Consider the following 144,179-nt stretch of genomic DNA (forward strand, 5'->3'; position numbering starts at 1 on the left):
GACCATTGCACATTGCTTCCTGTCTCTGAGCCAAGTTTGGATCCAACTTGCCCCTTTGCCTTGGATCCCATGGGCTTTTACATACGTGACCATTCTGCCATATAGAAACATAGAAACATAGAAAATAGGTGCAGGAATAGGCCATTCGGCCCTTCGAGCCTGCACCACCATTCAATGAGTTCATGGCTGAACATGCAACTTCAGTACCCCATTCCTGCTTTCTCGCCATACCCCTTGATCCCCCTAGTAGTAAGGACTACATCTAACTCCTTTTTGAATATATTTAGTGAATTGGCCTCAACAACTTTCTGTGGTAGAGAATTCCACAGGTTCATCACTCTCTGGGTGAAGAAGTTTCTCCTCATCTCGGTCCTAAATGGCTTACCCCTTATCCTTAGACTGTGACCCCTGGTTCTGGACTTCCCCAACATTGGGAACATTCTTCCTGCATCTAACCTGTCTAAACCCATCAGAATTTTAAATATTTCTATGAGATCCCCTCTCATTCTTCTGAACTCCAGTGAATACAAGCCCAGTTGGTCCAGTCTTTCTTGATATGTCAGTCCCGCCATCCCGGGAATCAGTCTGGTGAACCTTCACTGCACTCCCTCAATAGCAAGAATGTCCTTCCTCAAGTTAGGAGACCAAAACTGTACACAATACTCCAGGTGTGGCCTCACCAAGGCCCTGTACAACTGTAGTAACACCTCCCTGCCCCTGTACTCAAATCCCCTCGCTATAAAGGCCAACATGCCATTTGCTTTCTTAACTGCCTGCTGTACCTGCATGCCAACCTTCAATGACTGATGTACCATGACACCCAGATCTCGTTGCACCTCCCCTTTTCCTAATCTGTCACCATTCAGATAATAAAGTGTCTCTCTGTTTTACCACCAAAGTGGATAACCTCACATTTATCCACATTATACTTCATCTGCCATGCATTTGCCCACTCACCTAACCTATCCAAGTCACACTGCAGTCTCATAGCATCCTCCTCGCAGCTCACACTGCCACCCAACTTAGTATCATCTGCAAATTTGGAGATACTACATTTAATCCCCTCGTCTAAATCATTAATGTACAATGTAAACAGCTGGGGCCCCAGCACAGAACCTTGCGGTACCCCACTAGTCACTGCCTGCCATTCTGAAAAGTCCCCATTTACTCCTACTCTTTGCTTCCTGTCTGACAACCAGTTCTCAATCCACATCAGCACGCTACCCCCAATCCCATGTGCTTTAACTTTGCACATTAGTCTCTTGTGTGGGATCTTGTCGAAAGCCTTCTGAAAGTCCAAATACACCACATCAACTGGTTCTCCCTTGTCCACTCTACTGGAAACATTCTCAAAAAATTCCAGAAGATTTGTCAAGCATGATTTCCCTTTCATAAATCCATGCTGACTTGGACCTATCATGTCACCTCTTTCCAAATGCGCTGCTATGACATCCTTAATAATTGATTCCATCATTTTACCCACTACAGATGTCAGGCTGACCGGTCTATAATTCCCTGTTTTCTCTCTCCCTCCTTTTTTAAAAAGTGGGGTTACATTGGCTACCCTCCACTCCATAGGAACTGATCCAGATGGGACCTTATCAAAAGCCTTGTGAAAATCCATATATACTACATCATATACACTACCCTCATCGACCCTCCTTGTTACCGTCTCAAAAAATTCAATCAAGTTAGTCAGACTTCCCTTAACAAATCCATGCTGACTGTCCTTGATTAATCCGTGTCTTTCAAAATGAAGATTTATCCTGTCCCTCAGAATATTTTCCAATAATTTTCCCACCACCAAGGTTAGGCTGACTAGCCTGTAATAACTTGATGTATCCCTTTCTTCCTTTTTAAACACTGGCACATCGTTGGCAGTCCTCCAGTTCTGCGGCACCACACCTGTAGCCAGAGAGGATTGGAAAATGATGGTCAGAGCCTCCGCTATTTCCTCTGTTGCTTCTTTTAACAGCCTGTGATACATTTCATCCAGGCCTGGAGATTTATCCACTTTCAAAGATGTTAAACCCCTTTATACTTCCTCTCTCACGATGTTTATTTCAGCTAATATTTCACACTCCTCCTCCCTGATTGCAATGTCTGCATCGCCCCTCTCTTTTGTTAAAACAGACGCAAAGTATTCATTAAGTTCCATACCCACGTCTCCCGCCTCCACACACAGATTACCTTTATGGTCTCCATTAGGTCCTACTCTTTCTTTATGTATCCTCTTGCTCTTAATGTACTTATAAAACATCTTTGGGTTTTCCTTGATTTTACTTGCCAATATTTTTTCATGCCCTCTGTTTGCTTTCCTAATTTCCTTTTTAATTTCACCCCTGCACTTTCTATACTCCTCTAGGGTTTTTGCAGTATCGAGCCCCCTGTATCTGTCATAAGCCTCCCTTTTTTCATTATCCTACCCTGTATGCCACTTGACATCCAGGGAGCTCTAGATTTGTTAGTCCCACTCTTTTTCTGTAAGGGAACATACTTGCTCTGAACCCTCACAATCTCTTCCTTCAATGCCTCCCTCCGCTCTGACACTGATTTACCTTCAAGTAGCTATTTCCAGTCCACTTTGGCTAAATCACATCTCAGCTTAGTAAAATTGGCTTTTCCCCAATTGAGAACTTTTATTCCTGATCTATCTTTGTCCTTTTATATATCTACCCTAAATCTAACTGAATTATGATCACTAGCTCTCCCACTGATACCCCTTCCACCTGCCCAGCTTCATTCCCTAAAACCAAGTCCAGAACCTCCCCCTCCCTAGTTGGCTTGCTATGCACTGGTTAAAAAGGTTCTCCTGAATGCATTTTAGAAATTCTGCATCCTCTATACCTTTCACACTACTTTTTTCCCAGTTAATATTAGGGTAGCTGAAATCCCCTACTATTACTGCCCTATTGTTCTCTAAATTTGCCTAAATATTTGTTCTTCGATCTCCCTCTGAAGCTTTGGGGGTCGAAAGTACACTTCCAGCAATGTGTTTGCCCCTTTTATGTTCTTCAGCTCAACCCATTTGGCCTCATTTGATGATCCTTCTAACATAGCATCCCTCCTCACAGCTGTAATTGTTTCTTTAATCTATACAGGTACTGCAAACCCCCCTCCATTTTTAACCCCCTCTCTATCCCATCTGAAAACCCTGTAACCAGGTATGTTGAGCTGACATTCCTGCCCTTCTTTCAGCCATGTCTCAGTGATAGCTATAATATCATACTCCCATGTGTCTAACTGTGCCCTCAGCTCATCTGTTTAATCCCCAGACTCCTTATATTGAAGTATATGCCATTTAGTGTTGCCAAAGAACTTTGTTGTCTATTTTCTAGTCTTTGTTTCCTCTGCCTTCCAAACTTGCTTACTACTTTTGTGCCTTCCATTTCTAGCTTTGCTTCTTTCCCTTCTGAAACCCTGTCAGGTTCCCATCCACCTGCCAAGCAAATTTAAACTTTCTCTAAAAGCAGTAGCAACCATCCCCCGCCCCTTCCCCTGCAATAATATTGGTCCCGACCCTATTAAGGTGCAACCCGTCTGGCTTGTGCAGGTCCCAACTCCCCCAAAAATGGTTCCAATGCCTCAGGAATCTGAAGCCCTCCCTCCTGCACCATCTCTCCAGCCATGCATTCATCTCCTCTATCCTCCTCTTTCTGTACACACAAGAACATGGCACCAGGAGTAATACGGAAATTACTATCTTAAGTTTCTGCTTTTTAATCTCTTTCCTAGCTCCTTAAAATCTTCCATGCAGTACCTCATCCCTCTTTCTACCTATGTCATTGGTACCGATATCATCCTCATAGGCAGTCCCTTGGAATCGAGGAATACTTGATCCACTCTTAAAATTAGTCCTTAGGTGGCTGAACAGTCAAATACGAGAGTCACGTCCTGTCACAGGTGGGACAGATAGTCGTTGAGGGAAAGGGTGGGTGGGACAGGTTTGCCACACTCTCATTCCGCTGCCTGCACTTGATTTCTGCACGCTCTCGGAGATGAGACTCGAGGTGCTCAGCAACCTCCCGGATGCACTTCCTCCACTTAGGGCGGTCTTTGGCCAGGGACTCCCAGGTGTCGGTGGGGATGTGGCACTTTATCAGGGAGGCTTTGCGGTGTCCTTGTAATGTTTCCTCTGCCCACCTTTGGCTCGTTTGCCATGAAGGAGTTCCGAGTAGAGCGTTTGCTTTTGGAGTCTCGTGTCTGGCATGCGGACAATGTGGCCTGCCCAGCGGAGCTGATTAAGTGTGGTCAGTGCTTCAATGCTGGTAATGTTGGCCTGGTCGAGGTTGCTAAGATTAGTGCATCTATCCTCTCAAGGGATTTGTAGGATCTTGCGGAGACATCGTTGGTGGTATTTCTCCAGCGACTTGAGGTGTCTACTGTATATGGTCCATGTCTCTGAGCCATACAGGAGGGCAGGTATTACTACAGCCCTGTAGACCATGAGCTCATGAGCTTGGTGGTAGATTTGAGGGCCTGGTCTTCGAATACTCTTTTCCTCAGGCGGTCGAATGCTGCACTGGTGCACTGGAGGCGGTGTTGATTTCGTCATCAATGCCTGCTCTTGTTGCTAAGAGGCTCCCGAGGTATGGGAAATGGTCCACATTGTCCAGGGCCGTGCTGTAGCTCTTGATGACTGGGGGGCAGTGCTGTGCAGCGCGGACAGGCTGGTGGAGGACCTTTGTCTTATGGATGTTTAGCGTAAAGCCCATGCTTTCGTATGCCTCAGTAAATACATCGACTATGTCCTGGAGTTGAGTCAGTGGATATAGACCACAACCTCTGACCGTTCACCCTCCCCCGTCAGAATGTTCTTCAGTCGTTCAGTGACATCCTTGACCCTGGCACCAGGGAGACAACATACCAGCCTGGAGTCACGTCTACAGATACGCTTGTCTGTTCCCCTAACTATTGAATCCCCTACCACAATTGCTCTTCCACTTTTCTTCCTCTCCCCCTGTGCAGCTGAGCCACCCATGGTGCTGTGGAATTGGCTCTGGCTGCACTCCCCAGTAGAACCATCGCCCTCAGCAGTATCCAGTTAGCAAGCGAGATGCACTCAGGGGACTCCTGCTCTACCTGTCTGGTCCTCGTTATCTATCTGGTGGTCACTCATTCCCTCTCTGCCTGCAGAATCTTAAGCTGCAGGGTGACCATCTCCAGAAACATGCTTTCCACAAAATTGTCAGCCTCACGGATGTACTGCAGTGACGCCTGCTGCCACACAAGCTCCAAAACCCGGAGCTCAAGCTGCTCTAGCTGGCAATAGTTCCTGCACATGTGATCGTCCAGGCCACAAGAAGCATCCAGGATTTCCCACAATGCACAGGATGTGCATACATGGGACTGAGCTGCCTTGCCATGCCTCTATTTATCACATTATTAACTAAAGTTTTTAGTATACCCCTCTGCCCTAACTTAGAGAGTAGAAAAGACAACAGTGATACTCACCAAGAAGAAAAGACAACAGTGATACCAGCCCCTATCCTAAATGGCAAAAAAAACAGGAGTAAAAATGTTACCACTTCCCTTAGACCACAAAATGGTGTGAGAGTGGTGGTAGCAGCAGAGCACTGCACAATGTTCCGTGCAGCGCTGGTAGTTTTATACTTCTCCTTCCCTCCCTTAAAGGGAAGAGCCAATGCTGTGGTCATTGAAGCCTTCAGGCTGTGTATGTTCATCGACAGTACCTGTAATACGCGCATAGTGGCCCCAAGCACTGTAAGAGAGTGCAGGGCAGAGTAATCGCGGGGTCAAAGAAATCAAAGTGCAATACACTGGGGACAGAATTAAAAACCTGGCAGGGAATTTCGCGGGCGTCGGTGGTTTCATCGCGCCTGGTTGCTATCCTCTTAGCAGCCCGAAGGTGCTGACGCAAGGCGCAAAGGAGGTCAATTTCTCCCCCTAAGTGTCAGAAGGCTATTCAATCATTGGGGCATCACAACCAAGCCTCATTCTATGCTCACCACCACCCCTCCCCACCGCATGTACAGACACGTATATTTTCTAGCAAACTGCAATTAAAATCCTAATGTGAATAGCAACTTGTAGATATAAAACTAGAGCACTGGATTTTCAACTATGACCCAAGTTCAAATCACAATTTTAACTGACATTTGTATTCAGCCTTATTATAAGGGAGTTGTGCCAGTCCCAGTCGGGTTTTCTGAAGGAGGAAGGTATATTGTTCAAGGAGTTATACCCCTTTATGGTCGAGGCCATAAAAGGAACGGCGAGCAGCGGCCTGCGAGCAGCGTGAAGGCCCCAACCTGTGTGAGAACACCAGCGGCAGATCGGGGCCATAAAAGGAGTGATGAGCAGCGGCCTGGGAGCTGTGTGGGAGCATGCTACTCCAGGAAGCAGCACGAGCTGCAACGGCAGCGAAGAGTGAAATCATCAAGATCCAGGTCGGTGATTGGAGCGTGAGCAGATACAGCAGGAGCGGCGAGAGACTGTAGAGGGACATGATTGGGGCCTAGGAGAGGCGTGAGTTCGGGGCCAGGGGCCCAGGGACAGCACGGGCCAGCCCAAACTGCGATATGTGTGCGCACTTGGTCTGTTCAGCAGAGCAGGTCTTCAGTTATCCTGGGTAATCCTTGCAATTGGACCGAGACCTAACTCTGTCAAGCCCGTGTGGTGGCTGGTGTGCAACGGCCACCACACGCTAAAAAAATCCATGCACAGACATCTTCCGCCCTTCAGGATATAGTTCAAGATCTGGAATTTTAGGTCCTTCATTGGAACACCTGTGAACTTATCCTTTTTGGCATGGAAGCAAGTCATCCTCGTTTCGAGGGACCGCCAATGATGATGATACCCCCCATCCCTGCTTAAGTGCACTTTATGATAAGTCAACTGATCACCGGCAGCAAACAAGATTGGAAAAGCTAACTGATTTTGCCCTGCCTGGCCTAAGAGAATGAGGCTAATTGTAGGGACCCACTGTTGACCTCAGCTCATAGAATGATACAGCACAGAAGGCCATTCAGCCCATCATGCCTGTGCCAAATATCTCACCAAAGAGCAGGAGTTAAACCCGAGACCGCCCTCGTTTCCATGGCCCTAGTCACCATGGCTCACAGAATGCACAGTCCATTTACTAACTGGGTTACTGAAGGGGCTAAATCTCAGTAGCTCAGTTGGTAAATGCACTACCATGGTAATTCCGAAATCCACCACAACTGCATACTATCCTTTTATGCACTTTAGGTTTTTCTTCTGCGATAAAGTGACTCACACATTTGGTATACTCGCGGATTATGCCTGTGCTCCACTATACTTTCAGTCTAATCCGTTATCTTCATGTGTAATAAGGATTATATTTGGGGCTGTTTTTAAACTGTCAGCTTTATGTTGGCTGTCTCGGCTTTTTTTGAACCTGTTAGTCAGCTTTTGCGAGGGGTCGAGGTTAGCTTGTATGTGTGATCAGTGATGCACTCATGTTTCCTCAAATTTTCAACTTGTTGCCTAGGTCGAAAACTGGCATTGGGATCATCTGCCTTTGCTGAAACTGCCCGATTTTCATCCCACTGATTCTATAAGGGATGGCCAATCTGCGTCACCAGCTTTACATCCGGGCAGCAAGTTGAAAATCTATCCTAAGTTGAACTGTCTGAAATGTTGCATGTGATGCTGTGCCCCACACCCACCCACCCCATTCCCCAGTCTCCCTCTCATCTCCCTAGCCTGAGCCAAAATCCCTAGTCTACCTCCTCTCCAGCCCGAGCCCCAGTCTCCCTCCCTTACCTCTGACCAAGTGGCAATCTCCCGACTTCCAGTCCCACTCTCCCTCTCCAATCCCCAATTACCATCCCCCAATCTCCCTCAAACCATATCTTCGACCCCCTATGAACCAGTCTCTCTCTATCTCTCCCTCAAATCCCCATCCCTCTCCTATTCCCCAGTCTCCCCATGAACTCCCATTCCCAACTCCCAGTCTCCTTCTCTCGCAAGCCCCCTTCCCCTCTCCCTTTCCTCAGACCCCCTGTCCAGAGGTGTCAATCTCCGGTCACTCTAGCCCTGTACCTTTCCCTTCTCCGTCTCTTACCATTAAACCTCCCCCGCCCCCATGACCCAATCCGGCTCCCGTCTTTCTCACCACGCCAGCCGGTCCTGTTTCCGGTCACCCCAAGTGGAGGCCAGCTCTCTACCATGCCGAGGAGGTGACGTCACCACACCAGGGACTTCTACGAGCAGCAGGAAATTTAATGGTCAATGATCTCTTGGGATACGAGAGGCAGCATCCAGGGGATCCATGTCCCATTCTGGGAGATTCCCAGACAATCTGGGAGAGTTGGCAAGCCATATGCACAGATGTTTCAGGTGAGAAGCTGCTTACATACTTTGGTTTTAGGACCCTACTTGCAATTTTCAGGTACAAGTGGGCAGTGTGTGAGCGGCATACTCTCCGCCCATTTACACCAAGCAGTATGCAGCCCGCCCGCTGGTGGATACGCAAGAAAAAGCCCCAGTAAAAATTTTGTGTACAATTTTTGTGGGGCCAGGAGAAGCAGTGCTCTGTGGCACATTGTTGGCACATGCTCTACCCCTTCCAAGATTGGCTCCCCTACTCACCCCACCGACCGCTTTAGTGTGGCAGCCGCATAAGTTCCCACCTGCACCAGGCTGCCCATAGGTTACTGGTTATAATCTAACACGAGGACCTGAAAATAGTTTGGGCATCTTGTCATGTATCTTACATTATTATATATAACTGTATCCTAACATGCTATACATGACTGTAATAAGATATGACCTGTAACCACCAGCATACCTTACCACCAGGGGTGTACTTGCAAGAGACAGGTATATAAGGACAGGTCTCAGGCAAGTGCAGCATTCCAGAGCTGTGAAATAAAGGTGCAGGTCCAGAGTGACCTTGACTTCACTACATGCCTCGTGTGAATCTGTACTGAGGGGACAGGACTTTACACATCTAATGCTGGCTTCAGGCGGGTGGAGTGATCGCTCTGCTGACTTTGTGCTCACTTTTGAGTGGAAGTCAAATTAAGCCCCAAAATGTTTCGAAAGCTCTGTGTTTGGATTGTGATAGAAGGTAATCAAAACAATGAAAGGACTGAATCAATGCAGCAGCCAGCAATGAAATACTGTATTTGTGACTCAAGACCTGTAAACTCCCAACTCTCTAATACTTGAAAGAAACCAAAATCAATTAAAAGGAAAATTAGAGAACGGAAGAGCAGGTGAAAAAGGCTTTGCACACCAGCATCATAAAAATCTCCATAAATAAGTCAAACTTCATGCCAGCAACAAAGTAGCTAACAGGACTTAACAAATAAGTACTACATGAGAATTCGGGGCAATGACTCAGAATTTACATCAATCAGAAAAGCTCTAAATCACAGCAGTCCTGACCAATCAGATGTACAGTTTTATTTGGAATACTGATTGTAGTCCTTTGAAGTACATCACTTGGTATAAATGCCTAAATATGGATTGAAGTCCAGTAGGCTGTGTTTCAGGAGTATACTTGGCAGACTTGGGTAGCATGAATCATGTAAAATGTTGGACTCCTCTGCATCTCTACACCAAATTATGCAGAGTTTTGTTCTACTGCTGACCTTTCTTCAGATTGCTTGTCACCCATTACCAGAGCTGGAAACAGTGTAAAACTGCAAACAATGTTTAAACTTCTATTATGTGTGTGTTTTTGCTCAAAAATGCTAAATAAGGAAAGAAAACTGTATTCTGAAGAAATGTTGCTTCTTTACTAAATGGAAATTCCATATTTAGCAATGAACATTTCTCAAAATATTCTCAATCTCTTAGGTTTACTTTTTATAGTGTTTGTAACAATGTTATCCTGGTTCATTAGAATGCTTTTGTCTACACTGAGACTTTTTGGCATTGATCCCTTCCAACTTTCTACAACTGCTCAGTCAACACTTCACAGTGAGTGTGGAGGGAGTTAGATCTGTTACACTTCTGCTCATATAAACCCAGTATTTTTCACGTAAGCTTTCTTCAAGATGTATTACAACACAAAATGTTATCTTAACCTTTAGGTCACTTGCAGTTCCAAGGAATCTATGCTCCTTGGGTCTGTCATTTTTTTAAATAACACACTGTAATGCTGAAACAACCCCTAATATTAAAGTAATAATGATACTGAGGTGTCAGAAGTACCTTTACTACTATAATGCTCATTGTATAGTATTAAAACACAGAAAAACTTGGAATAAAGATGAAGAAAAACACTTTGTTCTGTCCTGTCTTCCCTTTTTCCCTCATCTCATGTTACTTATGCTCTGTTTTTATAAAGTTTTTATAATGGCATCTGCCATTAGTTAGACTTGTCCTTGCACATTTAGGTCTTTACATTTTTTTTGTGTGGTAAATTACAGAAAGTGTGAGCTGCTAACATCGCAGCGAGGGAAACAAGGCATTTGGGACCTGAGTGAACAGGATAAGCATTTGTATATCTATTTAACTAAAGATGAGGTGCCAACCTGCTGAAGCTACAGCACAGGATTACATGTACACTAAACAGCAGAAGCAGCATGCTCTACACAGAACTAAACGATCCCACAATCAACGGATCAGATCAAAGCTCCACAGTCCTGCCAAATCCAGTCGTGAATGGTGGTGGACAATTAAACAACTAACAGGAGGAGGAGACTCCACAAATATTCACATCCTCAATGATGTGGAGCCCAGCATGTGTGCGCAAAAGACAAGGTTGAAGCAATTGCAAGCATCATCAGCCAGAAATGCCAATTGGATGATTCATATCGGCCTCTTCCTGAGGTCCCCATCATCATAGAAGCCAGTCTTCAGCCAAATTGATTCACTCCACGTGATATTAAGAAATGGCTCAGTGCAGTGGATACTGTAAAGGCAATGGGCCCCGACAACATGCGCTCCAGAACTAGCCACATCTCTAGCCAAGCTGTTCCAATACAGCTACAACACTGGCATTTATCCGACAAAGTGGAATATTGACAAGTTATGTCCTGTCCTCAAAAAGCATAGCAAATCCAATCCAGCCAATTACTGCCCCATCAGTCTGCTCTCAATCATCAGCAAAATGATGGAAGGTGTCATCAACAGTGCAATCAAGCAGCACTTATTCACCAATAACCTGTTCAGTTTGGGTTCCACCAGGGTTACTCGGAGCCAGGCCTCATTACAGCCTTGGTTCAAACATGGACAAAAGAGCGGAAGTCCAGAGGAGTGGTGAAACTGACTGCCCTTGACATCAAGGCAGCATTTGACCGAATATAGCATCAAGGAGCCCTAGCGAAATTACATTCAATGGTAACCCAGGGGGAAACTCTCCACTGGCTGGAGTCTTACCTAGTACAAAGGAAGATGGTTGTGGTGGTTGCTGGCTAATCATCTCAGCCCCAAGAAAGCGCTGCAGGAGTTCCTCAGGGCAGTGTTCTAGGCCCAACCATCTTCAGCTGCTTCAGCGATGACATTCCCTCCATCATAAGGTCAGAAGTGGGGATGTTCACTGATGATTGCTATGTTCATTTCCATTCGCAACTCCTCAGTTAATGAAGCAGTCATGCCCGCATGCAACAAGACCTGGATAGCATTCAGGCTTGGGATGATGAGCGATAACATTCGCGCCACACAAGTGCCAGGCAATGACCATCTCCATCAAGAGAAAGTCTAATCATCTCCCCTTGACATTCAATGGCATTAACATCGCCTAAACCCCACCATCAACATCCTGGGGGTCATAATTGCCCAGAAACCTAACTGGACCAGCCACGGAAATACAGTGGCTACAAGAGCAGGTCAGAGACAGGGGCCAGAATTTCCTGGCGTCCGTGTGGACAGGATTGGAGGTGGGTCAGGAGTGAAAGTTGAAATAACTCAGAGGGGGCCAGGAACCCGCCATCAGCCCGCCTCTACGCATCTTTCACTCGGGCACATTTGTTAGTGCTGCCGCAACCCAAACGGCAGAGGCGGTCAAACTAATTTACATCATTATTAGGTACTTGTCAGACCCTTAAGCATCTTTTTAACGCTACCTTTCAAATTTCACTGGATGTCCCGGGGACTACGCTGCTCAGAGACTACGCTGCTCCGAGACTACGCTGCTCAGAGACTACGCTGCTCAGGAACTACGCTGCTCAGGAACCACATCGGCGAACCCAAGGCAGAAGTTCAGTGGCCATTGATGGGACTCATTAGTGCACAGCATGGAAAGCACAATAAATATTCACACCGGACACCTGGTTACTTTGCTAAGGCAAATGCTGTTGATAAGTGCAATGTCAGCACAGATTTAGCTTTCTTGAGGTTGCAAGTGTTGCCAGCAAAGTCAGGATCCACTGTCACCTCATTGGTAGAACCTATCACACCATTGACAAATTGCTTCTTTCATCTCCAATTGACCTGCCATCTATTCCATCAGCAAGGGTACCGTTTACACTGCCTCACCTTGGTCCTCAGAATTGGACCACAATGAGCCCCAACAAACAGACACACCAGCAGCACCAACAACAATACCACCAACCTCCTCCTCAATCACCTGATGCTCCACAGGACAGAGAGCATCAGCGCAGGGCTGCACAGTGTTGGAGACAGTACCCCCAACACAGGGTATACAGTTAAAGGAGGAGCTTCCTCAACACGACTGAGCAGCAGTGCCAAAGGAGGCTCAGACTATCGCGCCAGGTTATCGCAGACATTTGCACATTGCTCGAGCAAGATCTGCAGCCCAGAGGAGCGGGTGGACACACCTTACCAGTAGCTGTCAGTCACCAGCGCCCTCAACTTCTTCACCTCAGGCTCCTTCCAGGGTTCTGCAGAAGACATTTGCAGCATCTCACAGTTGGCCACCCATAGATGCATCACACAGGTCACCGATGCCCTGTTTGCCAAGTTAGATAATTATATCCCACTTTGCCACTGATGAAGCCACAGTTACTGAGCAGGCGCTCAGCTTTGCCATTCTGGCTGGCTTCCTACGGGTGCAGGGTGTCATCGACTGCACACATGTGGTCATCAGGGCACCCCACATCACACAGGAAGCTTTGTCAACCTCAAGGGCTTCCACTCCCTCAATGTGCAACTCGACTGTAACAATAGGAAGATGATCCTGCATGGGTCTGCCACATTCCCTGGCAGCTGCCATGACTCGTTCATCCTGTGCCAGTCCATCCTCCCTTGGCTCTTCGCATCACCAAACATACTTTCTGGCTGGTTGCTTGGAGACAAGGGCTATCCACTGAAGACGTGGCTCATGACACCCTTGAGGAGGTCAAGTACTGAGGCCAAGGAGAGATATAATGAAAGCCACATTTCCACTAGATGTGTCATAGAACAAGCAATAAGCATGCTGAAGATACGCTTCAGATGCCTTGGCAGATCTGGAGGAGCCGTTCAGTATGCACCAGTCACAGTCTCCAGAATCATCATCATCTGCTACAGCCTGCACAACAAAGTGCAGCAGCGAGGATTAGTGCTGCTTAGGAGCAAAGCTCTGATCATAGCCTCTTCAGAGGAGGAGGAAGAGAAGCATCAGCTGGAAGATGAGAAGGAGCAGGAGCAGGAGGAACCTGCGATCTAAATTCCACGAGCAGCCGAACACCTTGCTGCCCGGGAGGCCAGGGATGGCCTTATCATGGCCAGATTTACTTAACTTCTGGCATTACACCCATATGGCCGCCACATACTGTGCCAGGTTCCCACCATCCCACAGCAACAGCATAAAGCATTGCTACAATGACCAGGCCATTCCTTTCACACTGACCACCATTACTGGGGGTAACATTCACTCCAACTCCAAAGTTGCAGACAAAATTGGCCATAACCGCAAAGTGGTGAAAATAAATATTTTTATCTATGACCTCACAGTAACGGAAACTTTACACAAACACTTATTAAAACATCCAGTGCATACCCTTGTGCATCTGCTTGTGTTTCACCTTTCTCTTTGCGTGCTTCTACGAGGTGCTACCCCTGTGGCTTTAGCAGAGGTAGAGGCAGCCTGCTCACTTCCCGACTGCACAGACACTTTTGGCGGACGTTCTCTGGTCCTGGAGCCTGTGATGGCCCCGCTAAAGTCTGCTGCTCCTGCAACTGTGCAGGGGAAAACGCGGCCATCGCAATCTCCAGGAGCATATGGCTCTGACTGAGGGGCATGCAACGGGGGAGAAGTGTGAACGCTTTGAGAGGAGCCCACACTTCCATGTACCGTCTCACCGTCATCCCTCTTATGTGCCACCCACACTTCCATGCTGGAGAGCACCTTGCTGCCTAGCAGTGGGGCCATGAGGACCAAAGTCTACATTGACATACCTCTTAGAGAGGAGGTCTATGAGTGTCTGCCATCTATTCTCCACAGAGACCATGAGCTCATGTGAGTGGCACATTAGCTGCTCTATGAAGGTGGCCATCCTTTCCATGGAAAAGCCTACAGTCGCCCTCACCTGTGACATGGTGGTGGTCATGTAGGAGATGGACACCTCCATTCTCTACACATTTCTAGACATCGCCATCGCAAAACCTGTCAAAGCCACCTGCACCTCCAGGATCGCCCTCTTTCTGGATGCAGCTAAGCAGAGTTGGGAAGCATCCTATGCCCTCTGGTGAGGAGACTACACTGCTGTCCCCAGTCCCCACCATCTTCTCTTGCTCACTTGTGACACACCAGGTGATAACACTACTTTATCTCGTGTTGCACCCACCGAGGTGTACGTATCTGCGCTGGTGCTGGCTGTGCTTATGTACACCCTCAGACGCTGGAGGCTCCTCTGAGGAGTCATCTTCCTCTTCCACCTGACCCGTGGTGGCGGCGGGTGTGGGGGGGGTTCTTGATTGTCCTATGGGACAATAAAGAGATGAGTTAGAAATGTCAAATTAAGAATGGGTAACAATACCATTATGCAGATGATGAACATTCACTGGCTGCTGACATCAGTCCACATATGAATGGCTGCTGTAGGACATGTGGTTGTATAAATTGTAATTCTGTCACCAGATTGCTGAGATGGCCCCCTCTCTCCATCTCCTACCTCCAGTTGCTCACCGACTCCTGATAATTGCAGGATGACCTCCTCTGCTGCAGTTAAGGTGGCCAATGATGGAGGGCCACCTCTGGTTCTCTCCCTCTCCCTCTTATTGTGGGCTCTCTTCTCCTGCAAGGAGGAAAAAAGATAAGTTTGAGTGAGAGTGATGGAATGAGGGTTACATCTTTAGAGGATAAATATGATGGAGTGAGTGTGAATGCCAAATGGCCTCCTTGTATGTTGTTAGTTAGTATGATTACATTAGGATGAGGGTGAGTGTGAAGGGTGGCTAGTCAGATGGGGATGTGATAATGTAGATAGAGAGAAAGGGATGGGTGAACATGCAAGGAGTAATGATATGCAGGAGTAGGCTTGGGAAGGCAGAATGATGGGGATGTGATGAGAGGCACAGCAGGATGAAGTTGATTATGGCTTTCCACTCAGCTTTCCTGATCTCATGAGACCATTGAAGTGTTTCTCGCATGGCACCCAGGTCCTCCTGACAATATCCCTGCTGTTCACCTCCTCTGCTATCTCGAGCCAGGCTCGGTTGGTCCCTTGGGGAGGTCTCTTCCACCCATCGGAAGGGAAGAGGACCTCCCTGCCTGCTCTCACTCCCTCAACAAGCATATGGAGGGAGTCATCTGAGAACTTGGGTGCAGCCCTTTGTCTCTGTGCAGTCATGTTTCCAAAGCTTAGCAACTTCCAAAGTTCCAATACAGTGCTGCAGAATCCTAGATGAAACTTCAAATGCAATGTGGCCATGGCTCCTGTAAATATCCCGGGTGTAATCGCGTCATCGATGACGTCATTAGACCTGCCCTTTTTAACAGGGCCGGGTAATGCACAGGGCTGCCTTAATAGGAGACATTAAGAGAAAGTCGATCTCAGGAGCAAAATGAAATGAGGAACAGGGTCACGACCCGCCACGCCGACCGCCCGCACCTGACCAGGTTTAGAAAGTTCTGCCCAGGCTATTTTGTGTCTAGTGTCTCACTTCCTGACTCCCCAAAGCTTTTCCACCATCTACAAGTCAGAAGTGTGATGGAATACTCTCCACTTGCCTGGATGAGTGTAGCTCCAACAACACTCAAGAAGCTCGACGCCATCCAGGACAAAGCAGCCCACTTGATTGGCACCCCATCCACCACCTTAAGCATTCACTCCCTCCACCACCGGTGCACCGTGGCTGCAGTGTGTACCATGTACACGATGCACTGCAGCAACTCGCCAAGCCATCTTCGACATCATCTCCTAAACCCGTGACCTCTACCACCTAGATTATCACCAGTTGCATGGGAACACCACCACCTCCAAGTTCCCCTCCAAGTCATACACCATCCTGACTTGTAAATATATTGCTGTTCCTTCATCGACGCTACATCAAAATCCTGGAAGTCCCTACCGAACAGCACTGTGGGAGCACCTTCACCGCACGGACTGCATTGGTTCAAGAAGGTGGCTCACCAGCACCTCGTCAAGAACAATTAAAGATGGGCAATAAATGCTGGCCTTGCCAGCGATACCCACATTCCATGACCATTTAAAAAAAATCAGATTGAAGGATTTAGAAATAAACAGTGCAAGGTCTGAGAAGGAAGTGTAAATTAGAGTAGGTGAATTCAATGTCAAATCAGGTACAGAAAGAGAAATAAAGAGTGGGAAAGAATGGATTCAGTGAGAGAGAGAAATAGAGAGAGAGAAAGGAAAAGTAAAACATTTTTTAAATTTTTTAATATAACATTTTTATTAAATCTCAAACTATTAAACAATTAAAACCTGAAGGAATAAGACTCTACACTTGTAATAGTTAATTTTCAGTGCCAGAGGTTGACTAGCAGTAATTAACAGTCATCACATTGTTAAATGGGTACTTAGACTGAAATCCAGGCCTCCATAACCAGTGCCTATGAAAAGACACTTGGTTACTCAACCAGAAAACACCAGGACTGGTTTGATGAAAACGATCAGGAGATCCAAGAACTAATAGGTCGTAAGTGCAGAGCATTTTTGAGCCTCAAGCAACAACCAAACTCGGGAGCTACAAAGCAACATTACAGACGGCTCAAGGCTGAGGTCCAACAAAAAACCCAGGACCTAAAAAACAGGTGGTGGATGGAGAAAGCGCAGCTGATACAACAACTAGCCGACAGCCACGACATACGAGGATTCTTCACTGCAGTTAAGGCCACATACGGTCCAAACTCCCAAGGCCCCACTCCACTGCTGGCAAAGAACGGGGAAACACTCATCAAGGACACCGAGGCTGTCAGGGCCCGCTGGAATGAGCACTTTGAAGATCTCCTCAATCGAGACTCTGCCTTTGACTCGAGTGTTCTCAACTTCATCCCACAGCATGCAACCCGCCACCACCTCAATGAAACTCCAACCCTGCAAGAGGTAGGCAAAGCCATAAAACAACTTAAGAATAACAAGGTTATGGATGCGGATGGAATTCCTGCCGAGGCGCTAAAATATGGCGGAGAGGCGCTGTTGGTACGGATACATGACCTCATCTCTCTCATTTGGAGGGAGGAGAGCATGCTGGGAGATCTCAGAGATGCAGTGATCGTGTCCATTTTTAAAAAGAGGAACAAATCCGACTGTGGCAACTACAGGGGACCACTGCTATCAACCACTGGGAAGGTTGTCGCTAGAGTTCTCCTCAACCATCTTCTCCCTGTGGCCAAGAAGTTCCTCCTGGAGTCACAGTGTGGATTTTGTCCCCTACGGGGGACAACGGGCATGATCTTTGCAGCATGACAACTGCAGGAAAAATGCAAGGAGCAGTGCCAGCCCTTATACATGGTCTTTTTCGATCTTACAAAGGCCTTTGACACTGTCGACCGTCAGGGCTTATGGAGCGCCCTCCTCCATTTTGGGTGCCCCCAAAAGTTTGTCAACATCCTTCGCCTGCACAACGATGACATGTGGGCTGTGATCCTTACCAGTGGATCTGTTACAGACCCATTCCACGTCCGAACCGGGGTCAAACAGGGCTGCGTCATCGCTCCAATCCTCTTCTCAATCTTCCTTGCTGCCATGCTCCACCTCACTGTCAACAAGCCCCCCGCCAGAGTGCAACTAAACTACAGAACCAGTGAGAAGCTGCTTAACCTACACCACCTCCAGTCCAGGTCCAAGACCACCCAAATCTCTGTCGTTGAACTGCAGTACGCGGACGATGCCTGCGTCTGCGCACATTCGGAGACTGAACTCCAGGATATAGTCGATGTATTCACCGAGGCATATAAAAGCATGGGTCTTACGCTTAATATCCGTAAGACAAAGGTCCTACACCAGCCTGTCCTTGCCGCACAGCACTGCCCCCTAGTCATCAAGATTCACGGCGCGGCTCTCGACAATGTGGACCACTTCCCAAAACTCGGGAACCTCTTGTCAACAAAGGCAGACAATGATGTGGAGATTCAACATCGCCTCCAGTGCACCAGTGCGGCCTTTGGCTGCCTGAGGAAAAGAGTGTTCGAAGACCAAGCCCTCAAACCTACCACCAAGCTCATGGACTACAGGGCTGTAGTAATTCCCGCTCTCCTATATGGATCAGAGGCATGGTTGACTTACAGAAGACACATCAAGTCGCTGGAGATACATCACCAACGATGTCTTCGCAAGATCCAGCAAATCCCCTGGGAGGACAGATGCACCAACATCAGTGTCCTCGCCCAGGCTAACATCCCCAGCATTGAAGCACTAACCACGCTCGATCAGCTTCACTGGGCAGGCCACTTAGTCCGCATGCCAGACACAAGAATCCTTGCTGAGCTCCTTCATGGCAAATGAGCCAAAGGTTGGCAGCGGAAACATTACAAGGACACCCTCAAAGCCTCCCTGCTGAAGTGCGACATCACCACTGACGCCTGGGAGACTCTGGTTGAAGACCGCCCTAGGTGGAGAAAGTGCATCCGGGAGGGCAATGAGCTCTTCGAATCTCAACGCTGCGAGCGTGAAGAGGTCAGGCTCAGGCATCGGAAGGAACATGTGGTAAATCAGCGCCACCCCCCTTCTCCCGACGAATATCTGTCCCACCTGTGACAGGGTGTGTGGCTCTCGTGTTGGACTGTTCAGTCAGCAAAGAACTCACTTTAGGAGTGGAAGCAAGTCTTCCTCGATTTCGAGGGACTGCCTCTGATGGAGACTGAAATGGACAAGACTTAGCTTTCCAAGGCGAGTTTAGTTCATATATACCGTACAATAACAGCATCTTCATGTCATTTCATTGGTGAGCAGACAGCGAGATGGCATTTTTGCGATGCTAATGGTGGAGTGGCACAACTTAAACAGAAACTTCTGGATATTTCAGTTTAACTGCGCATCTGCTCCTCACTTGAAGTTGCTGTACCATTTTCACATAAATAACATTGAGTGCCATTAGCCTCACTGTTATTTTGAGAGCAAATTATGGTGCACAGATACTTTTACTTGTTTTTACCGATATAACTATATAATAATAAATAAAGCATATTTTATACCATACTTTGATAAAGTGCTGAGTTAATAAATGCTCAATTTCCCTTTATACTTGAATGGGGATGGAAGGATGATGGCCACACAATACTTTGTGCCTGATGCAATCACGAGTTCTTTAGTCTTTAGTCTCCATTACACATGGCAGGAATTCTGCAGTGTCTTACTGCAGTTTCCTCTAAGGTATCTCAAGGTTAAGTTGAGTCGCTGATGCAGTTAATGTCAGAACAAAGGCTGATAATTAGCCAGCACCTATACTAAAAAAGCACTCATGAAATTTATTTTATGTAACTTCTTTCCCCTTCTATTAATTTTAGCTAGGTGTTCACACAAATTCATTCTCCTAAGTGCTTTCATTTTGAAGAGACTCTGGTTTCCTAGACAACTAATGGATATTAATAATGGAAACGTTACACGAAGCAGAATCATCTTGATCACCCAAGATTCCTAAGGTCACATACATACTCAATGTCTGAAGGGATATCGTTCACATTCAATTAGTATTCTTCAAAGTGTCTCCATTTCCATGATATTTTTGACTTATATCAACAAAATAGCAGAAATCTGTACTGTGTGATATATTATGAGTTCAGGAATATCAACACCATTTAATTAATAAAGTGATGGCACTTTTGGTGCACAACCAAAAAGAACATTAATATCTGATAAAATGAATTGCAAAACACTACCAGGTCTCAGACATTTGCATAATTAAATGATTGATGACATGGTGACTTTGCCACATACACTGAAATTAAAATCTAAGGAAAAGAACTTATCAATAAGATTGAAACCATCCTGTTTTGCTCCAGCCAAACCTCTGCACCTTCGCTACCAACTCCACCCCTCTTCCTTACAGTTAATTCAGGCCAATCCAATGATGCATACTCTGTGTCCTCTTTTCCCCTAAACTTGGCTTCAAACTGCACATCCTTGCCACCACAATGATCATTTTTTACACCTGCACAACATCGTCTGCCTCCACCTCTACCTCACCCCCACAGCCATTAAAGTGCATACCTCTGCTTTTGTCAACTCTGGACCCAGTTACCCAAATGGTTTCCTTGCTGTCCTCCCAAGTGCTGCCCTTCACAAATTCCAACTTGACCAAAATTCCACTACTTGCATGATATCTCACATTAAGTCCCACTCCCCTATCTTCACCAAATCTTCACTAGCTCCTCAACCTCCAATGTTTCAACTTCAAATTCCGTGTTTCCAACTATAAATCTCTCCATTGCCACATCCCTCTCTACCTCTGCAATCTCTTGGGTGAGTAGTCCTGGTGTTAGATTGTTATCTTATATGAAATAAATTTCATTTCCACAAAGGGCAGATAGCAGCAGTTTATCAAATGTTATTATTGGCCACTCTTGTCTAAAGTGCCCTGTCCCACTCAGCTAATCAGTTCCTCTAAGACCTGCATACTACAAGCAGTTTAAAATGGAACATTTTTTTCTCATATCTAATCCTTTGCTTATACTTTGCAGTATCTAATTATTTTGGTTAAAAATGAATTATTTATTTCATGTTAGAAATGTGTTATTCAATACATACATGACAATTTTCAACAAAATAACTGTACATTGTATTATGGTACATAACTTGAAAAAAAAAGCGGCATCATACATCATGTAGCATAGTTAATCAATTTTCCTCACAATAACTATAGCTCTAGGATTTGCCATTTTACTGAGGTTAACAACGATGGCTCAAATGACCTTAAACCAGATTTCATTTGAATGAAAAATCAGGTTAACTCCTTGAAAGTTGTATTTTATTTTCAGTTTGCAGCTGTAAGCTCTCCACATCAGCATTGCCACATTTTGTTTCCTTTTTCTCCTAAAGGTTCATTGTGGCATGGTTTCAAGTTCAGCAGCCCTTCTGTATCTCGCCCAAGGGACTAATCTTCTTGCTTGACCTTAGACTGTGAGCATTGGAGGGGAGAGGGGGAAGAGAGGGGCAGGGGAGAGAGGGAGAATGGGAAGAGAGATGGGAGGGAGAGAGGGGGGAGGGAGGGAGAGGGAAAGGGAGGGAGGGAGAGGGAAAGGGAGGGAGAGAAAGAGGTGAGGGGGAGATTGGAGGAAAGGGAGGGGGTGATTGGAGGGAGGGGAGACGGAGATTGGAAGGAGGGGAGGGGAAGATCGGAGGGAGGGGAGGAGGAAAATTGCAGGGAGGGGAGGGGGGAGATTGGAGGGAGGAGGGAGTTCAGAGGGGAAGATCAGAGTGAGGGGAAGGAGGAGATCGGAGGTGAGGAGTTGGGGGGGGGGGAGATCGGTCGAGGGGGGAGATCCGAGGAGGAGGGAAAGAGGGGGGATCGAAGGGTCAGAGAGAGGCAGGATCAGAGCGGGGGAGAGGGGAATTGGACCAGGGGGAGGGGGGAAATCGGAGGTGGGGGAGAGGGGAATCGGCGGGGAGAGAGAGGGCAATCAGACGAGGGAAAGGGGAATCGGAGCAGGGGAGAGGGGAATCGGGGAGGGAGAGAGGGGAATCGGGGAGGGGGAGGGGAATCGGTCCGGGGGAGGGGGTAATTGGAGGGGGGAGAAGGGAATCAGGGTGGGTGGGAGGAGAGGGGAATCAAAACAGGGAGAGGGGAATCAGAGGAGGGAGAGGGGAATCGGAGCGGGGGAGAGGGGAATCAGGGAGGGGGGAAGGGAATCAGACGAGGTAGAGGGGAATCGGACCAGGGGGAGAGGGGAATCGGAGCGGGGGAGAGGGGAATCAGGGTGGGTGGAAGAAGCGGGGAATCAAAGGAGGGAGAGGGGAATCAGAGGAGGGAGAGGGGAATCGGAGCAGGGAAGAGGTGAATCAGGGAGGGGGGAGGGGAATCAGAGGAGGGAGAGGGGAATCGGAGGGGGAGAGGGGAATCGGACCAGGGGGAGGAAGTAATTGGAGGGGGGAGAGGGAAATCTGGGGGGGGCGAAGAGGGGAATCAGAGTGGGGGGGAGAGGGGAATCGGTGGGGGAGAGGGGATTCAGAAGAGGGAGAGGGGAATCGGAGCAGGGAGAGGGGAGATCAGGAGCTCAGTGGGGTTGGGTGGGGGGGGGGGTGGTTAAAGAGTACCAAGAGCTCAGTTGGGATGGAGGAAGAACGTGATCCAGGTCTAAAGGGGAAGTTGAGAGCCAGAACATGATCTAGATCGTAAGACCGGACGAAATCCGGCTGTCACGACACTGTCACTATTCACGTCATAACCCAATAAGTCTATTAACAATCCGTGACCCACACACAATGCCTCCTCTATGGCGGGACTAGCGGGGAGTAGGTCAGGAACTTGGGGGAGGAGCAGGTCGGGAAGTTAGGAAGGAGTAGGTCAGAAACTTGGGGGAGGAGTAGGTCAGGAACTTGGGGGAGGAGTAGATCGGGAATTTGGGTGGAGGGGGCAATGAGTTTGTCAGGAACCTGGACAGGGTTGGGAGTCGGTCAGGAACTTGGCCTGGGGTGGAGAGCAGTAAGTCAGGAACTTGGGTGGGGAGAGTAGGTCAGGAACTTGGGCGGGGGGAGTAAGTCAGGAACCTGGACAGGGTTGGGAATTGGTCAGGTACTTGGCCTGAGGCGGGAGGTGCGTAGGTCAGGAACTTGTGCTCGGGGGTGAGTCGGTCAGCAACTTGGGCTTGGGGGAGGGGGGTGCGGGGGGAAGAGTAGGTAAGAAACTTGTCCTGGTGGGCAGTATGTCAGGAACCTGGGGAGGTATGTAGGTCAGGTAGGTCAAGAACTTGAACGGTGTGGCAGCAACTTGTTTGGGGGGGCGGGAGAAAGTGTTAACCCATGAGAGGGATCTCTGTTCTGTCTGGAGTCGACAGTGACAATGGTTGGAATTACACTTTGCAAAGTCACTGATTACATGGGCAGGGCTGTTCTAATTACACATCCCATTGAAACTGCTGGGTGTCTTATCCTTCAAGGGGACCAATCAGCAATCAGGTCATGTGATTAAGGGGACCCAATCAGAGCTTTAAATGTTACAAATAAATGTATCCATTTGGAGAACCAGTCCATACTGGTGCCGCCACTATCTAACCCCAGTCTGTTGGATTTAACAGTCTGGAACTGTTGGACACCGCAAATATATTACACTTATGTCATAACATTACAATGTCTTGCGTGTATACACCAGAAGGCAGGACATGTGTCAAGTTAGGTTGTCAGTAATGTGAGGAAGTAGCTTGAACATTACTTGGGCACAAACATCCCGTCCAAGACTTTAGCAGCAGATGGGCGGGGCTTGGCCAGAGGATGAAATCACCATTTGATGACATCATTACATTTCATTTGCTTTCCATCACTTCCTGAACCCAAACTGCTGAAGAGCACCTTTAGTTTGTGGTCTAGGTGTTCAACCAGGAGGTGCTAAGGGTTGGAGATCTGCGCCTCCATTCTGATGTGATCGGAGGTGATTACCATTCGTTCCTGTTCACACAACATTTTAATCATTTTGTTGCAATGTTAAAGTTGGTGTGTGAATACAACCTCAGGTCATCATAAGTCCCTTGCCCTGATACTGCAGAATGACTCACTGTTTCATAAATCAGAATTTCCTATCAAGTATCTTCACTGCAGGCTGAAAGAAATGTAATGGCTTAGATAATTTAATTTTAATTTGTAATAACTGAAAAAGAAATATTTTACTCTCAATATTCAAAACCTCATTGCTGCTTAACTTGTATTTGTGCATGCGGCTAGAAATTATTTAAATCTTGCGAGCAGTTGCTCACTTTCAATAATATAATGGTTTACTTTTATACAAGTTTCTTCCTCTAACTTCCAACAAAAGCCTTCCAGATATAATTAGTAAGTATGATAGCGAGGCTGAGGTTTTTTCCTGAAGCCATCTACAGAGCATCATATTAGTCCATTCATTTTCAATGGAAAATCGGGATTATTTTTCAAATCATCCAAGGTTATAGAATAGTTGGAATTCCAATCTCTTTGAAACAGACTCTTTAGCTGATGGTGAGCTGTATCATCAGCCTCTTCATTATTTTCCAAAGTCTGATTAATGAGCAGACCCACTCCAGTTGTAGAATTGAAGTAGTCAAAAGACCAATTTGAAGTACCTGGAAGTCAATAAGAATACTTAATAAAAAAGATACATTTACACTTTGAAGCAAAACAGTCACACACTCCCTCCAAAATCTGAGCAATGTTTAGTTACATATGAAAACAATTGAGTGTAGAATCTCTTTTGTAAGCCTAAAAAATTATTTGTGTTTACTGCTATATAATGCCTGATGAAATGGTTAACTGGAATTTCTATAACTCATACAAGGGATCCAAGTTCAAACCTCCACCTTGAATGACAAATTCATCTACACCCGTGGCCCAATTTCACCAGTTCTCAACCAAGTGATCAGATGGAATGCAATTTGGTCTTGGAGTATTCCATATAGTGAAGGGGGAGGATTAAAAGATATGTGCAATGAGATCATCATGTTTCAGGGAAGAGACACAGCAGACAAGCAAGGCTTAAAAAATAAAGTTGGAAAAAACTGTCTTAATTTTTGTATTTTTGATTATTGAATAATCAGAAAGCACAGGATGAGCAGGGCTTAAAGACAATAGTTCAAAAAATTAAACCAGAGGTGAAATAGGCTGTAAGTATTGAATGGGGTGATACAGAAATATATTTATTTAGAAAAGAAAAAGTAAAAAAAAATGAAAAGAAATGAAAAGATAAAGAAAAACAACCTGCATTTATATAGCACCATTCACATTCTCAGGCTATTCCAAAGCACATCACAGAAAAGTAGATACGTCCCATCAACAATAACTTGTATTTATATAGCACCTTTAACGTAATAAATCATCCCAAGGTGCTTCACAGGAGCATTATCAAATAAAATTTGGCACCAAGTCACATAAGGAGATATTGAGGCAGATGACCAAAAGCTTGATAAAAGACGTGGGAGGAGGGAGAGGTAGAGAGATGAAGAGGTTTAGAAAGGGAATTCCAGAGCTTAGGGCCTAGGCAACGAAAAGAACAGCCACCAATGGTGGAGCGATTAAAATCAGGGATGCTCAAGAGGTCAGAATTAGAGGAGCGCAGATATCTCGGAGAGTTGTGGGACTGGAGGAGATTACAGAGATAGAGAGGGGCGAGGCCATGGAGGGATTAGAATACAAGGAGAGTTTTATAATCGAGGTGTTGTGAGGTTATCCACTTTGGCAGAAAAAATAAAAAAGCAAATTAATGGGCATGGAACTCCGGCCTCTCCAGGTCTGTATCGGTCGGAATAGGTATGGACCCGGCGAGGCCCCACAAAAGCCGTTTTTTGGTGCGCAATGTGCATGTACCAAAAACCTGCTTTTCCGATCCATCAAATTTTAGCTTGACAGATGCAACGCATCCCCGCAGCCAGGACATTCGCTTGGGTGAGATTGCACTATTTACCCATCTCTTGCCCAGCAAATGTCCTTCAAACTCTTGCGCCTACTTTTACCAGCATAAGAATTTTAAAACATATAAAAAAACATATAAAAATAAAATTTAAAAGCACATTTTATGTTAAAAACCCTGTCCACTAAGCTAATTATATTTTAAACCCTAATTACAACACTTAGAAAAAATATTTTTTTCGGATTTTTTTTTAACACATTTCCTTAACTTTAATTTAAATTAATGTTAAATATGTCAGGTGTTTTTTTAATTTTTTATTTGTGTTTGGGTGTTTGGGGTTCTCATTCATAATAATGAGAACTTGTACTTATGGAGTTCCCATTATTATGAATGAGAATACTGTACCTTCATTGGCTGTCCAGTGCCACGTGTCTCCAGCTTCTCCCTCCGCATCTCCGAGACGTGAAGCTGCTCCGATGCGCAGGAAGAGGAGGCCTCTGACCGGGATCGCTGGAGGACGCAGGAGCAAAAGGTAGGTGTGGATCTTTTTTCTTATTTTCAGACGAGTGCCCGTGGGAAGCCCAGAACCGGGATTTCAGGCCCAATGTTTAAATAGAGAAAAATTACAAAATACTGCAGTACAGAGGGACCTGGGGGTCCTTGTGCATGAAACACAAAAAGTTAGTATGCAGGTACAGCAAGTAATCAGAAAGGCAAATGGAATGTTGGCCTTTATTCCAAGGGGGATGGAATATAAAAGCAGAGAAGTCCTGCTACAACTGTACAGGGTGTTTGTGAGACCACACCTGGAATACTGCGTACAGTTTTGGTCTCCTTATTTAAGGAGGGGTATACTTGCATTGGAGGCAGTTCAGAGAAGGTTCACTCAGTTGATTTCTGAGATGAAGGGGTTGACTTATGAAGAAAGGTTGAACAGGTTGGGCCTGTACTCATTGGAGTTCAGAAGAATGGGAGGTGATCTTATTGAGACATATAAGATAATGTAGGGGCTCAACAAGGTAGATGCAGAGAGGATGTTTCTACTCATGGGGATTATAGAACTAGGGGGCATAGTTTTAGAATAAGAGATCACCCATTTAAAACTGAGATGAGGAGGAATTTCTTCTCTCGGAGGGTTGTAAATCTGTGGAGTTCTGTGCCCCAGAGAGCTGTGGAGGCTGGGTCATTGAATATATTTAAGGAGGAGATAGACAGAGTTTTGAGCGATATGGGGAGTGGGCAGGGAAGTGGAGCTGAGCCCATGATCAGATCAGCCATGATCTTATTGAATGGCGGAGCAGGCTAGATGGGTCAAATGGCCTACTCCTGCTCCTATTTCTAATGTTCTTATTAACCGTGAGCCAATGTAGGTCAGCGCGCACAGGGTGATGGGTGATCATTGAATATATTTAAGGAGGAGCTAGACAGAGTTTTGAGCGATATGGGGAGCGGGCAGGGAAGTGGAGCTGAGCCCATGATCAGATCAGCCATGATCTTATTGAATGGCGGAGCAGGCTAGATGGGTCAAATGGCCTACTCCTGCTCCTATTTCTAATGTTCTTATTAACCGTGAGCCAATGTAGGTCAGCGCGCACAGGGTGATGGGTGAATGGGACTTGGTGCAAGTTAGGACATGGGCAGCAGAGATTTGGATGACCTCAATTTTATGGAGCATAGACCATGGGAGGCCGGCCAGGAGTGCGTTGGAATAGTCAAGTCTAAAGGTAACAAAGGCACGGATGAGGGTTTCAGCAGCAGGTGAGCTGAGACGGCGCGGAGTCGGGCGGTGTTACGGAGGTGGAAATAGGCGGTCTTAATAACGGCATGGATATGTGGTCAGAAGCTCATCTCGGCGTCAGATATGACACCAAGGTTGTGAACAGTCTGGTTCAGCCTCAGACAGTTGCCAGGGAGAAGGATGCAGTCGATGGCTGGGGAGGAGAATTTGCATCAATATCTTCGGTCTTCCCAATATTTATTTGGAGGAAATTTCTGCTCATCAAGTACTGAATGTTGGACAAGCAGTATGACAATTTAGAGATAGTCGAGAGAAGTGTTGGTGAGGTAGAGCTGGGTGTCATCAGCATATATGTGGAAACTGATGCTGTGTTTTCGGATGATGTCACCGAGGGACAGCATGTAGATGGGAAATAGGAGGGGGCCAAGGGTAGATCCTGGAGGGACCCAAGGAGTAACGATGTGGGAGCAGAAAGAGAAGCCATTGCGGAAGATTCTCTGGCTACGATTAGATAGATAAGAATGAAACCAGACAAATGCAGTCCCACCCAGCTCGATGACGGTGGAGAGGCGTTGGAGTAGGATAGAGTGGTCAACCATGTCAAAGGCTGCAGACAAGTCAAGAAGGACGAAGATGGATAGTTTACCTTTGTCACAGTCACATAGGATGTCACTTGTGACTTTGGTAAGAGCCTTTTAGGTACTGTGGCAGTGGCGGCAACCTGATTGGAGGGATTCAAACATGGAGTTCCAGGAAAGATGGGAACGGATTTGGGAGGTGACAATGCATTCAAAGGCTTTGGAGAGAAAAGGGAGGTTGGGGATGGGGCGGTAGTTTACAGTGACGGAGGGGTCAATGGCAATATTGCCGTTAAATTCTTGTTGGGTGTGTGGTCCCTTTAAAGGGCTCCATGGACCATTCAAAATTTTGCACAAGAGCAATTTTTCCTATTTAAAAGCCTATGAGCCAGCTGTACAGGAGCTGCAGAGTGCTGCACAGCTATGCAGCTTAAAGGGAACATTGGTTACGTGTTGGTTTTCTGAGGAGAGGGGTGATGACTGCATATTTGAAGGGGAGGGGTCAGTATCTGAGGAGAGAGACCCATTAACAATATCAGCTAACATGGGAGCGAGTAATGGAAGTTGTGTGATCAGTGGTTTAGTGGGAATAGAGTCGAGGGAGCAGGAGGTGGGTCTCATGGACAGGATGAGCTCAGAGAGGGCATGAGGGGAGATAGGAGAGAAACTAGAGTAAGATGTGAGTTCAGGGCTTCGAGGAAGTTTGGCCCAGTGGGCTGGGGGAAGGGAAGGAAGTAGCAGAGGCAGTTGAATGGTCTTAATCTTCATGGCAAAGAAGTACATGAGCTCCTCGCACTTGTTGTTGGAGGTGACAGGGGAGAGGGGTTTAAGAAGACAGTTTGCAGTAGAGAATAGAAGCCGGGGGTTATATTTGCATTCAAGGACGATCCTGGAATAGTGAACAGTTTTGACAGATGAGAGCAGGACCCGATAATGCTTTATGTAATCCAGCCGGATTTGGCAGTGAATGGCTAAACCAGTTGCCATATCCATTCAGATTTGCATCCCGTGGACTTAGGGGAGTGGAGATGAGGGCTGTATTGGGAGAATGGCCAGGGTGAGAGAGGGTAATAATTTTCATGGGGTCTCGTGCATCAGAGGTGAAGGCGAGAGTGCAGTTGAGCAGATCAGTAACTGCAGAAATGTGGTGGTGAATGGAAGGCCAAAGGCTCGACAGTGAGATTTTGAAAGTGCAGTTGTAAGTGAATTGGGAAAAATGTTCTTCTAGGGGTGGACACAGAAGGAAGTACGTTGGGGGGGAAGAAGGATTTGGGCGGAGAGCAATACGAGGAAGTGGTCAGAGATGGCCTTATCTGTGATTGACACGATGGGACTGGTGAGGCCACACAAGACGGCAAGGTCAAGGGGTGGCCGTGAATATGGGTAGGGGAGTTAAATGGAGGGAGAGATTAAGGGAGGATAGGAGAGCAGTAAATTCAGAGGAGGCAGAGCATAATGAATTGAGATGGAAGTTAAAATCACCAAGGATGAGAAATTGCTCATTGCAGAGGTTAAGGGAGGAAAGCAGTGAAGATACCTTGGTGAGAAAATCTTTATGGTACATGGGTGGGCAGTAGAGAATGAGGATTTTAAATGAGAGGTGAGGGGATGGAACAAGGTGAGATGCTCGAAGGAGGAGAAAGTGCCAGAGGAGTAGGCGACAGACCCAGGTATGATTTGGTGATAAAAAGCCACACCACCAGTGTGATGATCTGTGAGGGGAAAGTGGTAGAATGTATAGAGCCAGGTGGGGAGGCTTCAGTTAGGGCAAGGTGTCATCGCCCATCAGCCAGGTTTTGGTCGATGCAATGATGCACAATAAGGTCACAGATGGCAAGAGCCTTATTCACAAGTGAATGGACATTCTGGAGGGAGATGCAGAGAGGGTCAGTGATAGCTGATCCACTGTCAGAGTCCACAGGGTCAGCTCTGGGAGGGGTGAGTTGGACAGGGTGGAGATTGGCAAGATTAGCCCCCAGTAGGTGTGGTGCATGGGAAAGTCAGCCAGAGCGGAGGATGGGGCAGTTGGTGTTGCTGCTCATAAAGAGGCAACGGTGAGTGCCTTGATAGGCCTTTTGGAGGATGTCAAGAGAAGTACAGTGGGAAGCTGCTTATCTAAAAGGGAGTCAAGTCTGGGATGACAGCAGGAGAGTAGGAAAGTCATGGCGTGCTGAAGGGTTGAGGCAGTGATTTGGGAGGGCAGAGTACCCAAGAGGGGAGAAATGAAAGGAGACATGACGACAGGAAAAAAAAGTTAAAAAGTCGGAGAAAAAGTGGAAATAGAAGTGAAGGGCTCGAACCCGGAGTGACAGCCAAAATGGGCACGTGAAGGGACACAGGGTAAACTCAAGACTCATCGGCCTGGTTGTGTAACAGTTATTAGGATACGTATTTCCTGGTAGTAAATGGGGAATAATAATAATAACTTTTATTTATATAGTGCCTTTAACGTAGTAAAATGTTCCAAGGCGCTACACAGCAGTGTTATAAGATAAAACAGATAAATTTGACACCGAGCCACAAAAGAAGAAATTAAGGCAGATGACCAAAAGCTTGGTTAAAGAGGTAGGGTTTAAGGAGCATCTTAAAGGAGGAAAGAGAGGTAGAGAGGCTGAGAGGTTTAGGCATAACTAAAATCACTTTTTTCCACCTCCGTAACATTGCCCGCCTCTGCCCCTGCCTCAGCTCTTCTGCTGCTGAAACCATCATTCATACCTTTGTTACCTCTAGACTTGACTACTCCAACTTGAGTTTTCCCTGTGGCATAGAGGTGCTAGTGGGCAGACATGCTGCCTTCCCTGTGGCCACCGGTACTGGTGATGCCGATCCTCCTGCGGGCAGCATGGGTAAGTGAGACCCTCCTTTAATGCTATCTCTCCTTGAAAGCTCCAGTGCCTATTGTGCCTACCTTCCCCTCACGCCATCCCTTGTGCCATTTATGCTTGCAGATGAGAGGTCGAGTGACAGCCGAGAGGGTCCTAGCGCTGCTGCGAGTGGGAGGGCAATGCAGGAGGATAGCCTTGAAAGCAGAGGCAGGGAGAGGATGACATGGAGAGGGGGAGGCAAGGCCTGGATGACAGCACTGAGGGCACTGAAATCAGAGGCAGGGAGAGGATGACATGGAGAGGGGGAGGCAAGGCCTGGATGACAGCACTGAGGGTACTGAAAGCAGAGGCCAGGGAGATGATGACATGGAGAGGGGGAGGCAAGGCCTGGACGACAGTATTGAGGGCACTGAAATCAGAGGCAGGGAGAGGATGACATGGAGAGGGGGAGGCAAGGCCTGGACGACAGTATTGAGGGCACTGAAAGCCGAGGCCAGGGAGATGATGACATGGAGAGTGGGAGGCAAGGCCTGGACGACAGTATTGAGGGCACTGAAAGCAGAGGCAGGGAGAGGATGACATGGAGAGGGGGAGGCAAGGCCTGGATGACAGCACTGAGGGCACTGAAAGCAGAGGCAGGGAGATGATGACATGGAGAGGGGCAGGCAAGGCCTGGATGACAGCACTGAGGGTACTGAAAGCCGAGACCAGGGAGATGATGACATGGAGAGTGGGAGGCAAGGCCTGGACGACAGTATTGAGGGCACTGAAAGCAGAGGCAGGGAGAGGATGACATGGAGAGTGGGAGGCAAGGCCTGGACGACAGTATTGAGGGTACTGAAAGCAGAGGCAGGGAGAGGATGACATGGAGAGTGGGAGGCAAGGCCTGGATGACAGCACTGAGGGCACTGAAAGCCGAGGCCAGGGAGAGGATGACATGGAGAGGGGCAGGCAAGGCCTGGATGACAGTATTGAGGGCACTAAAAGCCATGGGGATCCTGACACCCTAGAGGACATTGGGGGATGGAGCCTAGATGAGACTCTGGAGTGCCCTCCATCCGTTGGCGCCATCTCAGATGAGGCAGAGGAAGAGGGGAACAATACTGCCAGCACTGGGTCACTGTTTCCTCTCACACGCGCCAACTCAGATACCAGGAGTATGCAGCTGGATCTAGTAGAGATAGCACAGGGGTCTGTACTGGGTGTTGCATCGGGGCCTAGTGGGCTGCAGCATGGTGACGGGCAGAGGGAAACTCGGGTACCATCTCTCCGGGGGGGGCGAGTCCGCACCGGAGTTCTGCTGAGGAGTACTCAGACGAGCCCATCGATGTTGGAGCTTATGAAAGAAGGGTGGAGGCCGTGCACTCCCAGATGTTGGGGGCAGTGGTAAGGGTGACAGAAAGAATGTCGGAAGTGGTGAAGAGTGTGGAGGAGTCCGCCTCCGCATTGTCGACAGCTCTGTGCACACGATGGAGCACATCATTGCCAGTGTGCAGGTGATGGTGGACTCCCAGAGAGACCGTGTGGATCCAGCTGCGATGCCGTGACTCGTGGTGATGTGGCAACTGCCATTCTAGCACAGGCGCAAGGGAATGAGCGTATCAGTGCTGCTTTGGAGAGGATGGCCCTAGAAGCTCAGAATGCTCTTATGCACTCTGTGCAACAAGCCACGGAGTGTCTACCTGCTGTCATCTCTGATGGCTTGGAGACTGTGGCTGCTCTCATGCAGTCTCAGATGGATGGGATACTGAAGTTGCATGATCAGCCATGAACTCATTGAATGGCGGTGCAGACTCGAAGGGCCGAATGGCCTACTCCTGCACCTATTTTCTATGTTTCTATGGATGCCACCAGACACCTTAGTGTTGCCTTCACAGCTGAGTCCACCACGAGCTATGGGGAACCTTTCGGTGTGGCCCCACAGCACCGACCTGAGCTCCCTCAGATTGGTGCCGGTGGTCATGTGCTGCTCCCGGTGAGTAGAGCAAGCTCCTCGGACCAGGATAAGGATGATGTGCTCCCTCAGGATCACATCATTCCTGACCCCAGACCCCAGACCTGCCACTTCCCCAGTGCCTCCAACCATGGAGTCACCCGAGCCAAGGCTAACTGAACCCTCCAAGGAGGGTGCTGACCAGTCTCCAGCTGGCCCTTCCAGGGCCAGAGCTGGCCGAGGGCATCCTAGAATGACAACTTTAACTTCCACACAGGAAATACAGCAGCCTTCCCAGACCCATGAGGCAGCCACAAGGGAGACACTGCGGTGTAGTAGTAGGATAGGTATGCGTAAGAGGGGTTATAAGGTAAGACGGGTTATAAGGAAATGCACAAGGGTGAGAAATGATGTTGTGTTAGTTTTTTCCACCGTTGTTTATTATGTAATAAGCCTTTATTTTATCTTCCTATAGAAGAGCGGGTGTATCATTTGATGGCGGACAATGATGTATGAAGGGACTCATTGGGATGACCATGGAAAAGTGAAGCTGAAGGGTCATGTGGGCATTAAGTCTTCTGAAATGAGCAGCAATGAGACAGGTCTGCACCTCCCTTGCAGGGTTGGGATGGCAATGCCGCCTCCTGGGTGGCTGGTGATCGGGATCCTGGTCCTCCTCCTCCTCTTGTGCCTCCTCCTCCTGCTGCTGCGCCTCCTCCTGAGGTGCTACTCTGGATCGACCTCCAACGGCTGGCCCCTCATGATTGCCAGGTTGTGAAGCTTGCAGCAGACGACGATGAAGATTGAGACCCGTTCAAGCGAGTACTGCATTACTCCACCAGAGCGGTCCAGGCAACAGAATCTCTGTTTGAGGATAGCGATGCCGTGCTCAATTATACACCTGGTGGCGGAATAATAATCGTTGTAAGCATGTTTGCCAGCAGTCCTGGGGTTCCGAAGGGGAGTCAGCAGCCAAGTGGACAGGAGATATCCCTTGTCCTCAAGCAGCCATCCACAATCCTGATTTGGGCCCAAGAAGATGGCAGGAACACTGCTCTGGCGCAGGATGAAGGCATCGTGGCTAATGCCTGGATACCGGGCATCGACTGTCATGATCCTGCGTTGGTGGTCACACACCAGCTGGACATTCAGGTAATGGAATCCCTTTCTGTTCGTAAACATGTCAACATGGGTCTTTGGCGCCCTCACTCCAAGGTGTGTGCAATCGATGGCCCCCTGCACCCTGGGGAACCCCGCAATCTGGCCTGCCACTCCACCTACTTCTCCCTGGTCATCGGGAACAAAATGTATTGCACTCTACTCCTGTACGGAGCATCTGTGACTTGTCGAATGGAACGATCGGTGGAGGAGAACTGTGAGATGGTAGAAATGTCTGCAGTTGCTGTCTACAAAGAGCCAGTTGCGTAGAAGTTTAATGCAATGGTGACTTTTGTTTCACTGTTTAGAGCTGTCCTCAGCCTTGTCTGAGGCAGCAGATCTGGCCACAGGAGATTGCACAGCTCACTCAGGATGTCCTTCCTGTATTGGAGCCTTCGCAGACACTGCTCATCTGTGAGCTCCATGAAGGAAAACTGCTGACAGTATACCCTGGCACAGTAGGGCCTCCTTCTCCCAGGTCTATGCTGGGCCCCTCTGATGTCAGCCGGCTGATTGCCTTCTCCCTCATCCTCGTGATGCTCTTCAGCCTCTGCAGGCTGAAGCTGACAAGCTCCTCGCCCACTATCTGGTGTGGGGGGCCAGCATACTTGACCCTTCTCTTGATGCCAGCTTGTTCCTGGGCAACCTCTCCGTCTTGAGGTCTGCGGCCATCTCCAGGCACTTCTCTATGTTGGGCAGCCATGCGTGCTGCCTCCCTTGCCCGCTGCCTCTGCACCCGTTGCTGACAGTGCCGCCTTCCCCTGTGTGCCTCCCTGCCTCGCAAATGTGGACAAGGTGTTCTCCTACTAACATTGAGCCCATTGCATCTACAAACTCAACCCTCACTATGAGGCCCCTGTGGAGTACAAAATGAGGTCCCCAGGCCACTAGTAATCATGGCGAGTGATAAATTTTTGAAAAGTCCGAAAAAGTTCTCACAAGTCCGCAAAAGTTTTTGGAACTGCCAACAATTTTTTATAATTTCGCAAAATTTAAGTGAACAAAAATACCAATTCCACTAACATTCCTTTCTCCTCTGATGGCAGTCTCAAGCAGCCCGGCACGGTGCTCTGACACAAAAAGCTGTTGGGGGCACCGTCAAGAAGCAGGTAGGTTTTTTAACACTGAATATAGGTCTGGGGGCAGAGCGGCAGCAGTGCACACTCTGATTGCATCATTATAGCCGCATACACACTACCATGGCGGAAGTGGGGGGAGCGGGGCGGAGTGAGCACCGCTCCAACAATGGCCTAGCTAAATTTCACTGGCGGCGGCCATTGGACCGCAAGTCAGCGGACGCTTGACTCCGCTGCCAGGCCGCCGCTTTCCAGCGGTGATCGGCCTTTTTGGGGAGCTGTGTCATTATCTCTCAGCCAAGTTTCCGTTAGTGCCATGACGTCAATGCAGTCATCCATGATAAGGTCATGGATGGCAAGGGCCTTGCTTGCAAGTGAACGGACATTCTGCAAGGAGATTTTGAGAGGATCCATGATGACCGATCTACTGCCAGCATACACATGGTCATTGCTTGGAGGGATGAACTGGAGTCCAAGGAGATTTGCAAGGTTAGCCCTCCTTGGCCAAGTGTTAGTGGAATTGGTATTTTTGTTCACTTAAATTTTGCGGAGACAGTGATAAGTGCCACGATGGGCCCTTTGGAGAATGCCAAGAGAGGCACTGAGGGACGCTACAGGCTTATCTAAAAGGGAGTCAATCTGGCTCGGTGGCACGAGAGTAGGAAGGTTGTAGAGTAATGAAGTGTTGGCGTAGTGATTTTGGAGGACAGAATATATGAGAGAGGAGAGATGAGAGGCGGCATAACGACGTTAGATACTGACCAGGGAGGGAAAGAGAGAAAAAGCGGGAGAAGGAAGTGTAAAAAGAAGTCAATGGCTCGGGTCTGAAGCAGCAGCCAAAATGTGCATGCAAAAGAACACAGGTGAAAAACTAACAAAGGCATTCAATTTACATGGTAAATACTACAATAAGTATTCTATAATAGTAGAATCAGGAGAAACAAGATGAATTATATTTAAACGAAATTAAATAATATATAGAATAAATTAAGTGAAAATCAGAAAATCAGCAATTGAAGAAAAGTTAAATCAGTCTTTAGCTGAATAGAGAGGAGACAACAGGAGGGGGTCCAGTGTTAAACTCAGAGGTCCCATGGTGGGATAAAGTTGACGTAGGTCGGGTGGAGTCAACCTGGAGCAACAACAAACTGTTGTCCAAGTTTGGAGACAGGTGTGGCGGGCGGGTGAAGTCCAGAAGCTATTTGAAGGGTAGAGTATCGGAGGATGCACTGAGATAGCTATTTCCACTAGAATCAGTTGCGGGGCAGAAAAAAAACAGCGGCAAAGTTGAAGGACACCAAAAGATCCTGAAGCAGCGGGGAAATGTAGTTTGGCCCAGGAGCGTGAAATGCACTTCGTGCCAGGAACCAAACTGTAGATGAAGTGAAAAACCAGTAGAGCCAGTCGGCCAATCACAGGCTCAGCAGGTAACAGTAGCAGTGAGGGAAGGGCTGTAAGTTTGACAAAGTTACTTTAAAATTTAAGCAACTGAGCAGCAGATCAGAGACACAGCAGCTGAGTCTTACGGTGCAGTCCAGTGCAGAAGTGTGGTCCTGATGTCCAGAGAAGTTATGGAATTTAGAAGCCAAATCTGAAAAAAGATCCAGTGCTCACTGAGGAAAGCAAAGAGCAGGCATGGTCCGGGGATGGGCAGTGCCGGTTTAAACTGCCGATTAACTTGTAGACACGGCTAAAATACACCCACTCTTAGAGCTTGGGGAACTCAAATAGTGGAAGAGAGGAGTTTAGTGGGAGAAAGGGCAAAGGATGGAAGCAGATGGCCAAGGATAGAGGTGCACAGTAAGGAGCTCCCTCGGGAGCTGACAGCTCAGGAGCCATCTTGAAATCTATCCACAATAAAACTAGATAAATCTAACCAGGCCAATTGCTTCTTTATCAGCTTTCACCCAATCATCATTATAGTGACGGAAGGAGTCACCAATAGTGCCATCACGTGACACTTACTCACTTTGAACCTGCTCACTGACAGTTCAGGTTCAGGTTCTACCACAATCACTCGGCTCCAGATCAGAACATGGATGCTACAGCTGAACATCAGAGGAGCAAGAGTAACTGCCCTCAACATCAAGACAGCATTTGACCAAGTATGGTCATCACAGCCCGAGGACATCACAGCAACAGCTCCTCACAAGTATGTCTTGGGCCCAACTATTTGCAGATGCTGCATGAATGGCCTTCACCTCCATCATAAGGTCAGGAATGATAAGGTCAGTTTGCTGATGCTTCCAGTTCAATTCACAACTGCTCCAATAATGAAGCAGCTCATGCCAGCCTACAACAGAACCTGGATAATATCCAGGCTTGAGCTGACAAGTAGCAGGTAACATTCATGCCACATGATCATCTGGAATAAGAGAAAGTTCAGCAATTTCCCCTTGACATTCAATGGCACCACCGTCACTGACTCACCCACCATCAACATCTGTGTGTCAACATTGAGGAGAAGCTGAACTAGACGGGCCATCTCAACACCATGGCTGCATGAACAGGACAGAGGCTTGGTACTGGGCAATGAGTGGCTCACTCACCTCCTGATCCCTCAAAGCCTACCAACCATCTACAAGGCTCAAGTGTATACTCATCACATGCCTGGATGGATGCAACCATTGGCAATATTCATTCCGTCCATCACTGGAGCACTGTGGTTTCAGTATTTTCAATCTGCAAAATGCACTGCAGCTACTCACCAAACCTACAACAAGAGTACTTCCCTCTGCTGCAACCTCCACCACAGAGAAGGACAAGAGCACTAATTGTCTGGGAACACCATCACCTCCATGTCGTACACCATCGTGACTGGTTATACATCACCATTTATTCATTGCTGCTGGGTCAAGATGCTGAAATTCCTTACATAACTCCATTGTGGGAGCACCATCATCACAATGACTGTAGTTGTTCAAGGACAAGCCCCACTATCACTTTATCAGGGCATTAGGGATGGGAAATAAAGGCAGTGTTGCCAATATCATTCACATCCCAAGAACAAATTTAAAAAAAAACAATTAAATTATTTTCGAAGTTCAGTCACTTTTGCAACGTAGGCAAATGTCCTCGAATAATTTGAAAGCAGTTGCAAAACTAGGATAGCAAATTTAGAAGTTTGTATTAACCTCAGAATCTCACCAATTCATTCTGAGATGTAGGTATTGAGGATTATTACCCAGTTTTTATTGCGGTAAACATCACTCATGCTCCAGTTCAATCAAAGCTTATTACATGAATAGCTGAATAAAATATTATCCTTAAAACATTTTTTTAATCATTGAAAGGTTGTAGAATACTTTATAGTTCCATTTCCCCATGTTTTTCATTTATTTATAGTTTAGGACACGAAAGCATTGAACGGAAGATAAAACCCTTACCTATATAGGCAATATTTTCTGTTACGAAGTATTTGGTGTGACTCACTCTTGCATAAGGAATGTTGCCAAATTTTCCCACAGGAACAATGAACAATTTCTACAAAAGAGTAAAATTTGTGAATTACTGTAAAGAAATTAAGTGATTATGTACTTTATGCATAAAATATAGCAAAGCTTAGCACACTATAAGAAACTCCTCAAAAATAATTATATATCTGTTAGAATTTTTGGAAGCCTGAAGAATTATAATCAAACATATTTTTTGAATGAATTGAGAATAAATATAATTCTTCACAGCAACTGCCTAAACATTTTATTAGCATCAGTATTAAAATGACCTTGCTTCAGGGTACAAGTTAATAGTTTAAAAGACTGGTGCATTTTTTTCCTCACGTATAATTTGGCTTTTATACAAACATTATAAAAGTAGCTGAGAATGAATAAACCTTCGTCAATTATTAGCTTAATAAATGACTTTTTTTTTAAAGAATACATTATTCACCACGTCAAAATGGACTTTCTTGATGTTTCTCAGAGCTTGAAGTGACTGGAGGTAAGCCAGCATGGATTTATCTGTATGCTTCCAGTAACCAATCAACATTTGAACATGGACATGGCGTTCAATAGCTGCTTTCCTCAGTGAGTCATCAATATGGGGCCAGTATCTAGGTTGCAAAGTGAGATTTAGCATCACATACGAGTATAAGTTTCCAATTAAATAACTACTGCAATTGTGTATCCCAGGTGCACTGGTAATCTTCTGTACTTACAATACATGTCGCAGAAAACGTGATGTTGGAAAATATTCCATGACAGAAACATACAGAAACTTCTTTGCAGCATTGATAGCACTGAGAATAGCATCAAGGTCAGTAGTCCGGCCCTTTGGGCACATTCTGGGAGGAGAGCTCTAAATAAAATAATAATTTCAATTGGTGCTTGAGTATTTTTCGATCCAACTACAATCTAGTGACTAATTGTTAATTAGACTTAATATAACGTGTATGTACATGATATTAGAGCATCTATTTAAATTACAATCTTTAACATTCTTGATCCTATTTTAAATGCAGCTCCTTCAAGGAACTGATACAACTGAGAGGCATTAGACAGTGGCACATCACTCAACCCTGTGGGATTACACCTGCCCTTAGCACTGCTATTCCAGATTGCTCCCAGACTTAGGGGGAAAGGAGCAGGGAGGAGAGGTGAAGGAGTAAAGGAGCAGTGAGGGGTGAGAAAGTGCATAAGGAGAGGGGAAGGCAGTAAGGAGAGGGGAAAGGAGCAAGGAGAGGGAGAATGGGGAAAAAGGAGGGTAAGGGAGAAAGGAAAGAGAGAGAAAAGAGGGGTGAAGGAAACAGGAGGAGAGATCGGAGGGAAAGACCAATGGGAGGGAGAGCGGAAGGGGGAGATGGGGAAAGGGACAGGAAATGTCGAGGAATGAAGGACTGGAAGGATAAGAGGGATGGGGGCACAAAGACACTACCTCAGCAGTGGGGCAGGCTGGGACCATTGGCTGTCAAGTGTCCAGAGCAGTGTATTTCAGGGTCATTCACATACGGTTGTGATTAAGAAATTGGGGGAGTTCAGACAGGGAGGAGTTGAGAGGAGCAGCACCATTATCTTTTCAGGAGGTTTCTCTAGTTTACATAGAGTTGCATAGAATCTGCAGCCATTCAACCCAACTAGTTGGTCTGTACTGGTGTTTATATTCCACATGTGCCTTCTCCCAATATAATTACCTCTTCCCACCCCGCCTCCATATCCCTGAGGATTGTCTCTTTAGTACTCCAGGGAGCTCTCCTGTGAGAGAGAATATCCAGTCTGCTTGGCAGGAGGTGGCTGACAGAATTAATAAATTCATAAAAGAAGCTCCATAGAAGTCTATACCCTCAGGATATCTGCCAAGATAAGGCTAGCCAGCACTGCACGCGAGACTCTGCCTTTGACTCGAGTGTTCTCGACTCCATTCCGCAGCATGCTACCCGCCACTACCTCAGTGAGACCCCAACACTGCACGAGGTAGAAAAGGCCATAATACAGCTAAAAAACAACAAGCCTACAGGAGCGGAGGGAATCCCTGCTGAGGCACTGAAGTATGGTGGAGAGGCACTGCTGGTCTGAATACATGACCTCATCTCTCTCATCTGGAGGGAGGAGAGCATGCTGGGAGATCTTAGAGATGCAGTGATCGTGACCATCTTTAAAAAAGGGGACAAGTCCAACTGCGGCAACTACAGAGGAATCTCCCTGCTGTCAACCACTGGGAAAGTCGTCGCTAGAGTCCTCCTCAACCGACTTCTCCCCGTGGCCGAGGAGCTCCTCCCAGAGTCGCAGTGCGGATTTTGTCCCCTCCAGGGCACAACGGACATGATTTTTGCAGCGCGACAGCTGCAGGAAAAATGCAGGGAACAGCGCCAGCCCTTATACACGGCTTCTTCGACCTTACAAAGGCCTTTGACACTGTCAACCGCGAGGGTCTATGGAGCGTTCTCCTACGTTTCGGATGCCCCCAAAAGTATGTCACCATCCTCCTCTGCCTGCTCCACCACGACATGTAAGCCGTGATCCTTACCAATGGATCCATCACAGACCCAATTCACGTCCGGACCGGGGTCAAGCAGGGCTGTGTCATTGCCCCAACCCGCTTCTCAATCTTCCTTGCTGCCATGCTCCACCTCACAGTTGATAAGTTCCCCGCTGGAGTGCAACTAAACTACAGAACCAGTGGGAAGCTGTTCAACCTTCGCCATCTCCAGGCCAGGTCCAAGACCACTCCAACCTCTGTCGTCGAGCTACAGTACGCGGATGACGCCTGCTTCTGTGCACACACGGAGGCTGAACTCCAGGACATAGTCGACTTATTTACCGAGGCGTATGAAAGCATGGGCCTTATGCTAAACATTAGTAAGATAAAGGTCCTACACCAGCCTGTCCTCGTTGCATAGCACTGCCCCCCAGAGATCAAGATCCACAGTGTGGCCCTGGACAACGTGGACCACTTCCCATATCTCGGAAGCCTCCTATCAACAAGAGCAGGCATTGACGATGAGATCCAACACCACCTCCAGTGCGCCAGTGCAGCCTTCGGCCGCTTGAGGAAAAGAGTCTTTGAAGACCAGGCCCTCAAAACTGTCACCAAGCTCATGGTCTACGGGGCCATAGTAATACCCGCCCTCCTGTATGGCTCAGAGACGTGGACCATGTACAGCAGACGCCTCAAATCGCTGGAGAAATACCACCAACGATGTCACCGCAAGATCCTGCATATCCCCTGGGAGGACAGACGCACCAACATTAGCGTCCTCGTCCAGGCCAACATCCCCAGCATTGAAGCACTGACCACACTTGATCAGCTCCGCTGGGCAGGCCACATAGTTCGCATGCCAGACACGAGACTCCCAAAGCAAGCGCTCTACTCGGAACTCGTCCACGGCAAACGAGCCAAAGATGGGCAGAGGAAACGTTACAAGGGTACTCTCAAAGCCTCCCTGATAAAGTGCGACATCCCCTCTGACACCTGGGAGTCCCTGGCCATAGACCCCCTAAGTGGAGGAAGTGCATTCGGGAGGGTGCTGAGCTCCTCGAATATCGTCGCCAAGAACATGCAGAAATCAAGCGCAGGCAGCGGAAGGAGCGTGCAGCAAACCAGTCCCACCCACCCTTTCCCTCAACGACTATCTGTCCCACCTGTGACGGAGACTGTGGTTCTCGTATTGGAATATACAGCCACCTAAGAACTCATGCTAAGAGTGGAAGCAAGTCTTCCTCGATTCCAAGGGACTGCCTATGATGATGATGATGGTATCAAGTAAACAGGGAAAGTATCAAGCCCACTAATTGTTTCCGCTGACATTCTGACTGATGCTCTAGGCTGAGCCCTATGAAATCAGGTATTCCTAAGCTCCACTTGCATGTCCATACTGCAGCAAGATGCACTTTACTGCTCTCAATTAAAGCTGCAACTGTTGTCCCTTGACCATTTAGAAAGGTGACTCTACAAAACAAGCTTAGCGCATTACATCTTTGTATGATGCATGCCACTGGATGGTCACTTGTTTCTCGCTAGTCTAAGTCTTCTTCTGACTTCTAACATGTCAACATTACTTCTCTATTTGCAGGAAAATTCTTCATAACAACAGAGACTGGAAGCAGAAGAGGACTCCTTCGGAATAAATCCCTCACATACACGAGCATGCCATGCTGGACCTGTGGCCATAGACAATGTGAACAATGTGAAGGCTAGCAGGCTGGCAAAGGTCAGGCTTACTGTCATTCATTTCTTCTTATTCTCTTTCCTCTCCTGACCACTCAGGTACATGCTTTGCAACAAAACACCATACAAACAATATTAGTTTTGGTAGGTTTGTTTCATAAAAATTAAGACTTGCATTTATATAGCGCCTTTCACGACCAACGGATGTCCAACAGCGCTTTACAGCCAAGTACTTTTTGGAAGTGTAGGTACTTTTGTAATGTAGGAAACGCAGCAGCCAATTTTCACACAGCAAGCTTCCACAAACAGCAATGTCATGATGACCAGATAGTCTGTTTTTGTAATGTTGATCGAGGGATAAATATTGGCCAGGACACCAGGCGGGGATAATTCTCCTGCACTTCATGAAAATAGTCCCATGGGATCTTTTACATTGACCTGAGAGAGCAGATGGGGCCACAGTGCTACACTGGGGTGCTAGCCTAAATTTTTGTGCTCAAGTCTCTGGAGTGGGACTTGAACCCACAACCTTCTGACTCAGAGGCAAGGGTGCTACCCACTGAGCCATGGCTGATGACTTCTCAGCCATCACAGTAACATATAATTCTTCTTCGCCCCCCAAAGGCGGTGGTGCAAGCCTGCTTAAGAGCTCTGAAGCCATTGTGAAAGCACACACCCCATACCAAGCACAAGCACAGTTACCTGAGCAATGAATTTGGCTGGGCAATATGAGCTTTGTTCACCAGGTGAAGCCCAGAGCATAGGCAAGCCGGAGAAGCTGCTGGAAGCAGAGGAGTAGCAGCAGGCCCTGTCTCAGCTGCAGAACCCAGCTAGGCAGACTTCATGAGGCCTGTATTTAAAAGAAAGATGCAATTTGAGCATCAACTTTTTCTGCAGTCGTTATAGAGTGTGCCAAGCACCAAGCAAGGTCTGATGGCCAGTCCCCAGAAATCCCCAGCAGTTGCAAAATATGCCCTTGAATGTTTTGTAGTTGAGTATATCAATGGGAACTTTTTCATGGATTTTGCATTTATATTTTGCAGATTGTATTGTCTGACAGCTGCATTTCTCTGAAAACATAGATGTTTGTATCAACTCACTGAAAAGTATGTTTTTGCAGCGGTTCCATTCAATTTTATTTCAAGAGGTGTTTCTTTGTTAAACTTTGTGGAATAAGAGGATGGCCATGGTGAGGGGATGGTGGCATTTGGCTCTCCGAGACTCCAGTAAGCATCAAAGATTTTGGAGAAATCATTGGCAAGGCAACTGCAGTTGTAAACCACAGCACCCAACTCTTTCACCTGCAAGAAATTACATTAAATGATCTGTGGCCATATTTGATAACATATTAAAGTCAAATCTCCCATACAATTGTAGATTTATTAATGCAACATTTACACTATCAGACAGACCCCTTTCATATCTGCTTCAAATCAATTCATGTAGTTGATGTTCTCAGCATGATGCCTGTGATCTGTTTTTACTTGAGGGGAGCAGAGTTAGAACATCTTTTACATCAGTCTGATTCAAATCACACCGATGCATGGTCAGATATAAACAGCTTGAGGTTTTTCTTAACTTTGAACTATCATGTCGAATTACAGTTCGCATAGCTGATGTAAAATTGTGTCTCTTTTACAGTGCTAGGAACTAACAACACCAATCTATAACAAAAAACATTCTCCTTTCCACCACCTGCTACAATCAAGGCCACTCGTTTAAGATGATTAAATAAATCAATTTTGGGTTTTATTAAATAGGATTTCAAGATTTTACCAGTGTTGTGAGTATTCCTTGTTTCTGTCTGTTTAAAATTCGAGTTGCTGCCTTATGGTAACTGGATAATTTTAATTGCATTTATAGCATTTTGGCAGCTCATTCCACAATTCCATTCACATCTGCAGCCTTTTCCATGATTATTTTAAAGTCTTGGACAGGGTGGGAGTTTAAGGGGGAAAAATTGGCCAGCCTTGCACACGTTTTTTCGCCATTATTTCGCCTTTTTTTGCTGGTAAAAGGTACTTGCCTAAATTGGCCAAAGTTAACGAATGGCGGTTTTGAAATATTACCGAAAAGCGGATCGACCACATGCAATGCCAAAAAAAAATACACCGCTTAAAATTGATCATTTGGGGAACCTGTAATCTGGGTGAAAAAACACCGCCTGAGAAAAGCCTGCGTTGAAGCCCCAGAAACAGTGGTAGGTATGAAGACCTACAAAAAAGATAAGTTGAAGTTTTTATTTTTTAATTCTTTTTCAGCGATTCATTAGTTAAGTATATAGTGAATGTTTTCTGATTTTTATATTCTTTTATTTTTGCAATTTTTTTGTGTTTTCTCTCCTCCCAGGGCCTGTATTTTTGGCAGTGATAGGCCTTGGGCTAAAGTTGGCAAAGACCGTGGTTTCCACCGCGAATCCTCGTGCAACGTTGATTTTTACCGTCGGGCACATTTTTTTGATAATTTTACCCCCTTAAAAAATGGCGAAGTTTTCAGTGGTATTTTTTTCGTAAAATAATGGAAAAAAAAACGATATTGCCAAAAACTGAATTTCTAGCCCAAAGAATGCTAAAGGGTAGTCATTTTCAAGAACATATACAGTTTGGCTCCTCATGATCTCTGTTTTTGCAAACTGAATTGAGGTTCTGATTGTTAGGAGACCAGGGATGTAGAACAGAAGCAAAATCAACACAAGACACCTTGCCTTCTTGAATTCGAGCTCTTCTGTGAAACTGTGAATGTGTTCGTACAATAGGGCACAGAGTGAAAAACCTTATTACAGGTGGGTTTCTTTTCAACAATATGGGTACTCAATATTTGAAAGACATTTTAATTTAAGATTGATAGAAATCTTACGAGGATGACAATCTTATTTTCTTCATAATGTAGCATCCTCCATATAACATTTGAGCCTGACCAAATAAGGAGGGAGGCCCTTTAACTCCATAATGAACACCTGCAATCAGAATAGATCTGCAAAATTGATGATAAATCAAAATAGTAATGCTTGGTAAAAGTACAACAATTCCCTTTACATTATCCCTTCAGACTTTGTCCAGAGTGACTTTCTTACAATTAGCGCAAGATGTAGTAAAAGACTAAGTGGAATGGCCTTACCCAAAGGCAAGTTAGGATATTACCTAAGGGCAAGAATTGGATAAGACTACTGGGGGCCGAAATTGCCTACCACTGGAAACGGGGCGCACCTACCATGTTACTGTTGTTTTTACTGGCAGATGCCGTAGCCTCTTGATTGAAATTCTGCTCTTTGGCACTTTTTTTCAACGGACGGAAGTTGGTTATAATGGGAGTGGATGTGCGGCAGTGAGCGTAAATTCACAGTCCAGGGGGGCAGAAGTTGGGGGCGAGTGTAGTGTCCGCCATTGTCAGCTGCATCACCACGGCGCTCCCCTTCATTTAAAGGGGAGAGCCGGTGCGATTCTTTAAGTTCGGTCCACTGGGCCACCAGGGAGAGCTTCAGCCAGGCCAGTGGCCTGGCACCCAAGAGGGGGTGCCAGGCTGCCTTTTGGTCGCCCGGCCAAACCCGGGGGCATAATTGTCGGGCCGACATGGCAGTCGGCCGACCAAAAAAAACACGGTGGCAGTGGCAGTAGATCCTCCCCTTTAATGGCAGCCACACCGCCATTTTAGAAGGACTCCAAGCTCAGTGCACCGACAGAAAAAGCTGCCGGTGGCACCGAGCAGCAGGAGCCAGATTTTTTCGGCAGAATTTCGCCATTGAGGGGGGGAACATTGGCTGTGCACACTCTGATGACGCACTTAGGAGGGATCGGCAGCAGCGGAGCGGTGGTGGGGGGGGCAGGTCACTGCCGGGATACCGCAGGTGCAGAATTTTCAAAATGGCAGCTATTACACAAAAAATCGGCGATCATTGCACTCCGCAGCGTGGCGATGATTTCCGGCGGTAACAGGCCTTAAGGGAAGGGGAAATTTTGGGCCCCTGGTATCTTTACAATGGAATCTGAGGATGAGGATCAAAAGATGGAATAGTATTTTCCTGTTACAAAAACATTCACAAATTCATCACCGAGGACTTGGAATGATGTTGGGAGATTCGATAATTGATAGGCGGGCTTTATAATGGAACAGTATTTATAATTACCTGGCTAAGTGCTCTCCAATCCATGTTAGCACTGCCAATATAAATATGTTTCTTATCAACAATCCAGAGTTTTGAATGAAGCACACCATTCATTAATTTTTTTAAATTCACTTTCCTTATATGAATTCCTGTAATATAAAATAGTGTTCAAAATATGGAGCATCAGTTCCAAATTCTGCATTATTTTTAATCAAAATAATACCAAATAAATACAAAATAGCTAAAGCTTTTTAGAAAGAAGAATCTTTATAATCAAATTTGTGTCTGTGCACCAATTTTCTGCATTACTAGTTAACTGTTTTTTCTTAATTATTGTTCAAATTTTTATTTTTGCCCTTTCTAGTTGATTATTTTCTACTTTTTAAAAAAAATCACCATATTGGGAAAATCTTTCTCCCCAAATTCAAGCTTCACCCTAAACAAATTTGTCTTAAAAGTTTAACGTCTCATCCAAAAGAGGGCACCTCTGACAGTGCAGCACGCCCTCAGCACTGCACTGGAGTGTCGCCTAGATTTTTTTGATAAAGATTAATAGAAATGACCTATAAAATACAATTTCATAACACTGAAATAAAAATAAATGATCACAGCTTCAAAATTAAGTAAAATACCATTTAATTAAACATTTCAAATAAAAATTTGACTTTTTGAAAAATAAATTCAAGCATTTTGAACCAGGACAATATTGATCTAAAATAATTTTAAATGTAAGTGAATGTTTAAATCATTTAAAAAAAAAATTACTTGAACATTTATTTAAACCCATATGCTGGTAAAAGGCCCTAGGTCTACTTTTACCAGGCGTAAGGGTTTTGTGGGCATTTGCTGGCAGTAGTCGGGCAAATAGCCTAACTCTGCGCCAGCGAAAGTGAATTTCCAGCGGATGCAGTGGATTTGTCAAGGCAAACCTTGACAGATCGCAAGTTCCGGGTTTTTGCGCATACGCATCACCTGCAGGTCCCCGGAATTTATGGGCACTTACGATGGTGTACGCTGTGCATACGGCATCATAGGACCTGTAAACTCCGGGCCATAATGTCAGACTCCAGCACTCATCCATACTGACCACACGATTGCTATATTTTCTAACAGTCTGTAACAAGTTTTTGATAAAGGATCCCAATGAAATTAGATAGGTTGACAAGCATTAATAGTTCTTACCTTTCTCTTTCAGAATTTTGAGGTCAGTAGAAAGTTGATGTGGAAAAGTAAGCGTACTTGATGCAATGCGCACATTGACTTTTTTTAATGGCAATTTCCCCAATTCATGAAGCAGGATTTCACCCTGTGGTAGGTAGCACAATATGAAAAAATAAGGTTTTACGATCACAATAAAGAAAAGGTAATTCAGGCCATTCCTTCCATTGGGTCATGTACAGCATTTATGTATTGGCAACACAGGACTGACACAAGTGGCAGGGGGGATCTTGCCATAGATTGCAAAATTAAAAGCATGAAGGCAAGTGGAAGTACGCTACTAGAATTCATCACAAGTTAATGCACCCATAAAAAAAAGTCTTTGGTAATGCTTCAGTAATATTGTTCCATAACACTGCAAAGGTTTAGCCCCAACACTAATGGAAATAAAAAAGAATGCAATGTTTTCATTTTGTTAAATAGTAGTAAGGTCATAGAACATGGAGCTCATGCTACCTAGTGGTGGAAGTGCCTCATCGCCATCCTGTGGAATATTTAGTCTGCCAATATGGGCTAGAAATTCAGTGCATTTGCGCCTCCCATGAGCCGGGGGCGCAAACAGGATGCAAATGCGTTACCGCCAAGCGCGACGCTAGCAACAACTTCTAACATATTAGGCGGAAGTTTAGCGGCGGCACTACGGCGTTGCGCCCTGATCTCCTGCGCCTGGAGATCGTGACATCATCGCCACACGCATCGCCCCGGCCCCGAAATTCACCTTTGCCCCCTGCAGCAGCACCAGGCGAAAGCCACAACCGTGGTGAAAATTAAAGGCAAGGTGGCCGGGGGGAAAAAAGATTTATGTTGTGATTCTCTCTGCTGCTCTGTTTTCTTCACAGTGTCCTAGCCGCGATCGCTCAGCACACAACTGTGCTTGAGTGCCGGGCTGATCATGCGGCACCCCCGCTCCCTGGTGGTCCATGTAGGTCTGTTTTCCTTCTGCAGAGTCGGCATTGTGGGCCCTTCCCTTTCGGTGAGGGAAGAGCACCCAGGCATCGTAATGATGAAAGCGATAGCCAGATCCCACGTGTGGTGGCCCGGTATCGATGCGGACTTAGAGTCCTGCGTTCACAGATGTAATACATGCTCGCAGTTAAGCAATGTACCCAGGGAGGCGTCGCTAAGTTTATGGTCTTGGCCCTCCAAACCGTGGCCCGTTCTTGGCTAAAATGTTCCTTGTGGTTGTAGACGCGTATTCCAAGTGGATTGAATGTGAGATAATGTCGGCTAGCACGTCCGCTGCCACTACTGAAAACCTGTGGGCCATGTTTGCCAGTCACAGCTTACCCGATGTCCTGGTGAGCGACAACGGGCCATGTTTTACCAGTGCTGAGTTCAAAGAATTCATGACCCATAAAGGGATCAAACATGTCACATCTGCTCCATTTAAACCAGCATCCAATGGCAGAGAGACAGTGCAAACCATCAAGCAAGGCTTGAAGAGGGTAACTGAAGACTCACTGCAGACTCGCCTATCCTGAGTCCTGCTTAGCTACCGCACGAGACCTCACTCACTCACTGGGATCCTGAACTGAACTGTCCATGAAAAGAGCACTTAAGACAAGGCTCTCGTTAGTTCACCCTGATCTGCATGAACAGGTAGAGAGCAGGCGGCTTCAACAAAGTACATACCATGATAGCGCAAATGTGTGTCACGTGAGATTGAAATCAATGATCCTGTATTTGTATTAAATTATGGACAAGGTCCCAAGTGGCTTCCCGGCACTATCGTGGCCAAAGAGGGAGCAGGGTATTTCGGGTCAAACTTTCAAATGGACTCATTCACTGGAAACACTTGAACCAAATCACACTCAGATTCACGGACTATCCTGAGCAACACACCTTGGACCCTACCTTTTTTGATCCCCCAACATACACACCAGTGGCAACCAGCACCATGGTTGACCGCGAAGCAGAACCCATCATCCACAGCAGCCCAGCAGGGCCCAACACACCAGGCAGCCCAGCAAGGCCAGCTGCACAGCAGCCCAGCGAAGGCCCAACAAATGATTCAACAATACCAGCTTTCACACCAAGATGATCAACCAGGGCAAGAAGGGCCCCAGATTGACTTACATTGTAAATAGTTACACTATTGAATTTGGGGGAGGGAGGGGGGGGGAGGAGTGTTGTTATTTTTGTAAACTTGTATTTACTCTGTACAGCCACCAGAGGGCTCATCCCCTGGAGTCCCAAGGAATCCCATAATCTCTTGGGAGCACAGATATTTATGGAGGCTTCACAGATTGGACAGGCACTCTGGAGACCTGCAATAAAAGACTAAGGTCAAACTTTACGTTGCGCTCACAGTGTTTAGTCTGACTCTTTCTCCATACACAACAACTGTGAAAACGAGTTTTGGTCGATACCTGATCAAATACGAGAAGGGAAGCAGATAGTAATGAAGAAAACAAGGTGAAAGAGACAAACAAAAATCCCGTCGGTGAGTAGAGCAAAACTTCTTCATGATTGGCATTAATACAAGAGTTGTGGCAGTGAATTAAACACAGTACAATAGCAAAATACTATGGATGCTGAAATCTGAAACAAAATCAGAAAATGCTGGAAATACTCAGCAGATCAGACAGTATCTGCGCAAAGAGAAACAAAGTTAACATTTCAGGTCGATGACCGTTCGGTGTTCTGACGATGGGCCACTGACCTGAAACATTAACTCTGTTTCTTTCTCCACACATGCTGCCTGACCTGCTGAGTATTTCCAGCATTTTATTTTGGATTCCAGCATCCGCAATATTTTGCTTTTGTACAAGATAAACCAGAACAGTTTTACTTACAGGCTTGGAGGTGGGATCAGTCACATTGATATCACTCCCAGTAAGAGTCCAATAAAAGGAGGCAATATCCAGGCTGCTGTTTGCCATATTGATTAGGTTTATCCAGGAGTTGTATGTTGATTGATATTTCGTAGCATTTTCATCATAAACTAAACCCTCTGGGACACTCTCTGCGAGAACAAAACTGAAAGAATAGTGTGTATTTCTGTTAGTTACTCTGGGCTAGAATTTACACTTTTGTGCAGATCGCCCAAAAATGGCCGTTATTTCCGGCATGGGTAATAAATGTGGGTTTTCAGATCGCCGGCTTGTCACCCACTTTCAAACCCGCTAGTTTCTATTTTATAAAATGGGCATTACCGCGAGCGATCTGAAATGGGCGTTTGCATTAAAACTCTCTGACCTTCTGCCGTAAAGTGTCACCGTCCTTAGCAACGGCATGGCAATGCTTGATTCCCACGATTCAGGAGCACAAGAGTCATCATTACATGCGCATAAGAGGAGACAGAGAGAGAGGGAGCTGAGAGGGAATGAAGGCGTGTGTGCGTGTGGTATGGCTGCTTTGGGAGGAAGGAGGGAGAGTTTCGAACTTCATAGCAAATTGTGCCAAATAACTTAGCTGTTATCAGCCAGATACTTGCCTGAATTTGGTGCCTATAATGGACGGAGTGGAAGAGGTGACACAGCATGCTGTGGAGACTGACGCTGGCGAGAGCAGTGAGGTGGGAGGATGAAAGAGAGCGAGGAGGTTCTCAGACAAGGCTAATGCCTCCCTCATGCAGGAGGTCGAATCACGCTGGGGTGATTTGACACAGGGAGGGCGTGGGAAGCCAACCCCAAACGCCAATCAGAGGATATGGGCCAAGATAGCAGAGATGGTCTCACGGCGACCAATGAGGTGCGTGAGGGCAACCAATGCCGCAAGCGATGCAACGACCTTGTCGGATCTGCATGAGTAAGTATTACATTTATTTACATATACTTATGTATTTATATAATTTGACTTGTAAGAGTCATGAGTGACTATCATCAGATGTGAGGTCTTTCACTTTTACCGAGAATGTTGTACTCAAAAACTGTGGTCACGGTGCATGTCTTTAGGTAAAGAATGATAATTATCATAATAATCATGTTTACATCTGTCGGTTATGTGTTGTATCAGTCTCTGTGACAGTACCTAGCAATGATATCACGCAATTATCTCATGCCATGTCATCCTGTTACCTTTTACAGAAGAAGCTATCAAAGAATAGGTCCGAGCAGAGACGAACGGGTGGGGGGGGTCACCAGTCATCAGTGACCTCACTGACATCGAGGAGCGGGTGCTCGCACTCATGGGGAGCAACCCCCGGACGGCCACGCAGGCAGCTGCAGACCCTGAAGTGATGCCACGTGAGTAAAGTATACACCATTGCGTGATGTGAAGTCAATAGATGCCACACCCACTCATATCCGAACAATAATATATGATAGATGATTTCTAAAAGTGTCCTATAAATAATGCTGGCCTCATGAAAATCATTGCAATGCAGAATGTGTTGATGGTCATGAAGTGTGATGTCTGTGATGACGTTGATAGCGGTGTTGCTTTTGTTGTGCATATGCTGTGTGTGGCACTGGACTCACCTTATGACCCTAGCACCCCTTTCTCCTTTAATAACCTCATTTGTGTCTTGCTGCTCAGCCAGCAGCATGTCCCAAGGCAAGATCACAGAGACCAGAAGGTGGGGGCGCGGGGCCGGACTCACCGGACGATCCTACATCTGGTGCTGAGAAGGTCCGATTCTCGCCCGTCAATCAGCTGAGTCCATTCTCCACGGATGAGAGCGCCAACTTTGAGGAGCCTGCATCACCAGGCTCCAGAAGGCATTCCACCCCAAGGCTCCTCTGGCCATTCCCACCTCCACTCTGGAGGTACCGGGCCCAAGCACCTCGCCACAGGGCACCCCTGGTGTCCGCAGGACGGCGCCAACCCCGCGGAGGTTTCGTGGATGCAGCAGGTCTGTTCTACGAGCACCAGATGAGAACGGAGAGATGGTACAGCTGTCTCGGAGAAATGTAGACATAGGTGACCAGTTCCTGCATGCACTGGGGGGCATATCCCGACAGCTGGCCAGCATCTCTGGCACCATGACAGAGTACGTTCCATGGATGGCGGAGGCCCTGGAGGCGATTGCCAGGAACACTCATGGCACCAGCCTCCCAGTGGTCCCTGAGTGTGGCACTCCACCCTTAGGCTCCGCACCCCCAGTGCCAACAACACGAGAGGCAGGAGCAAGATCCTGCTTCTGCATCCGATAATGTTGCCACCTCCGTACCCCCCCGCTCCCAGATCCATGCGAGCACCAGCCTCTGCCTTCACCCCCCCAGTGAGGCACCGCCAGAGGAGCTCCTCGGCCAGGCGGCGTGGAGCGAGGAGGGGAATAGGTAGAGGTGGGGAGAAGAAGGGGAGGGGGGAAGGAAAGTGAGGTGCATGTCTGCAGGTGATGGCTTTGTTATATCTCCATCTCGGTGTATGCAATTTGTTGTAAGGTATCGGAGGAGGGGGCCACCCTGTTGGTTTGCATTTGTGCTCTGTGTTGCTGGACATGTTGACCATTTGATTGATGTCAATATTCTAAAAAGTGGGGTGTGGCTGAGGTGTTTTTGCCTGTGATACTTATGATTTGTCTCAGATAGCTGGACCGTTACACATTGGTGATGATCAGCCATGATCTTATTGAATGGTGGTGCAGGCTCGAAGGGCCGAATGGCCTACTCCTGCAACTATTTTTTATGTTTCTATGTTCAGACCAATGGTCATATTAAATGTTTTTTATTCAATATAATCTGGTTGTGGTCGACAACTAGTTGGATCTTCACGGAGCAAAATCCTTTTCTGTTGCGAAAATTCTCTGGGTCCTGAAAAAGTGCCCGGATGGCAATGTGCATACACTGTATTGCTCCCTGCACCTTGGGGAACTTAGCAATTCGATAGAATGCTCCAGCCCTGTCAGTCTGAGCCTCCGTGGTCATAGGGAAGCTGATGAAGTCCATTCCATGCGTGTACAGGGCCTCCGTGACCTGTCCAATGCAGCAATCTGTGGCATGCTGAGACATAGGGGAAATGTCGACCGAGGAGTCCTGAAAGGAACCGGACACGTAGAACTACAGTGCCACAGTGACCTTGACCTTGATGGACAGTGATGTCCTGAAGGTGCTGGCAGGCTGCAGATCTGCCTGATGAAGTGGCATATGTCATTGATAACCACTTTGTGGACGCGCAGTCTCTGAAGGCAGGTGTTCTCTGATAAGTCAAGGTAAGACTGCTTCTCCCTGTAAGTGCGGGGATGAATGGTCTGGACCTCTTCATCAGTCTGGCACATCTTAGATTGGGCACATAATGCTGTGGATTAGATGTTGTGCCATTTGCACTCTGCAACATCTGCATTGTAATCGATGCAGGCTGGAAATGGCTCGCCCTATTCCAATAAAAGTATATTGCCGATTGTTCACATGCAAACAATTTCCCCACTAAGACACTTTCAGTAAAACCCAATCATCCACAGTATGAAAAGATGTCTGTTCAGATGGTCACATCACCTGAGAAGAACTCCAGAGTAAATCCAAACTCCCCCGAAGTTGAAGCAACCTTTTCAATGAAGTGACTTGCGATTTACAAAATGGCATCCACACCACTGTGATTAGTTCAGAACAGTTCAACTTGTTCAGAGCGGTGTTTTCGGCGAGCAATATTGTGGGCGAGATGTGTGCGAGGTGTTGAAAGTGACACTGGGTGATATACTGGACGTTAGTTCAGCAAATGTGATCTTTAGGACCAAAAAAAGTGGGCAGTCGGTATTATTGAATCTTGGCATTAATTAAATGCCGAAAGTAACACTGGCCAATATTATGGGCATTCATTTTGTCCATTCTGATGATTCCCCCCCAAAACAGTAGGCGGGCGGTATTATTTTTTCTCAGCGTTTCGTACATGGTAAAAGTAACGCTGGACGATAAGTGTCCGCGAAATGGCCGTCAGTTTCCATTTTGTGGCTAAATGGGCGATATCTGGGCATTACACCTCATTTCAGCATTAAAATGGATATTAAGTTATGCATGCAAAAGTAATGGAAAATCTAGCCCCCAATGCCTTGGGGCGGTATAATCTAGAAGGCACAACACAAGACCAGAAATGCCAGTATTGCTTGTCTACAGACATTAACATTGCCTGGGGGCAAACCCAGCTCAACCCCACCTGGCAGGATCTAGAACTTGCAGAATGGAAACAGCTGTGCTGCAGGCCTCTGAGTGTCAGTTCTCCAAGGTTGGGGCCTTCTGGCTGCATTTGGGCTCTTGATGGAGATCAGCAGCCAGAAAGCCCCAATTGCATTCCAATATCCCGAGGGCGAGGATAAACCTAAAAACTAAAGATACTGTTACCTGCCCTTCTTTGGGCTGCAAAATGTCCAGTCCATGTGACTCTGGAGACAGGCCACAGTGCCATTTTTCAATGACCACCCCTACACATATGAAAATAATGGACAGAGAAAGACCATCACTGTCCTAATGTAGTACACCAGCTAATTCCTTTAAAATTAAGTTTTTCAACTATTCATTGTTGGGCAACTGTATGTGTTGAGAAAAATTAATCCATGGAAATGTATACATATTGAAGGACACACATTGCATGCATTTTAAATGTAAAATCGTACTCTATTTTTTTTTTAATAGGAGCAGGTGTAGACCATTCGGCCCCTCGAGCCTGCTCTGCCATTCAATAAGATCATGGCTGATCTTCATCCTCTACTCCATTTTCCTGCACTATTCCCATATCCCTTGATTCCATTAATATCTGAAAATCTATCGATCTCCATCTTGAATATACTCAACAACTGAGCCTCCACAGCCTTTTCGGGTAGACAATTCCAAAGATTCACCACTCTCTGAGTGAAAAAAGTTCTCCTCACCTCTGTCCTAAATAGCCGACCCCTTATTCTGAGACTGTGACCCTTGGATCTAGACTCTCCAGCCAGGGGAAACATCCACCCTGCATCTACCCTGTCAAGCCCTGTAAGAATTTTGTATGTTTCAATTAGATCACTGTGATATATTCATTACGACATCACAAACACATAGACTACGAGATGTCTCCAACAACAACTTGTCAGATGACTTTGTCACATGATGCTTTTATTATATACATCAGCAGCTGCATTACCATAGTAGTCCATTCGGTGGAGCAGTAGTCCACTAGGTGGAGTTATATTACACTTCTCCCTCCTTACTGAAGAAGTCATCATAACAAAACAATCATCATATATAAGTTGCATGGTTACACGCAACAAAATATATGGACTTATTTTGCCATATTTACAAATCAAACTTAACCACTAGTTTTCTGTTTCGAAGAGAATACCTTCGCTTTCAAGCAGAACTTTCCAAATTTGTTGTTAAACTTAGACTCATTCAAGGCTGATCCTGAGGAGAGTTTTCCTCCAAGGGTTGCCCTTGATCTACATTTGAAATCTATACAACTTCAGATTGTTTGTCTGGCTGACTCGGACTCAGACTTAAATTCTAACTTTCTCTTGTACTTGTTTCCAGTACATCTGATGTAGGATTTGCTACTGCTACTCTACTTGTAACAAGACTATCTAACTCATCAGAAATAAATGAATCATTCCAACTTCCAACTGCTTCCACATCTGTAGGTAAAATATAATCAATGTGAACAAATCTAACCTGTCCATGATCAATCACCTTGACCAAATATGTGCGAGGGCCACATATCTTCACCGTTCTTCCTGGTAACTACTTTAATCATTTGTGGTGATGTTCTTCACTCTCACCTTCTGATTCAATTTCACATTTCTCTCTCTTACTCTACCTCTATCATGATTCTCTTTCTGTCTTAATTGTATCTCTTCTACTGACTGTGCCAAGTTCGGCTTTAGCAATGAGAACCTGGTTCATGTCTGTTGTTTGAGAAACAACTCTGCTGGTGTTCTACCAGTAGTTTTATGAGGAATGTTCCGATAAGTAATTACGAATTTGTTAGTTTGTGGTCCAACGGCAACTACTGTTTCTTTGGATTTTGAGCCAACATTTGCTTGATGAGGGCACATTTTACATTTTGTACGGTGCGCTCTGCTGCACCATTTGAAGCAGGGTGGTACGGTGGGACTTTGGTATGTTTCACACTATTTCTTCTCATGAACTGTGCAAATTCTTCTGAACAAAATTGCAGCCCATTATCAGACACAATTTCTTCTGGGAGGCCATATGAAGAAAACAATCTTCGCAAATTGTCTAGTGCTTATTGTTGTTATTTTCCGCATTGGAAACACCTCAACCCACTTCGAATGGCTATCAATCACAATGAACAATTGTTGTCCTTCTAGCTCAGCAAAATCTACATGCAACCTTTGCCACACCCTGGGAGGCCATTTCCATGGCTGTAATGGTACTGATGGTGGTTTCTTGCTTACCGATTGACATGATGTACGCTGACTAATGATGTACTCTATCTTTATCTAGACCTGACCATCATAAGTAATTGCATGCAAAACTCTTGGTCAAGCACATTCCCAGGTGCTGGTCATGAAGATCTCCTAATAATTTGGACCTGAACTTATTTGGAATAACTATTCTTGCACCCCACGTGATACAATCTTTATCCACTATTCATTCCTATGAACAAAGTATGGATGAATATCTTTCTCTGATACCTGGTTTGGCCAGCCATTTGCTATGTAACCATACACCTTTGACATAACTGGGTCACATTTGGTTGCTCTACCAATCTCGTCATCTATGACTGGCAGTTCATCAATGTATGAAAAATAGAACACTTCTTCCCTATTGGGTGTAACTTGTGATGGGGATGGCAACCTAGACATAGCATCAGCATTACTGTGATCAGCTGATCATCTGTACTCAATGTCATTCGCATATGCTGACAGAATCAAAGCTCACCTCTGCATTCGGGTTCAGCTAAGGTCGGACTGGAGACTTTCGATGGAGGATTACTGTCAGGGGCTTATAGTTAGTAACAATGTTAAACCTACGACCATACAATTATTTGTGAAACGTTTTGATCCCAAAAATTAATGCCAAAGCTTCACTTTTGATCTGTGCATAATTATGCTCATTGACACCGAGAGTGCATGAAGCAAAAGCAATTGGTCTCTCACTATGTAATGCATGAGAGATCATTGCCCCAACTCCATACGGAGAGACATCACATGCTAGCTCAATCTCCTTAGATACATCATAGTGAACTAACATGGTACTCTCTACCAACTGGCTTTTACACTCCTTGAATGCTGTATCGCATTCTTCTGACCTGTTTTTTCAACAGCTCATTCAGTGGATGTAACACTGTAGCCAAATTTGGTAGGAACGTCCCATAATAGTTCAAAAGACCCAAAAATGATCGAAGTTCAGTGACATTCTTGGGAGTGGGTGCATTTCTGATTGCATCCAGCTTTCCCTTGGTGGATGTAATCCATCTTTGTCTACTCTGTGCCCTAAGTACTCCACTGAGTTTTGAAATAGCTCACACTTGTGAGCAGTCACTCGTACTCTGTGCTTCTCTAGCCATTTGAGCACTTCATTCAATTCATTATTATGGATTTTCCTGTTTGGTGCTGAAATGATTGTGTCATCTAAATAACATACTACCCATTCAAAGCCTTGCAAAATCTGGTTCATCATATGGTGGGGTGGAAGTCACTCCAAATGGTAGCCTATTAACTTGATATAGACCTAGATGAGTATTTATAGTCAAGCATGACTTGGACTCCTCAACTCGTTCAAGTTGTAAGTAGGCATTCATAAGGTCCAACTTTGAGAAGATCCAGCCACCTGTCAGCAATGTGAACAAATCTTCTACATTTGGCAATATATTGCGTAAATTACCCTCTAGAACCTGGTTTACAGTTACCTTATAATCACCACACGACATTGCCTTACTATCTAACTTAGGTACAACAACAATGGGTGTAGCCCAATTACTTAGATCTCCCTTAGAGATAATGTTCTCAGTTTCTAATCTTTTGAGTTCTTGCTCAACTTTCTCCTCGAGTGCGTATGGTATGGGACATGGCTTGCATTAAACTGGTCTAGCATCTTTGTGCACTTTGACACTCACCTTGAAACCTTGGATCGGATTGCTTATTACGCGGAACATTTTTGGATACTGTTTAACGACACCATCCTTTGATGCAAATCTCATTTCAACATGAAAAATCTAATTCCAATCCAGCTTCAGTGATCCCAACCAATTTCTATCTATTAAGGCAGGCTTGTCCCCTGCCACTTCTAAGAGAGGCAAGCTCTGAAACTGATCCTTATATTTTACCGGTACGGTGATATGTCCTACCACAAGGATTTTCTCCCCTGAGTAGCCTCGCAGCTCAATCTTCGATTTCTCCATCGGAAAATCACTAAACTTGTCGAGATATAGCGATTCCAGTACTACGATCACGGATGCACCAATGTCGATTTCTATGGATATCCTGGTTCCTGCAACATCTACCTGGATGACGATACTTCATGAATCACTGTTAGATACCCTTGTGCTCCTGATGATGTGTATCTCTAGCATGGCCTCATCCTGTTGCTTCTTTTCAATGCTCTGTAGTCTCTGGCAATATTTACTTATAGCATTGAAAATTGGTTTACTCTTCAGTCAGCATGCCTTCGCAAGATGCCCAGTTTTCTTGCAGAAGAAACAGTCTGCCTTCACATATGGACAATTTTGAGCGAGGTGTTATCCCAGAAACGGATAGCATGACTTCAATGCGCTGTTACCTTGGCCTTGAGGACTTGGGGCCTAACTGCTATTTACTTTTACCCTGGCCGATTCACTTCAGTTGTCTGACGACTGGAAATGGCACGAAATTCTCGGGAGTATTGGTCGGCCATATCCATCAACATTGCTGTCTGACAAGCTCAATCAAAAGTCAAGTTAAGGGTTATCAACAACTTTCTTCTGATTGCTTCATTTTTTATCCCACAATCGGTCACAAACTTACAAAGCGGTCACGCAATGCTCGATTCTGAAAGTTTCCGAAAAGACAGTGCATAGATAGCATTTTTAAAGCTACAATGTACTCATTGATACTCTCATCATTTAACTGATCTCGTATTCCAAAACGATAACTTTCGGCTTCAGGACTGCAGTACTGTTCTAACTTGGTTAGAATCTCTGTCAGTGGCTTGTCTTTTGACTTGATGGGAACAAGCAAATTTTTCAGGGTTTCATAAACTTCGGGACTTGTTTCAGTCAGGAAAATAGCCCTTTCTAATACCACTGGTTATAGTTTTCATCATCAGGGACTTTGACAATACTATTTGCAGCGAAAAACATTTCTAGTTGCTCCACATACGCTCCAAAAAGTCTCTTGGTCATGATGGAACTCACCCAAGCACCTTATTATTCCCATAGGTGTGGCCATCTGGACTCCTCTGTTCAGTCAAGTGTGCTTGAAATTTACCTTGGATTTTTAGCTGTGCTTCAAAATAAAGAACCTCTCAAAGTCTCTCTGTTGTTTGACTAGAATCATCCACCAACACAAACTTCAGCTAGGGAATCCAGAAAATCCTTCCTACTTCGCCAAATGTGGTATATTCTTTACAACATCACAGACTACAAAATGTCTCCAACGGGAACTTGTCAAGTGACCTTGTCACATGATGTTTTTATTATATACATCAGCAGTTGCATTACCACAGTAGTCCACTAGATAGAGCTTTATTACAATCACCTCACATTCTTCTAAACTCTAGCGAATATAGGCCTAATCTATTCAATCTCTCCTCCTAGGACAATCCCCTCATCCCAGGAATCAGTCTGGTGAACCTTCATTGCACTCCTTCAATGGCAAATATATCCTTCCTTAGGTAAGGAGATCAAAACTGTACAGAATACTCCAGGTGCGGTCTCACCAGGACCCTATATAACTCAATAAGACGTCTTTACTCTTGTACTCAAATCCTATTGTAATAAAGGCCAACATACCATTTGCTTTCTTAATTGCTTGCTGTAGCTGCATGTTATCTTTCAGTGATTCGTGTACAAGGACACCCAGGTCCCTCTGAATACCAACACTTCCCAATCTCTCACCACTTAAAAAATACTCTGCTTTTCTATTTTTCCTACCAAAGTGGATAACTTCACATTTCTCCACATTATATTCCATTTGCCATGTTCTTGCCCTCTCACTTAGCCTGTCTTGAAGCCTCTTTACATCCTCCTCACAACTTATATTCCCACCAAGCTTTGTGTCATCAGCAAACTTGGATATATTATATTTGGTCCCCTCATCCAAATCATTGATATAGATTGTGAATTGTTGAGGCCCAAGCACTGATCTGTTCCACTCCGACTCTGATCTCTCTGTCCTTGGCCTCTTATACTGTTCCAATTAAGCTCAACGCAAGCTCGAGGAACAGCACCTCATCTTTCGTTTAGGCACTTTACTGTCTTCTAGACTCAACATTGAGTTCAGCAGTCTCAAACCATAACCTCTGCCCCAATTTTTTTTCTTCTTTTTCTCTTTCCCACGGCAGCTGTTGATGATTCTGCCATTTGCACCCTATCTAGACTGATCTTTTGTTTCTTAACATGCCCCACTACAATCTCCTTTTGCCTTGCACCATCATACCTTTTGTCTCTTAATCACTTCTGCCTTCCATCCTATCACAGACCTTCCATTTTGTTCTTTCCTCCCCGACCTCTTTTCCCTGCTCTTACACTTGCTTAAAAACCTGTTACATCTCTAACTTTTTCCAGTTCTGATGAAGGGTCATTAACCTGAAACTTTAATTCTGTTTCTCTCTCCACATGCTGCCTGACCTGCTGAGTATGTCCAGCATTTTCTGTTTTTATTTCACATTCCAGAAACCGCAGTATTTTGCTTTTACCCTAGCACTGATGCTTGCGGCACCCCACTAGTTACAGCTTGCCAACTCCTTTTTTCTGTCCATTAACCAATCCGCAATCCATAGTATATTACCCCCAATCCCATGAGCTCTAGTTTTGTTTAATAGCCTTTTGTATGGTACCTTATCGAATGCCTTCTGAAAATCCAAATACATCACATCTACTGATTCCCCCCTTATCTATTCTGCTGGTTACAACCTTAAAAAACATTGTCAAACATGATTTCCCTTTCATAAATCCATGTTGACTTTGCCCAATCCGATTATTATTTTCTGATGTCAGGCTAATCGATCTATAGTTCCCCAATTTCTCTCTCCCTCCTTTCTTAAATAGCAGGGTTACATTTGTTACATTCCAATCCGCTGGAACCATTCTAGAATCTATGGAATTTTGGAAGATGACAACCAATGCATCCATTATCTCTATAGCCACCTCTTTCAAAATCCTAGGATGTAGGCCATCAGGTCCAGGGGATTTATCGGCTTTCAGTCCCATTAATTTTTCCAGTAATATTTTTTTACTAATGTTAATTTATTTCAGTCCCTCATTCTCGCTAGACACTTGGTTCTCTACTATTCCCGGGAGGTTTATTGTTTTAAGCAGTTGTTTAATTTCTCTGCCATTTCCTTATTCCCCATTATAATTTCTTCTGTCTCAGCCTGTAAGGGACCCGCATTTACTTTCGCTAATCTTTTCCTTTTTACATAGCTATAGAAGCTATTATAGTCTGTTTTTATGTCTCTTATTAGTTTACTCTCATTATATTTTCCCTTTCTTTATCAATTTCTTGTTCCTCCTATGCTGAATTCTAAAATCTTCCCAATCTTCAGGCTTACTATTCTTTTTTGCAACATTATAAGCTTCTTCCTTTGATCTAATACTATCTTTAACTTCTCTTGTTAGCCATGGTTGGACCACTTCCTGTGGGGTTTTGTGCATCAAAGGAATATATGTTTGTTGTAAATTACGTATTAATTCTTTAAATGCTATCCATTGCTTGTCTACCATTGTACCTTTTAATGCAGTTTCCCAATCTACCATAGCCAACTCGCCCTTCATAGCTACGTAGTTTGCTTTGTTTAATTTTAAGACCCTAATTTCAGATTTAACTAAATCACTTTCAACCTCAATATAAAATTCTATCTTATTATGGTCACTGTTCCTAAGGGCCCCTTTATTACAAGGTTATTAATTAACCCTTTCTCACTGCCCAATACTAGATCTAAAATAGCCTGTTCCCTAGTTGGTTCCTCAACATACTGATAAGAAAACCAGCTTGTATACATTCCATGAATTCTTCCTCCACACTATTACTGAAAATTTGGTTTGCCCAGTCTATATGTAAATAAAAGCCCCCCAAATTACTGTATTACTCTTGTTACGTGCATCCCTAATTTCCTGATTTACACTCTGCCCTACATTACATCTACTGTTTGGGGGCCTATAAACAACTCCCACCAATGTTTTCCACCCCTTGTTGTTTCTTAGCTCCACCCAAACTGATTCTACTTCTTGATTTTCCGAGCTAAGATCCTTTCTCTCTACTGTCTTTATCCCATCCTTTTTTATCAGGGCTACCCCTCCTCCTTTTCCATTTTTCCTACCTCTTTTAAAAGTTAAGTACCCTGGAATATTTAGTTCCCAAACTTGGCCACTTTGCAACCACGTCTCCATAATGGTTATTAGATCAAAACTATCCATTTCTATGTAATTATGCCGTTTGTTCTGAATATTTTCTCAGAATATGGTTACTCAAAATATTTTTCTTAAAGTGGGACTAACCTCCAAGAAAAGTGTTGCAGCTTTGGGCATTCACAGCCTTGGGGTGGTGATTGAAGAGGGCGCCATGTGCATATTTGGAATTGCTCTTTAGCATGTCTATTTTCATTCAAATACTTACAAAGCTTTGGACTTTTAATAAAATGATCAGAAACCCTAGGAATTTGGAGCAATCCATCTTTTCTGTGTGACCCTGTTGCTGGTAATTGCTATAACGGGATTTGCCTCTTTTGGGAAGCTCACTCAAAGCTTGCATTTTCCGACCTAATGTACAAGCATATAGAGCTCTCCAAAGCTGCTGATTATAGGGTATGGCAAACTGTGAGAAAGATTGCATTGGATTGAAGAAGATCACAAAAATAGTTTGGTGGCATGAGCAAATAGGTGGCAGATACAACCCAATGCAGAAAAATGTGAAGTGGCACATTTTTGGGGAAGGAAATAGTGAAAGGAAGTGAAACCTAAACGGTACGTAGAGATTGGTAGGTGCTGATAGAATGATTTTTAATGGAGGGATAGAAAAGGTCATAAAAAGTAAATGTGATTCTAGGTTTTGTTTAGAGGGACTTTAGTAAGGAAGTGATGTTGAATGTTTATAAAGAAAGATTTGAAAAAGTGGAAGGGAGGATATAATGGATGTTTTCAAAATTATGAAGGGTTTTAAGGAGATAAACAGTAAAACATTGTTTTCACTGGTTTGCAAATCAGTAAAAAGTCAGCATCGATTCACGATAATCGTTAGAAGAATAAAGGGCAAATTTAAAAGAGTATTTTTCGCACAGGTTTATTGAAACATTGAATACCACAAGTGGTTACTGAGGCAAACATTATGGGGTAAATTTTCCTGACCCTTGTCCCCAGCAAATACACATTCTGCGCAAACAAAGGGAAGGAAGATTTGGGTAGAGACCATTGTAGCAAGTTTCCATTTTCTTTACACTCCAGTGGGATTCCTGAGGGGGTGTAGATCAGGCTCAACAATGTCATGTGTATGAGGCAGGAGGGGGGAATCCGAGCTTTCCAGCCACAATTTCCTGTTCAGTAGCCAGAAGACTCTGAGGCCAGTGGTCAGGTATGCAGCTGCTCAGACCTACTGCTGCGCTCCATTTGCCTCCCCTGTTTTCCAGGGGACAGGTCCATATTAATGACCAGAGACTCCAAAATCAGCCACAGTTCTGTGTCCTTTGGGTGTGCTGCCCATTTCCAGCACCAGACCAGAAAGGGACCAGGAAAATTGGATCCTTTCACATCATTTAAAATAGAATTGGAATTTATTTGTAAAGAAAGAATGCAAAAGAAAATAAGGAAAGACCAGGAAAATGAGATTAGAGTAGCTAGAACCAGTTGAGGAACCAGCACCGGAAAAGGCACAAAGGGTCGAATGACTTTTTTTGCGCTGTAATTTCTCTGATAATTGAAAAGCTTAATTCATTTCAGGTCTTTATATTGTTGATTTCATAATTACCTTTCAATTAAATTGTGTGATCTTGATAACTTACCGACAGGGATCATCACAAATTGTACTATGTAGATCTTTCCAAGCTTCTTCTCCGGCAGATGAATGCTCCGTTAGCTTGCGCACTAACTGAATAACTTCAAAGGTTGCCAGGCTAAAGATCACGAGCAATAGGAAAACAACTGGACCCTGCCACTGAAAAATCAATCAGAACACACAATCATGTTTTAAAAGCGAAAGCAAGTGAATATACAGAGACCTGCAATCGGCAATATGACATTTATCTTTCCTGTGTGTTCCCAATGTGTTTTTGACTGCTAATATTGGTATCTGGTCATACAGATCAATCACTATTGCCTCTCACTCAAATGTCACTGAAACCAATCATTTATTAACTTACTCTTTTATTCGTTCATAGGGTGAGGGTATTGCTGGCAAGACCAGCATTTATTGCCCATCCTTAATTGCGCTTGAGAAGGTGGTTGTGGTGAGCCACCTTATTGAACCGCTGCAGTCCTTGTAGTGAAGGCACTCCCATAGTGCTGTTAGGGAAAGAGTTAGGGATGATGAAGGAACGCCGATATATTTCAAAATCAGAATGGTGCGTGACTGGGAGGTGATGGTGTTCCCATGCGCCTGCTGCTCTGGTCCTTCGAGGTGATGGAGATCACCGGTTTTGGAAGTGCTGTTGAAGAAGCCTTGGTAAGTTGCTGCAGTGCATCTTGTAGATGATGCACACTGCAGCCACGGTGCGCCAGTGGTGAAGGGAGTGAATGTTTAAGATGGTGGATGGGGTGCCAATCAAGCGGGCTGCTTTGTCCTGGATGGTATTGAGCTTCTTGAGTGTTGTTGAAGCTCCACTCACCCAGGCAAGTGGAAAGTATTTCATTACACTCCTGACTTGTGCCTTGTAGATGGTGGAAAGGCTTTGGGGAGTCAGGTGGTGAGTCACTCACCACAGAATACCCAGCTTCTGACCTGCTCTTGTAGCCACGGTATTTATCTGGCTGGTCCATTAAGTTTCTGGTCAATGATTACTCACAAGATGTTGACGGTGGGGGTTTGGTGATGGTAATGCTATCGAATGTCAAGGGGCGGTGGTTAGACTCTCTGTTGTTGGAGATAGTCAGTGCCTGGCACTTGTGTGGTGCAAATGTTACTTGTCACTTATCAGCCCAAGCCTGAATGCTGTCCAGGTCTTGCTGCATGGAAACATGGACATGGACTGCTTCATTATCTGAGAAGTTGCGAATGGAATTGAACACTGTGCAATCATCAGTGAACATCCCCATTTCTGACCTTATCTTAGAGGTAAGGTCATTGATGAAGCAGCTGAAGATTGTTGGGCCTAGGACACTGCCCTGAGGAACTCCTGCAGCGATGTCCTGGAGCTGAGATGATTGGCCTCCAACAACCACAACCATCTGCCTTTGTGCTAGGTATGACTCCAGCCAATGGAGAGTTTTCCCCCTGATTCCCATTTACTTCAATTTTACTAGGGCATCTTGATGCGACAACTTTGTCAAATGCTGCCTTGATGTCAAGAGCAGTTATTCCCACTTCAGCTCTGGAATTTAGCTCTTTTGTCCAAGGCTGTAATCATCACTTGAGCCGAGTAGTCATATCATAGAATCATAAAAATTTGCGGCACAGTTGGAGGCCATGCGGCCCATTGTATCTGTGCCATCCAAAAACGAGCTATCCAGTCTAATCCCATTTTCCAGCCCTGTAAGCCAAGGCACTTCAAGTGCATATCCAAGTACTTTTTAAACGCAATGAGGGTTTCTGCCTCTACCACCCTTTCAGGCAGTGAATTCCAGACCCCTGCCACATTCTGGGTGAAAAACGTTCTCCTCAACTCCCCTCTAGTGTCAGTTGTGGATCGGTGGGTAGCACTCTCACCTCTGAGTCAGAAGGTTGTGGGGTTAAGTCCCACTCCAGGGGCTTGAGCACAAAAATCTAGGCTGACTTCAGTGCAGTGCTGAGGGAGTGCTGCACTGTCAGAGGTGCCATCTTTCGAAAGAGGCGTCAAACCGAGGCCGTGTCTGCTCTCTCAGGTGGACAAAAAAGGCACTTTTTCGAAGAAGAGCAAAGGAGTTATCACCGGTGTACTGGCCAATATTTATCCCTCAATCAACATCACAAAAATAGATTATCTGGTCATTATCACATTGCTGCTTGTGGGAGCTTGCTGTGCGCAAATTGGCTGCCGCCTTTTCTACTTTATAATAGTGACTACACTCCAAAAAGTAATTCATTGGCTGTAAAGCGCTTTGAGACATCCAGTTGTCATTAAATGAGCTCTATAAGTGCAAGTCTTTTTTTCTAATCCTTCTACAATTACTTTAAATCTATGCCCCTTGGTTATTGAACCCTCTGCTAAGGGAAATAATTCCTTCCTATCCATGCCCCTTCCTATCTAGTCTATCTATGTCCCTCATAATTTTATACACCTCAATTAAGTCTCCCCTCAGCCTTCTCTGTTCCAAAGAAAACAACCCCAGCCTATCTAAATTTTCCTCATAGATAAATTCTCCAGTCCTGGCAACATCCTCATAAATATCCTTTGCACTCTCTCGAGTACAATCCCATCTTTCCTGTAATGTTGTGACCAGAACTGTATGCAGTACTCTAGATGTGGCACAACGAGAGTTTTATACAGTTTAAGCATAACCTCCCTGCTCTTATATTCTATGTCTCTTATCTACATGTCCTGCTACCTTCAGCGATCTGTGGACATGCACACCAAGGTCCCTCTGTTCCTCTACACTTGTAAGTATCTTAACATTTATTGTGTATTCCCTTGCCTTGTCAGCCCTCCCTAAATGCATTTCCACCGACTTCTCCAGATTGAATTCCCTTTGCCACTGTTCTGTCCATTTGACCAGTTCATTGATATCTTCCTGCAGTCTATGGGAGCGCAAGCCCACATTTCTGAAACACTTTGCTTCGGCGCAGTCTGGAGATATCGAAAGGGTTAAAAGTTGAAAGTTGAAGTTTGGATTAAAACAGAATGTTCGGAGCGAAACAGGCTGCTAGACAATATGGAGCCATGTAGCCATTCAAATATGTCTATCTGATCACCTGTGTGTTTACAGTACTTCATGGTGGGAGTTGATTTATGGCAGTGAGACTTGGCTTCAGGATAATGACTAGCTGGTCATTTATCTGTATGTTAACTATTTGTATGTATGATTGATGCTATCTATGCATCATCATCATAGGCAGTCCCTCGGAATCGAGGAATACTTGCTTCCACTCTCAACATGAGTCCTTAGCTGGCTGAACAGTCCAATATGAGAACCACAGTCCCTGTCACAGGTGGGGCAGATAGTCGTTGAGTGAAAGGGTGGGTGGGTCTGGTATACCACACGCTCTTTCCGCTGCCTGCGCTTGATTTCTGCATGCTCTCAGCGCTGAGACTCGAGGTGTTCGGCGCCCTCCCGGATGCACTTCCTCCACTTAGGGCGGTCTTTGGCCAGGGTCTCCCAGGTATGTTGGCCTTCGTAGCTAGGAGTTTGAGTATAGGAGCAGGGATGTCTTACTGCAGTTGTACAGAGCCTTGGTGCAGCCTCACCTGGAATATTGTGTTCAGTTTTGCTCTTCTAATCTGAGGAAGGATGTTCTTGCTATTAAGGGAGTGCAGCGAAGGTTCACCAGACTGATTCCCGGGATAGCAGGACTGACATATGAGGAGAGACTGGATCGACTGGGCCTGTATTCACTGGAGTTTAGAAGGATGAGACGGGATCTCATAGAAACATATAAAATTCTGACGGGACTGGACAGGTTAGATATAGGAAGAACGTTCCCGATGTTGGGGAAGTCCAGAACCAGGAGACACAGACTAAGGATAAGGGGTAGGCCATTTAGGACTGAGATGAGGAGAAACTTCTTCACTCAGAGAGTTGTTAACCTGTAGAATTCCCTACCGCAGAGAGTTGTTGATGCCAGTTCATTGGATATATTCAAGAGGGAGTTGGATATGGCCCATATGGCAAAAGGGGTCAAGGGGTATGGAGAGAAAGCAGGAAAGGGGTACTGAGGTGAATGATCAGCCATGATCTTATTGAATGCTGGTGCAGGCTCGAAGGGCCGAATGGCCTACTCCTGCGTCTGTTTTCTATGTTTCTATATATCAGTGGGGATGTTGCATTTTTTCAGGGAGGTTTTGAGGATGTCCTTGTAATGTTTCCTCTGCCCACCTTTGGCTCATTTGCCGTGAAGGAGTTCCGAGTAGAGCGCTTGCTTTCGGAGTCTGGTGTCTGGCATGCGAATAGTGTGGCCTGCCCAGAAGAGCTGATCAAGTGTGGTCAGTGCTTCAATGCTGGGGATGTTGGCCTGGTCAAGGATGCTGCCTCGGGAGCCTCATATCAACAAGAGCAGACAGTGATGATGAGATTCAACATCGCCTCCAGTGAGCCAGTGCAGCCTTCGGCCGCCTGAGGAAAAGAGTGTTCGAAGACCAGGCCCTCAAATCTGCCACCAAGCTCATGGTCTACAGGGCTGCAGTAATACCCGCCCTCCTGTATGGCTCAGAGACATGGACCATGTACTGTAGACACCTCAAATTACTCGAGAAATACCACCAACGCTGTCTCCGCAAGATCCTGCAAATCCCCTGGGAGGACAGGCGCACCAACGTTGGTGTCCTCATATATCTATGCATGGAATCATAGAAACTCTTGTTTCTGATTACTATGCGAGGAAACAATCTGGTTTGTGTATAGTAATTCAGAAAGCAGTTAGTCATGATTTCAGGACAATGCCATTTGAGTTTACATCATCTGTATGTTAACTATTTCTATGTATCATCTATACTATCTATGCACGGAATCAAAGAAACTCCTCTGCTTCTGATTACTATGCGAGGAAACAATCTGGTTTGAGTACAGTAATTCACAATATCTTCTGTATGTTAAGTATTTGAATGTAACATTTGTTACTATGCGAGGAAACGATCTGGTTTGTGTATTGTAATTCATTACATCGTCTGTGTTAATTATCTGTATGTACTATGCAAGGAAATGAGAACTCAAAGGCTTTTTTGGTATAAAGATGAGAGGGAAGGCTGTTTGAGACACACACATTAGACACTGAAAACTCGGGAGATGTGTGTGTCACAAGCAACCATGGAAATCGGAACAAGCAGAGAGCTGCCTTTGTGAAGTGTCTCAGTAACTTTCATACTTGGTTTGTATAGTATGAATGTCTAAATAAAAGGCCTGATCCTGCCATTTACTACAACTGAGCGTGTGTGTAATTCGATGTTTAAAGCAACGAAGCAAAAAGAGCAAGAAAGCTGTACAACATCTTGGTGACCACGACGTGATTTTCAAAAGTTTGTTGGCTGAGTTGTTTGAGGAAGTGTTTCCTACACATCAGTTCGAGGGAATATTCCAGGTGAGGTCCGGTCATTTCTTAATGAGTGGATTGAGTCAAAAGGGGAACCTTATGGGATAAGGCAGGAAACGATGACAGGAGGACAGAGAGAGACACGGCAGTCCTTAGTGGAGAGTGTCCAGTTAAAAAAGATTTAAATGTTTGGGTTATAAAGTGATAAAAAGAGAAAAGCATTAGTGTTGCAGTGTCTAATGCTGGGATTCAAAAGTTAGGAGAAGAGGTTGAGGCTAGAGATAGGGAAGTCTCAGAACTGAGAGAGCAGCTAACAGCAGTGAGTAAAGAAGTGAGTAACGAAAGCATGGGCCTTGCACTAAACATTCGTCAGACAAAGGTCCTCCACTAGCCTGTCCTCGCCGCACAGCACTACCCCCCAGTCATCAAGATTCACAGCGTGTCCCTAGACAACGTAGAATATTTCCCATACGTTGGGAGCCTATTATCAGCAAGGGCAGACATCGACGACGAGATTCAACACCGCCTCCAGTGCACCAGCGCAGCCTGAGGAAAAGAGTGTTCGAAGACCACGCCCTCAAAACTGGCCCCAAGCTTATGGTCTACAGGGCTGTAGTAATACCCGCCCTCCTGTATGGCTCAGAGACGTGGACCTTATACAGTAGATACCTCAAGTCACTGGAGAAACATAGAAACATAGAAACACAGAAAATAGATGCAGGAGTAGGCCATTCGGCCCTTCGAGCCTGCACCACCATTTAATAAGATCATGGCTGATCATTCACCTCAGTACCCCTTTCCTGCTTTCTCTCCATACCCCTTCATCCCTTTAGCCATAAGGGCCATATCTAACTCCACCTTGAATATATCCAATGAACTGGCATCAACAACTCTCCGCGGTAGGGAATTCCACAGGTTAACAACTCTCTGAGTGAAGAAGTTTCTCCTCATCTCAGTCCTAAATGGCCTACCCCTTATCCTTAAACTATGTCCCTTGGCTCTGGACTTCCCCAACATCGGAAACATTCTTCCTATATCTAACCTGTCCAGTCCCGTCAGAATTTTATATGTTTCTATGAGATCCCCTCTCATCCTTCTAAACTCCAGTGAATACATGCCCAGTCGATCCAGTCTCTCCTCATATGTCAGTCCTGCCAACCCGGGAATCAGTCTGGTGAACCTTCGCTGCACTCCCTCAATAGCAAGAACGTCCTTCCTCAGATTAGGAGACCAAAACTGAACACAATATTCAAGGTGAGGCCTCACTAAGGCCCTGTACAACTGCATTAAGATCTCCCTGCTCCGATACTCAAATCCCCTACCTATGAAGGCCAACATACCATTTGCCTTCTTCACCGCCTGATGAACCTGCATGCCAACTTTCAATGACTGATGTACCATGACACCCAGGTCTCGCTGCACTTCCCCTTTTCCTAATCTGCGGCCATTCAGATAATATTCTGCTTTCATTTTTTTGCCACCAAAGTGGATAACCTCACATTTATCCATATTATACTGCAACTGCCACGCATTTGCCCACTCACCTAACCTGTCCAAGTCACCCTGCAGCCTTTTAGCGTCCTCCTCACACTGCCCCCCAGCTTAGTGTCATCTGCAAACTTGGAGAGATTACACTCAATTCCCTCATCCAAATCATTAATGTATCTTGTAAATAGCTTGGGTCCCAGCACTGAGCCCTGCGGTACCCCACTAGTCACTACCTGCCATTTTGAAAAGGACCCATTTATCCTGACACTGTGCTTCCTGTCTGCCAACCACTTCTCTAACCACGTCAGCATATTACCCCCAATACCATGTGCTTTAATCTTGCACATCAATCTTTTGTGTGGGACTTGTCAAAAGCCTTTTGAAAGTCCAAATACACCTCATCAACTGGTTCTCCCTTGTCCACTCTACCAGTTACACCTCAAAAAATTCTAGAAGATTTGTCAAGCAGGATTTCCCTTTCATAAATCCATGCTGACTTGGGCCGATCCCGTCACTGCTTTCTAAATATGCTGCTATTTCATCTTTAATAATTGATTCCAACATTTTCCCCACTACTGATGTCAGGCTAACTGGTCTATAATTACCCGTTTTCTCTCTCCCTCCTTTCTTAAAAAGTGATGTTACATTAGCTACCCTCCAGTCCATAGGAACCGATCTAGAGTCGAAAGACTGTTGGAAAATGCTCACCAATGCATCCACTATTTCTAGGGCTACTTCCTTACTTACTCTGGGATGCAGACTATCAGGCCCCGGTGATTTATCAGCCTTCAATCCCATCAATTTCTCTAACACAATTTCCTGCCTAATAAGGATTTCCTTCAGTTCCTCCTTCTCACTAGAGCCTTGGTCCTCTAGTATTTCTGGAAAGTTATTTGTGTCTTCCTTCGTGAAGAAGAACCAAAGTATTTGTTTAACTGGTCTGCCATTTCTTTGTTCCCCATTATAAATTCACCTGAATCTGATTGCAAGGGACCTACGTTTTTTTTCACTAATCTTTTTCTCTTCACGTATCTATGGAAGCTTTTGCAGTCAGTTTTTATGTTCCCAGCAAGCTTCCTCTCATACTCTATTTCCCTCTTCTAACTAAACTCTTTGTCCTCCTCTGCTGTATTACAAAATTCTCCCAGTCCTCAGGTTTGCTGCTTTTTCTGGCCAATTTATATGCCTCTTCCTTGGATTTAACACTATCCTTAATTTCCCTTGTTAGCCACGGTTGAGCCCCCTTCCCCAGACAAAGATGTACAATTGTTGAAGTTCATCCATGTGATCTTTAAATGTTTGCCATTGCCTATCCACCGTCAACCCTTTAAGTATCATTCGCCACCAGTCTATTCTAGCCAATTTACGTCTCATACCATCAAAGTTACCTTTCCTTAAGTTTAGGACACTAGTCTCTGAATTAACTGTGTCACTCTCCATCCTAATAAAGAATTCTACCATATTATGGTCACTCTTCCCCAAGAGGCCTCGCACAACAAGATTGTTAATTAGTCCTTTCTCATTACACATCACCCAGTCTAGGATGGCGAGCTCTCTCGTTGGTTCCTCGACATATTGGTCTATAAAACCATCCCTAATATATTCCAGGAAATCTTCCTCCACCGCATTGCTACCAGTTTGGTTAGCCCAATCAATATGTAGATTAAAGTCGCCCATGATAACTGCTGTACCTTTATTGCACGCATCCCTTATTTCTTGTTTGATGCTGTCCCCAACCTCACTACTACTGTTTGGTGGTCTGTACACAACTCCCACTAGCGTTTTCTGCCCTTTGGTAATCCGTAACTCCACCCATACCGATTCCACATCATCCAAGCTAATGTCCTTCCTTACTATTGCATTAATTTCCTCTTTAACCAGCAACGCCATCCCACCTCCTTTCCTTTCTGTCTATCCTCCCTAAATGTTGAATACCCCTGGAAGTTGAGTTCCCAGCCTTGGTCACCCTGGAGCCATGTCTCTGTGATGCCAACTCATATCCGTTAACTGCTAACTGCGCAGTTAATTTGTCCACCTGATTCCGAATACTCCTCGCATTGAGGCACAGAGCCTTCAGGCTTGTCTTTTTAACACACTTTTGCCCCTTTAGAATTTTGCTGTAATGTGGCCCTTTTTGCTTTTTGCCTTGGGTTTCTTTGCCTTCCACTTTTACTTTTCTTCTTTCTATCTTTTGCTTCTGAACAGTCAGAAATGAAAGCAGTGGGAGAAGCTTGTTCAGAAGCATTTAAAGTTTCTGTTGGAATGGGCTGTCTCAGAACTGATGAGATGTTCATTGAAAAGCTCAAATGTGCGCGTTATAAACACGATCTAAAGGGATGCGAAATAGAAGTTGGATCGTTGCAAATGTCGAGAGGAAATGACAGCAGTTCCGAAGGGTGAACTGAGAGAAGGACTGCAACTCTCGACTGACTATTCAGCATTTCTGTCATCCTTTACTCTGTGTTGTTACACTTCTCCCATAAAGCAGAGAAAATTGTTAAAAACTGTGCAGAGGGCAACAGACTTGGTCGAAGACACCGATTGCGAGTTTATATTTCTGAATGTAAACAGCATGGAATTCAGTAGAAAACACCAAAAATTGAAAGTCGGTTTAAGGGAAAATGGATACGGTAATTTAACATCTCGTATGGAACGATCTTGCTCATGCAATGTTGAAGTTCGGCGGTTGCTCAAGTCTATAATTGTAGATATGGGGTTTGGCCGATTATGTGTACATAATTTGCGTCCTTGTAACAGTTTTGTTGTTACTAATGATCAGTTACAAATATACATGCATCGGGAGGTTGGATCTTATTGCTCTAATCGATCACTTCTAATTGTGGAGTGTAGTCATTTACAATTCTATCGACATAAGGTGATCACAGACCAACAGACTTTAAAATGGCATCCTGAGAGTCTGCTGCAACGCAACATTGACCCTAATCATGCTGCTATTCGGAAGAAGGAATTGCGGACATGGAGTGCAGGATTTCAACAGCTACGGAGTTTGTAATTGCTGTCGACATTAACCATCACACTGCGGAAATTGAGAACATTCGCACAACTTTGGATCAGATTGGACATGTAAGCTGGTGGGAGTCATTGTTCAGGTGGAGCCCGACGGCAACTGGTGTGATGAACACAATGATACACCCTGTCCTTATGCTGGTGCTGTTTCAGTTGATTGTGCTGGTCATTTTCATTTACTATGGATGGCATGTTCGAAAACAAGGACTACAACTGGAGAATGCTGTTGAACGAGCTGAAATGGCCATACAAATGTTACCCAGATAAGGCCCGGCAGAGAGGCAAAGAGAAGAAGTGGGGGAATGTGGGGGCACAAGCCCGCATTTCTGAAACACTTTGCTTCGGCGCAGTCTGGAGATATCAAAAGGGTTAAAAGTTGAAGATTGAAATTTGGATTAAAACAGGATGTTTGGATTGAAACAGTCTGCTAGACAATATGGAGCCATGTAGCCATTCAAATGTGTCTATCTGATCACCTGTGTGTTTACATTACTTCATGGTGGGAGTCAATTTATGGCAGTGAGACTTGACTTCAGGATAATGAGTAGCTGGTCATTTATCTGTATGTTAACTATTTGAATGTATCATCGATACTATCTATGCATGGAACCAAAGAAACTCCTGTTTCTGATTACTATGCGAGGAAATGATCTGGTTTGTGTACAATAATTCATGACCTCATCTGTATGTTAAGTATTTGAAGTTTGTCATCCGCAGGGACGCTGGACAAGGATTTTTCGAGGTTAGAGTAAAAACCCTTTTTGGTCTCATCTGTCGCATCGAGTGTTGGGGCATATGCACTGATGACTGTGGCGCATTGATTCTGGGATATGGTGAGTCGGAGAATCATGAGACATTTGTTAACCCCACAGGGGGAGTCTTTGAGGCGGTCGACCAGCTCGTTTTTGATGGCAAAACTGACTCTGTGTGGCTTCCACCTTGTTCCTTGAGCTGGCCTTCCCCTGCCCATCGGGTCTCACTTAGGGTGGCGACTCGAGTGTTCTCGACTCCATCCCGCAGCATGCTACCCACCACCACCTCAGTAAAATCCCAGCACTGCACGAGGTAGAAAAAGCCATAAGACAGCTTAAGAACAACAAGGCTACGAGAGCGAATGGAATCCCTGCTGAGGCACTGAAGTATGGTGGAGAGGGATTGTTGGCACAAATACATGACCTCATCTCTCTCATCTGGAGGGAGGAGAGCATGTCGGGAGATCTCAGAGATGCAGTGATCGTGACCATCTTTACAAAAGGGGAAAAGTCCGACTGCGGCAACTACAGAGGAATTTCCCTGTTATCAGCCACTGGGAAAGTCGTCGCTAGAGTCCTCCTCAACTGTCTTCTCCCCGTGGCCGAGGAACTCCTCCCAGAGTCACAGTGCAGATTTTGTCCCCTATGGGGCACAACGGACATGATTTTTACAGCACGACAGCTGCAGGCAAAATGTAGGGAACAGCACCAGCCCTTATACATGGCCTTCTTCGACCTTACAAAGGCCTTTGACACTGTCAACTGCGACGGTATATGGAGCGTCCTCCTCCATTTCAGATGCTCCCAAAAGTTCATCACCATCCTCTGCCTGCTCCCCGACGACATGCAGGCCGTGATCCTTACCAACGGGTCCATCACAGACTCCATCCACATCAGGACCAGGGTCAAGCAGGGCTGTGTCATTGCCCCAACCCTCTTCTCAATCTTCCTCGCTGCCATGCTCCACCTCACAGTCAACAAGCTCCCCGCTGGAGTGGAACTAAACTACAGAACCAGTGGGAACCTGTTCAACCTTCGTCATCTCCAGGCCAGGTCCAAGACCACCCCAACCTCTGTCATCGAGCTACAGTACGCAGACGATGCCTGAGCACATACAGAGGTTGAACTCCAAGTCATAGTCAACGTATTTACAGAGGCGTATGAAAGCATGGGCCTTAATGCTAAACATCCGTATGACAAAGGTCCTCCAACAAACCTGTGCTTGCCGCACGGCACTGCCCCCCAATCATCAAGATCCACAGCGTGGCCCTGGACAACGTGGACCATTTCCCATACCTCGGGAGCCTCTTATCAACAAGCAAACATTGACGACAAGATTCAACACCGCCTCCAGTGTGCCAGTGCAGCCTTCGGCCGCCTGAGGAAAAGAGTGTTTGAAGACCAGGCCCTCAAATCTGCCACCAAGCTCATGGTTTACAGGGTTGTAGTAATACCCGCCCTCCTGTATGGCTCAGAGGCATGGACCATGTACAGTAGATACCTCAAGTCGCTGGAGAAATACCACCAATGATGTCTCCACAAGATCCTACAAATCCCCTGTGAGGACAGGCACACCAACATTAGCGTCATCAACCAGGCCAACATCCTCAGCATTGAAGCACTCTCCACAGTTGATCAGCTCTGCTGGATGGGCCACATAGTCTGCATGCCAGACACGAGACTCCCAAAGCAAGTGCTCTACTCGGAGCCAAAGGTGGGAAGAGGAAACGTTACAAGAACACTCTCAAAGCCTCCCTGATAAAGTGCAACATCCCCACTGACACCTGAGAGTCCCTGGCCAAAGACCGCCCTAAGTGGAGGAAGTGCATCCGGGAGGGTGCTGAGCACCTCGAGTCTCATCGCCGAGAGCATGCAGAAACCAAGCGCAGGCAGCAGAAAGAGCGTGCGGCAAACCAGTCTCACCCACCCTTTCCCTCAACGACTATCTGTCCCACCTGTGACAGGGACTGTGGTTCTCGTATTGGACTGTTCAGCCACCTAAGGACTCATTTTTAGTGGAAGCAAGTCTTCCTTGATTCCGAGGGACTGCCTATGATGAAGTATTTGAATGTACCATTTGTTACTATGCGAGGAAATGATCTGATTTGTGTATTGTAATTCATTACATCGTCTGTGTTAATTATCTGTCTGTACTATGCAAGGAAATGAGAGTTCAAAGGCTTTTTTGGCATAAAGATGAGAGGGAAGGCTGTTTGAGACACACACATTGGACACTGGAAACTCGGAAGATGTGTGTGTCACAAGCAGCCATGGAAATCGGAACAAGCAGAGAGCTGCCTTTGTGAAGTGTCTCAGTAACTTTCATACTTGGTTTGTATAGTATGAATGTCTAAATAAAAGACCTGATCCTGCCATTTACGTGTGTGTAATTCGATGTTTAAAACAACAAAGCAAAAAGAGCAAGAAAGTTAAACAACACAGTCCACAGCTTTCTTCCTCACTATCAATCACACACCCAATTTTTGTGTTACTTACAAACATCTTAATCATGCTCCATAGATTGAAGTCTAAATCATTGATACATACCACAAAAAGCAAGGGGCCTAGTACTGAGCCCTATGGAACCCCACTGGAAACAATCTTCCAATCACAAAATCACCCGTCGACAATTACCTTTTGCTTCCTGCCACTGAGCCAATTTTGGATCCAACTTGACATTTTCCCTTGGATCCCATGGGCTTTTATTTTTCTAACCAGTCTTCCATGTGGGACCTTTCAAAAGTTTTGCAAATATCAATGCAGATTACATCAAAAGTGGTACCCTCATCGACCCACCTTGTTACTCCTCAAAAAATTCAATCAAGTTAGTCTTGGCAGAACCCATGCTGAACATTGGTGAGAAGGTTATTAAGTGCCACTGATAGAATTGTCGACAGCATCTTCCATCAATTTGCTGATAATTGAGAGTAGACTGATGGGGCAGTAATTGACTGGATTGGATTTGTCCTGCTTTTTTGCAGACAGGATATACTTGGGCAATTTTCCACATTGACAGGTAGATGCCAGTGTTGTAGCTGTACTGGAACAGCTTGGTTAGAGGTTCGGTTAGTTCTGGAGCACAAGTCTTCAGCACGACAGCTGTGATGTTGTCAGGGCCCATTGCTTTTACTGCATCCATTGCACTCAGCCGTTTCTTGAAATCACCTGGCGTGAATCAAATTGGTTGAAGACTGACTTCTGTGATTGTGGGAACCTCAGGAGGGGGCTGAGATGCATCATCCACTTGGCATTTCTGGCTGATGGTTGGGAATGCTTCAGCCTTGCCTTTGCACTCGTGCTGGGCTCCGCCCTCATTGAGGATGGGGATGTTCATGGAGCTTCCTCAGTTGTTTAATTGTCCACCACCATTCACCACTGGATGCGGCAGGACTGCAGAGCTTTGATCTGATCCATTGGTTGTGGATTGCTTAGCTATGTGTATAGCATGCTGTTTCTGCTGTTTAGCATGCATGTTTAGTCCAGTACTGTGGCCTCACCAGCTTGGAGTTTCAGTTTTAGATATGCCTGGTGCTCTCCTGGCATGCTGCTCTGCACTGCTCATTACACCAGGGTTGGTCCCCCGGGCTTGATAGTATTGGTAAAGTGAGGGATATGCCGGGCCATGAGGTTACAGATTGTGGTGGAATATAACTCTGCTGCTGCTGATGGCCCACAGCGCCTCCTGGATGCATAGTTTTGAACTGCTATATTAATTCAGAATCTAACGCATTTAGCACAGTGGTAGTGCCACACAACACGATGGAGGGTGTCCTCAGTGTGAAGATGGGACTTTGTCTCCACAAGAATTGTGTGCTGGTCACTCCTACCAATACTGTTATGGTCAGATGCATCTGCGACAGGTAGATTGACAAGGACGAGGTTAAGTAATTTTTTCCCTCATGTTGGTTCTCTCGCCACATGCCGCAGGCCTAGTCTGGCAGCTATATCCTTCAGGATTCAGCCAGCTCGGTCTATATTATTGTTACCGAGCCACTCTTGGTGATGGACATTGAAGACCCCACCCAAGGTACATTTTGTGCCCTTGCTTCAGTGCTTCTTCCAAGTGGCGTTCAACATGGAGGAATACTGATTCATCAGCTGAGGAAGGGCAATATGTGGTAATCAGCAGGAAGTTTCTTTGCCCATGCTTGACCTGAAGCTGTGAGACTTCATTGGGTCCAGAGCCATACCCAGGGATGTAATGGAGGAGTCTGGGATGTTGGCTGAAAGGTATGATTCTGTGAGTATGTTGCTTGACTAGTCTGTGTGACAGCTCTCCCAATTTTGACACAAGTCCCCAGATGTTAGCGAGGAGGACTTTGGAGCGTCGAGTGCTGTGTTTGTCTTTGTTGATGCCAGGTGGTCCTTCTGGTTTTATTCTTAGTATACTTCTTTGTAACAGTTTGGTACAACTGAGTGGCTTGCTAAGAGTCATCCACATTGCTGTGGGTCTGAAGTCAAATATAGGCATAGGTAAGGACGGCAGATTTCACTTCCTAAAAGACATTAGTGAACCAGATGTGTTTTTACAATAATCCAGTAGTTTTGTGGTCAGTACTAGCTTTTTATTCCAGATTTATTTAATTAACTGAACTGAACAGCTGCCGTGGTGGGATTTGAACTTGTGTTACCGGATCATTAGTCTGGATTACTAATCCAGTAAAATAACCACTATGGTACCATACCCAGTGTTATTAATTTGCTTTGTATGCAGGATGGAATGAGGACAAGTGCAAAGGATAGTCGTATCAACATTTTAAAAGAATTATGTAACCAAGTTGTATGTTAAAAATCCTGACAGTTTTATTACTAACAATCCTTCTGTAGTTTTCATACATTTTGCAACACTGTTTGGAGCAGTATTCTGGACATAGTCATATTATTATTATTATTATTATTATTAATAATGTTCATCATTTTTATGGTAGATTTTTGAGAGGGGTCACTAAAAGCATGACAATTATAGAGTGCCTTTAAGTCAAGATTAATCAAAATTAACACAGGAGCAGTCTCCAAAAACTTTACATCTATAATTTCAACAATAGCAACAGTTCTCATCTGCAAGGATCCAAGTTTATTTGTATGCACTGCTACATTTTTTACTCCATCGCCTATCAATACATATGGAAAATTAATCAGAGTAATAAATCTGCTCACATTTCTCAACAGGGAAATCATTGAAAACAGCAGTAAGAAAATAGGTCTTGACTCTGACCCACTTGCTAAAAAGAAATGCTTTCATTGAAACAAATTCAAAATATCAATCCAGTAGGTCATGAAACAAATATAGAAACAATACAAATCCTTGGCGTCAATCTTTGCTCAGTGGCAGTACTCTCACCTTTGACACAGAAGCTTGTGGGTTCAAGACCAATCCAGACACTTTTAGCACCTACACCAGGAATTTCTTCCACTCCACCATCTTAACTTTGGTGGAGGTTTGGTGGAAACCCCGTTGGAGTTATAGCGGTGGAGCGGGAGAAGCCCTGAGGAAATTTCCAATGATTATCTAGGCTGGCGCTTTAGTGTAGTGCTGAAGGAATACTGCATTGCTGGCGGTGCCGTCTTCCAGATGAGACATTAAATTGAGCTCCCAGCTTCCCTCTCAGTTAGACATAAAAGATCACATAGCATCCTTCAAACAAGAGCAGGGAGCTGACCAACATTTATCCCTCAAAAAATACCGCCAAAGCAGATTATCTGTTCATTTGTCTCATTGCCGTTTGTGGTAGCTTGTTGTACACAAATTGGCTACTACCTTTCCTTCCAGTGCAACAGTGACTACATTTCAAATGAACTTCTTTGGCTGCGAAGCACTTTGGGATGTCTTGAGGTCATGAAAGGTGCTGTATAAATGCAAGTTCTATGTTTCTTTCTAGTAATATATGTAAGTTACTGTAGTGCAATACAGAAAATGTCAGAGGTGTAAATTTAGGGCGCTAAACCTTTCTTCACAAAATAAGGGCTTCTGTGCACTCAAGAAATATTAGGGCTCATTCACGGATCCTGGCTAAAATGCAATTGAGGCCCCAAGCTTTACAATGCATTGACTGGCTTTGACCAATGCTACATGGCCAGATTATGATCATCATACATTCCATATACAGCTTAAAGCTTAGACAGGGAGTAAGATGAAGAGGATTGTACAGAATATCATGAGCATGAATTCCTTAAAAGCCATGGAAGTGTTGGGATGTGCATTTTGAAAGGTAATCCTGGTACCATTTTAACAATGCCTTGTTTGTGCCAGGCAGACTTGGTTAAATTCTGGGTTCTAGAATAGACTTCAGGTTAGGCATATGTCAGTAATCAGTGTACTTGGAAAATATACCAATCTGGTGGCAATGGTCAACCGTATCATACTAATCAGTGGGGAAGAAAATTAAGGTGTGAGCTTTGCTAAACCGCCTCATCAGTTGCCATTTGATCCATGTGTGGGCAGCACATTAGCTGAAGTTGCTGTGCTAACTGGGAATGATCCATAGTTAAGATCAGTGGTGACTTCAGCAACCACTGGAAGTGCTGTCTGTGCTGTAAGTTAATTGCGGGTGACCTTGCTGCAGATAGCAAAGTCGTGCTGACCCTAGGGAAGCTGAGGCAGTGATCTTTGGTTATAAACAAACAGGTGTCCAGAGCTCTGCAGATACGATCTGGGTGATGCCACTGTACTCAATACGGTATCAACGGCAGGCCTGAATCCATAGTAGTAGTATTCATTACTTATAGTTTTCCATTTTATTCATTTTTGCAACCCAATCAGCAGAATAATAGAAAATATAGGTCAGATTCAGATTCCTTGTGAGCCAGGGAGAGCAGATGTGCAACCTTCAGAAAGGGAGAGCAGGTTCTGCGGAGTTACCGACTGAACTGCAGATCAATAGTCATCTGCATTTAGTTAGCTCAAGTACGTGTACCTATTTTGTAGCCGTAGCCTTATTAAAGCCATAAGAATTGATGCACAAATATTTAAATGAATACCTTGCACAATTCTGTGATATTTGTGTCCGTTCTGCCCTTTTCCTGCTGTGTGCCCATTTGAAAGTGGAGCTGGGGAATCTCTCCGAGAGATGGAGCTTTTAAACTGCCATGGGCATTGCATGTACTGTTTTACAGTTTACAGTATCATTTTACGACTATTTTTGGTAAGAGATTTCTGATATTTTTATTTGGCACAAAATAAAACTTGGGGAGGCATTTTTAATTGCTTAACATAAGTTTGTTTTTAAAGCACCTCATGGTTGCGATCAGTACACAACAGAAAGTGCAACACAATGGAGATCAGCAGGCACATGTGATCTGAACATCTTATTTTTATGGGAGTTAACTCAACCTGCCTCTGTATTACTTGTACAATAGCATGACCCAGCAAGGTAACAATAGCATCTACTTGTGATCTGGACTGGATACTCGTGTCTTTCATACATGTACTTTTAAAAATGTGTCCAAAGGGAGACTGAGCAAACGCTTGGCGATTTGGTAAACATGAAGCTTGATACAAGTCATTACGCTGTTTTATATCACAGCCAGTGACCTTGCAGAGCTACAGTTAAGATGAGATTCACTTAATTGAATTAGCACAATTATCTTTCCATAATGATACAAAATAAAGAAAATGCAAAAGTTCCCCACATCAGTGGCTTTCCCACATTATATGTTCCAGCATTTCTAATCTCCTCCCCACAGCAAAGGCCTTCACCACTTTCTCTTTAACAAGGCTGATCTGGTATTGTAGCCTTCCTAATTTTTTTTCTGTCATCAGAGGAAACAAGATTTTTCAAAACAGTGGTGTATTTTTTCTGATTGCCCAGACAAATTAATGAATTGCTTATTCTTTAGTCTCTGCAAAAAACAACTTTTATTTAGCATATTAACCACCTTTCATCAAGGAACTTAAAAAAAAACTTGAGAATACACTTTTGCTTAAAAAATAATTAAATGTAACCCATACTTTCAAATTATTTCTGTAGAAAATTGGTTAAAACATCCTTAACTATGACAACTATAGAGAAAACAATTAAAAGGGAAGATCAGACCAAATCTAACATTGGGGTAACATATCTGTGGCACACATGCCAGTCAGAATGGGCAATGTACAGACTCTGCCTGCAACACTGGAGCCCTTTTCTCAAGAAAGCAATTAAACCATTTAAAACTTGACCATAATCCAAATCTGATCGCAGGGAAAAAAATTAAATTACATAAATACAAAGTAACACATATTAATCTTTTTCTAAAGTATCTTCTTGTATTACAATATAAAGAGTGATGTTAGAGAAACAGAATATCATTTTAATTGCTAATCTTAATTAAATATCAAGCTTTATAAAACATGTGTTTTTCATCTATAGTGGAACTTCCATTGATCCTGGTAGTTAACAGAAATTGGTGAAAAATGAGGTGTCCCCAAATTCTGGTCTTTCATATGGGACAGGAATAAAATAGGCATGGGAATGAAGCCAAGTACAATAAAGACAAAAGAAGCAATTGTAGTTTCCATGGGCTAGAACCTCCACTTTTGAGCTTATCGCCCAAAAATGGGTGTTATTTCCGGCGTGGGGATTAAAAAAGGGTTTTCAGATCGCCAGCTTCTCGCCCATTCTCAACGCACCTAGTCTCCATTTTTGAAAATGGGCGTTACCGCAAGCAATATGAAATGGCCGGTAGCATTAAATTTTTTTGACCTTCTGCCGTAAAGTGTGTCCGTCCTTAGCAACGGCATGGCAATGCTCAATTCCCGCGATTCAGGAGTTCAAGGGTTATCATGACATGCACAGAAGAGGAGACAGAGAGAGAGGGAGCTCAGAGGGACTGAAGGCGTGTTTGGGTGTGGAGTGGCTGCTTTGGAAGGAAGGAGGGAGAGTTTAGAGCTTCACAGCAAGTAGGCAAACAAAAATTAGCTGTTACCAGCTACATATTTGCCTGAATTTGGCCTATAATAGAGAGAGAGGAGGAGGCATCACAGCACGCTGTGGAGACTGACGCTGGAGAGAGCAGTGAGGTGGGAGAAGAGCACATTGGAGGGCGTAAAAGAGCCAGGAGGTTCTCAGACGAGGCAAATGCCTCCCTCCTGCAGGAGGTTGAGTCACGCTGGGGTGGTTTGACACAGGGAAGGCGTGGGAAGCCCACTCCAAAGGCATACCAGAGGATATGGACCGAGATAGCAGTGGTGGTCTCGTCAGCGGCCAACGAGGTTCGTGAGGGCAACCAATGCCACAAACGATGGAACGGCCTTGTGGGATCCGCAAAAGTAAGTATTACATTGATTTACATGTACTTATGTATTTATATAATTTGATTTGTAACAGTCATGAGTGACTATCAGCAGATGTGAGATCTTTCACGTTTACCGGGAATGTTTTACTCAAAGTCTGCGGTCATGGTGTACGTCTTCAGGTAAATAATGATAATTTTCATAATAATCATGATTACATCTGTCGGTTATGTGTTGTATCAGTCTCTGTGACAGTACCTAGCAATGATATCACGCAATGATCTCATGCCATGTCATCCTGTCACCTTTTACAGAAGAAGCTATCGAAGATGAGATCCGTGCAGAGGCAAACAGGAGGGGGGGCCACCAGTCCCCAGCGAAATCACTGAGATGGAGGAGCGGGTGCTCGCACTCGTGGGGAAGCACCCCCGGACAGCCATGGATGGATCTGCAGACCCTGAAATGATGCCACGTGAGTAAAGCTTACACCATTCTGTGATGTAAAGTCAATAGATGCCACACCCACTCATATCCGAACAATCATATATGATAGATGATTTCTAAAATTGTCATAGAAATAATGATGGCCTAATGAAAATGATTGCAATGCAAATATGTTGATGGTCATGAAATGTGATGTCTGCGATGATTTTGATAGCGGTGGTGCTTTTGTCGTGCATATGCTGTGTGTAGCGCTGGACTCACCTTGTGACCCTAGCATCCCCTTCTCCTTTAATAACCTCATTTGTGTTTTGCAGCTCAGCCAGCAGTGTGGCCCCAGGCAAGACCACAAAGTCCAGAAGGTGGGGGCGTGGGGCCCGACTCACCGGACAATCCAACATCTGGTGCTGAGGAACTCCGATTCTCGCCCGTCAATCCACTGGGTCTGCTCTCCACGGATGACAGCGCCGACTTCAAGGAACCTGCATCACCACGGTCCAGATGCCATTCCACCCCAAGGCCATCTAGTGGTCCTCTGGTCATTCCCGCCTCCACTGTGGAGGTACCGGCCCCAAGCACCTCGCCATAGGGCACCCCATTCGTCCCCAGGACGGCGCCAACCCCACGGATGTCTCGTGGACACGGCAGGTCTGCTGCACGGGCACCACATGACAGCGGAGAGATGATACAGTTGTACAGGAGGACTGTAGATATTGGTGCCCAGCTCATTGAAGCATTCGGGGGCATATCCCAACAGCTGGTACCATGACCGAGTACATTCCGCGGATGGCGGAGGCCTTGGATGCAATAACCAGGAACACTGCTTGCACAGGCCTCCCAGTGGTCCCCAAGCGCGGTACTCCACCCCTAGGTTCCACACCACCTCTGCGAACGACAGATGAGAGCAAGCACCAAGATCCTGCTTCTGAATCAGAGAATGTTGCTGTTATGTCTTGAATAAAGAGTCAGACTAGATACTGCAAGCTCAAAGTAAGTGTGACCGTAGTCCTTTATTACAGATCTCCGAGTGCCTCTCCAGCCTGTGAGGCCTCCTTATATACAGGTGCTCCCAAAGGATTGTGGGATCCCTTGGGACTCCAGGGGATAAGCCCTCTGGTGGGTAGACATGGTATTTACAGGTTTACATACATAACAATACTTCCCCCCCCAAAGTCAATAGTGTAACTATTTACAATGTGAGTCGATCTGGGGCCTTCCTTTCCCTGGTTGATCGTCTCGGTGCAAATGCTGGTGTTGATGAGTCATTTGTTGGGCCCTCGCTGGGCTGCTGCGCAGCTGGCCTTGCTGGACTGCTGGAGGTGGAGATTCTTGCTGGGCTGCTGTGGGTGATGGGTTCTGCTTCGTGGTCAACCGCTGGGTCGGTTGCCACTTGTGTGTGTGTTGGAGGGTCGAAATTGTGGGTTGTTCTGAATAGTCCGTAAATCTGAGTTTGGTATGGTCCAAGTGTTTTCTGCAGGTGAGTCCATTTGCGAGGTTGACCACAAACACCCTAATCCCCTCTTTGGCCAAAACAGTGCCAGTAATACACTTGGGACCTTGTCCATAGTTCAACACAAATACCGGATCATTTACTTCAATTTCGCGTGACACATTTGCGCGATCATGATATGTATTCTGTTGAAGCTGCCTGCTCTCTCCCTGTTCGTGTAGATCAGGGTGGACTAACGAGAGCCCTGTCTTAAGTGCCCTTTTCATGAGCAGTTCAGCGGGAGGGACCCCGGTGAGCGAGTGGGGTCTTGTGTGGTAACTAAGCAGGACTCGGGATAAGCGAGTCTGCAGTGAGCCTTCAGTTACCCTTTTCAAGCTCTGCTTGATGGTTTGAACTGCTCGTTCTGCCTGACCATTGGGCGCTGGCTTAAATGGGGCAGACGTGACATGTTTAATCCCATTGCGGGTCATGAACTCCTTGAATTCGGCACTGGTAAAGCACGGCCCATTGTCACTTACAAGGACATCAGGCAGGCCGTGCGTGGCAAACATGGCCCATAGGCTTTCAACGGTGGCAGCAGACGTGCTTGCTGACATTATCACACATTCAATCCATTTGGAGTACGCATCTACAACTACGAAAAATATTTTTCCCAAGAATGGGCCTGCATAGTCGACATGGTCCCTAGACCACGGTTTGAAGGGCCAGGACCATAAGCTTAGTGGCGCCTCCCTGGGTGCATTGGTTAACTGGGAACATGTATTACATTTGTGCACACAGGACTCTAAGTCTGCATCGATACCGTGCCACCACACGTGGGATCTGGCTATCTCTTTCATCATTACGATGCCTGGGTGGGTACTGTGGAGATCACTAATGAAGGTGTCCCTGCCCTTTTTTGGCACAACTATCAGATTACCCCATAGGAGGCAGTTTGCCTGTATAGACATTTCACCTTTGCGCCATTGGTATAGCTTTATTTCTTCCTGCAACTCTAACGGGACACTAGGCCAACTCCCGTGGAGCACACAGTTTTTTACTAAGGAGAGTAAGGGGTCCTGGCTCATCCAGGTTCTAAACTGTTGGGCGGTAACAGGTGATTGCTCACTCTCGAATGCTTCCATCACCATGACTAAATCTGCAGGCTGTGCCATCTCCACCCCGGTAGTGGGCAATGGTAGCCTGCTGAGAGCGTCGGCACAGTTTTCTGTGCCTGGCCTGTGGCGGATGACGTAGTTGTATGCGGATAACATGAGCGTCCATCTCTGGATACGGGCCAATGCATTCGTATTTATCCCCTTATTTTCAGAAAAGAGGGATATAAGCGGCTTATGGTCGGTTTCCAATTTAAATTTGAGCCCGAACAGATATTGATGCATTTTTTTTACCTCGTAAACAGACGCTAACGCTTCTTTTTCGATCATACTGTAGGCCCTCTCAGCCTTAGACAGGCTTCTGGATGCATAAACAACCGGTTACAATTTCCCAAATTCATTAGTTTGTTGCAATACATACCCGACCCTGTATGACGACGCATCACATGCTAGTACCAAACGCTTACATGGATCGTACAACACAAGCAATTTGTTTGAACATAACAGCTTCCTAGTTTTCTCAAAAGCATTTTCTTGGCTTTTACCCCATATCCATTCATCTCCTTTACGCAGTAAAGAGTGCAGGGGTTCTAACAATGTGCTAAGACCCAGTAAGAAGTTACCAAAATAGTTCAGGAGTCCTAGAAACGACCGCAGCTCCGTCACGTTCTGTGGTCTCAGTGCGTTCTTGATTACCTCTGTCTTCGAATCGGTGGGTCTGATGCCGTCCGCCAGGATTTTTCTCCCCAGGAACTCCATTTTAAGCACCAGGAAAATGCACTTCGAGCATTTTAGCCTGAGCCCCACATGATTAAGCCAACTAAGAACCTCCTCCAGGTTCTGCAGGTACTCGACGGTGTCCCGACCTGTAACCAAGATGTCATCCTGGAAGACCACGGTGCACGGGATCGACTTCAGCAAGCTTTCCATGTTCCTCTCTAATATCGCCATGGCCGATCGAATCCCAAATGTGCATCTGTTGTAAATAAAGAGACCTTTGTGCATGTTGATGCAGGTGAGACCTTTCGAAGATTCCTCCAACTCCTGCATCATGTAGGCCGAGGTCAAGTCCAGTTTCGTGAACGTTTTCCCTCCCACCAGTGTCGCAAATAGGTCGTCTGCTTTTGGTAGCGGGTATTGGTCCTGCAGCGAGAAATGATTGATAATTACTTTGTAATCACCACAGATTCTGACGGTGCCATCTCCCTTGAGGACTGGAACAATCGGACTGGCCCACTCATTGAATTCGATCAGCGAAATGATGCCCTCTCGTTGCAGCCTGTCCAGCTCGATCTCCACCCTCTCTCTCATCATGTAAGGTACCGCTCTCGCCTTGTGATGGATGGGTCACACCCCTGGAATCAAATTGATCTGCACTTTGCTCCTTGGAACTTCTCAATGCCTGGTTCGAACAACGAGGGGAACTTGCTTTGGACCTGAGCACATGAGGTGTCGTCGACGGACGAAAACGCTCGGACGTCGTCCCAGTTCCAGCGTATCTTTCCCAACCAGCTCCTGCCAAACAGCGTGGGGCGATCGCCCGGTACCACCCAGAATGGTAACTCGTGCACCGCTCCATCGTAGGAGACCTTTATGGTAGCACAATTACGGGAATCAGTTCCTTTGTGTACGTTCTAAGTTTGGTATGAATGGGAGTCAAGAGTGACCTTGAAGCCTTGTTGCACCACAACTTATCGAAAGTCTTTTGCTCATTATGGATTGGCTCGCTCCCATGTCCAGCTCCATGGACACCGGGAGTCCATTTAATTCAACCTTCAGCATAATCGGGGGACACTTTGTGGTAAATGTGTGCACCCCATATACCTCTGCCTCCTCGGTCTGAGGCTCTGGTTCGTCATGATCCACCGTGGATCTGCCCTTCTCTGCAACGTGGTGGTTTGCAGGATTAGCAGGGTTTGCAGCTCACCTGCACATGAGTTGGAGGTGTCCCATTGTTCCACAGCCCTTGCAAACGTATCCTTTGAAGCGGCATGAATGGAACCGATGATCACCCCCGCAGCGCCAACAAGGTGTTAATGGCCTTGTATTCACCATCCTTGATGGCGGACTCTGAGTCATCTGCGGACGTGCACTACAGACGTGTAAGTCCTGCCATGTACATTCCGATTCGAAAACAACATTACTTTGTTCACAGTACTTGCAGCAGCACTAGTGTGCTGGGAAATTTGTTTGGTATTCTCACTGGTGGAGATAAACGCCTGGGCTATCGCTATGGCTTTACTCAAGGTTGGGGTCTCGACAATCAAAAGTTTGCGAATGGCCAATGCCAAGTATAAAGAAGTCCCTGAGCATATGCTCCAAGTGTCCTTCAAATTCGCAATGTCCTGCAAGGTGCCTTAGCTCGGCGACATAGCTCGTCACTTCCTGGCCTTCAGACCTCTTGTATGTGTAGAACCGATACCTCGTCATCAGAATGTTTTCCATCAGGTTTAGATGCCCCTGGACCAGTGTGGCTAACTCAACGTATGACTTGTCTGTGGGTTTCGCTGGAGTGAGCAGGTTTTTCATGAGGCCATACGTTGATGCCCCGCAAACGGTGAGGAGGATCGCCCTTCGTTTGGCAGCGTTCGCTTATCCTTCCAGCTCATTGGCCACGAAGTATTGGTCAAGTCGCTCCACGCGGGTTTCCCAATCATCTTCCTCTGAAAATTTCTCCAGGATGCCCACAGTTCTCTGCATTGTTGCATTGGGGTTCGTCATCTGTATCTCGTCGCCAGCTGTTGTGTCTTGAATAAAGAGTCAGACTAGATACTGCAAGCTCAAAGTAAGTGTGACCGTAGTCCTTTATTACAGATCTCAGAGTGTCTCTCCAGCTTGTGAAGCCTCCTTATATACAGGTGCTCCCAAGCGATTGTAGGATCCCTTGGAACTCCAGGGAATAAGCCCTTTGGTGGTTAGACATGGTATTTACAGGTTTACATACATAACAGTTGGCCCCTCGGCAACTCTCGCTCTTGTACCCGTGCAATGACTGCCTCTGCCTTCATCACCCCCAATGAGGCACCGCCTGAGGAGCTCTTCAGCCAGGCGCCATAGAGCGAGGAGGGGAAGGGGTAGAGGTGGGGAGAAGAAGGGGAGGGGGAAGGAAAGTGAGGTGCATGTCCACAGGTGATGGCTATGTTATATCTCCATCTGGGTGGATGCAATTTCTTCTAATGTATGGGGGCTGGGGATCACCCTCCTGCTTTGCCTTTGTATTCTGTGTTGCTGGACATGTTAAATATTTGATTGATGTCAATGGTGCAAAAAGTAGGGTGTGGGCAGGGGTTGGGTGTTATTGCCTGTGATACTTATGATTTCAGACCAATGTTGGTATAAAAATGTTTTAATTGAACATAACCTTGTTGCGCATTGTCTCAGATAGCTGGACCGTTACACACTGGTGATTCCTTAACATGAAAGTGTTAAATAAAACTTAACTTCAATCAACATAAACTTTAACTGGCACCAAGGTGATTGGCACCATTGATGTCTGAGCTGCACACACACAGCAGTGTGTCAGCGTTGTCACTCACATCAATGCTCTTTCAGGCAAATTGTTCAGATATCAGCTCCTCATGTAAGAGTCTTGCAGCTATGTAGCCACCACGGGTCCTTTCCTGCAGTCTGGAGGGGGTCATGGGCATGGTTGCATAGCCAGCCTGATTGTCTGGCCCTAGGTCAGCATCCAGCCTCTCGTCATCCTCTTCCTCTCTCTCATGAGGTGGAGCATCAGTCCCTTCTGGCAATTCTTGGCCCCTCCTGATAGCCAGATTGTGCAGCATCGAGCACACGACCACGAATTTACCTACTTGCTCAGGGTTGTATTGTAGCTCCCCTCCTGAGTGGTCAAGACATCTGAAGCGCTGCTTAAGCACAGTTATTGTTTGGAGGCCCCATTGCATTGAAAGTATAATAGTGATTGATCAGAAGCAATGATTTCCTCACTAAAATACACTTGGAGTAAAGCCTCAATAGTCCAGAGTCTGAAAATATGTCTGTTGAGATGTTCACTTCACCTGAGAAGAACTCCAGAGTCAATGCAAACTCCCCCGAAGTTGAGGCAACCTTTTGAATGAAGCGACCTGCGATTTTAAAAATGCCAGCCACACCGCTGGCGTTTATTCAGAACAGTTCCACTTTATCTGGGCGTTTTTTTTGGCGAGCGATATGTGTGCGAGGTGGGCGATCTCCTGGGTGTTAGTTTCGCCAAATGTGATCTTTACGACAAAAAAAAGTGGGCGGGCAGTATTATTGAATCTCGGCGTTAATTCCGTGCGGAAAGTAATGTTGGGCGATATTATGGGCGTTGATATCGCCCATTCTGATGATTCCGCCCCAAGAAAGTGGGCGGGCAGTAATATTGTTTCCTGGCGTTAAGCACATTTGGAAAGTAATGCTCGGCGATAAGTTTCCTAAAAATGCCCGTCAGTTTCTAATTTGTGTCAAAATGGGCATTATATGTCATTTCAGTGCCAAAATGGGCATTAAGTGGGCGTTCAGCATGCAAAAAAAGTGGAGGTTCTAGCCCCATGTCCCATGCAAGATTTTGACCTGTGACCTGTCAGGCAATCGGAACACTGATTAATTGGAGTTCAGATAATAAAGGTTCCACTGTATCTTGCAAATCAGCACATGACAAAATTATTTATTAATTAAAGTATTAATTCTATTAGACTCTTATATAACTGCATGGGGCACAGGCCTTGCATCCTTACCTACCCATTTGTCGTTGCCTTTCCTATGACTTTTAACATACGACACTTGTGACTGTTGATGCACTAGGTTTCTGAGTGGCTTCATCTGTATAATAAAAAATTATATAGTCACATATTTTGACACTACAACATGTTGTTATGTTTACAGTTTTCCCAAGATAATCAAGGACATAGAGTAAATTTATGTTACCATATGTTACCATATCACAACTCAAATTATTCTCTTCAGCATTTTGTGAAGTCATTGTAATTTGTTTCCACCGCTGTGAAACAGAAGGGCTGTACTCGTCTATAACACTAGGTGGCAGGTTGTAGCCATAAAATACATCAACCAAAATCCTGTAACATATTGGCCTGGAAATTCCAGCCTTCCGAGTCCGTACAAAGGGCCCAATTTTGGCCATGACTTGCATCAATTTTTTTGGAGTAAGTTGTTTTTTCTAGCGTAAGTTAAAAAAATGCCATTTTCCCCAAAAAATTTGCTCCAAAGTCAATTAGGTACAATTTATTTTAGTTCCATTTTTTTTTCAAAAGGGGGCGTTCCCAGACACTTAATGCCAGTTTTGACCATTTATGCAACTTTGGCCAGCTAAAACTTATTCCATATCGACTTAGGTCAGCGTATGTGGCCAGCTCTGAAAAACCTTGCGGGCAGTTAAGAAATCGGCGCAGGTTAGTACATTTAAAGCACCAACACCTACAGAGCACTAAACAAAGCACAAAAAGTAATAAGCAATCAATAACAAATAAAAAATAGAAATCCTATCTTTATGCCAGAATCAAGTTTTTTTTAAGTTCCCCCCCCCCATCAAAACACTCTTTCTCTCCCCTCCCCCCAATCAAAACTCTCAAGCACAACCATCAATAAATAAAAAATAAAACTGAAGGCCTACCTCGGCCCGGGAACTCAGCAAGCTGGCCGGCCGGTGCGGGAGGTCACTCGGCCGGGGATAGGGTGCGGCGAGATCGGGGCATCCCTTCGGCCAGGGATAGGGGCTGCGAACATCGGGTCCTGCTCACAGGACACGCTGGGGGGGCAGGAGCATGCACGCAGCTGCCGGCAGTGCTTTCTGCGCTGGGAATCCGGGGACTCGGAAGAGCGGCTAGGATGGGGTGATTTTTTTCTGGCGCCGTTTCCAGCATGCAAAGTTGGCGCACTTAAGGTAAGTGCGCCGCAAAAAGGGGTTGGGCAAAATTGAGCCCAGAGTTTCTACGGATCCAGGATGACATCGGAAAAGCCGATTTTCAGCGCACAATACGCATGCGCTGAAAACCAGCTTTTCCGATCTGTCTTGACAGATGATCCACATCTCGGGAGCGAGGACATTTGCTTGGACAAGACTGTGGTATTTACCCATATCTTGCCTTGCAAATGTCCTCAAAATTGTTGCACCTGAAAAAGTAGGCACATAGCCTACTTTTACAGGGGTAAGTGTTTAAAAACATGCACAAATGTGATTAAATTTAATTTAAAAAACACATTTTGTTGTAAGAAACCCTGCATTTATTTTTAACCATAATTAAAGAAACTTTTAAAAAATTTGGAATTTCTCTTCATTAACAGCTTGGCAGGAGGGACCCTGGTGAGCGAGTGGGGTCTCGTCCGGTAACTGAGCAGAATGCGGAACAAGCGGGTCTGTAGGGAGCCATGAGTCACACGTTTTAGGCTCTGCTTAATTGTTTGGACAGCCTGCTCCGCTTGACCGTTAGATGCGAGTTTGAAAGGGGCAGACCTGCATGGTTAATGCCATTACGGGTCACAAACTCGTGGAACTCCGAACTAGTGAAACACGGTCCGTTGTCGCTGACCAAGGACGTCAGGCAGGCCATGGGTGGCGAACATGGCCCGGAGGCTTTCAATAATGGCTATGGACATGCTGGATGACATGATTACGCATTCAACCCATTTCGGCTAAGCGTCCACTACCACTAAAAACATTTTGCTGAGAAAGGGGCCGGCAAAGTTTATGTGGATCTTTGATCACGGTTTGGATGGCCATGACCAGACTCAGCGGAGCCTCCACAGGTGCGTTACTCAGTTGCATGCAAGTGTTGCACTGATGCACACATGACTCCAAGTCCGAGTCAATGCCGGGCCACCAAACGTGAGACCTGGCAATGGCCTTCATCATGACAATGCCTGGGTGAGTACTGTGTAAATCTCGCACAAAAGTTTCCCTGCCTTTTTTTGGCATAACAACATGATTGCCCCATAACAGACAACCAGACTGAATAGACAATTCATCTTTGCGGCTATAAGGCTTAATTTCATCCTGCATTTCTCTGGGAATGGCAGACCAATTTCCATTTAGGACACGTTTTACGCTTGTCAGTACAGGATCCTGGCTAGTCCAGCTCCTAATTTGGTGAGCCATGATGGGTGATGCCTCGCTCTCGAAGGCATCCATGACCAGCAGCAAGTCTGCGGGCTGCGGCATTTCCACCCCGGTTGTGGGCAATGGTAGCCGGCTAAGCGCATCAGCACAGTTTTCAGTGCCTGGTCTGTGACAGATGACCTAATCATAAGTGGATAATGTCAGTGCCCATCTTTGGATGCAGGACGAGGCATTGGTGTTTATACCTTTGCTCTCAGAAAACAATAAAATGAGCAGCTTGTGGTCTGTTTCAAGCTCAAATCGAAGCCTAAACAGGTAATGGTGCATTTTCCTAACTCCATACATGCATATTAAAGCCACTTTCTCTACCATACTATAGGCTCTTTCAGCCTTAGACAGACTTCTGGACGTGTATGCAACAGGTTGGAGTTTGCCTGATACATTGGCTTGCTGGAGCACACAGCCAACCCCATATGATGAGGCGTCGCAAGCCAGCACTAACCGCTTACATGGGTTATAGTGTACCAGTAATTTATTGGAACATAGCAGGTTCCTGGCCTTCTCAAAGACTCTGTCTTGAGATTTGCCCAAAACCCAGTCATTATCCTTTCTCATCAATATGTGCAAGGGCTCTAGCAATGTGCTCAAACTAGTTAGAAAGTTACCGAAATAGTTGAGAACACCTAGGAACGAACACAGCTCCGTCACACTCTGGGGTCTGGGTGCATTCTTGATGGCCTCTGTCCTCGAGTCCGTAGGCCTGATGCCATCTGCTGTAATCTTTCTCCCCAGGAATTCAACTTCTGGTACTGTTAAGTATGGAAGAACTCCACAAGACTGAGTACTGTTGAACTAAAACTGATGTGACCTTAGTCTCTTTAATACAACTCCAGAGTGTCTAAGCAGCATGGCAGACAACCTTTTATATTCCCTTGCACGAGGTGTGCAGGTGACCCTTGGGCCTCCAACAGTTATGCCCTCTGGTGGCAAGTCTTACACAGTTACAATGTTTACATACATAACATCATTCCTTTCCCCCCCCACCCCCCTCCAAAGTCTTTGATACAAATTATTTTCAAGTTGAGACGATCCGGGGCCCTATGCTCCCTGGTTGATCATCTGAGTTCAAACTCTGGCATGGGTGAGTTGGTCAGACCATTGCTGCACTGCGGGGCGGCTGGTCTGACAGGACTGTTGTGAATGGTGGGTTCATCCTCTTGATTGACAGTGAGGTCGATTGCTGGTTGGGTGTGTGTTGGTGGATCGATGATGGTGATGTCCTCTTCAGGTTGTTCCTGATTGTCAGTGAACTGCAGTTTGATCTGATCCAAATGCTTTCAACACGTTTGTCCATTCTACTAGGGGGATCAAGGGGTATGGCGAGAAAGCAGGAATGGGGTACTGAAGTTGCATGTTCAGCCATGAACTCATTGAATGGCGGTGCAGGCTAGAAGGGCCGAATGGCTTACTCCTGCACCTATTTTCTATGTTTCAATAGTTTGACTATAAACACTCTATTCCCCTCCTTGGCCAAGACAGTGCCAGCAACCCATTTGGGACCATGACCGTAATTCAGGACAAACACATGGTCGTTAACATCAATGTCACGTGATACAGCCGCGCAATCGTGGTACATATTTTGCCGGTGACGCCGGGTTTCCACATGATCATTTAGATCTGTGTATACCAGGGAAAGCCTGGTCTTGAGTGTTCTCTTCATTAACAATTCTGCAGGGGGAACCCCAGTGAGCGAGTGGGGTCGCGGCCGGTAGCTAAGCAGAACCCGAGATAAGAGGGTCTGCAAGGAGCCTTCCGTCACGCGCTTCAAGCTCTGCTTGATAGTTTGGACTGCACGTTCTGCATGATCGTTGATTGCGGGCTTAAACGGGGCAGACCTGACATGCTTGATGCCATTGCTGATCATAAACTCATTGAATTCCGAGCTGGTGAAACAGAGTCCATTGTCACTGACGAGGATGTCGGGCAAGCCATGGGTGGCAAACATAGCTCGGAGGCTTTCAATGGTGGCAGTGGATGTGCTGGATGACATGATTACGCATTCAATCCATTTAGAGTAAGCGTCCACTACAACTAAAAACATCTTTCCGAGAAAGGGGCCAGCAAAATTTACATGGATCCTGGGCCACGGTTTGGAGGGCCATGACCACAGACTCAATGGAGCCGCCCTTGGTGCATTGATCAGTTGTGAGCACGTGTTGCACTGGTGTACGCATGACTCTAAGTCCGAGTCAATGCCGGGCCGCCAAACATTCGACCTGGCTATAGCCTTCATCATGACTATGCCTGGGTGGGTATTGTGTAGGTCGCGTATAAACATTTCCCTGCCTTTTTTGGCAAAACTACGCGATTATCCCATAAGAGATAATCCGACTGGATGGACAATTCATCTTTGGTGAAACGGCTTAATTTCATCTTGCATTTCCCTGGGAACGGCCGACCAGCTCCCATTGAGGACGCAACTTTTTACAAGTGATAGCACAGGATCCTGGCTGGTCCAGGTCCTGATCTGATGAGCAGTGACGGGTGACCCCTTGCTCTCAAAAGCATCCATGACCAGAAGCAAGTCTGCCGGCTGCGCCATTTCCAACCCGGCAGTGGGCAATGTTAGCCGACTGAGGGCATCAGCATAGTTCTCCATGCCTGGTCTGTGGCGGATAACATAATCATAGGCGGACAATGTTAGTGCCCATCTTTGGATGTGGGACGAAGCATTGGTGTTTATACCTTTGCTTTCTGAAAACAGGGAAATGAGCGGTTTGTGGTCGGTTTCAAGCTCAAACCGAAGTCCAAATAGGTATTGGTGCATTTTCCTAACCCCATATACACATGCTAACGCCTCTTTCTCGACCATACTATAGGCTCTTTCAGCCTTAGACAGACGTCTAGATGCGTATGCAACCGGTTGAAGTTTGCCCGATACATTGGTTTGCTGTAACACACAGCCGACCCCGTACAGAGATACATCACAAGCTAGCAATAATCGTTTACACAGGTCATACAGCACAAGTAACTTATTAGAACAAAGTAGGTTTATGGCCTTCTCAAAGGCTGCCTTTTGAGATTTACCCCAAACCCAGTCATCACCCTTATGTAGCAACATGTGCAACGGTTCCAGCAAAGTGCTTAACCAGGGTAGAAAGTTTCCAAAATAGTTGAGGAGTCCCTGGAACGAACGCAGCTCCATCACATTCTGTGGGCTGGGTGCATTCTTCATGGCCTCCGTCTTCGAGTCCATGGGTCTGGTGCCGTCTGCCTCAATCTTTCTCCCCAAACATTCGAACTCTGGTGCCAGGAAAACATACTTGGAGCATTTCAGCCTGAGTCCCACTCTGTCTAGTCGACTTAGAACCTCTTCCAGGTTGTGCAGGTGTTTGGTGGTGTCACAACCGGTGATCAGAATGTCATCTTGAAACACAACGGTGCGTGGAACCGATTTCAGCAGACTCTTCATGTTCCTCTGGAAGATGGCAGCAACTGAGCGAATCCCAAAAGGACACCTGTGGTATATAAACTGTCCCTTATGCGTGTTGATGCATGTCAATCTTTTTGAAGATTCAGCCAGCTCCTGTGTCATGTAGGCAGAGGTTAGGTCCAACTTGGTGAACGATTCCCCCCCCCCCGCTAACGTTGCGAACAGGTCATCTGCTTTGGGTAGCGGGTATTGGTACTATAACGAGACTCGGTTGATTGTTACCTTGTAGTCTCTGCAGATTCTGACCATGCCATTGCTTTTCAACACCAGAACAATCGGACTGGCCCACTCGTTGAACTCGACTGGTGATATGATTCCCTCTCGTTGAAGTCTGTCCAGTTCGATCTCGACTTTCTCCCTCATCATATATGGAACCGCTCGAGCCTTGTGATGAACGGGCCTTGCATCGGGGACTAGATAGATCTGCAACTTGGTGCCTGTGAAGTTGCCTGGTTCAAATAGCGACAGAAACTTGCTCAGCACTTGGGTGCATGAGGCATCATCCACTGAAGATAGTGCTTTGATGTCGTCCCAGTTCCATCAAATCTTTCCCAGCCAGCTTCTGCCGAATAGCGTTGGGCCATCGCCTGGTGCAATCCACAGTGATAAATCATGCACAGCTCCATCATATGATACTTTAACTGCCGCACTGCCAATGACTGGTATGAGCTCTTTGGTGTAGATGCGCAGCTTTGTCTGAATCGGGCTCAGTTTGGGTCTTTGTGACTTGTTGTCCCACAGTTTCTCAAAAGCCTTCTGGCTCATAATTGACTGACTTGCCCCCGTGTCCCACTCCATTGATACCGGAATACCATTCAATTTGACTTTCAGCATGATAGGAGGGCTCTTGGTGGTGAAGGTGTGTACCCCATACACTGCTTTCTCAGGTTGAATAGCCTCTCTTGTTTGTTCTGCGTGATCCGCGCCGGATCGATCATCCTCTGCCGACTCTGCCACGTGGTGAGTCACAGCACTCTTGCACATTCGCTGGAGGTGCCCCATTGTTTTGCAGCCTTTGCACACGTAGTGCTTGAATCGACATTGATGGGCTCGATGATTACCCCCACAGCGCCAACATGGTGCTAATGGATTTGCATTCACACCAAATGGTGGACTCTGACTCATCCTAGGTCTTGCAGCTGCAGACGTGTAGGCCCTGCCATATGTAGTGCTGCCTGCTAGCGATGTTATTTTATGCACAGTACTTGCCGGTGAGCTTCGATGCTGGGAAGATATCTGTCTGGTATTATCACTCGTGGATATGAATGCCTGGGCTATCCTGATGGCCTTGCTCAGGTCTAGAGATTCGGCGGACAGCAGCTTGCTAAGAATGACCTTGTGGCCGATGCCAAGCCCCGCAGCATTTCCCCCCAAAATCCAGCAAATTCGCAAGTTCCCACAAGGCGTCTCAGGTCGGTGGCATAACTCGCCACGTCCTGGCCCTCGGAGCGGTGGTGCATGTAGAAGCGATACCTGGCCATTAAGACACTCTCCTTCGGCTTGAGGTGTTCCCGAACCAGCTCTGTATATATCTTCTCCATTGGTTTTTCCGGTGCTAGCAGATTCTTGATGAGGCCGTATATTGTGGACACGGTGAGAAGAATCACCCTGCGGTTGATCGCTGTATCATCCCCATCCAGCTAGTTGGCCACGAAGTACTGATCAAGACACTCAACAAAGGCTTCCCAATCATCAAGCTCTACACATCTCTCTAAAATACCAACGGCAGCCATGACCACGGAAAAGTTCGTAATCTGTTACTCGTCACCAATTGTTAAGTATGGAAGAACTCCACAAGTCTGAGTACTGTGAGCTAAAACTGATGTGACCTTAGTCTCTTTAATACAACTTCAGAGTGCCTAAGCAGCATGGCAGACAACCTTTTATAATCCCTTGCACAAGGTGTGCAGGTGACCCTTGGGCCTTCAACAGTTGCGCCCTCTGGTGGCAAGTCTTACACAGATACAATGTTTACATACATAACAGGTGCCATGAAAACGCACTTGGGGCGTTTTAGCCTGAGTCCCGCTCTGTCCAGATGACGTAGAACCTCTTCCAGGTTGTACAGGTGTTCGGTGGCATCGCGACCGGTGATTAGGATCACGACGGTTCTCGGGACGGACTTCAGCAAACTCTCCATGTTTCTCTGAAATATGGCTGCCGCCGAGCGAATTCCGAAAGGGCATCTGTGGTATATAAACAGTCCATCGTGCGTGTTGATGCATGTCAGTTTTTTTGACAATTCGACCAGCTCCTGTCATGTAAGTGGATATCAGGTCCAATTTGGTGAACGACTTCCCCCTCCCGCTAGCTTTGCAAACAGGTCGTCAGCATTGGGTAACGGGTGATCCTGTATCGAGACTCGGTTGATCGTTACCTTGTAGTCGCCGCAGATCCTGACCGTGCCATCACTTTTCAACGCTGGGACAATTGGACTGGCCCATTCGCTGAACTCGACTGGTGATATGATTCCTTCCCGTTGAAGTCTGTCCAGTTTGATCTTGACCTTCTCCCTCATCATGTATGGAACTGCCCGAGTTTTGTGATGAACGGGTCTTGCATCCGGGCCTAGATGGATCTGTACCTTGGCTCCCGTGAAGTTGCCGATGCCTGGTTCGAACAACAAGGGAAACTTGCTCAGCACTTGAGCACACGAAGCATCATTCACTGATGATAAGGCTTTAATATCGTTCCAGTTCCATTTAATTTTCTCAAGCCAACTCCTGCCGAATAGCGTTGGGCCATTGTCTGGAACGATCCGCAACGACAAATCATGCACAGCTCCATCGTACGATACCTTTACTGCCACGCTGCCAATGACTGGTATGAGCTCTTTGGTGTAGGTATGCAGCTTCGCATTGATTGGGCTCAGTTTGGGTCTTTTTGCCTTAGTGACCCACAGCTTTTCGAAAGCCCTCTAGCTCATTATTGACTGACTCGCACCCGTGTCCAATTCCATGGATACTGGAATCCTTTTTAATTTAACTTCCACCATTACCGGTGGACTTTTGGTAAAAGAATGTACCCCATACACTTCTTCGTCCTGTACCTCGGGTTGAGTTGCCTGTGCCGCTTGATCCACACTGGATCGATCCTCCTCAGCCACATGGTGTGTCGCAGCACGCTTGTTCGCTTGCAGACACATTCGCTGAAGGTGCCACATTGTTGCACAGCCTTTGCACATGTATCATTGGGCCCGATGATAGCCCCCACAACACCAACAAGGCGAGATTTGATTCACCCCCGATGGTAGACTTTGAGCAGTTACAGGTTGTATGAATGCGGACGAGTAGGCCCTGCCATGTGCAGCTCTGCCTGCCGACGATATTATTTTATGCACAGTACTTGCCAGTGAGTTTCGATGCTGGGAAGATATCTGTTTCAAGTTTTCATCCATGGACATGCATGCCTGGGCGATCGTGATGGCCCTGCTCGGGTCTAGAGATTCAGCAGCCAGCAGCTTTTGAAGGATGACCTCATGGCCAATGCCAAGCACGAAAAAGTCCTGCAGCATTTCCTCCAACGCAGCTCCAAAGTTGCATGGCCCAGCGAGACGTCTCAGGTCGGTGACAAATTCCACCACGTCCTGGCCCTCGGAGCGTTTGTGCATATAGAAACGATACCTCGCCATGATGATGCTTTCCTTCAGTTTAAAGTGGTTCTGAACCAGCGTACACAATTCATCGTAAGTCTTATCCATTGGTCGAGTCAATGGGAGTAGATTCTTGATAAGGCCATAAAGTTTTGACCCACAAACGGTGAGGAGAACCGCCCTGCACTTAATTGCGTTATCGGTTCCTTTCAATCCGTTGGCTATGAAGTACTGGTCAAGGCGATCAGTGAAATCTTCTCAGTCTTCCCCTTCCTCGAATCTCTCCAAAATTCCAACAGACATGGTTGCGTGAAAGTTCATATTTTTACCTCGTCGCCAATTGTTAAGTATCGAATAACTCCACGAGACTAAGTACAGTGAGTTAGTTCAGGCATGACCTTACTCCAGTTTATTTATTCTCACAATGAGGATTCAACATGGCTGCCAACATTATATACACAGCTTGCACGTGTCTGCCAGTGACCATTAGGACTCCGACAGTCGCACCCTCTGGTGGCAGGTAAAACCCAGTTAACATACATAACTGCTTGGTTTCTGCATGCTCTCGGCGTGACTCGAGGTGCTCAGCGCCCTCCCGGATGCTCTTCCTCCACTTTGGGCGGTCTTGAGCCAGGGATTCCCAGGTGCCGGTGGGGATGTTACACTTTATCAAGGAGGCTTTGAGGGTGTCCTTGAAGCGTTTCCTCTGCCCACCTGGGGCTCGCTTGCCATGTAGGAGTTCCGAGTAGAACACTTGCTTAGGGAGTCTTGTGTCAGGCATGTGGATGATGTGGCCCGCCCAATGGAGCTGGTCAAGTTTGGTCAGTGCTTCGATGCTGGGGATGTTGGCCTGAGCGAGAACACTGATGTTGGTGCGTCTATCCTCCCAGTAGATTTGCAGGATCTTGCAGAATTATAAATATATTTAATAGCACAAAGATGTTTTTAAACAGTTAATACAAGACTCATAATGGACACTCAAGATTGTTCTTGGAGACAAGCTGACTATAGAAGAGCAGTCACTATGGAAGTAGGGTATTAAAAGAAAATTGAATTACCAGAATGGCTGAAAGACTGCTGTTACACCCTATCTTCTTGATTGGTAATGATAAATGAGAGAATTGAATAACAATTTTCTTTCTAGTAGAAAGAACTGCTTTGATCTTGCATGTTGAAATCTATCTTTTGAGTTACTGAGATGTGAGGTTTCCCTATATTTCCAGTTCCCTGTATCATGGTTATTTCTAAAGTGCAGCAGTGAGAGGAGTTCTGTTATGCCATCAATTGGAAACTGGATTAAAAGATTCTGAGAGATGCAGAAATCAGATTCTGACAGTTAAAGATTTTACACTCTATTGTTTTGTATCAGGCCAATCAAATATTGATTACTTGTAGTCAAGTATTGGGTACATCTTGTATTCTTTACTTTCTGTAATTATATCCATTGTGAATTAATTTGACTTAACTTTAGCCTGACCCATTTGCTCTGACAGCATAGTATATTTTTTTGGCCTCGGAGTGGATTGAACCCACAAAATCTCTGGTTTGAAATACCAAGATTAAAGAGTGATTGTTAGTCTTGTAGCCCATTCATCATAGAATCATAGAAGTTTATGGCACAGAAGGAGGCCATTCAGCCCATGATGTCTGTGCCGGCTGACAAAGAGCTATCCAGCCTAATCCCACTTTCCAGCTCTTGGTCTGTGGTTTTGTAGGTTACGGCACTTCAAGTGCATATCCAAGTACTTTTTAAATGTGTTGAGGATTTCTGCCTCTACCACCCTTTCAGGCAGTGAGTTCCAGATCCCCAGTATCCTCTGGGACCAATTACTTTAAATCAACGCCCCCTGGTCATTGACCCCCCTGCTAAAGGAAATTGGTCCTTCCTATCCACTCTATCTAGGCCTCTCATCATTTTATACACCTCAATTAAGTCTCCCCTCAGCCTCCTCTGTTCCAAAGAAAAAAACTCCAGCCTATCCAATCTTTCCTCATAGCTAAAATTCTCCAATTTTGGCAACATCCTCATAAATCTCCTCTATATCCTTTCTAATGAATTATATTAAATATTAAAATAATAATAATTATGAATTACCAGAGTCCTGACAAGAAAATTCCAGAAGCTATGTATTAAATAAATGTAGCAATCTGGCACAACTTGGTGATATTCTTGTGGGCTGGAGGGCTAAATAACAATGAAAGCCTGCATTTTGCCTTCTCTGTGATTTATCTTTTGCCAATTTTCTCCTTTTGCCCCTGACTCTTTTCTCAGATATGGTTCAAAGTCTCCTATTGTCTTTTAGTACTTCACCAAAATAGACATTGTTAAATGGGCATTAGCAGGATATTCAATTGTGAGAAGTCATCATAGTCCTCGCCTCTTTAAGCAAATAATTATAAAGGACATGGAATCCAACATGGGGCAGTTGTAGCCAGGGGCCTACTTCACTCCAAGTGGAAAGCATGGCTGATCAAGAGATATCTGATAAATAGCAAGGGAAGTACAATGGGTTGTTCTCTGTGTTGTTGTAGCATGACAGTGACCTTAGATACTCTAAAGGGGGTGGGAGGTAATCATCATTTTGGGAAAAGAGCCAAAACAGCTTAATACTACTTCCACCTTGTGAATGTGATACAATATCATAACTTTGTGAAAATGATTATTGTACTTCCCTCGCTATTTATCAGGTATCTTTCAATCAGCTATTCATTTCTCTTCGAAAATAGAGGGAAAATGCTTTCCCAATAATTCAGCAGGGATGATGCTGCATCTTTAAGAATGCAACCTTCGTGTTTGCAGTTTGCCAGTACATCCAGTACCAATGTTATGTCTCATTTAATACATAGTGTGCATCAAAATAGTTTTTGGGTTGTGTTCAAGTACGGGTTTTCTGATTGTTTTCACAGTAGAAACACTGAATCAACCAGGAAGTAGGACCTGCCAGGGGTCCTGCTGCTATTTCTGTGTTGTACACTGAACTCTGCCTCACTCCTTGCAAACCCTGTCTGATATAAACTCTCCCGGTGACAGTCAGTCCTCCCTCAGCCACGGAGGACCAAGTGGGACCCAATTAACCATCTCCGTACACTGCCTGCTGTGTGCCCACACCGTAAGGCCCTTCCCACCAGTTCCATCTCTTCATCCCTCCTTGCACAATGTCCCCAAGACCCCATCTCCCGATCATCACATTCCAGCATAGTCGTTACTGACACGGGGAGGAGGAGGAGCTGGTGAGGCGGTTGTGGTGTATGTCACTCTGGGAGGGTTTCTGTCCCGGTGTGGAGACCCTAGTGTATCTCCGGAGAGCCCTCCCAGGGTAACATGTACCACACCGGTTTCACTGGCTCCTCCTCTTCCCTGCCGGTATGAATGCTGCCAGAACTGCTTCACTGACACACCGACACAGGCTTGGACTAAACGTTGGTCCTCCAGCATTGCAATGGTCTTCCTGAAACATTGTGGGCCGCCCCGACCTGTGTGAGAACACCACCGCAGGTCGGGGCTATAAATAGAGCTGGAGCGCCGGGCCCTGGAACATCGTGGGCGAATAAGGGTATGGGGCCCAGAGGAGCCGAGGGCCCATGGGCAGCACGGGCCAGCCCACACTGCGATATGTGTGCGCACTAGGTCTGTGCAGCAGAGAAGGTCTCCAGTCATCCTGGTTAACCCTTGCCACTGGATAAACGCCTAACTCTGTCAAGCCCGTGTGGTGGCTGATGTGCAACGGTCACCACAAGTTAAAAAAATCCACGCACAGGCGTCTTCCACCCCCTCAATTGGAATTCAGGACTGGAACATCAGGTCCTTCATTGAAACATCTGTGAACTCTTGTGGAAGCAAGTCATCCTCGTTCGAGGAACTGCCTATGATGATGATGAGTTATTTTATTTAGCTCCCGTTCAGCCACACGAGTTCCCTGTTTCAATCTGCATAGCAAACATACATAAATAAACAAGTCATAACTCACTGGCATAACACATACCAACAGCATCTTGACAATGTCATCATCAAAACCATTTCAGACCCAAACTCCTATTCTCCCTCTTTCTCCATGTCTCCAATCGCCTTGGTGACTTAGTGCAATGCATCTTGTAGATGGTGCACACTGAAGCCACAGTGCACCAGTGGTGGAGGGAGTGAATGTTGAAGGTGGTAGATGGAGTGCAAATCAAGTGGGCTGCTTTGTCCTGGATGGTGTCAAGCTTCTTGAGTGTTGTAGGAGCTGCACTCATCCAGGCAAATGAAGAGTACTCCAGAAAATTCTTTACTTGTGTCTTGACGAATTATTAAGGACGTAGTAGCAGAACATGTAGAAAATCATAATTTAATCAAGCAGAATCAGCATGGTTTAATGAAAGCGAAATTGTGTTTGACAAATTTGCTAGAGTTTTTTGAGGATGTAACAAGCAGGGTGAATAAAGGGGAACCACTAGATGTAGTATATTTGGATTTCCAGAAGCATTCGATAAGGTGCCACATTAAAGGTTACATTACACTCAGTCCTTTCATCCAAGACATTAATATAGATTGTAAATAGTTGAGGCCCCAGCACTGATCCCTGTGGCACCCCATTAGTTACTATTTGCCAATCTGAAAATGACCGATTTTTCCTGACTCTCTGTTTTCTGTTAGTTAGCCAATCCTCTATCCATGCTAATATATTACCCCCAACCCCGTGAACTCTTATCTGGGGAAGTAACCTTTTATGTGGCACTTTATTAAATGGCTTCTGGAAATCCAAATACATGGCATCTACTGGTTCCCCTTTATACATTCTGTTTGTTACATCCTCAAAGAACTCTCACAAACTTGTCAAACATGATTTCCCTTTCATAAAACCATGCTGACTCTGCTTGATTGTATTATGATTTTCTAAATATCCTGCTACTACTTCCTTAATAATGGACTCCAGCATTTTCCCAATGACAGATGTGAGGCTCACTGGTTTATCGTTTCCTGCTTTCAGTCTCAGTCCTTTCTTGAATAGGGGCGTTACATTTGCGGTTTTCCAATCCACTGGGACCTCTCCAGAATCCAAGGAATTTTGGTAGATTAAAACCAATGCATCCACTATCTCTCCAGCCACTTCTTTTAAGACCCTAGGATACAGGCCTTCTGGTCCAGGGGACTTGTCCACCTCTAGTCCCATTAGTTTGCCTCATATGTTTTCTCTAGTGATAGTGATTGTTTTAAGTTCCCCACACCTCCCTATAACCCCTTGAATATCTATTATTATTGGGATGCTTTTAGTGTCTTCTACCATGAACACCGATACAAAATATGTGTTCAAAGTCTCTGCCATTTCTCTGTTTTCCATTATTAATTCCCCAGTCTCATCCTCTAAGGAACCAATGTTTATTTTCTTCCTTTTTATATACCTGTGGAAGCTCTTACTGTCTATTTTTATATTTCTTGCTAGTTTACTCTCATAATCTATTTCTCTCTCTTAATTATTTTTTTAGTTTTCCTTTGCTGGTTTCTAAAAAATTCTCAATCCTCTGGTGTACCACTAATCTTTGCAACATTGTATGCCTTTGTTTTCAATTTGATACCATCCTTAACTAGCCACAGATGGTTCATTCTTCTCTTAGAGTCTTTCTTTCTCACTGGAATATATATTTCCTGAGAGTTATGAAATATCTCCTTACATGTCTGCCACTTCATATCTACCATCTTACCCTTTAATCTATTTTCCCAGTCCACTTTAACCAACTCTGTCTTCGTACTTTTGTAAATGCCTTTATTTAAGTTCAGAACACTAGTTGCCCAAGTTTCTCACCCTCAAACTGAATTTAAAATTCTAACATGCCATGATCACTCTTCTCTAGAGGATCCTTTACTAGGAGATCATTTATTAATTCTATCTCATTAAACATTATCAGATCTAAAATAGCCTGCTTCTTGGTTGGTTCCACAACGTATTGTTCCAAGCAACCATCCCGAATACACTCTATGAACGCGTCCTCAGGGCTACCTTTGTCAATTTGATTTGTCCAATCTATATGAAGATTAAAATCACCCATGATTATTGCCGTACCTTTCTTACAAGCCTCCATTATTTCTTGATTTATACTCTGTCCGACAGTGTAGCTACTGTTAAGGGGCCTATAGATTACGACACCAGTGACTTATTTCCCTTATTATTCCTTATCTCCACCCAAACTGATTCGACATCTTGATTTTCTGAGCCAATATCATTTCTCACTACTGCACTGATCTTATCCTTTATTAACAAAGTTACCCAACCTCCTTTTCCTTTCTGCCTATCCTTTCGAAATATGAAATACCCTTGAATATTCAATTCCCAGCTTTGGTCACTGTTATGTGTTAATGCTTGGGGGTCACCAGACACCAGAGGGCGCCGCGGTCAGAGATCATTGAGCTGTACGCATGTAACATGTGTGCTTGGTCACCTGTATATAAGCTGGGTGTCTTTGTCACGCTGGCACTCTCGGGCTGGAATAAAGATGGGTAGGTCAGATTGCACCTGAGTGAATTTACAGTAACCAGACTCTTGAGTCATTACAATTGGTGACGAGGTAATTTAAGAACCTTCGCATGCACAATGGGCATGATTGGAATCCTGGAGAGATTCATGGAGGGCGAGGATTGGGCGGATTTTGTCGACCGCCTGGATCAGTATTTTGAGGCCTACGCAGTTAAGCGCAGGGCAGTTCTCTTCACTGCAGAAAACGTTAGTTGGGGTTGTGTACAGACCACCAAACAGTAGTAGGGAGGTTGGGGATGGCATCAAACAGGAAATTAGGGACACGTGCAATAAGGGTACAGTTATCATGGGTGACTTTAACCTTTATATTGATTGGGCTAACCAAACTGGTAACAATACTGTAGAGGAGGATTTCCTAGAGTGTATAAGGAATGGTTTTATAGACCAATATGTCGAGGAACCAATTAGGGAGCAGGCCATCCTAGCCTAGGTCTTGTGTAATGAGAGAGGATTCATTAGCAATCTGGTCGCGCGTGGCCCCTAGTGACCATAATATGGTGGAATTCTTCATTAAGATGGAAAGTGACACAGTTAACTCAGAGACTAGGGTCCTGAACTTAAAGAAAGGAAATTTCGACGGTATGAGACGTGAATTGGCTAGGATAGACTGGTGAATGATACTTAAAGGGTTGACGGTGGATAGGCAATGATAGACATTTAAAGATCACATGGATGAATTACAACTATTGTACATCCCTGTCTGATGTAAAAATAAAACAGGAAAGGTGGCTCGACCGTGGCTAACAAGGGAAATTAGGGATAGTGTTAAATCCAAGGAAGGGGCATATAAATTGGCAAGAAAAAGCAGCAAACCTGAGGACTGGGAGAAATTTAGAATTCAGCAGAGGAGGCCAAAGGGTCCAATTAGGAGGGGGAAAATAGAGTATGAGAGTAAGCTTGAGGGAACATAAAAACTGACTGCAAAAGCTTCTATAGATATGCGAAGAGAAAAAGATTAGTGAAGACTAATGTAGGCCCCTTGCAGTCAGAATCAGATGAATTCATAATGGGGAACAAGGAAATGGCAGACCAATTGAACAAATACTTTGATTCTGTCTTCACTAATGAAGATATGAATAACCTCCCGAAAATACTAGGGGACTGAGCGTCTAGCGGGAAGGAAGAACTGAGGGCAATCCTTATTAGTCAGGAAATGGTGTTAGGGAAACTGATGGGACTGAAGGCCGATAAATCCCCAGGGCCTGATAGTCTGCATCCCAGAGTACTTAAGGAAACATAGAAACATAGAAAATAGGTGCAGGAGTAGGCCATTCAGTCCTTCTAGCCTGCGCCACCATTCAATGAGTTCATGGCTGAACATGCAACTTCAGTACCCCATTCCTGCTTTCTCGCCATACCCCTTGATCCCTCTAGTAGTAAGGACTTCATCTAACTCCTTTTTGAATATATTTAGTGAATTGGCCTCAACAACTTTCTGTGGTAGAGAATTCCACAGGCTCACCACTCTCTGGGTGAAGAAGTTTCTCCTCATCTCGGTCCTAAATGGTTTACCCCTTATCCTTAGACTGTGTCCCCTGGTTCTGGACTTCCCCAACATTGGGAACATTCTTCCTGCATCGAACCTGTCTAACCCCGTCAGAATTTTAAACATTTCTATGAGGTCCCCTCTCATTCTTCTGAACTCCAGTGAATACAAGCCCAGTTGATCCAGTCTTTCTTGATAGGTCAGTCCCGCCATCCCGGGAATCAGTCTGGTGAACTTTCGTTGCACTCCCTCAATAGCAAGAACGTCCTTCCTCAGGTTAGGATACCAAAACTGTACACAATACTCCAGGTGTGACCTCAACAAGGCCCTGTACAACTGTAGCAACACCTCCCTGCCCCTGTACTCAAATCCCCTCGCTATGAAGGCCAACATGCCATTTGCTTTCTTAACCGCCTGCTGTACCTGCATGCCAACCTTCAATGACTGATGTACCATGACACCCAGGTCTCGTTGCACCTCCCCTTTTCCTAATCTGTCACCATTCAGATAATAGTCTGTCTCTCTGTTTTTACCATCAAAGTGGATAACCTCACATTTATCCACATTATACTTCATCTGCCATGCATTTGCCCACTCACCTAACCTATCCAAGTCGCTCTGCAGCCTCATAGCATCCTCCTCGCAGCTCACATTGCCACCCAACTTAGTGTCATCCGCAAATTTGGAGATACTACATTTAATCCCCTCGTCTAAATCATTAATGTACAGTGTAAACAGCTGGGGCCCCAGCACAGAACCTTGCGGTACCCCACTAGTCACTGCCTGCCATTCTGAAAAGTCCCCATTTACTCCTACTCTTTGCTTCCTGTCTGACAACCAGTTCTCAATCCCATGTGCTTTAACTTTGCACATTAATCTCTTGTGTGGGACCTTGTCGAAAGCCTTCTGAAAGTCCAAATATACCACATCAACTGGTTCTCCCTTGTCCACTCTACTCGAAACATCCTCAAAAAATTCCAGAAGATTTGTCAAGCATGATTTCCCTTTCACAAATCCATGCTGACTTGGACCTATCATGTCACCTCTTTCCAAATGCACTGCTATGACATCCTTAATAATTGATTCCATCATTTTACCCACTACCGATATCAGGCTGACTGGTCTATAATTCCCTGTTATCTCTCTCCCTTCCTTTTTTAAAAAGTGGGGTTACATTGGCTACCCTCCACTCCATAGGAACTGATCCAGAGTCAATGGAATGTTGGAAAATGACTGTCAAGGCATCCGCTATTTCCAAGGCCACTTCTTTAAGTACTCTGGAATGCAGTCCATCAGGCCCTGGGGATTTATCGGCCTTCGATCCCATCAATTTCCCCAACACAATTTCCTGACTAATAAGGATTTCCCTCAGTTCCTCCTCCTTACTAGACCCTCTGACCCCTTTTATAACCGGAAGGTTGTTTGTGTCCTCCTTAGTGAATACAGAACCAAAGTACTTGTTCAATTGGTCCGCCATTTCTTTGTTCCCCGTTATGACTTCCCCTGATTCTGACTGCAGGGGACCTACGTTTGTCTTTACTAACCTTTTTCTCTTTACATATCTATAGAAACTTTTGCAATCCGTCTTAATGTTCCCTGCAAGCTTCTTCTCGTACTCCATTTTCCCCGCCCTAATCAAACCCTTTGTCCTCCTCTGCTGAGTTCTAAATTTCTCCCAGTCCCCAGGGTCGCTGCTATTTCTGGCCAATTTGTGTGCCACTTCCTTGGCTTTAATACTATCTCTGATTTCCCTCGATAGCTATGGTTCAGCCACCTTCCCTTCTTTATTTTTACGCCAGACAGGAATGTACAATTGTTGTAGTTCATCCATGCGGTCTCTAAATGTCTGCCATTACCCATCCACAGTCAACCCCTTAAGTATCATTCGCCAATCTATCCTAGCCAATTCATGCCTCATACCTTCAAAGTTACCTTCTTTAAGGTCTGGACCATGGTCTTTGAATGAACTGTTTCATTCTCCATCCTAATGCAGAATTCCACCATATTATGGTCACTCTTCCCCAAGGGGCCTCGCACAACGAGATTGCTAATTAATCCTCTCTCATTACACAACACCCAGTCTAGATGGCCTCCCCCCTAGTTGGTTCCTCGACTTATTGGTCTAGAAAACCATCCCTTATGCACTCCAGGAAATCCTCCTCCACCGTATTGCTTCCAGTTTGGTTAGCCCAATCTATGTGCATATTAAAGTCACCCATTATAACTGCTGCACCTTTATTGCATGCACCTCTAATTTCCTGTTTGATGCCCTCCCCAACATCACTACTACTGTTTGGAGGTCTGTACACAACCCACTAACGTTTTTTGCCCTTTGGTGTTCTGCAGCTCTACCCATATAGATTCCACATCATCCAAGCTAATGTCCTTCCTAACTATTGCATTAATCTCCTCCTTAACCAGCAATGCTAACCCACCTCCTTTTCCTTTTATTCTATCCTTCCTGAATGTTGAATACCCCTGGATGTTGAGTTCCCAGCCCTGATCATCCTGGAGCCAAGTCTCTGTAGTCCCAATCACATCATATTTGTTAACATCTATTTGCACAGTTAATTCATCCACCTTATTACGGATACTCCTTGCATTAAGACACAACGCCTTCAGGCTTGTTTTTTTAACACCCTTTGTCCTTTTAGATTTTTGCTGTACAGTGGCCCTTTTTGTTCTTTGCCTTGGGTTTCTCTGCCCTCCACTTTTCCTCATCTCCTTTCTGTCTTTTGCTTTTGTCTCCTTTTTGTTTCCCTCTGTCTCCCTGCATTGGTTCCCATCCCCCTGCCATATTAGTTTAACTCCTCCCCAACAGCACTAGCAAACACTCCCCCTAGGACATTGGTTCCGGTCCTGCCCAGGTGCAGACCGTCTGGTTTGTACTGGTCCCACCTCCCCCAGAACCGGTTCCAATGCCCCAGGAATTTGAATCCCTCCCTGCTGCACCACTGCTCAGCAGTGGTCCTAGAAATAGTAGATGCATTGGTGGTCATTTTCTAGAATTCCATGGACTCTGGATCAGTACCTATGGATTAGAGGGTAGCTAATGTAACCCCACTTTTTAAAAAAAGGAGGGAGAGAGAAAACAGGGAATTATAGACCGGTTAGCCTGACATCAGTGGTGGGGAAAATGCTGGAATCAATTATTAAAGATGTAACAGCAGAGCATTTCGAAAGCAGTGACAGGATCAGCCCAAGTCAGCATGGATTTATGAAAGGGAAATCATGCTTGACATATCTTCTAGAGTTTTTGAGGATGTAACTAGTAGAATGGATAAGGGAGAACCAGTCGTTATGGTGTATTTGGACTTTCAAAAGGCTTTTGACAAGGTCCCACACAAGAGATTAGTGTGCAAAATTAAGGCACATGGTATTGGGGGTAATGTATTGACGTGGATAGAGAACTGATTGGCAGACAGAAAGCAAGGAGTGGGAATAAACGGGTCCTTTTCAGAATGGCAGGCAATGACTAGTGGGGTGCTGCAAGGTTCAGTGCTGGGACCCCAGCTATTTACAATATACATTAATGATTTGCACAAAGGAATTGAAGGTAATATCTCCAAGTTTGCAGATGACACTAAGCTGGGTGGCAGTGTGAGCTGTGAGGAGGATGGTAAGAGGCTGCAGGATGACTTGGACAGGTTAGGTTAATGGGCAAATGCATGGAAGATGCAGTATATTGTGGATAAATGTGAGGTTATCCACTTTGGTGGCAAAAACAGGAAGGCAGATTATTATCTGAATGGTGACAGATTAGTAAAAAGGGAGGTGCAAAGAGACCTGGGTGTCATGGTACATCAGTCACTGAAGGCAGGTATGCAGGTACAGCAGGCAGTAAAGAAAGCAAATGGCATGCTGGCCTTAATAGCGAGAGGATTTGAGTAAAGGAGCAGGGAGGTCTTACTGCAGTTGTACAGGGCCTTGGTGAGACCACACCTTGAGTATTGTGTGCAGTTTTGGTCTCCTAACCTGAGGAAGGACATTCTTGCTATTGAGGGGGTGCAGCGAAGGTTCACCAGACTAATTCCCGGGATGGCAGGACTGACATAAGAGGAAAGACTGGAACAACTAGGCTTATATTCATTGGAATTTAGAAGAATGAGAGGGGATCTCATAGAAACATAAAATTCTGACGGGATTGGACAGGTTAAATGCAGGAAGAATGTTCCTGATGTTGTGGAAGTCCAGAACCAGGGGTCACAGTCTAAGGGTAAGGGGTAAGCCATAAAGGACCGAGATGAGGAAAAACTTTTTCACCCAGAGAGTGGTGAACCTGTGGAATGCTCTACTGCAGAAAGCTGTGGAGTCCAGTTTGTTGGATATATTCAAGAGGAAGTTATAGCTAAGGGGATCTGGGGGTATAGAGAGAAAGCGGGAGTGGGGTACTGAAGTTGCATGATCAGCCAAGATCATATTGAATGGCGGTGCAGGCTTGAAGGGCCGAATGGCCTGCTCCTGCACCTATTTTCTATGTTTCTATGTTTGTGGTCCGAACATTCACGGCCTCATGAAGAATCTTCTCTTGCCTGTACGTCCAGCGGAAAAAGAGTACGATGAATTGTGTACGTTGGTGGGTAACCATCTGAAGCCACAAGAGGGGATCATCATATCACGCTACCGTTTCTACACGCATGTTCATGCTAAGGGCCAGGATGTGTCGGAATTTGTCGCTGAACTGCAACGTCTTGCTGAGCCGTGTAAGTTCAGTAACATGCTGGAAGACATGCTGTGTGATGTCTTCGTGATAGGCATCAATGATGATGCGATCCTCAGGAAGCTGTTGGCTGCAGAAATGCTGGATTTGAAAAAGGCCATCGCGACTGCCTAGACATGCATGATGACGGAATATAATTTGAGGCAGATATCATCAACGAGTCGGAGTTCCACGGCAAGTGCTGTAAACAAGATGGCGTCATTTTCGGGTGGAACTGCTTACGTGAATCCTGCCGCTGCTCAGAGCCTGCCAACTGGTTCGAACCAGATTTCACCCTGTTGGCGTTGTGTGGGCAATCATCAGCCTTATCAGTGTCAGTTTAGATAACATTCATGCAATGGATGTTCGAAAGTGGGGCATCTTCACAGGATGTGTCCACAACGGAGCAAGCATGGTGTGGCTCACCACATAGTTGATGAGGACCAGTTCAGTGATGGCCCAGATATACAACCCGAGGAGGAAATGAATGGACTGTATTCGTTCCTGAGCAAGAGTCAGCCGATAGCGAGGAGCTTAATGTGAAGCTGAATGGCGTGCCTGTATCAATGGAGCTGAACACGGGTGCGAGCCAGTCGATAACGAGCCAAAGGACACTAAGGCTGCGAAACCAAAGCTGAGTCCAGTCAATGCCAGGTTGCGTACTTACACTGAGGAACTCATACCAGTGCTCGGCAGTGCAGCAATAGAGGTGTACTATGACGGTGTGGTTCACGAGCTATCATTATGGATCGTCCCAGGTAATGGTCCAACGCTGTTTGACAGGAATTGGCTCGAGAAAATAAAGCTGAACTGGAATGATGCCAAGATGTTGTCCTCGGTGGATGGTACTTCGTGTGCTCAAGTTTTGAAAAAGTTCCCTTCTTTGTTTGAACCAGGCATTGGCAATTTTACGGGAGCCAAGGTGCAGATTCACCTGGACTCCAATGCAAGGCCTGATTATCACAAAGTTCGGTCTGTTCCGTACATGATGAGGGAGAAGGTTGAAATTGAGCTTGACAGGCTCCAGCGTGAAGGGATTATATCAATTGTCGAGTTTAACGAGTGGGCTAGTCCCACTGTTCCTGTGTTGAAGAATGATAGGATTTGTGGAAACTACAAGGTTACGATTAACTGAATTTCGAAACAGGATCAGTATCCGTTACCAAGGGATGACGACCCGTTCGCCATGCTAGCTGGTGGAAAGTCATTCATGAAACAGGATCTGACGTCGGCCTATATGACCCTTGTCGACACTTCAAAGAAACTCACCTGCGTCAACACCCATAAAGGACTGCTCGTCTACAACAGGTGTCCTTTTGGGATTTGTTCGGCTGCAGCCATATTTCAGAGGAATATGGAGAGTTTACTGAAGCCCGTTCCTACAACTGTCGTGTTTCAAGATGACATTCTGGTCACAGGTCACAATACTGCTGAACATCTGAACAATTTTGAAGAAGTCCTACAGAGTCTGGACAAAGTGGGACTCAGGCTGAAACGCTCGAAGTGTGTATTCATGGCACCTGAAGTCGAATTCCTCGGGAGGAAGATTGCTGCTGATGGCATCAGGCCCACTAATTCGAAAACTGAGGCCATCAAAAATGCACCCAGGTCTCAGAATGTGATGGGCTGCGTTCGTTCCTTGGGCTACTCAACTACTTTGGTAATTTCTTACCCAGATTGAGCACTTTACTAGAGCCACTGCATGTGTTACTAAGAAAAGGCGACAACTGTGTCTGGGGTGCATCTCAAGATAGAGCCTTTGAGAAAGCCAGGAATCTGCTATGTTCAAACAAGTTGCTTGTTCATAATGATCCATGTAAGCTTCTTGTATTGGCCTGTGATGCTTCATCATATGGGGTTGGCTGCGTACTCCAACAAGCAAATGAATCGGGCAAGCTACAATCTGTTGTGTATGTTTCGAGAAGTCTGTTTAAAGTGGAAAGAGCTTACAAAATGATAGAGAAAGAAGCTTTGGCCTGTGTGTATGGGGTAAAAAAAAAAACACCAGTACCTGTTTGGTCTTCGTTTTGAACTAGAAACAGATCACAAGCCACTCATTTCATTATTTGCGGAAAACAAAGGTAATACCAATGCATCGTCCCACATTCAAAGGTGGGAGCTGACATTGTCTGCCTATGATTACGTCATCCTTCATAGACCTGGTACTGAGAATTGTGCCGATGCACTGAGTTGTCTGCCCTTACCCACAACTGAGATGGAGATGCCTCAACCTGCAGATCTATTGTTAGTAATGGATGCTTTTGAGAGTGAAGGAACCCTTGTCACTGCTCAATAAGTTAGGATCTGGACCAGCCATGACCCTATTTTATTAGTTGTGAAATGATGTGTACTCAGTGGTGATTGGTCTGCCATACCTATGGAGATGCGTAAGGAGACCAAACCTTACAACCGTTGCAAGGATGAGCTGTCCATTCAGTCAGACTGTTTACTGTGGGGTAATCATGTTATTATGCCGAAGAAAGGCAGAGAGAAATTTGTGGATGATCTACATAGCACTCATCCCGGTATTGTCATAATGAAGTGCATTGCTAGGTCTCATGTATGGTGGCCTGGAATTGACTCCGATCTGGAATCATGTGTGCATCAGTGCAATACTTGCATGCAGCTAAGTAAAGTAACAGCGGAATCTTCGCTGAGTCTTTGGTCGTGGCCATCTAAACCATGGTCGAGGATTCACATTGATTTTGTGGGCCCCTTCCGAGGAAAGATGTCTTTTGTCGTAGTAGATGCAAATTCTAAGTGGATAGAGTATGTGATTATGACATGCAGCACATCTACAGCTACCATTGAGAGCCTTTGTATCATATTTGCCTCACATTGTTGTAAGCGACAACGGATCTTGCTTCACAAGTCTTGAGTTCCAGGAGTTCATGAAACTCAATGGCATCAGATATGTGAGATCAGCTCTATTCAAGCCTGTTTCTAATGGCCAAGCAGAGCGTGCCGTTCAAATGATCAAGCAAAGTATGAAACGTGTAACTCAGGGCTCACTGCAGAGATGGTTGTCATGTATATTGCTCATACAGGTCAAGACCTCATACGCTTACTGGGGTTCCTCCTGCTGAACTACTGATGAAGAGAAATCTCAAGACCAGGCTTTCTTTTGTTCATCCTGATTTGAATGATTGTGTTGAAAACAGACGTCAAAGTCAGCAATGGAGTCATGATCGTGTATCGTGTCACGTGACATCTCGGCCAACGATCCAGTTTATGTACTGAACTATGGTCAAGGTCCAAAGTGGATCACCGGTACTGTTACAGCCAAGGAGGGTAACAGAGTGTTTATTGTTGTGCTCAAGAATGGGCAAATATACAGGAAACACCTTGACCAGGTTAAACTGCAGCACACGGATGAACTGGAACCGAGTGAGGAAGATGCAGTCAGTGCCCAACCAACCATTGTTCACTCATCAGAGGACTCTGCTGACATTACTGACTCTGAACCTTCAGTCTCTGATGTGGTCATCACCACTCCCATCAGATCGGCTACTCAGCCTTCAGTCTCAACGGACTCAGAACGCTTGCCCAGAGCCAAAGTTGAACTGAGACGATCAACTTGTGAGAGGAAAGTCCCAGATCGTCTTAATTTGTAAAAAGACTGTTGTTAAGATTTTAAAAGGGGGATGCTGTTATGTATTAATGCTAGGGGGTCACCAGACACCAGAGGGCACCGCGGTCAGAGATCATCGGGCTGTACGCATGTGGCATGTGTGCTTGGTCACCTGAATATAAGCTGGGTGTCTTTGTCATGCAGGCACTCTCGGGCTGGAATGAAGATGGATCAGGTTGCACCTGAGTGAGTTTACAGTAACCAGACTCTTGAGTCATTACTGTCACCTTGCAACTACATCTCTGTAATGGCTGTCAGATCATACCCATTTATTTCTATTTGTATCATCAACACATTTATCTTGTTATGCATGCTGTGTGCTTTCAGATAAAGAGCTTTTAATTTTGTCTTTTGACCATTTTTCTCTGCTCTGACTATACTTTCTGGTGCACGCTTATGTTTAAACGCTCTGTCCCTTGCTGTCGCACTCTGGTTATCATTACCCCTATCACTACACTGCACTATTGTCTTCTTTTTCTTTGACTTTTTAACTTTCCCTCACCTGAACCTTCCCCCCCACCACTATTAGTTTAAAGCCCTATCTACAGCCCTAGTTATTTGATTTGCCAGGATACTTGTCCCAGTCTGGTTCAAGTGAAGCCCGTCCTGACAGAACAGCTACCTCTTTCCCCAGTGCTGGTGCCAGTGTCCCATGAATCAAAACACATTTCTCTCACACCAGTCTTTGAGCCACGCATTCATCTGTCTGATCTTATTTACCTTATGAGAATTTGCTCGTGGCTCAGGTAGTAATCCAGAGATTATCACCGTTGTGGTTCTGCTTTTTAATTTAGCCCCTAGCTGCTCATACCCCCTCAGCAGAACCTCTTTGTCCTACCTATGTTGTTGGGACCTACGTGGACCACGGCAACTGGATCTTCCCCCTCCCACTCCAAGTTCCTCTCCAGCCCAGAGGAGATGTCCTTAAACCTGGCACCGGGCAGGCAACGCAGCCTTCGGGACTCACGCTCTCAACTGCAGAGACAGTATCTATCCCCCTAACTATACTGTCCCTTACCACTACTGCATTTCCTTTTACTCCCCCAACTTGAAACATAGAAACATAGAAAATAGGTACAGGAATAGGCCATTCGGCCCTTTGAGCCTGCACCACCATTCAATATGATCATGACTGATCATTTTTGCAACTTTAGTACCCCATTCCTGCTTTCTCTCCATACCCCTTGATCCCTTTAGCTGTAAGGGCCACATCTAACTCCCTTTTGAATATATCCAACAAACTGGCCTCAACAACTTTCTGTGATAGAGAATTCCACAGATTCACAATTCTCTGAGTGAAGAAGTTTCTCCTCATCTCGGTCCTAAATGGCTTACCCCTTATCCTTAGACTGTGACCCCTGGTTCTGGACTTCCCCAACATCGGGAACATTCTTCCTGCATCTAACCTGTCTAAACCCATCAAAATTTTATATGTTTCTATCAGATCCCCTCTCATTCTTCTAAATTCCAATGAATATAAGCCTAGTCGATCCAGTCTTTCTTCATATGTCAGTCCTGCCATCCCGGGAATCAGTCTGGTGAACCTTCGCTGCACTCCCTCAATAGCAAGAATGTCCTTCCTCAGATTAGGAGACCAAAACTGCACACAATATTCAATCACCAAGGCCCTGTACAACTGCAGTAAGACATCCGTGCTCCTATACTTAAATCCTCTCGCTATGAAGGCCAACATGCCATTTGCCTTCTTCACCACCTGCTGTGCCTGCATGCCATCTTTCAATGACTGATGTACCATGACACCCAGGTCTCGTTGCACCTCCCCTTTTCCTAATCTATCACCATTGAGATAATAATCTGCCTTGCTGTTTTTGCCACCAAAGTGGATAACCTCACATTTATCTACATTATCATTTATCTACATTATACTGCATCTGCCATGCATTTGCCCACTCACCTAACCTGTCCAAGTCACCCTGCAGCCTTTTAGCATCCTCCTCACAGCTCACACTGCCACCCAGCTTAGTGTCATCTGCAAACTTGGAGATATTACATTCAATTCCTTCGTCTAAATCATTAATGTATATTGTAAATAGCTGGGGTCCCAGCACTGAACCTTGCGGTACCCCACTAGTCATAGACTGCCATTCTGAAAAGGACCCATTTATTCCTACTCTTTGCTTCCTGTCTGCCAACCAGTTCTCTATCCATGTCAATACATTACCCCCAATACCATGTGCTTTAATTTTGCACACTAATCTCTTGTGTGGGACCTTGTCAAAAGCCTTTGACAAGGTCCCCTAAATGCCCCCTGTACCACAGTGCTGTGGTCAGTTTGCTCATCCTCCCTGCAGTCCCTGCTCTTGTCCGCAAAGGCTGCAAGTACCTCGTACCTATTGGACAAGTGCAAGGGCTGAGGCTCCTCCAATGCTACCTTCTGGTTCCCGATACCTGCCTCATTCAGTCACACCCTCCTGTCCCTGACCACGGACCAAGTTTGAAGTATTTAACCTAAGGGGTGTGACTGCCTTCTGGAACACAGTGCCCAGGTAACTCTCCCCCTCCCTGGTGTATTGCAGTGTCTGAAGCTCGAACTCCAGCTCATCAACTCTGAGCCGAAGTTCCTCGAGCCACCAAGACTTGCTGCATATGTGGTCGCCGTGGATCACATTGGTTCCACCAGCTCCCACATACTACATCTGCCATGTCTATTGTATTATATATAACTAATTAGATTTTCAAGTTTTGAACTATCAATTATCTATATATAATTTTTAATCTGTAACCACGGCTCCTAATTTAAACCAGTGCCAAAGTTTTGAAAAAAAGAGAAATACTCACCAACCAATCATTTACCTGCTTTCCTGTGACGTCACACTTTGATTTTTTTTTTCTTTTTTCCCCTCACAGGTCTGTTCGCTCTGCTTCCGCTTTCGGCTGGTCTCGGGCGCTGACAGTTATCTTCCCCGCTGCTCCCGCTTGTATACAAGTCGGGAAGTCTTGCTACAACTATACAGGGCCTTGGTGAGACCACACCTGGAGTACTGCATACAGTTTTGGTCTCCTTATTTAAGGAGCGATATACTTGCATTGGAGACAGTTCAGAGAAGGTTCAGTAGGTTGGTCCCTGAGATGAAGGGGTTGTCTTATGAAGAAAGATTGAACAGGTTGGGCCTATACTCATGGTGATTTTGAAGAATGAGAGGTGATCTTATTGAAACATATAAGATTCTGAGTGGGCTTGACAGATTAGCTGCAGAGAGGATGTTTCCCCTCATGGTGAAATCAAGAATTAGGGGCCATAGTTTCAGAATAAGGGGTCGCCCATTTAAAACGGAGATCAGGAGTAATTTCCTCTCTCAGAGGGTCATGAAGCTTTGACATTCTCTACCCGAGAGAGCTGTGGAAGCTGGGTCAGTGAATATATCTAAGGTGGAGAAGATTGACAGATTTTTGAACTATAGGGGAGTCAAGGATTATGGGGAGCGAGCAGGAAAGTGGAGTTGAAGTCAAGATCAGATCAGCCATGATCTTATTGAATGGCGGAACAGGCTCGAGAGGCCAAATGGACTGCTCCTGCTCCTATTTCTTATGTTCTTATGTTCTATGGTCTGATCTGTTGATTGTGGGATCGCTTAGCTCTGTCTATAGAATGTTGCTTCTGCTGTTTACCATGCATGAAGTCCTGCATTGCAGTTTCGCCAGGTTGGCACCTCATTTTTTAGGTATGCTTGGTGCTGGTCCTGGCTTGCTCTTGTGCGCTCCTCATTGAACAAGGGTTGGTCCCCTGGCTTGATGGTAATGGTAGAGTGAGGGATATGCTGGGCCATGAAGTTAGAGATTATGGTAGAATACAATTCTGCTGCTGCTGCTGATGGCCCACAGTGCTTCCTGGATGCCCAGTTTTGAGCTGCTAGATCTGCTCTGATTCTCTCCCATTTAGACGATGCTAGTGCCACACAACATGATGGAGGTTATCCTCAGTGCGAAATTGGAATTTCGACACCACAAGGACTGCGGTGATCATGGCTACCAATACTGTCATGAACAGAGGCATCTGCGACAGGTAGATTGATGAGGACGAGGACAAGTATGTTTTTCCCTCATGTTGGTTCTCACCAGCATCCGCAGGCCCAGTGTGGCAGCTATATCCTTCAGGACTCGGCCAGCTTGATCAATAGTGGTACTACTGAGCCACTCTTGATGATGGACATTGAAGTCCCCCACCCAGAGTACATTCTGTGCCCTTGCTACCCTCAATGCTTCTTCAAGTGGTGTTCAACAGGGAGGAATACTGATTCATCAGCTGAGGGGGTGGAGGGGGGGTGCAGTAGGTAGTAATCAGCATGAGGTTTCCTTGCCCATGCTTGACCTGAAGCCATGAGACTTCATGGGGTCTAGAGTCAATGTTGAGGACTCTCAGGGCCACTCCTTCCCAACTATATACCACTGTGCTGCCACCTCCAGTGATCCTGCATAGCAAATGTGAGATCTCATATGAATTTTGAACCAACAAAATGTAGAAGTGGGAATGGAAGAGATGTGCCAAAAGCAAAACTCAGTACTGGTAGTTGAGTACAGAGATTTAGCAATCTGGTGGCTGTGGAACAGAATGAGTCAGTGTCTTTGGGAAAGCGAATTAGAAAGTAAAACAATACTTAGATAGAGAAGAAGAAATATCTGAGTTTGAATTACATGCTCAAAGGATTCTAACAATGATATAAACCACAATATCTAGCTAAGATAGGACTGTCAACTTCAAATCAGAGACTTCTTGGAAAGAGATTTATAAGCTACTTAATGGACTAGAGAAAGCAGATCACAAACCATACTTTAAGATACACTAATGGGCTCAGTATTGTAAGGGGAAAGTATGGGCAGGTATCAGAAAACATTTCTTTGCACAGAAGGTCAACAGCTGGAATGTATTCCCAAAGTTTGGTGGAGACCAGGACAAAGGACTTATTTAAGAAACGGCTAAGATCCTGTAATGATAGCATTAAGGATAAGATCAATTGGACCAAAAGACCTTCATTCAAATTTACTTGTGAACAGCAAAGTTCAAGCAATATATAGACTCACGAAAATACATTTCAGCCATTAACAGGCTCCCAACTATTATTTTTAACTGATATCCTTTGCATATTTTAAGACTTCCTTGTTAAAAGTCTAATACTTTCCATTATCTATTCCAGCTGTTCAGACTTTTTGTGGTCTGTGGCTTGTTTTGGAAAGGTGCAGTTCTTTAAAAAATGTTGGCATCAGGCCAATGTTATGTCAGCTCAGTGGAAGAGTATTTTATTGCAAAATAACACTATGGGGTAATTTTGCGAGACTCCACTGCCAGCATGGAGCATCACGGGATGCAGTCAGAGATTAGACCTATAACACTACTGCCCGATTATACAACCAAGAATCACTGATCGAGAGGCTCTGAGTCAGCATTAAGGATAAGATCAAATGGGCCAAAAGACCGTCATTCAAATCTACTTGTGAACAGCAAAGTTCATGCAATATATAGACTCACAAGAGAAAACATTTCAGTCATTAACAGGCTCCCAACCATCATTTTCTCATGAAGGATTGTATTTTATGAAGGAACAAAAGAATATATATAAAATTGCAAAATATTCCTTGCTCTGTATTTTTTAAATAATTTATACTAAATATACACGCTAGCCAAACAGGATATAATAATTTTAGTGAGAAATATCTTCCAGTAGGATATAGATACAAAGCAGGTATGACCTCATAGCTTGAGAAACTATCAGCTTTAAATGGTGTTGAATGCAGACTGAACCCCCATTTTTTTATCTCAATATGTAAACCAAATCAGAAAATACTCTAAATATTTTATTTTTTCTGCCTAGTATTTTCCCAGTTCTCTATTTCCCTTTCATTTTCTCTCCTTACCTTTCTTGAAGGTGGTGACTGATGATGCAGGGCATCCACTCGTACCTCATCCAACTCGATGTTTGTTATTTGCAGGAGCCTGGATAGGAAGTTGGAAAGTTACTTCGATTATGTTGTTCAATAAAGCTGAATCTAGTCATGTTCTCATTTGACGTCCATATGCGTGCACTTCTAATAAGGGTTGCTGGGTGGTGATCAGTAGTGGAAATGCTAAACAGTTTCCCCCCCTTTACCTTGGAATACTGAGGCCAATTGTAGAACCCCTACAGCTGAAATTGGCCAACTCAGTAGAAAGCAGGAATCAGTAGGCAGATGAACTCTTCCCAGGCCACTGCCAGTATTATGCTATAAGCAAACTGTAATGTATGTACATAAGGTCTGCCCAGGGGGCACTATCATCAGAGGTCCTAGGGTCATAGGTACACTCATGCTGGGCCCGGTATATAACCTGAACTTCACCTTTGTATCTTCACTTCTGGAAGCCATTAAAGACTGACCAGGTTACACCTAGTCACTGGCAGTACGAAGTTCATTGTATCATTTCATACACCACAACTGGCGACGAGGAAAATACGAACTCACGCAAAAGTTTGGCGAGCACAGCACGATTGAGTACTGTTGGAATTCTCAAGAGATTCAATGAGGGAGAGGATTGGAGAGATTTCACGGATCATCTTGACCAGTATTTCGTGGCAAACGACCAAAACAAAGACAAGGATGCAGAGAAGCGCAGGGTAGTTCTTCTCACCATCTGTGGCCCCTCGATCTATGCACTCATCAAGAATCAGATCTCACCCACTCTTCCTACAGAAAGAACTGTGTGCTCTAGTTCGGGAACACTTTAAACCCACGGAAGGAATCTCATATCCAGATATCGCTTCTATACACACGTTCATCCAGAAGGCCAGGACATAGCGGCATTTGTTGCCGACCTGAGACGTCTTGCAGGGCCTTGAAAATTTGGGGCTATGTTGGAAGACATGCTGCGTGACTATTTCATGATCGGGGTCAACTTCGAGGCGATCTTAAGTAAGCTGCTGGCTGCGGAGACGCCAGACCTCAGCAAGGTCATCACCATCGTCCAGGCTTGCATGTCAACGCAGTAAAGTACAAAACAGATATTGCGACAAAACAGGAACTCCACGGCAAGTACTGTGTACAAAATTGTATTGACGGTCGGCAGAGCAGGGCCTACTCGACTGCGTCTGCAAGACCAGGAGCCGCTCAAAGTTCGCCATCGGGGGCCCACTCGACTGCATCTGCAAGACCGGGAGCCGCTCAAAATTCGCCATCAAGGACCTGCTCGACTGCGTATGCGAGAACGGGAGCCGCTCAAAGCCCGCCATCGGGCACAAATCCGAGCTCAACGTGCTGGCGCTGCGGGGGTCCCATCAGTGCCGCTTCAGGTAGTATGTATGCAGAGGGTGTGCGAAGACGGGGCATCTTCAGCGGACATGTCCGCAGCGGAGCAAGCGAGCTGCGACACACCACGTTGATGACAAATCAATTCAACGTGGATCTGGCGATGCAGCCCGAGACATTTGAGAGCTCCGAGGAGGAAGTGTATAGCGTACGTGCGTTCCTAACAAAGAGCCAACCGATAATGATGGAGGTAAAATTAAACGGCGTGCCGGTATCCATAGAATTAGACACGGGTGCAAATCAATCGATAATGAGCCTGAGGACTTTCGAAAAGCTGTGGGAGACCAAGGCAGAGAGACCCAAGCTGAGTCCGATAAATGCGAAGTTGCGTACCTACACCAAAGAGCTCATACCAGTGATCGGTAATGCAGCAGTAAGAGTGTCGTACGAGGGAGCGGTTCATGATCTACCATTATGGATTATCCCAGGCAATGGCCCATCGTTATTCGGCAGGAGTTGGCTCGAGAAAATAAAATAGAAATGGTACGATATCAAAGCTTTGTCATCAGCGGATGATGATTTGTGTGCTCAAGTGCTGAGCAAATTTCCCTCACTGTTTGAACCAGGAATTTGAAGCTTTAAGGGAGCCTAGGCCCAGACACAAGGCCCATCCATCACAAAGCCAGGGCGGTCTCGCACATGATGAGAGAGAAGATCGAGCTCGAATTGGAAAGGCTACAACGCGAGAGGGTCATCTCACTGGTCAAATTTAATGAATGGACCAGTCCCATTGTTCCAGTGTTAAAAAGCGACGGCACGGTCAGGATTTGTGGAGACTACAAGGTCACGATCAACCAATTTCGAAACAAGATCAGTACCCAGTGCCGAAAGCTGATGACCTGTTTGCAATGCTAGCCAAGGGAAAATCGTTCACCAAATTGGATCTAACATCGGCCTACATGACACAGGAACTGGTTGAATCATCAAATAAACTTACGTGCATCAACACGCACAAAGGATCTGTTTATTTACAACAGGTGCCCTTTTGGCATTCGTTCGACGGCAGCATATTTCAGAGAAACATGGAGAGCCTATTGAAATCTGTCCCCAAGACCGTGGTATTCTAAGACGACATCCTAGTCACAGGTCGTGACACCGCCGAGCACCTGCACAATCTGGAAGAGGTTCTGCGTTGTCTGTACAAAGTGGGGCTCAGGCTGAAATGTTCGAAGTGCATTTTCATGGCACCAGAGGTTGAATTCCTTGGACGAAAGATTGCTGCAGACGGAATCAAGCCTTCACACGTGAAAACAGGCCCCAGAATGTGACGGACCTGCTTTCATTCCTGGGCCCTCTCAACTACTTCGATAACTTCTTACCCAAATTGAGCACAGTATTAGAGCTTTTGCAGAAGTTGGTCAGGAAAGGAGATGACAGGGTGTGGGGTGAACTTCAAGACAGAGCCTTTGAGAAGGCTAGAAATCTGTTGTGTTCCCACAAGCTACTGGTACTGTATGACCCATGTAAGCATCTAGTTTTGACCTGTGATGCGTCGTTCTATGGGGTCGGCTGTGTACTCCAGCAAGCCAATAAGTCAGGCAAACTACAACCAGTTGCATACACGTCTCGAAGCCTGTCCAAGGCAGAAAGAGCCTACGGCATGGTAGAGAACGAGGCTTTAGCATGTGTTTATGGGGTAAACGAAATGCACCAGTACCTGTTTGGGCTTTGCTTCGAGCTGGAAACCGATCGCAAACCGCTAAAATCGTTGTTCACAGAACATAAACGTATCAATACCAATGCATCGCCTGCATCCAGAGGTGGGCACTGACATTATCTGCCTATGATTATGTCATTCGTCATAGACCAGGCTCCGACAACTGCGCTGATGCATTGAGCCGGTTACCGTTGCCCACACCGGAGGTGGAAACGCCAATGCCCGCAGAGCTACTCATGATCATGGATGCCTTTGAGTGTGAAGGGTCGCCTGTCACTGCTCAACAAGTTAAGACCTGGACCAGCCAGGATCCAACCCTATCGGTTGTAAAATGTTGTGTGCTTAACGGGGATTGGTCGACCATTCCCAAGGAAATGGGTGATGAAACCAAACCGTACAGCGGTCGCAAAGATGAGCTTTCCATCTAGTCCGACTGTTTACTGTGGGGTAATCGTGCTGTAATGCCCAAGAAAGGCAGGGCGAGATTTGTACAGGAGTTACATAGTACACATACTGGTATTGTCATGATGAAGGCCATTGCCAGGTCCCATGTTTGGTGGCCTGGCATTGACTCGGACTTAGAGACATGCGTGCATCAGTGCAGCACTTGCATGCAGTTAAGCAATGCCCCAAAGGAAGCTCTGAACAGTCTGTGGTCATGGCCATCCAAACCATGGTCTAGAATCCACATCGACTTTGCGGGCCCCTTCCTCGGTAAAATGATTTTTGTGGTGGTGGATGCATACTCCAAATAGATAGAATGTGTGATCATGTCATGCAGCACTTCCACAATGCCACCATTGAGAACCTGAGAGCAATGTTTACCACACATGGTCTGCCAGACATCGTTGTCAGCGACAACAGACTGTGTTTCATGAGCCTGGAGTTTCAAGAGTTCATAGAAACATAGAAAATAGGTGCAGGAGTAGGCCATTCGGCCCTTCGAGCCTGCACCACCATTCAATAAGATCATGGCTGATCATTCACCTCAGTACCCCTTTCCCGCTTTCTCTCCATACCCCTTGATCCCTTTAGCCGTAAAGGCCATATCTAACTCCCTCTTGAATATATCCAATGAACTGCCATCCACAATTCTCTGTGGTCGGGAATTCCACAGGTTAACAACGCTCTGAGTGAAGAAGTTTCTCCTCATCTCAGTCCTAAATGTCTTACCCCTTATCCTTAGATTATGTCCCCTGGTTCTGGACTTCCACAACATCAGGAACATTCTTCCTGCATCTAACCTGTCCATTCCCATCTGAATTTTATATGTTTCTATGAGATCCCGTTTCATCCAGTGAATACAGGCCCAGTCGATCCAGTCTCTCTTCATATGTCAGTCCTGCCATCACAGGAATCAGTCTGGTGAACCTTCCCTGCATTCCCTCAATAGCAAAAACGTCCTTCCTCAGATGAGGAGACCAAAACTGAACACAATATTACAGGTGAGGCATCACAAAGGCCCTGTACAACTGCAGCAAGATCTCCCTGCTCCTATACTCAAATCCCCTAGCTATGAAGGCCAACATACCATTTGCCTTCTTCACCGCCTGCTGTACCTGCATGCCAACTTTCAATAACTGATGTACCATGACATCCAGGTCTCGTTGCACCTCCCCTTTTCCTAATCTATCACCATTCAGATAATATTCTGCCTTTGTGTTTTTGCCACCAAAGTGGATAACCTCACATTTATCCACATTATACTGCATCTGCCATGCATTTGCCCACTCACCTAACCTGTCCAAGTCACCCTGCAGTCTTTTAGCATCCTCCTCACAGCTCACACACTGCCACCCAGCTTAGTGTCATCTGCAAACTTGGAGATATTACACTCAATTCCCTCATCCAAATCATTGATGTATATTGTAAATAGCTGGGGTCCCAGCATTGAACCCTGCGGCATCCCACTAGTCACTGCCTGCCATTCTGAAAAGGACCCGTTTATCCCGACTCTCTGCTTCCTGGTTGCCAACCAGTTCTCTATCCACGTCAGTATATTACCCCCCAATACCATGTGCTTTAATTTTGCACACCAATCTCTTGTGTGGGACCTTGTCAAAAGCCTTTTGAAAGTCCAAATACATCCACTGGTTCTCCCTTGTCCACTCTACTAGTTACATCCTCAAAAAATTCTAGAAGATTTGTCAAGCAGGATTTCCCTTTCATAAATTCATGCTGACTTGGACCGATCCCGTCACTGCTTTCCAAATGTGCTGCTATTTCATCTTTAATAATTGATTCCAACATTTTCCCCACTACCCATGTCAGGCTAACCGGTCTATAGTTATCCATTTTCTCTCTCCCTCCTTTCTTAAAAAGTGGTGTTACATTAGCTACCCTCATGAAACGCAACGGCATAAAACACATGAGGTCAGCCCCGTTCAGACCCGCGTCCAATGGTCAAGCGGAGCGGGCAGTTCAAACCATCAAGCAGAGCCTGAAACGCATAACTCATGCTTCCTTGCAGACAAGCTTGTCATGCATACTGCTCAGTTACAGGACAAGGCCACACACGCTCACTGGGGTCCCGCCTGCAGAACTATTGATGAAGAGAGGCCTCAAAACCAGGCTCCCTCGAGTCCATCCTGACTTTAACGATCATGTTGAAACCCGATGTCAATGCCAGCAGTGATATCACGACCGCGTAACTCATGATTCCTTGCAGACGCGCCTGTCACGCATACTGCTCAGTTACAGGACAAGGCCACACACGCTCACCGGGATACCGCCTGCGGAACTATTGATGAAGAGAGGCCTGCTCTCTCTAGTCCATCCTGACTTTAATGATCATGTTGAAACCCGACATCAATGCCAGCAGTGGTATCACGACCGCACCGCAGTGTCACACGACATATCTGTAAATGATCCAGTGTATATACTTAACCATGGTCAAGGGCCCAAGTGGCTCCTGGGCAATGTTACAGATAAGGAGGGTAACCGGGTGTAAATGGTTAAGCTCAAGAATGGGCAGATGTGCAGGAAACTCATTGATCAAATCAAGCTAAGACACACTGACAAACAGGAACAGTTGGAAGAAGACACCGCGAGCTTAGACAACCAACCAACTCACGTCCAGCCATCAGAAGAACCCACTGTGGTCAATGCCCAGCCCCAAGTCATGAGAGACTCAGAAAGCACTGGGATTGTACTGAGACGGTCAACCAGGGAGCAAAGGGCTCCAGACCATCTGAACGTGTAATATGGACTTGTGCCAAGAACTGGGGGCCGGGGGGAATTATATAATGTATGTACATAAGGTCTGCCCACCACCAGAGGGCACTACCGTCAGAGGTCCAAGGGTCATAGGTACACTCATGCTGGGCCCAGTATATAACCTGAACTTCCCCTTTGCATCTTCACTTCTGGAAGCCATTAAAGACTGACCAAGTTACACCTAGTCACTGGCTCACAGTACAGAGTTCATTGTATCATTTCATACACCACACAAACACTAGAAGATACATGGAAATAGTTACGGCCAAATTGCTCGACACTTTTGCTTGGTGCCTTCTGTTGTCTTCACACTCCTACATCCCATAGGGACTCCCCTACAGTGAATCGTGGCATTTTGTTCTTTTTTTAAAAAGTCAAATACATGAAGAAATTTCTGATCATCAACTGAGCACCTAGTTAATGTATTAGCGTACATTTGTAGAGAGTTTTATTCAACAGTGGTAACAAATAAAATGCACATGACCTCTAGACAGGATTAAAGCAACAGAAGTCCAATAAATAATGAATTAGTTACACTCAACACCCAACTTAATCAGTCGACTGAACAGTTTGTCAGAGATCACCAATAAGAAGTCAAGCAAAAGAGGAATTGAGATTGAAGCTTCACATCTGCTTGCTGTTAGTCAGGGCCAGTGAAAGGAATTTGAGAAGCTCTCCGATGTTTCCTGTTTTTTTCATGCGAAGTAGTGTTACTATTTATAATAACAATTTAATTTGTTACAAGAAGTCAGATTTCATCACATGACTGTACCAACAAAAACTAAGCCATCATCATAGTTCAATTGGAAACCATTCAAAATAAGCATTGTATCAATACACATGCAGAAGTTTTACAATAGTGGCATTTTGCTCTTTGTTCAGTATTGTATCAAAATGATAGATCGTCTTGTTGAAGCTCCCTAGCAGATATAAAACTAGTAGAATATTTTTACATATAATGTGGACTGCACAGTAATGTTACATCATAGCAATGGCTCTATTTTCTCTCCTCCTCTTCAGAAGGTGGTGACTCCTGCCAGGGTGTAGTTCCAATGGTTGTGAGCAGTCCTTCCATACTTTAAGCAAGTGGTCATTCTTTACATGTGAGCCTAGGCAGTGATAATCTGCAAGGTATTCAACAAAGGGAGGGAGGAGCTAACAAGACTTGTGGACAAGCCCAATCCTGATGTCTGCATACATGCACTTTCCAGGGATCACTGGGAAGACAGGAACCTTGGGCTGATTTTTGCCTTTCCTCGCCTGCTGCCAATTTTAGCCACCCCAGCTAATTAAGCATAGACGCAGGCTCACATCTGGACCTTGCTGTTCTGTATAACTCAGTACCAGACTCCACTGTTCATTTACCCACTCAGTGAGTAGAGGCAAACTGTAGCTCTACTTACCAAGTTTTTTAAATTGTGGTTCCACACATATTTGAGCCTGGAAACGAAGATCCAGCATTTTGGACTTGCCTTACTTCGGCGTGGACATGATGGGCCGAAATGGCCGAAATTTCTATGATACACACTCTAAGTTAAATTTTCTCAATCTAGCAGTCTCACATGTACTAGAGGCTGAATAAGAGAAGCTATAAAGGCACAGTTTTATATCTGATCACGATGTATGTCGTCATTATCATCATCATCATCATAGGCAGTCCCTCGGAATCGAGGAAGACTTGCTTCCACTCTTAACATGAGTTCTTAGAGCATATTAACAAGCATTTAGTGTATTGCATCATTGAATTCTGTTATTTTAAGAAAATAGTGCTACTGCTGAATACATTAGCAAAAACGTAAAATGAAGGACAAGTTAAATCCAAATTTTGTGGTGCAGTTACTTTGTAGTTAGCTCCTTGATAAAAAATGCAACATCTCCACTGACACCTGGGAATCCCTGGCCCAAAGATCACCCTAAGTGGAGGAAGAGCATCCGGGAGGGCGCTGAGTTCCTCGAGTCTTGTCACCAAGAGCATGCAGAAACCAAACGCAGACAGAGGAGAGTGCATCAAACCAGACTCCCCACCCACCCTTTCCTTCAACCACTGTCTGTCCCACCTGTGACAGAGACTGTGATTTCCGTTTTGGACTGTACAGTCACCTGAGAACTCACTTTTAGAGTGGAAGCAAGTCTTCCTTGATTTCAAGGGATTGCCTATAATGATGATGATCATGACTGACATGTAAGAAATGATTTCAAAAGGCAATACACACTCAGACATGAAAGTTTTAAGCTGGGTGAAAATGATTGATAATTCCCCAAATGGTAAATCATGCCAACAATTTTAAATTATCTAATTAGATATCAAAATATACTTCATATTCATAATTGACAAGTGATATATATCGAGAAATCACAATGAAGTGTGGTCATAAAACTACTTTCGCTATATAGCAACTATGCTTTTGTTTTATGAATTACTGGGTTTTATAACATTTTCTTTTCACATATAGTTCATTTCCTGCTTCTTAAACTGCAGGTTTACTACAATAAGCAGAACTGTTTCCACCCTGTTATAGTGATTTTGTTTAAAAAGAGGAAACATATTCGTCTGGATCTAATCGTGCATGTTATTCTGGGGATATCTGTGCACTTAACTGGTATTTTTCAGTCTTTCATTTATGCTTTAAAACTGCTGGACGCAGACATTTTTGTAGAATCACCTTTAATGAATAGCGAGGATGGTGGTCTGGGCAGCACTCTTAATGCAGAAGGTCAATGAATAAAAAGACAGTTGACAAACATCAATGAAGGAATATGAGAAAATTCAGATACATCTACTTCCTTTGCATAATTTTAACAAAATGCTACAGCTCACAGCTGATCTTTGAAAAGATCAGAAATTCCCAAGTTGTAAATCATTTCAATATTTTAATGATATCCTAATTAGATGTTGATGCATAGAAATATGGATGCTGAATTTATTGCAAAGCTTAAGTGCACAGTACAAAATCAGATACTGTACTAAAATTAGAATTGTAGTAAGTGTTCTGCAGTCTAAACCATGCGGTAGACATGATCTGAAAGATTTTCTTAACCATTTAATTAATTTGCGAGGTTCAGATCATGTTTTTCCATCGGTAAAGTTGTACATAACATAGCTCCTTGCACCCTCTCATTACCAAACCTTCAGCAGCTAAATAACTGACTACGGATTATAACACCCACTCGTCATGAATTGCTAACCAATTTTCAACAAATCAAGTTGGCTACAAAATGAATTACCAAGAAAGGCATAGCAAGTTCAATTAATTTACAGCAAAGCCCACAATTTAAAAATAGATTATTGGCCACAAATACATAGTAGCTCATTCCGAAGTAATAAGTTTATAATATTAAAAGATGATGGAGTCCATATGGACTTGGTGTTAACAACCATTTATTGGTGTACGGTTTACTGTGTGGGTTTTGTCCCCTACAAATAGAAGTGATGAAAAAATGTTTTATGTGTTGCAATGCCAATGCAATACAATAGTTGATACAAAATTGCAGCATGCTGAATAAATTATGTTGATCTTCAGTGCCTGTGGTTACTGGAAGTGTGCACATTCATTTCAAGAAATTCAGCTTTGAGCTATTTCTAAATTTTAACATTTAGAATCAGACTGTGGCAATATGTTGGGACATCTCATGACTACAAAGAGCTCAATATTGGAAAAGTTGAATGCATTATGTGTTTTGGCCCACTCACATTAAAAGCAACAGGAGCAGTTTCAAGAAGTAAAGTCCAATGAGTGCACCTTTTCAAGTGTCTGCACAAATAAACTCTGATTTGGTCTGCAGAAAAATTGCCAGGATTTGTGAAGAGTATATATAAGAAATTGGTCATGATGAGAAACTTACAGACATACTGCACAGCCAGCTCATTTATACTCTTAAGTCCATAATACATTTTGAAATGAGAACAATCTAAGATATTGAGCTAAATATATATCACTGTTGCATTCTTATCATTGCATATCAGTAACATTAGCTAATGTCACAAATGAAAGAAAAAAAAGATTGCCTTCTCATAAATATCCTCCACTGTCATTATACACAGATCACAACCAGACGTGCTAGCACATGTAGCCATTTAACAGAAATGCTGTTAGATCAAATCCATAGAGTTTTAATTATGCTATGCCTTGTACATTCTATTGCATGCAGCAAAGAAGATGCCTCTACACATGGGCATGGAAAATAACACAAGGAGAGCAATCAACAGATTTAACATATTAAAGTTTAATAGTCTACTTGGATTTTTTTTGTGTGTCTACATTACTTGCATTTGCCAGTTCATTTACAGGCAGCTGTTGTCCATGCTAAAGAATGCAGCTTCACAATATTCTTAGAAACATGTAATCTCACTCGCCTAATGGTTCAACAAATTTATCGATTGAGTAGCTGAGCTGTACAGAACAGGAAGGTCACAGGCTCAATTCCCAGTCTGTGGTGAATTAGCTAACCTCAGATGAGTGGTGGTTGAGGCACTACAATTTGCCTCAGCTCCCTGGGTTAGGGAGAAGAAAATCTGCAATCTGCCAAAATTCCTGCTCTTATTCATTATCTACTGTTGCCTGGTGAAAGTGGGAGTGTGTAGACATTGGGTGAGGTTAGAATCAGGCTCAATTGTGTTGACTCACATGGGCGAATAACCTACAAATATGCGCAATCAATGCTCGCATACTAGATGCAGGTACTAGACTGTCTGTGGAACCATACTCCTGCAAGGAATCAATGCCTTGTGGAGGGCATGGGGAGGGAAAGGATAAAACTAGTGATGAAAACGCACCAGGGAAAAACACAATCTCTTAGAAAATACATGTTCATGCTATAATGAATATATAACTATCATCTGCACACTTTACACATAGGGTAAAAATCAGTTGGACCTTACAGTATATGCTTAGACCCACAGGGTACAGGAGTAGACCTGAGTGCATGGTCTAAACCCGACCTCACCCACAAATATTTAAGGAGCATCTCACTTCAATGATTAGATTCGACAGAACTATAAATTCACAAGAATCCATTTAATTAAAAGATGAACAGAAAATGCTGGAAATCTCAGCGGATCTGTGGAGGGAAAAGCAGAGTTAATGTTTCAGGTCATCAACCGGAAATGTTATCTCTGTTTCTCTCTCCACAGATGCTGCCTGACCTGCTGGGATTTCCAGCATTTTATTTCAGATTCCAGCATCCGCAGTATTTTGCTTTTAATTAAAAGATGATGTGTACTCTTTCATTAAATAAGGTGTTTTTAATAAAAATTAAAACGTACTTTCAATTTTAAAGTGGTATATACAGAAGAATGAGCACATAGCTTAAAGCTGTTAGATGCATTTAATGCCAAGATATACTTTATATTTTAACCTTTATGACAAGTCTGCATATTGTGTTCAGTTCATGAAAGTGAACAAATAAAGGAAACACAGGAAAACAAAAACAGATTTTTTTAAATTGATAAAATAAGTAATATGTTTAAAAAAAGATGCATTGAACTACATACGGACAGAAAACATTTCAATTGAACCTGCAAAACACAAAAATAATGTATAAACTTACCAGTACTGAATAAAAACTAGGTGGCTTTGCTGGTAGTTGTGTATCTAGCTTACAGACAATGACTGCTTAGTTCAGACCAAACATCTGTTGTGACGTGATGAAACCTTTAGTAAAATCGCTACTCCCGCTACCCCATTACTTCCCTTTTAAGGTTAGCATACTTCTGTAAAATAGTACCATATTACTAGCTTTGTACTTAGCTTTTGGTATTTGGTTTTAACTTGGTTTGGGGCTAAATTGTTGTCACTAACTGCAACATCATTTTCATTTGCACTAAAAATTAGTTTTATTAATTTTTCATTATCCTTTTCTGACAATGTATTAAAAAAAACTGATATATAACCAGATCATGTCAGGTAATATCAATGTCTTCAATTTATTTGAAACAACATCCAGCAAGCTTCATACAAAGAAATATTTGTTAAAGAAAAACATTTTTTATTTTTCTGGTATTCTTGTCAGCATTAAAATACTCCCATTGGTTATAGTTACTTCAGGAGAGCAGTCTCCACTGAACCAGTATAAATTTTCCTTTTCCTATACTACATTTGTGGACACTCTAAGTCAGACCATAAAATTATCAGCAGGAAGTTTACAGTTGCAGACTCTCAACCAATACGAACTGGCTGATGTTCCCTAGATTTGTTGCTTTACAGACATTAAAAGGATCCTAAATGGAAACAGACTTGCAGCCCATCAGCTGCACTGGATTAGAACTTGGATCATAAAGGCGAGCAGATGATGTTCAAATCCATTCTGCGGCATAGAATGAATTATCAGTTTTGCCCATATTATCACTGGAAACTGAACAACATGAAAAGTTGTACAACAAAATTAGAAACCATCAGCCTAACAGAAAAGTCAATATGTATCTATTTTCTAAAGCATTTAGGAAACACAAATATTTCCTATGCTCCTTTCATCTTGATGGGAAAATAAAATGTTAAAATTTGCCCTACATGCCACATGATGCCAATAGCTAGGCTTGTAGGAGACATTAACCTTCTAAAAAGGGTATTAAGCCACTTTAAGCACCCTATTGTGCAATTTTCCTCTGCCCGAACGCTGCAAACAGACTTGAAGAATCAGAGAATCATAAGAACATAAGAACATAAGAATTAGGAACAGGAGTAGGCCACCTAGCCCCTCGAGCCTGCTCTGCCATTCAACAAGATCATGGCTGATCTGGCCGTGGACTCAGCTCCACTTACCCGCCCGCTCCCCGTAACCCTTAATTCCCTTATTGGTTAAAAATCTATCTATCTGTGATTTGAATACATTCAATGAGCTAGCCTCAAATGCTTGGGCAGAGAATTCCACAGATTCACAACCCTCTGGGAGAAGAAATTCCTTCTCAACTCGGTTTTAAATTGGCTTCCCCCGTATTTTGAGGCTGTGCTCCCTAGTTCTAGTCTCCCCAACCAGTGGAAACAACCTCTCTGCCTCTATCTTGTCTATCCCTTTCATTATTTTAAATATTTCTATAAGATCACCCCTCATCCTTCTGAACTCCAACGAGTAAAGACCCAGTCTACTCAATCTATCATCAGAAGGTAACCCCCTCATCTCTGGAATCAGCCTAGTGAATCATCTCTGTTTCCCCTCCAAAGTTAGTATATCCTTCCTTAAGAAAGGTGACCAAAACTGCACGCAGTACTCCAGGTGCAGCCTCACCAATACCCTATACAGTTGCAGCAGGACTTCTCTGCTTTTGTACTCCATCCCTCTCGCAATGAAGGCCAACATTCCATTCGCCTTCCTGATTACCTGCTGCACCTGCAAACTAACTTTTTGGGATTCATGCACAAGGACCCCCAGGTCCCTCTGCACTGCAGCATGTTGTAATTTCTCCCCATTCAAATAATATTCCCTTTTACTGTTTTTTTCCCCCAAGGTGGATGACCTCACACTTTCCGACATTGTATTCCATCTGCCAAACCTTAGCCCATTCGCTTAACCTATCTAAATCTCTTTGCAACCTCTACACAACCCGCTTTCCCACTAATCTTTGTGTCATCTGCAAATTTTGTTACACTACACGCTGTCCTCTCTTCCAGGTCATCTATGTATATTGTAAACAGTTGTGGTCCCAGCACCGATCCCTGTGGCACACCACTAACCACCGATTTCCAACCCGAAAAGGACCCATTTATCCCGACTCTCTGCTTTCTGTTAGCTAGCCAATTCTCTATCCATGCTAATACATTTCCTCTGACTCCGCGTACCTTTATCTTCTGCAGTAACTTTTTGTGTGGCACCTTATTGAATGCCTTTTGGAAATCTAAATACACCACATCCATCGGTACACCTCTATCCACCATGCTCGTTATATCCTCAAAGAATTCCAGTAAATTAGTTAAACATGATTTCCTCTTCATGAATCCATGTTGCGTCTGCTTGATTGCACTATTCCTATCTAGATGTCCTGCTATTTCTTCCTTAATGATAGCTTCAAGCATTTTCCCCACTACAGATGTTAAACTAACCAGCCTATAGTTACCTGCCTTTTGTCTGCCCCCTTTTTTAAACAGAGGCGTTACATTAGCTGCTTTCCAATCCGCTGGTACCTCCCCAGAGTCTAGAGAATTTTGGTAGATTATAACGAATGTATCTGCTATAACTTCCGCCATCTCTTTTAATACCCTGGGATGCATTTCATCAGGATCAGAGGACTTGTCTACCTTGAGTCCCATTAGCCTGTCTAGCACTACCCCCCTAGTGATAGTGATTGTCTCAAGGTCCTCCCTTCCCACATTCCCGTGACCAGCAATTTTTGGCATGGTTTTTGTGTCTTCCACTGTGAAGACCGAAGCAAAATAATTGTTTAAGGTCTCAGCCATTTCCACATTTCCCATTATTAAATCCCCCTTCTCATCTTCTAAGGGACCAACATTTACTTTAGTCACTCTTTTCCGTTTTATATATCTGTAAAAGCTTTTACTATCTGTTTTTATGTTTTGCGCAAGTTTACTTTTGTAATCTATCTTTCCTTTCTTTATTGCTTTCTTAGTCATTCTTTGCTGTCGTTTAAAATTTTCCCAAACTTCTAGATTCCCACTAACCTTGGCCACCTTATACGCATTGGTTTTTAATTTGATACTCTCCTTTATTTCCTTGGTTATCCACGGCTGGTTATCCCTTCTCTTACCGCCCTTCTTTTTCACTGGAATATATTTTTCTTGAGCACGATGAAAGAGCTCCTTAAAAGTTCTCCACTGTTCCTCAATTGTGCACCGTTTAGTCTGTGTTTCCAGTCTACTTTAGCCAACTCTGCCCTCATCCCACTGTAGTCCCCTTTGTTTAAGCATAGTATGCTCGTTTGAGACACTACTTCCTCACCCTCAATCTGTATTACAAATTCAACCATACTGTGATCACTCATTCCGAGAAGATCTTTTACTAGGAGATCGTTTATTATTCCTGTCTCATTACACAGGACCAGATCTAAGATAGCTTGCTCCCTTGTAGGTTTTGTAACATACTGTTCTAAGAAACAATCCCGTATGCATTCTATGAATTCCTCCTCCAGGCTACCCCATGCGATTTGATTTGACCAATCGATATGTAGGTTAAAATCCCCCATGATTACTGCCGTTCCTTTTTCACATGCCTCCATTATTCCCTTGATTATTGTCTGCCCCACCGTGAAGTTATTATTTGGGGGCCTATAAACTATGCCCACCAGTGACTTTTTCCCCTTACTATCTCTAATCTCCACCCACAATGATTCAACATTTTGTTCATTAGAGCCAATATCGTCTCTCACAACTGCCCTGATATCATCCTTTATTAACAGAGCTACCCCACCTCCTTTCCCTTCTTGTCTATCTTTCCGAATTGTCAGATACTCCTGTATGTTTAATTCCCAGTCTTGGCCACCCTGCAAGCACGTTTCTGTAATGGCCACCAAATCATACCCATTTGTAATGATTTGTGCCGTCAACTCATTTACTTTATTTCGAATGCTGCATGCACAGAAGGGGGCTAATCAGCCTGTTGTTCCTATGCCAGCTCTTTGCAAGAACACTTCAGCTAGTCCCACTCTCCTTTCCACGTAGCCCTGCAATTTTTTTTGCTTCAGGTCCGTATCCAATTCCCTTTTGAAAAACACAATTGAATTTGCCTCCACCTCCATTTCAGGCAGTGCATTCTCGATCATAACTGGATGCGTAAATACGTTTTTCCTCATGTCATCTTTAGTTCTTCTCCAAATCACCTTAAATTTGTGTCCTCTGGTTTTCGACTCTTCCGGCAATGGGAACAGTTTCTCTCTATCTACTGTCCAGATCCTTCAAGATTTTGAACACTTCTATCAAATCTCCTCTCAACTTTCTCGGCTCTAAGAAAAATAACCCCAGCTTCTCCAGTCTATCCATGTAACTGAAGTCCCTCATCACTGGAACCATTCTTGTAAATCTTTTCTGCACCCTCTCTAAGACCTTCACATCCTTCCTAAAGTGCGGTGCCCCGAATTGGGCACAATACTACAGTTGAGGCCGAACCAGTGTTTTATAAAGGTTCATCATAACTTCCTTGCTTTTGTACTCTATGCCTCTATTTATGAAGCCCAGGATCCTGTATGCTATTTTAACCGTTTTCTTAACCTGCCCTGCCACCTTCAACGATTTGTGCACATATACCCCCAGGTGTCTCTGCTCATGCACTCACTTTAGCTTTGTACCCTTTAGTTTATAACGCCTCTCTTCGTTCTTCCTAACACTTTGCACTTTTCTGCATTAAATTTCATCTGCCACGAGTCCGTCCATTTCAGCAGCCTACGTCTTCAAGTCTATCACTCTCCTCCTCACTGTTCACTATACTTCCAAGTTTTGTGTCATCTTCAAATTTTGAAATTGTGCCCTGTACACCCATGACCAAGTCATTAATATATATCAAAAAAAGCAGTGGTCCTAGAACCAGCCCCTGGGGAACACCATTGAATACCTTCCTCCAGTCAGAAAAACAACCACTCACCACTACTTTGTTTCCTGTCACTTAGCCAATTTCGTGTCCATGCTTCCACTATCTCTTTTATTCCATGGGCTTCAACTTTACTGGCAAGCCTATTATGTGGCACTTCATCATGCGCCTTTTGGAAGTCCATGTACACCACGTCAACCACATTGCCCTCGTCAACCCTGTTTCCTCATCAAAAAACTCAATCAAGTTAGTAAAACACGATTTGTTTTTAACAAATCCGTGCTAGATTTCCTTAATTAATCCACACTTGTCCAAGTGACTGTTAATTTAGTCCCAGATTATTGTTTGTAAAAGCTTCCCCACTACCGAGGTTAAACTGACCAGTCTGTAGTTGCTGGGTTTATCCTTTCACCCTTTTTTGAACAAGGGTGTAACATTTACAATTCTACAGTCCTCTGGCACTAACCCCCGTATCGAAGGAGGATTGGAAGATTATGGCCAGTACCTCCGCAATTTCCACCTTACCTCCCTTGGCATCGTAGGATGCATCCCATCCAGTCCTGGTGACTTATCTACTTTAAGTACAGCCAGCCTTTCTAGTATCTCCTCTGTATTAATTTTTATCCAGTATCTCAACTACCTCATCTTTCACTATAACTGCTGCCAAAGTACTCATTTAGTACCTCAGCTATGCCCTCCATCTCCATGTGTAAGTCTCCATTTTGGTCCCCCATTGGCCCTACGCCTCCTCTTACTACCCATTTATTATTTATATGCCGATGGAAGACTTTTGGATTTCTTTTTATGTCAGCTGCCAATCGATTCTCATACTCTCTCTTTGTCCCTCATTTCCTTTTTCACTTACCCTCTGAACTTTCTATATTCAACCTGGTTATCATTTGTATTCTCAACCTAACATCAGTCATACACCCCCTTTTTTTGCTTCATCGTACTCGATAACTCTTTTGTCATCCAGGAAGCTCTGACTTTGTTTGCCCTACCTTTCCCCCTCGTGGGAATGTACCCAAAGCATCTCCTCTTTAAAAAGGCAGCCCATTGTTTGATTAAAGTTTTGCCTGCCAATCTTTGATTCCAATTTACCCAGGCCCAATCTATTCTCAACCCACTGAAATTGGCCTTCAGCCAATTAAGTGTTTTTACTCCAGGTTGCTCCCTGTCCTTTTACATAGCTATTCTAAACCTTATGATACAATCACTGTTCCCTAAATGTTCCCCTACTGACACCTGCTCCATTTGATCCACCTCATTCCCAGAATCAGAAATTATCTCCTTACTCGTTGGGCCAGAAACCTACTGATCAAGAAAGTTCTCCTGAACAACTTCATAAATTCTTCCCCCTCTCTGCCATTTACACTGTTACAATCCCAGTTTATATTAAGATGGTTGAAGTCCCCCATTATCACTAATCTATAGTTCTTGCACCTCTGTAATTTCCCTGAAAATTTGCTCCTTTATATCCTTCCCACTAGTTGGTGGCCTATAGAATACACCTAGTAATGTAATGGCACCTCTATTCTTAACTCTAAACAAATACATTCTGTCCTTAACCCTTCCAGGACATCCTCTCTCCAGCACTATTATTCTCAATCAATAATGCCATCCCACCTCCTTTCTTTCCTTCCCTATCTTTCCTGAACACCTTATATTCAGGAAAATTTAGTACCCAATCCTGTCTTTTTTTGAGCCAGGTTATCACCGCATCATATTTCCATCTGTCTATTTGCACCTGACGTTGACCAACCTTATTTACCATGCTTTGTGCATTTACACATATGCACTGTAAACCTATTTTAGACCTTCTTGTATTCTCTTAGTATGGTATTAGGTGGGGTCAGACTATTTCTTACTTGGGTCTTACCCCACCTAATACCATACTATTTCTTACTCTAGTGTTATCTCTCCCAATCTTTTGCACACCTTCCTCTTTTCTAATGCTACATCCTGGTACCCATCCCCTGCCAAATTAGTTTAAACCCTCCCCAACAGCACGAGCAAACCCCCATCCTCCCCCATTGAGGACATTGGTCCCAGCTCTGTTGAGGTGCAACCCGTCCAGCCTGAACAGGTCCCAACCTCCCCCAGAACCAGTCCCAATGTCCCAGGAATCTAAAGCCCTCCCTCCTGCAACATCTCTCCAGCCACCACATTCATTTGCTCCATCCTCCTATTTTATACTCACTAGCTCGTGGCACCGGAAGCAATCTGGAGACCACTACCTTCAAGGTCCTGCTTTTTAATCTCTTTCCTAGCTCCCCAAAGTCTGCTTGCAGGACCTCATCCCTCTTTCTATCTATGTCGTTGATACTGATATGGACCATGACCTCTGGTTATTCACCTTCCACACACTACCCCTCCTCCCCCCAATGTTCTGCAGCCACTCGGTGACGTCATTGGCCCTGGTTCCATCCTGGAATCACGTCTGCGGCCGCGGAAACGCATCTGTTCCCCTAAGTATCGAATCTCTGATCACTATTGTTTTCCCAATCTTCCTCCGCCCCCACCCAACCCCCCCGTACAGCTGAGCTGCCAATGGTATTGTGGACTTGGCTCTGGCTGTACGCCCAAGAACCATTGACCTCACCAGTATTCAGCAATGAATACTGGGTAGAGTGAGATGCACCCAGGAGACTCCTGCACTACCTATCTGGTCTTCCTTGTCTGTCTGATGGTCTCCCATTCCCTCTCTGCCTGCACTCTTATGCTGCAGGGTGACCACCTCCTGAAACGATGTGCGTGTATTACAGCTTAAGATCTTGAAAATAAATGCAAACCGGTCCCAGTTCTCAGGTAGTGGCAGGTTAACGTGGTAATAATAAAATTAACATGGGAGAGATGGATCTCTCTTTTTATTATAACTGCTAAATGTTTCCTTTTGTAGCGTTGTCAGTGTATAGCATTATAGTGCTCATTAACATGGATCATCATGACACAAACATTTCACTGCTATGAAGAATGGTTTATTATCAACTTCCATGGAAAAATTAAATAGGAATTCAAAATTATACTATGATGTGCAAAACAATTTATCAAATACTTTCATCCTAACAAAATTTACACATATCATTCATTATAAGGCAAAATAAATTACACCTTTGAAACTGGCCAAAAATGGAAGAAAACTGATTATGGTCAGCTTTATATATTTGCAAAAAGTGAAATATACACCAAATTGAAAGCTGGAGTGCGCACAGAAATACAATAGTACAAAAATGGCACGGTCCAGCTGGAAATAAAAAGCTGC

General features: G+C 45.1%; 2 protein-coding genes across 8 annotated transcripts in view; both read right to left on the bottom strand.

Moving 5' to 3' along the window:
- Positions 1-21,966: 21,966 nt before the first annotated feature.
- Positions 21,967-65,540, bottom strand: LOC139262755 (5'-3' exonuclease PLD3-like). The gene is made up of 10 exons (XM_070877906.1): positions 65,499-65,540; positions 65,046-65,197; positions 50,838-51,021; positions 48,007-48,130; positions 46,846-46,973; positions 43,823-44,023; positions 39,277-39,416; positions 39,009-39,171; positions 38,507-38,603; positions 21,967-24,532 (listed from the first exon to the last, which is right to left on the bottom strand). The coding sequence occupies exons 1-10, from the start codon at positions 65,538-65,540 to the stop codon at positions 24,318-24,320; spliced, it is 1,446 nt and encodes a 481-aa protein (XP_070734007.1). The 3' UTR covers positions 21,967-24,317.
- A 78,408-nt stretch (positions 65,541-143,948) lies between these two features.
- Positions 143,949-144,179, bottom strand: part of LOC139263345 (centrosomal protein of 170 kDa protein B-like) — a 113,179-nt gene continuing 112,948 nt past the window's right edge. For all 7 annotated transcript variants that reach the window (XM_070879264.1, XM_070879260.1, XM_070879263.1 and 4 more), the window contains one exon: positions 143,949-144,179. This exon is cut by the window's right edge and continues 3,212 nt beyond it. The gene's annotated coding sequence lies outside the window, so the exon portion shown is untranslated.

Source organism: Pristiophorus japonicus, chromosome 4, assembly GCF_044704955.1.
Source record: "Pristiophorus japonicus isolate sPriJap1 chromosome 4, sPriJap1.hap1, whole genome shotgun sequence".
NCBI classification, from domain to species: Eukaryota; Metazoa; Chordata; class Chondrichthyes; family Pristiophoridae; genus Pristiophorus; species Pristiophorus japonicus.

Coding starts and splice junctions, on each gene's coding strand:
- LOC139262755 (XM_070877906.1), bottom strand. CDS start 65,540: ATGGGAGTGCCTTCACTACAAGGACTGCAGCGGTTCAATAAG. Junction 65,198..65,498: donor GACTGCAGCGGTTCAATAAG/GTGGCTCACCAC, acceptor TTGATTTTTCAG/TGGCAGGGTCCAGTTGTTTT. Junction 46,974..48,006: donor CAAAATTCTGAAAGAGAAAG/GTAAGAACTATT, acceptor TTTATATTACAG/GAATTCATATAAGGAAAGTG.